At 54.6% G+C, this 129,228-nt stretch overlaps 4 protein-coding genes across 9 annotated transcripts; 2 read left to right on the top strand and 2 right to left on the bottom strand.

Moving 5' to 3' along the window:
- Positions 1 to 23,333: 23,333 nt before the first annotated feature.
- LOC102406110 (GRB2 related adaptor protein) lies at positions 23,334 to 46,247 on the top strand. 2 transcript variants are annotated; one of them, XM_044939159.2, is made up of 5 exons: positions 23,334 to 23,609; positions 29,311 to 29,408; positions 33,927 to 34,049; positions 41,400 to 41,568; positions 45,719 to 46,247. In XM_044939159.2, the coding sequence occupies exons 1-5, from the start codon at positions 23,532 to 23,534 to the stop codon at positions 46,013 to 46,015; spliced, it is 765 nt and encodes a 254-aa protein (XP_044795094.2). In that variant the 5' UTR covers positions 23,334 to 23,531; the 3' UTR covers positions 46,016 to 46,247. The 2 variants fall into 2 exon arrangements, with proteins under 2 accessions (XP_044795094.2, XP_006048909.1); XM_006048847.4 differs by lacking the exon at positions 45,719 to 46,247 and adding an exon at positions 43,342 to 44,479 and having other exon boundaries at positions 23,419 to 23,609.
- Positions 44,484 to 99,587, bottom strand: SLC5A10 (solute carrier family 5 member 10). Its single transcript, XM_006048842.4, has 15 exons — positions 99,408 to 99,587; positions 96,445 to 96,516; positions 96,086 to 96,190; positions 95,725 to 95,784; positions 94,980 to 95,084; positions 90,381 to 90,486; positions 90,051 to 90,131; positions 88,271 to 88,476; positions 82,724 to 82,859; positions 51,286 to 51,393; positions 48,818 to 48,968; positions 45,456 to 45,624; positions 45,124 to 45,339; positions 44,922 to 44,979; positions 44,484 to 44,803 (listed from the first exon to the last, which is right to left on the bottom strand). Exons 1-15 carry the CDS (start codon positions 99,519 to 99,521, stop codon positions 44,697 to 44,699), a joined length of 1,794 nt encoding a protein of 597 aa, XP_006048904.2. The 5' UTR covers positions 99,522 to 99,587; the 3' UTR covers positions 44,484 to 44,696.
- On the top strand, positions 59,475 to 88,718 carry FAM83G (family with sequence similarity 83 member G). Of its 2 annotated transcripts, none has more exons than XM_006048841.3 (6): positions 59,475 to 59,564; positions 60,047 to 60,645; positions 72,904 to 73,071; positions 80,192 to 80,316; positions 80,966 to 82,211; positions 87,726 to 88,718. In XM_006048841.3, the coding sequence occupies exons 2-6, from the start codon at positions 60,139 to 60,141 to the stop codon at positions 88,131 to 88,133; spliced, it is 2,454 nt and encodes an 817-aa protein (XP_006048903.2). In that variant the 5' UTR covers positions 59,475 to 59,564; positions 60,047 to 60,138; the 3' UTR covers positions 88,134 to 88,718. The 2 variants fall into 2 exon arrangements, with proteins under 2 accessions (XP_006048903.2, XP_044795093.1); XM_044939158.2 differs by having other exon boundaries at positions 59,499 to 59,564; positions 60,031 to 60,645.
- Positions 99,588 to 103,220: 3,633 nt separating the features above from the next.
- PRPSAP2 (phosphoribosyl pyrophosphate synthetase associated protein 2) lies at positions 103,221 to 126,469 on the bottom strand. 4 transcript variants are annotated; one of them, XM_044939156.2, is made up of 14 exons: positions 126,317 to 126,467; positions 121,778 to 121,872; positions 121,405 to 121,555; positions 120,489 to 120,541; positions 119,905 to 119,971; positions 117,952 to 118,124; positions 116,143 to 116,258; positions 113,223 to 113,278; positions 111,961 to 112,109; positions 110,856 to 110,926; positions 109,529 to 109,675; positions 106,267 to 106,378; positions 105,453 to 105,533; positions 103,221 to 104,905 (listed from the first exon to the last, which is right to left on the bottom strand). In XM_044939156.2, the coding sequence occupies exons 3-14, from the start codon at positions 121,521 to 121,523 to the stop codon at positions 104,886 to 104,888; spliced, it is 1,164 nt and encodes a 387-aa protein (XP_044795091.1). In that variant the 5' UTR covers positions 121,524 to 121,555; positions 121,778 to 121,872; positions 126,317 to 126,467; the 3' UTR covers positions 103,221 to 104,885. The 4 variants fall into 4 exon arrangements, with proteins under 4 accessions (XP_044795091.1, XP_044795092.1, XP_025136246.1 ...); XM_044939157.2 differs by lacking the exon at positions 121,778 to 121,872 and having other exon boundaries at positions 126,317 to 126,469; XM_025280461.3 differs by lacking the exons at positions 103,221 to 104,905; positions 105,453 to 105,533 and having other exon boundaries at positions 105,638 to 106,378; positions 126,317 to 126,466.
- Between the last annotated feature and the right edge of the window lie 2,759 nt (positions 126,470 to 129,228).

Genomic DNA, 129,228 nt, shown 5'->3' with positions numbered 1-129,228 from the left:
CCCTAAGAAGGTGGGGCACTGGGTTCACCCTCCTCTTGTGAGGGGCTTATAGACCCCCTGGTGCAGGCTTGCCCCTTCACAGGGCCTCGCACTCTCACATAGGAAACACCTCCTCCCTTTGGTTCAACCAGGGCCCACGAGACATCTACTATGTACTAAGAACCATGCTGGAGGAGGGCCGGACCCTGGAGAGGAGCCCAAGCCCACCTTGCTCCAGTCACAGTGGGGTCAACAGAGACCCCTCACAGCAGGGTCTGGGGATGCATCAGGGCTTCCTGGGTTGGCAGAGAGCACCCTCCCACAGCCTGTGATCCAAGGAGGCCCGGGTGACCTCAACAGTATGCCAAGCTTTGGTTTCAGGGGGGCTGTGTCCAGAAGTCCCATTGTGCCCTCACTGGCAAAGGCATGGAAGGCAAACCACCGTCCTTCCCCGAGCCCCATATTCCTTCCGCCTGTGTGAGAGGATATGGGGGATGACAGCCCTCTGTTCTCACTAGCTGGAATCTAGACTACCCTTCTCTGGCCACAAGATAAGAGGGAGAGAAGGAAGGAGAGGGAAGACTGGAAGGAGTGATGAGGGGGAAGGGAGAAGCAGAGAGAGACACTAACACCTCTGCAAAACCATGCAGCCATCATTCTTTTGAAAAGTCCGACAGTGGCAGTCCTAGAGGCCAGAAACCACTTGTCCAACCTGCCTTCAGACTCCACATGCCTTCTCTACCAGAAAGTGAATGAAGCCCTATGTGCCTGCCCCCAGAGGCAGGAACCTGAGCTCCCGATTTTAAACCCGGTCCACCCCCATCCTGGAGCACCCTCCTGGTGAGCCCCGGCTCTCTGCTGGGCCTTCCTGGGCCTGCAGGAGGGCAGCACTCTCGCTGAAATCATGGCCCTCCACCCCCCAAAGAATCTGCAGCTACAGATGAGCTTGTGCCCACACGCAGCAGGTGCCCAGCACAGGCTGGAGTGCTGTCCACAGATTCTACAGACCAATGCTGCCACTAAGACTCCTTGGGAGGATGGACTGCAGTCTAGCTGTCCTGTCCACACGTAAGCGCTTGAAACGTGGCCAGTGCAACCGAGGAGCTGCAGTTTTAAGTCCTTATTTAACTTTAGTTGATGAATTTAAACAACCATGTGCCCCCACCAGGCATGGCGCTGGCCCCAAACCTCACCACGACACCTCAAGGTGAGCCTTCATGTTGTTCGCATTTTACAGGGAAAAAGTGAGGTTTGGAGAGATGCCGGGCTGGATCACCCAGGCCAACATTTGCCTGCAGAACCCAGTCCCTTCTACACCCAGCTTGCAAATCTGCACTGCCACAGAGATTTAGGAAAGAGAGCTGGATGCAGATAAAGAGATGATAAGCCAACCGCATCCCAGGAAGTGAGCTGGAGGGCAATTCAGGGGATCAAGCCAGGCTGCAGAGTAGGGAGGGCCTCCTAAGGCTGGAAGACCATCTCCCCTGTGCAAAGTCAGAGGGGACATTCCTGCGTTCCTCAAACTCACTTCTCTTTCCTCACGCCTTTTGAATCCCAGTGCACTCTGGCACTTCCTCTCTCGGTTCATCCCCATGAGGAGCCCTTGAGGTTAGCAGTGCCATTCCCATTTTAAAAATGAGGAAAGAGAGGCAGCGCACGGCCATGCTGGGATTCAAAGCCAGGTTCTCCTGGGTCCACAGCATGTAAGCTATCTTACAGAGGAAGGTGCAGGATAAGTCAGATACTCTGCCCAAGGCCCAAGCTGACCCAAGGCACAGGCTGGAACAGTCATGCTCATCTGCCTTCCTGGGGCTTCCCTGTGGCTCAGTGATTAAGAACTCACCTGGCAATGCAGGAGACATGGGTTCTATCCCTGGATCAGGAAGATCCCCTGGAAAAGAATGGCTACCCACTCCAGTATTCTTGCCTGCAGAATCTCACGGACAGAGGAGCCATGCGGGCTACAGTTTATGGGGTTGCAAAGAGTCAGACACAACTTACAGTTTGGAGGTGAGTCTCAAATGCCTAAAGAGGCAGAGTGATGGGGGCCAGTCAGGGTGATGAGGGTCAGAAGCAGGAAGAAATGGCTGGACAGATGGGAATGTCTCTGGGGTTAGGGAGGGAGGGCTTCAAGGGGGAGGCACTGCAGGCAGGGAAGAGAGGGCGTGCCTTGAAGATGGCATGCATCTTCTCCTGGTAAGACGCAGGAGGTCTCAGGGAGCTTCATCCAAGGTCTGAACTCCAGATCCAAATCCATTTGTCCAGCAAGCAGAGCCTATGCTGGCCAGCCCTCAGGTTCCCCATCTGTGAAGTGGAGGTAGCAATTCCTCCCACCTTGAGGGATTGCATTTCAATTCAGAATGAGAAAGCAGAGAAGGAAAAGCTTTAGAAATTTAGAAGCCCTAGATGGGCGGTGGTTCTTATTAGGGCACAGAGATAAAGCTACCCTGGTCCCTCCAGGGGCTGGAAGTCTGAAAGGGCAGAGGAGTCCTGAACACAGACAGAAACCAAAACACTGAAATCACAAGAAATCATAAGAGAAAGGGCATGAGGGCTCAGAAGGAAGCTTCCTTCTCATTTTTAGGGAAGGAGCAATATTTGCAGTATTTTCTACATTAATCAATAACCTGGTAATTCAGTAGAGATTTGTATAACACCTTTCTTCCACAGCTCTCATCATGCCTGAGAAACAAGTTTTTATGATCTTCCTCAGATTTCCTCCCTAGGGCATGAAGTGTAACAATAAACAACAGCATCAGCTTAATATATAATTTTCAATCTGTGACCCAACATTTCTAGTCTTTATTGGCCATTATTCCTCAGGTTTTTTCCCCTATAGCGGTGAACATTCCAAACAAGATAGGCTATTTTTATTATTTTTTTAATGTTATTTATTTATGTATTTAGTTTTGGCTGTGCTGGTTCTTTATCGTGGTGCTCAGGCTTCTCACTGAGGTGGCTTCTCTTGTTGGAGAGTAGGGGCTCTAGGGGACGACAGAGGATGAGATGGTTGGATGGCATCACCGACTCGATAGACATGAGTTGCTGATGGACAGGGAAGCCTGGCATGCTGCAGTCCATGGGGTCACATAGAGTCAGACACGACTGAGAGACTGAACTGAGCTGAACTGAGGGCTCTAGGGTGCCTGGGCTCAACAGCTGTGGTGCACGGGCTTAGCTGCACCGTGGCATGTGGGATCGTCCCAGACCAAGGATTAAACCCTTGTCCCCTGCCTTGGCAGGTGGATTCTCAACCACTGGACCACCAGGGAAAGCCTTTATTTTTTCTGGGGGGGGGTAAACATCTTTAACCAGAGAAGGCAATGGCACCCCACTCCAGTACTCTTGCCTGGAATATCCCATGGATGGAGGAGCCTGGTGGGCTGTAGTCCATGGGGTTGCTAGAGTCGGACAGGACTGAGCGACTTCACTTTCACTTTTCACTTTCATGCATTGGAGAAGGGAATGGCAACCCACTCCAGTGTTCTTGCCTGGAGAATCCCAGGGACGGGGGAGCCTGGTGGGCTGCCGTCTATGGGGTCGCACAGAGTGAGACACGACTGAAGTGACTTAGCAGCAGTAGCAGTAGCAAATATCTTTAACAATAATGCTTAAGGGACTTCCCCAGCAGTCCAGTACTTAAGACTCCACACTTCCACTGCATGGGACGTGGTTCCTTCCCTGGTAGGGGAGCTAAGATCCCATATGCTGCACAACTCGGCCAAAATAATAAAAATAACAGTAATCCTTAAAAAAGTGCAGGGGCTGGGGAGGGAGTAGGCAGGAGGGTTCAGGATGGGGAACACATGTATACCTGTGGCGGATTCATTTTGATATTTGGCAAAACTAATACAATTATGTAAAGTTTAAAAATAAAATAAAATTAAAAAAAGAAAAAAAAAAAGTGCAGGGGCTTCCCTGGTGGTCCAGTGGTCAAGAATCCGCCTGCCAATGCAGGGGACACAGGTTCGATCCCTGGTCCGGGAGGTTTCCACACGCCTTGGAACAACTAAGTCCGTGAGCCACAACTACTGAGCCCTTGAGCTTCAGTTACTGAAGCCAGAGCGCCTAAAGCCTGTGCTCTGCAACAAGAGAAGCCACCACAATGAGAAACCCACTTGGCTGCAACTAGAGAAAGCCCGAGTGCAGTAAAAAAGACCCAGCATAGCCGAATAAATAAATAAATCTTTAAAAAAAAAAAAGCATGCACACATTCTGCAAATACCTCACCAGTACTTTTCAAAACTGCCAAGGTCATAAAACACATGAAAGACTAAGCGGACAAGATAGGTCAATAACACCTGCTTCGCGTGGGAGACCGTGGGCAGGAAGCGTGCATTCCAGGGCCACGTGCACAGCGGGCCCTCGCACTCTCAGGATCCAGTGCTGTGGGAAGAAGAGCAAGAAGACTGGCCTTGGCTCTGGAAGAGGCCTCCGACCGGGGCTGCTGGAACAGACAGTCGGGATCTACCAGTCTCTCCGGAGACCTCAGACCTCACCTCCAGACTGGTTCTCCCTCCGCCCTCTCCTCCCACGCACCTGCTCCTTTTCTGAGCCTCTCCTTGTGAAGCAGGTTTGTGCTGTGGCGCCAGGCTGGGGGAGGCTGACCCAGACACAGCAGTTACAAAGCCAAGACACAGAGGTCTCAAGAGAGGGCAGGAGGCCAATGACCTCAAGGGGTGAGACAGTGCAACAGTTTTGGCCATTTAGACCAGAAAAAGGCAAAAAAAAAAAAAAACCCCAATCTTTCTTCTGCTTCTTTCTCTCATTTTTCTCTCCCCTTCTTTCCTCCCTCCCCCTCCTTTTTGTCTCCCTTCCACTTCTTTCTTTAATTTCTTATAAGAAAATACAAGTTGAGGACATAAAGCAAACATTGTTATTAATTTTTGTAACTGTGCTTATCTAAGAGATACTGAGCAGAAAGATGAGAATAAAATTCCATCTTCACCATCTTCATCTGAGTGGCTGGATACAAGCCTCCCACACACCCAGACTGCCAGCCAGCCCGGGTCCTCTCGGGCCTCCCTGCTTCATTCCCGCCAGGTTCCTCTGTTGGCGCCGCTCCCGGATCCTGCCCTGTGCCCCACCTGTTCCCCGGGATCTCCCAGATGGCTTGTATGTGCTTGCCTCTGATCGCCTGCATGTGCTGTTCCCTCTGCCTTGAGCACCTCTCCACCCCGGAGGATCCTTCTAGAAGTCAGCCTGGCCTGAGTGCTCATAGGTTTTTAGGATCCAGTGGGCATCTTGCCCTGGGGGCCTCCGTTGATGCCACGGGCATCCTGGCACCTCCCCCTGGACAGTGATGTGGGTTCTGCCACCCTGTGGTCCTGCAACTCCTTGAGTGGGGCCGGGCCTGGCCTCCCTTACCTGCGTCTCCTTCCCTGCAGGGTTCTCCCAGGGCACAGTGTTTGAATGTGCGTGTTGAGGAACAATAGGGGACAGGCCATCACTGGGGGAAAGCCCTCCCAAAGCCCAGGGACCCCAGCTGTGGTTGGTGGGGGTGCTTGTAGCCACACCTGGCACCCCACACAAAGAGCAAGTTAGGGAGCCCGGTCCGGCTGCTGCTCTGTGCTGGGGACCAGACCACAGGCACACACGGGGACCCTCAGAGCCTCTGCTTCCTCGCTGCACTCGGGGCCTGGCCCCCTCACTGGCAGAATTGCTGGGGAGAACACAGAAGGACATGTCACCCCTCTCAGCCTCTCCAAGGACTTGGCACCACACTTAGAATCATCCACAGCGCCTCCCATGGCCAGAAGACCCTGCCCCTGCCCCTTCCCCCAGTCCCCCCCGACAGCACAACCGCTCACTGTTCAAAGTTCCCTTTGCCAGGAATGCCCCTTGCCACATGTCCGGAGGTCCAGATGCCCCGTGTGGGCTCTCTCCAAAGACAGACAGTGCACCCCTGCCACCACCCGCTTACCCTATGCACCTCCCTGCTTCCTGCAGACTTGAGTTATAGCCACCCTGTCTGACAGGGCTGTCGCCCGGGGTTCCAGTCCTGACCACCCCACCAGCTGCGAGAGTGGGCAACCTCCGAACCCTGTGAAGCGAGGTGTGAAGAACCTGGTGGGGTGAGCGCAAGGTTGGAGCAGGTCCGGAGTCCACCTCCTCAGGGCCAGGCCACCACAAGGTCACAGCCACACAGACCCCACCGTGCAGCCCCTCTCCTGAGCCCTCCCCTATCATCCCACTGGACCTTCACACCAAACTTTCACACCAACAAGAAGGCACTCTCATGATCCCATTTCACCAATGAGGAAACTGAGGCACAGGCAGGTGAAGTGACCCAGCTAGGAGGCGGCAGCCTGGAGCTAGGAGCCCAGTCTGTGCCCTTACCCACTCCCCCATAGTCAGAGACTGTCAAGCCTGTCCCATTTACTCAGCCTGGGCTCAGGCCGGGAGTGCAATCATGACTGAAGGTCCGCATTGAACAAGGATTTCCTGCTTCCCTGCGAGGGAGGGTGGAAAGGAATCCAGTGGAGGGAATAGCAAGTGCAAAGGCTGAAAGTCAAGAGGATGCAGGATGGCTTGGCTGCTGGACAGTGGGCTGGGTCAGGAGGCCACAGAGGCTCAGGGCAGGTAGGTGACCTGCCCAAGGTCACAAGTGCCCACCTTGAACAAAGATTCCAATGGCAGTTGTTGGTTTGGACGTGACTGCAGGAGTCACCTTTAGGAGCGTGGGGAAAGAGAGGGAGCCCAGAGCTGTGGGCACCTGACCCCGCCCTCTGGCTATGTGGTCCCAGACCAGCCACCAGCCCTCTCTGAACCCAAGTTTCCTCTTCTGTAAAGGAAGCCCCACTAAATATCTCCCACTAAATATGTCCCAGGAGATAAAAGACTGGGAGGTGTCCCGGGACTGAGAAGGGTCCTGTCTGGGTTCCCGGCCCTGGTCCAAGCTCCAGGAAGCAGGCGTGCCCCAGTGAGGGCCCTCTGTGGGTGCTGAAGCCACAGGAGGCAGGCAAAGTGCCCGGGCTGTTACCACAGGGGCCCCGAAGAAACCACATCACGGCCACCACAGCCTCCACCGACCCACGGCGACTTCCGCTGCTGCCTCTCTTAGGGCAGCGTCTCCTCCCGGCAGCTAGCTGTCCCTCCACCAATACCTGCCCCGGGGGCTGTGCAGCTGCAGGCCCCTTTCAAAATGCCGCAGAGACTCCTGTGGTTGAGCCCACATCCCTGCCTTCCAGCGCTTGTGACCTCAGGCAGGTCACCTCTCTGCCCTGAGCCTCTGTGGCCTCCTGACCCAGCCCACTGTCCAGCAGCCAAGCCGTCCTGCATCCTCTTGACTTTCAGACTTGGCACTTGCTGTTCCCTCCCTTGGATTCCCTTCCACCCTCCCTTGCTGCCTAAGTAATGGCTGTTTCTGCTTCAGCAGTCAGGCAGTGCCCTCCCAGGGGAGGGAAGCCCTCACTGGCTGCCCCCATCAGACTAGCATGGGGCCCCTTTCACCTGCCCCCGCCTACTCTTCCTCGATAGCTCTGAGCCCAGCTTGTGAGCTGGTGTTTACTCCTCTGATTACCTCACTGCGAAACCCAAGAGGGCACAAACTTATCTTGCCTCCTGCCAGAGCTCAGGGTCTATGGGGGGACTGGCACCAGTAGGTGCTCAATAAATGCTTGTTGAATAAATGAATTCCTGTCTGGAAACACTTGTCCTTGGTCAATTCCTTGGTCTTCTGGACCAGACTTAAATGTTACCTTCTCCAAGCAGTCTTCCCTGATTGCTTCCCTGATTCCTCTTCTAGGTTTTCAGAATTCCCTCAAGCTATTTCACAATCACAGATCACCTTGCCTGGGTCCAGTTACCAGGACCCTAGCCTGCTCCCAATCCCCCTTCTCTAAGTGAAAGCTGGAGGGAGAGACCTTGTAGAAGGCTGGGGGGCTGAAGTCCAGCACTGACCAGGGTGGAGATGTGAGCATGACCTGTGACCGGAAGGAGGTGGGGGAGGGACAGGGAGGGGGAGGGGAGGGCGGTGGCGGCAAAAGGACTGCAGGCAGCTTGCGGTGGGGGGGGTGGGGGGTGGGTCTGGTATTTCCTGAGACCACCCGGAAATGCCTGGGGCGGACCTGGGGCCCTGGGAGGGGACGAGGGGATGGCCCTGGAGGTCCACACCCTCACTCCACACCCGCAGGGCTTAGGTCACTGCAAGCCTTCCTTCCAGTAGCCTCGGGGTGCTGATTGATCAGTCCCTTCAATCAGGAGAAGGAAACAGGCCCAGAGGGCCAGAGAATCGAAATGTCTCCAGGGCCAGACTGTGCCCTCCAGGCATCTCCCCATCAGGGCTGCATCACCCACTAGCCTCCCCATACCACCAGAGGTGAGGGACATGGACATGGAGGTGGAAGGGGAGATGGTCACCAGGCTGACCTCTGCCTTCTGGGTCAGCAGCGCACGTCCCAGCCCCCACCAGGACCCACACCCCTTTTCACATGGAGACCGAGGCCCCAAGAGGGGCAGACAGAGGAGTCAGAGTCCACCCTGGGCTTGACAGCTTCTGCCTGAGCTCAGGTCCTGCTGTCCGGCCTGTAGCTGTAGGGCCTCCAAACAATCTGCTTTGCTTCTCTGACCCCAGTTACCTCTGGATGGTGGGGATAAACCCAGGCCCGGCTCAGAGGACTGTGGTGAGAAGTAAGTTGATCTGGTAAATTGCTGTTGGAGTACACAGCATGTGCACAATAAATGCTGGTTTTATAAAAGAAACACGCTCAGACCTCCCCGACCTCCGAACGGAAAGTCTCTCTCCTGGACCTTTACCCTCCAGGCTCCTGCCCAGCCTCTCCTTTCCCATACCTTCTGAGTTCTATCAAATACACATTTTCTATACAGTTAAGAATATGTTGGGCTACAAAAAAATAGAAAACGGATCAGAGTGGCTCAGGCAAATAGGAGTGCATTTTCCTCCATCCCAGTGAGCTTGGAGATCAGCTATGGTTGGCATTGCTTTACCTACCAGTCCACTGATGTCAGGGTTCATATCTCTGCAATTGCTTGACTTTTCCCTCTTGTTTTCAGTATGGCTGCAAGTGTACCTGGCATTGCACCTGCATTTACATTTAGGACAGGAAGGAAGAGAAATGGTTAAGCTTAGGATGAACTGAAATAATCTGTCTCTTACCATACAGAGAAATAATTTCCCAGAACTTACCCCTACCTCCCACCCCCCAACCCTACAGATTCCTTAGATCTAATTGACCAGAACTGTGTCACATGACTTCTCCTAACTAACTGCAAGGGAGACTAGGAAAGCCAGTCATTTCTCTTTTCCAGCCTCTTAAGTGGAAGGCCACAGGGGAGGGTGGGTTGGTAATGGCAGATAGATAGGTCAGCCAGCTGATGGATCCCCTCCCTCCAGCCTGGCCACCCCCAGGCCGTGGAGCAGGGCCATCCTGTCAGGTGGGACACAGACTGTTTGCCTCAGTCCCCACCACTTCCCTCCTTTTTATAAATTTTAATTTTAATTAATTAGTTTATTTGATTGTGTTGGCTCCTACTTGCGGCATGCAGTGTCTTTCATTGCGGCATGCAGGATCTAGTTCTCTGACCAGGGATCGAACCTGGGCCTCCCACATCAGAAGCACAGAGTCTTAGCTGCAGGACCTCCAGGGAAGTCCCTCCACCACTCCTTAATGTCTCAATGTATTCATATTCCTTTCCTGGTTCTTGTTGGTTCTGGAATTTGCACCCCTGAATTAATGTATTTATTTTCCTCTCCCTGACCTTATTTCAGAGAAATAACACAAAAACACCCTTTTAGGTATTTCATAAGTGTGCAGCAAAAGTCTTCTTTCTACCACAGACCCCAGGCACCCAGTTCCTCTCCTTAGGGGTAAATAATACCTTGTTTGATTTTTTTATGCACATATAGGCAATTCTACCTATATTTTCTATCCTTGGATAGAAAAAGGGATGGACCCTTTTTAGCTCAAATGTGAACATGTACTATACATTGTCCTATACTTGTTTTTTTCCCCCCATTTACAATATCTAACAATATCACTTAGAGTTCACTTCCTGGGACTTCCCTGGTGGCCCAGTGGTTATGACCCCACGCTTCCACTGCAGAGGGGCATGGGTTGGATCTCTGGCTTGGGAAACTGCATGCCATGAGGCCAAAAGTAAAAAAACAAACAGAGGAAGATCACTTCGTACCTGCACACAGACTCCCTCTTCAGTCCTTTTTCTGTCTGACTTGCTCTAGCAAGTCCCTCCCTCCTCCTCTTCTTTGAGCCTCTGTTTTTTCCTTCACAGAGGGGGTCTAATAAGCAATACCAACCCCAGAGGACCACTGGAAGAATTCAGAGGTGTTGGTTTATGATGTCTCTGAGTCTGGGAGACCAGGCTTAGTGCATACCCTGCTGAAGGTAAGGTGAGTTTTCAGAACCAGAAGGGATAGAGGCACGCAAGGGGAGTCCCTGGAAAAACAGCAGTCAAGTGCTTCATGCATATTGTTTTATCTTTCCTCGTGGCTCAGACAGTAAAGAATCTACTTACCAAAGCAGGAGACTCTGGTTCAATCCCTGGGTTGGGAAGATTCCCTGGAGAAGGGAATGGCTTCCCATTCCAGTATTCTTGCCTGGAGAATCCCACGGACAGAGGAGCCTGGTGGGATACAGTCCATGGGGTCGCAAAGAGTCAGACACAACTGAGCCGTGAACACTTTCATACCACTTTCAATCCTCACAGCAATCTTCTAAAGGAGATGCTCTGATCGTCTCTATTCTACAGAAGGGGAGCCAGAGCAGCCAGGTGACTTGGCTGGAGTCACACAGCAGAGAGTGCTCCAGTTAGGGCTTTAGTCCACAGTGGCCCCTCTGGTGCCAGCACCCAGGCAGCTGGGCACCACGTCCAGACACAGGCCGACTGCCCACATCTGCTGAGCAGTCCCCAGGCTGAAGGGGACCCCCTCCCTGGGCCCTCCAGGTCACTCCGCCTGGGAGGAGATGTCTGGAGCCACATTTGTCCCTGTGCTCAGAGCAGGCGAGGCTCAGGGTCTTTCTATCCACAGCGTGGAGCCAGGTCAGTTGAGGAACTTAGGGACCCAGAGGCCCAGGAGCCAGGCTGCTCGTCTGCTCTTTTCCCACAGGTTCAGTCCGGCAGCGCCATCTGGTGGCGACTGTCAGATCGCAGCGCCCTCCGCCCGTCCGGGACGCAGCCCAGCCCCAGGTTCTGGGCGGGGTTTGTGGGGGTGCGGAATCCCGGGACCAGACCATCAAACGAGGTGGGAAGCCTGGAAAGAGCATCAGAGGGGCCTGGGGCCACAGACCTTGCCATGGCCCTGTCCTGCCGCCTATTCTCCATGTAAGCTCGGCCACTGTGGACTAAAGCCCTAACGAGCGCTCTCTGCTGTGTGTCACCTGGCTGCTCTGGCTCCCCTTCTGTAGAATAGAGGCGATCAGAGCACGGAGGCCTTGCCTTCTACAAAACCCACTCACTGCCCCATCTCAGCGTGTGCAGAGATCCCTCCTGGTGCTGCTGCTGAGCTGGGCCCTGGAGTAGGGCAGAGCCCAGGAGGAGCAAAGCTGATGCTTCAGGACACAGACGAGGAGCAAGGACAATCAACTGTGGAAACTCCTTGAGCTGCACGTAGGTATATGCCACTTTCATGGGAATGTTTCCTGAGAGGATAAAATGAATTAAATACAGGACATTAACTAAGTATTGTGAAAGGAAATGCACTACATTTCCTACCAGTGTTTCTTGAAAAAGATGTTTAAATTGACTTTTTAACGGTTTGCCATGAACCACACAGAGTTCCAGGAGAGGCACCTGCATATGAACTTATTGCAAGGCCCCTCCCAGTGCTCTGGACATCTGGGCAGATAAGGGCACTGCAGCTTAAGCCTTGTTAGCTTCTCAGTGAACTTGCTCTTATTGCCCCACTGTCACCTCCTGGCCTCACCCCACCCCTCCCCTAGCTCCCCCCACACTGGCCTTGTCGCTCCTCTACCCCCAGCACACTCTCACCTCAGAACATTTGCATCTGCTGTTCCCTCTCCCCGAAATGCTCTTCCCCCAGGTCTTCCGGTGACTCCCTCACCTCCTTCAGGTTTCTGCTCCTGTCATCTCCTCGGGAAAGCCTCCCTTCACCATTCTACTTAAGGTAATGCTCTTCCTTCCTGACCACCGCTCCACGACACATCTCATCACCTGCCAAGTCCCACATCTGACTCACCATGCTCTGACCCATCTGCCCCATGAGAAGGTAGCCCTGTGGTGCAGGGGGTCTGTCTCCTTCACTGGAACAGCACTGTGCATACAGTAGGTGCCTAATGAATGCCACAGAGCCCGAGGGGCCTGATCAAGCCTGAAATGGGGACAGTGTACTGGGGCCCCAGACTGGGAAGTGGTGATGATGAGGACGGGCGAGGGTGCTCAAGACAGAGGGAAGAGCAGTGGAAAGGTGTGAGGCACTGAGCTTCTCTGAGCCTCTGTTTCCCCATCTGCAACGCCTCAGAGGGGTGCTGGTGAGGAAACGCATCTTAAGCAGGTGCCCAGTAAGGGCTCAATAAATGTCAGTTGTGATGTTCAGGTTGCTTCCCTCTGCTGTGAGAGACTCTGTGAGTGGATAATTATAGCGATTACAACAGTTAACCCCAGTTAAGCTCCACTGTCTCAGTTTGTTGTTGTTCAGTCGCTCAGTCATGTCCGACTCTTTATGACCCCATGGGCTGCGGCACACCAGGCTCCCCTGTCCTTCACCATCTCCCAGAGCTTGCTCAAACTCATGTCCATTGAATAGTCGGTAATGACATCCAACCATCTCATCCTGTCGTCCCCTTCTCCTCCTCGGTTCTTCCAAAGCAGACCTGAGACAAGAATTTATTTGGGGACGACCCTCAGAAGCCCTGGCAGAGGTGAGGGGACAGAAAAAGAGCAAAGGAGTGGGTCCTGCTTCTCAGGGTTACCAGGGCACAGGGGCTGGATAGAGCTCACCCCAGCACTGTACCTCCCATCAAGGGCTAGGAAAGGTGGCCTTTGCCTCATCGGATGATGTTTGCTCTGGTGCCCTTCACCTGGGCTGAGTGTCCTCAGTTGCAGAGAAAGCCCTCAGGTGCTCCAGGTGTAGGATTGCCAACCGCAGCAAATGAGAATACAGACTTCCTACTTACATCTGAACTACAGGCTAACAATGACTGGTTTTTAGCATAAGTATGTCCCATGCAATATTTGAGACAGGCTGAAGAAGGACTTGTTTATCTGAAAATTAGATTTATCTGGTGGCCTGTGTTTTATCTGGCAACCTCTTGAGGTGGGAAGCCAAGCGCTTGTTTGGAAATGCGGGGCTGGCTTGGTGCTGGCAGGGCTGTTACTGGCCACTCAGCACTCCTCGTGTGTCTTCCCACTGCTCTTCCTCATGACCTGGCAGCTCATTTCAAGCACTATGAATCCGAAGTTTCTGTTTCTCTGAGGTCTGAACTCGGAAGTCCCAGAACGTCACTTCTGATGCATTCTCCTAGTCTGGGCCAGCCTGGATTCAAGGGGTGGAGAAATGGGCTTCACCTCTTGTGGGAATGACAGGCGTGTGCAGGGAGGGAGATGTTGCTGGTGGCCATTAAGGGGGTGGTCAACTGCACTGGAAAAGCACTTCCTTCTTTAGGTCTGTTGATTACATCCAGGTTAATCTCTGTTGATCAAGTCCAGCGTAAATTTCTGCACAGCTTAGAGTAATTAAATATTTCCCAGTTATGAGTTATGACCCCTTAATGGGTTATAAAATCCATGTATGGAATCCCAAACTGATGAGTTTTTAAAATTCTTTTTAAATTTTTAAATTAATTAATTGATTACAAAGCATGTGAGATTTTATTTTTCCCACCAAGGATCAAACCCATGCCCCCAACAGTGGAAGCACAGAATCTTAATCACTGGACTGCCGGGCAAGTCCCAAACCAGTGAGCTTTAAAATATTCTTTTAATTTGTAACTTCTGAACATGCACAAAAATAGAAAGTCTGAACCCCCTATACCATCACTCAGCTTCAGTCCCCACCAACATTTTTTTACACATGTGCATCTACCTGCCTTTGAACATTAAAAAAATATATTAAAATGGGGTGGGATAAGCTAGGAATTTGGAATTAAGATATACACACTATTATAAATGCCTGGAAAATCCCATGGATGGAGGAGCCTGGTAGGCTGCAGTCCATGGGGTCGCTAAGAGTCGGGCACGACTGAGCGACTTCACTTTCACTTTTCACTTTCATGCACTGGAGAAGGAAATGGCAACCCACTCCAGTATTCTTGCCTGGAGAATCCCAGGGACGGGGGAGCCTGGTGGGCTGCCGTCTCTGGGGTCGCACAGAGTCGGACACGACTGAGGCGACTTAGCAGCAGCAGCAGCAGCAGCACTATTATAAATAAAATGAAAGTGAAAGTGAGGGCCCTCAGTTGTGCCCGACTCTTTGTGACCCCATGGACTGTATGTAACCCACCAGGCTCCTCCATCCATGGGATTTTCCAGGCAAGAATATTGGAGTGGGTGGCCATTTCCTTCTCCAGGGATTTTCTCAACCCAGGGATTGAACCCAGGTCTCCCTCATTGCAGGCAAACTCTTTATGGCTTGAGTTACCAGGGAATCCCATAAATAAAATAGATACATATGTTTATACAAGGACCTACTGTATAGCACAGGGAGCTATACTCAATATCTTATAATAATTTGTAATGAAAAATAATCTATAAAAGGAATATATATATAATGAATCCGGACTCCCCTAGTGACTCAGTGGAGAAGAATCTGCCAGCCAATGCAGGGGACACTGATTCAGTCTCTGGTCTGTGAAGATTCCACATGCCAGACCATGCTACATATGTGAGACATGTGTAGCGTGTACATGTGTACATGCTAACTCATGCCCCACCACTACTGAGCCTGCGTGGTGGGATGAGTGAAGCCTGAGCCCTCTAGGGCCTGTACTCCACAAGAGAAGTCACTGCAATGAGAAGCCTGTGTACCGGAACACAGAGTAGCCCCTGGTCACCACACCTAGAGAAAGCCTGAGCACAGCAACGTAGACTCAGCACAGCCCCAAATAAAATAAATAAATAAAATTATATTAAAAAAAAATGACTTCATTGTATACCCGAAACTAATACAACATTGTAAATCACCTATACTTCAAGTTTTTTTTTTTTAATGGGAAAAATAAAGTAGATAGAATAAAATAGAATAGAAAATATCAGAAAAATAAGGGTATTATTTTGTGAAATTTTTGTTTCATTTTTATGTATGGTGTAGGTCAAAATGTTAAAATGTGTTTGAAAAAAGCTTTTCTGATACATAATTTCCCTTTGAACTCTTTAAAGAGCACTGGCTTTTATGAGAAACAGTGTCCAACAGCATTTCATAACATTGTCTTGTTTTTACGGTAATTTCCCTGTTACTATGTACAAAGTGACAAAACTTCCACTTAAGAGTAGCGCTATGTTACTGACATTTTAAAAACCGTCCTCAAAAACATTCATCTGTTCATGGAAGTTTTCAGTTCTTGTTAAGCAGTATCGTTCGGGAAGGTGAGAGGCAGGGCTGACGCGAGGGAAAGGCCTCAGCCTGGACCCCCGCCCGGGTGGCTCGGCCCCCGGCAGGACCCGAGGTCCGGACTCCCGACTCGGCTTGAAAGGCGGCCTGTAGTTCCGAGAGATGCCATGAGAGGGCAGACGCGGCCGCCGACCGAGGGGCTGCGGGGTATGCGGCCGAACCCAGAGGCTCTACGGTTCGATCCCGGTTCTCCGTTCCCCAGGCTGCCCCTCCCCCCCTCCCCCAGTAAAACGGATTCCTGGAAAGGTTAAATAATGTGAATATAACATATAGTTTATGAATGCGTTCCCCCCTACAGCTTCATCTCAAATGCAACTGTGGACCTCCCACAAGGGCCGTGGGCCATTTAATGAGCGGGAAGAATCCAAGGAATTTTTATTTAGCTGGTTTGCCTTGGAAAGCGTGGGAGCGGAGGAACTCGGTGATTAAACAATACGGGTTGGGGGGGAGGGGTGGAGGGAGAAAGGGAAAAAAAAAGGAAGAACGTACACCTAATGAAAGCTACCTATAATTCTATTTCTCATCAATAAACATAAGGATATTGGTATACAGTTTGCAGTCTTTTATTTTTTTAACTGCAAACACATACAAACATACATAAATATATGAATATTTTATCCACAAATTCAAGGGCATGAGCAATGTCACATTAGTTCATTAAGAATTTTCCTTTACTTTAAATAATGACTTGTTTTTAGAAAAGTAACACATACTCAACAGAAAGAAATCCAAGCAATTTACTAAAGAAAGTACAGAGACAATAAGCAGTAGAACATCGTCACCAGTGGAGGTGTGTATTTCATGACTATCTCACAGATTTCTCCCTACCCAGCTTCACTCATCTCTATAGGGTGAGTGAATAGACAGACAGATATGATCATGAAGACTGGGATCATGATCCATGGCCTGTGTGTGGTTTTAAATTAAGAGATTTGGGGGGAGGGGCAGTTTTAAGTTTATAGAAAAATTGAACAGAAAGTACAGAGAATTCTCATATATCACCTCACATCTTCCTCACCCAGCCATTTTCCTATTAAAATTCTGCATTGTGATGTGGTTCATTTGTTACAATTGACGAGCCAATATCAATGCATAATTATGAAATAAAGTTCATAGGGTTGCATTAGGGTTCACTTTTTGTGTTGTTCTTTCTGTGGATTTTGACCAGTGTATAATGACATGTGTTCACCATTATGATATCACATGGGCAAAGTTTCACTGCCCTCCCCCAAACCCCATGTTCCATGTATTCATCCTTCCCTCCCTTGAGCCCCTGTCCACCACAGATCTTCTGATTCCTTTCCTGGAATGTTGTATAACTGGAACCTACAATCATCTGGATTTTCTCCTGTGATGTTAGCCTTGTTGTTAGTCACTCAGCTGTGTCCCACTCTTTGTGACCCCATGGGCTGTGACCTGCCAGGCTTCTCTGTCCATGGGATTTCCCAGGCAAGAATACTGGAGTGGGTTGCCATTTCCTTCTCCAATATCAGCCTATGCTTCTCTTAAAATAAACATTAAAAATAATTTTATTGTTATTTAGAATATGAAGAGGAAAAATGAAATTGAGTAAATTCTAAATTTGAGATGCATTTTTTGTAACCATAAGAAATGTGGGTTCAAAATGAAAGTAAAATGAGAAGAAGAAAAGAGGAAGAAGAGGAGGAAGAAGAAGAGGAGGAGGAGGAAGAAGGAGAAAGGAAAGTGAATTCCTTACAAAGAATTCCTGTGGAGTTAAGACAGAGTTTGTGAAAGTCATTAACACATTGGAGTCTTTCTTTTAAACCATACATTTTAAACTTAGATATGAGTGTCTTTCTATAATAAAAGATAAGGTGACCAAAATATTTTTTTACACTGAGCCCTGGCAACTTCTGTTATTTTGACTTTGTTAACATGTATAATACATTTATGTCCTGTTCTGCAGCCTTGAGTCTCCTCATTTTGTTTGAGTTCTGCAAAAGGTAGGGAATCTGCCTGCAGTGTGGGAAACCTGGGTTTGATCCCTGGGTAGGAAAGATCCCCTGGAGAAGGGAATGGCTACCCACTCCATTATTCTTGCAGAGAGAATGCCATAGACAGAGGAGCCTGGCGGGCTACAGTCCATGGGGTCGCAAAGAGAAGGAAACAACTGAACGACAAACACTTTCACTTTCCACTGGAAGACATTTAGTACTTACCCTCAGTCCTTTTTGCATCAATTTTCTATTTCTGAGTTCTTTATATCAATTCCTCATAGACTGACCAGATTTTATTATTGAGTAGTTTGTTGTGTTTTTTTTTAAGAAAGTCCAAATGATGTAATATCTGCTAAGAGTAGCAGAGTCTAGTCAGGAGACCACAGTTTAAACAGAAGTTTGGAGAATGAATTGCTAACTGTGACCAAAGGGTAACTCTAAGGAAAGCCTATGGTTCCTTAGTGCTGAGGGAGGGTACCCCAGAAAGGACAAATTTGGAAGGGGTTCACACCTTCTTGGGGAAAGTGCGTTTTGACCACTGGATAACAGAGGCTCTAATCTAGTCAGGCTGACCTGCTGGACTGACAAGAGGGTGCTCTCTTTAATTTAAAAAAAAATTTTTTTTAAATCTTGTGATGGAGACTTTTAAGGTTTATTCTCTTCAGTTCAGTTCAGTTGCTCAGTCGTGTCTGACTCTTTGCGACCCCATGAATCGCAGCACGCCAGGCCTCCCTGTCCATCACCATCTCCTGGAGTTCACTCAAACTCACGTCTGTCGAGTTGGTGATGCCATCCAGCCATCTCATCCTTTGTTGTCCCCTTCTCCTCCTGCCCCCAATCCCTCCCAGCATCAGAGTCTTTTCCAATGAGTCAACTCTTCGCATGAGGTGGCCAAAGTACTGGAGTTTCAGCTTTAGTATCATTCCTTCCAAAGAATGCCCAGGGCTGATCTCCTTTAGAATGGACTGGTTGGATCTCCTTGCAGTCCAAGGGACTCTCAAGAGTCTTCTCCAACACCACAGTTCAAAAGCATCAATTCTTCAGTACTCAGCTTTCTTCACAGTCCAGTTCTCTTAGCAACTTTCAAATATGCAACACAGTCTTATTAGGTATAGTCACCAGGTTGACAGTACATCCCTATGTCTTATTTTATAGAAGTGAAGAGCTATGGCTTATTTTATAGCTGGAAGTTTGTACCTTCACCCATTTCGTCACCTCCAACCTCCCACCTCTGGCAGCCACCAATCTGTTCTTGGCATCTACTAGCTTGAGGTTTTCGCTGTTGTGGTTTTGTTTGTTTTGTTTTTAATTCCTCTTTTAAGTGAAATCATACCATAAGATATTTGTTTTTCTTTATCTGGCTTATTTTTCTTAGCATGATGCCCTTGAGGCTCATTCAGGTTGTTGAAAATGGCAAGATCTTTTTCTTTTCCATTTATGTGGGATGTCAGGGGACTTGCTAGGGCTCTCTCATTCCTGGACCACATCAGCCGTTAAACTCCACTAAGTTCCTGCTGTTTCTTTGTTGTCTTCCAATCACATCCTGGGTCATTTTCTACCAACAGATCCAGTCAAATTCTGGCTCCTTTGAAGGAATAGTGTGTGATTTCCATAGACAGAGAAGCCTGGTAAGCCACAGTCCATGGGGTCGCAAAGAGTCAGACACAACTGAGCAACTAACACCTGTTTGATTATTTGCTCTGACCCCAGAAGGGCTCCTGCCTGGGTATTGTACTGAAAACTAGTTAGCTTCCAGTCTAGCCTTGGTGTGGACTCTCCCCTCCATATCTCCGTAATCACTACCGTTCTTGACAGAACTTCAGGCTTGAATTTCTTCACTCTGTGTTGTTGCCAATGAGGTCAGTTCCTTTGGGAAGAGAGTAGGAGCTGTCCATTTTATGGCCAGTTTCTATCCCCAGGCAAAACCCAGGGAACAATGGGTACGTTCTCTCTGAGTAACACCCCTGCTTTAGGAGCTGGAGAGGGAGAGGCAGCCTGAGAGCCATGAGCAGCCACCACTTCAGGAGCCAGGGCTGGAGGCCAGGGTGCCAGGAACTCCTGCGTACTGCACTCTACGTGGAGACCCTGTTTCATGGAGGGGCGTCCACCTCTCCACCACACTCAGGCAGTCAGCCTCAGTGACACTGACAGCCTGCTCCTCCCAGGAAAAAAGTCCTAACCGAGAGCTGTGAGGAGGGGCCCCGGGTCCTGGGCACAACTGTCTGGAGGCTCACCAGCTGCGAGGAGGCTGAAGGGAGAGAGTGGTTTTGGTTCAAATACCACAGACTCTCACTTTTCTTATCAAATTGTCATGAATGTTCTTGAACAAACGTTTCTTCATTTCTATTCACCCTTTGGGCCATTTCCAGAAACGTTCAATATTTTTATTTTTACCACTTCTCACCAGTCTCATGGGAGCAAGTCTGCGGTGGAACGCTGAGCTTGCCTTGCAGGGTGCTGACCTCTGAAGGTGGAGGCTCTGTGTCTGTTGTCTCCTTGTCAGCATCTCATCCACAGAGCCTTCCTGGAGCCAGCGCAGGTCGAGGCTCAATGAGGGGCAGAGGAGCACATCTGGTTTTCTGCCACTCTCCTGGTAAACCTGCCCTCCCCGCCCCATAATGAAGCCCAGAGAGGTCGCTTGGGTGTGTCCATCGCTGTCAGATAACAGAAGGCTGCATCCAGCCTCTCTAGAGAATCCAAGGGTCTTGTCCAGTCTCTGAACTACAGAGCTCCAGCTTCACAGATCGTGGTCCCTGGACCCCCAGGCCCAGCTCTGGGCCTGGAATGGGCTGGGGGTGGGGTGGGTGGTGGTCAGTTTCTGCTCGCTGTCCTCATGGCCTGATCTCAAGTTGCCATTTCTGACTCAACGCCGGGACGGCCCCGAGGGAGGCGGTGTGTATTTCCTGTGGCTGCTATGATAAGTCACCACAAGCTCAACATCACAAGATCACTCTCTACTGTTCTGGGGGCCAGAAGCCCCAGCTCAGCCTCGCTGGGCCGAGGAGAATGCGTGGGTGGGGCTGGTTGCTTGTGAAGCCCTGGAGAGAGCCCCTTCCCTGCCCTTTCAGCCTCCAGAGCTGCAATCCTGACAGCCCCCGGCCACTCGTCCTTCCTCCATCCTCAGCCACAGTGATTGCTTAATCTATCGCCTTCCCCCGGGACACTCGAGATCACATCTCAGGCCCACCTGGATAACCCTGGACCACCTCCCCATCTCAAGATCCTCAACTTAATAATGTCTGTGAAGTCCCTTTGTCACCTATGGGAATACTCGCAGGCCCAGGGGTCAGGCCCTGGATGTGTCTGGGTGTTAATCAGCCTGGAACAGGGGGCTGGGGGGCCTAAGGACCAGACAGTCCTAAGTGGCTGGTTCTGCTACAACCAGGCATGGCCAGTGGCCACCAGTGCTTGTTCAGGGGGTGGCTTTTGAGGGGCCTCCCATGGGGACTCAGCTGCAGCCATGATGGGACCATTAATGGTCTCCCAGCTGCCAGCTCTGCGCCCCCTCATTTTAGGCCCCAGCATGCACCCTCAGTGGGGTGCCTGAACCCCCAAGGGGTCCTCCCAGTCAAGTCCCACTCCCAGGGTCCTGCTGGGCCTCTGAGATTTGGGCGCATGTACCCTCCCACCAAGATTTGCTGCTCACCCGTCCACCCCCACCCCCACTTCCTGGCTCTAGACTGAGGCCACATGGCCCAGGGGTTATGGCCCAGGGGTCACAGCTCTGGGCTGGGCTCAGCTCTGCCACTTATCAACCGCAGACCTTGGGAGAGCGACTCACATTTTGGTATATGACTTGGCACAGAATAAGCATTTTGAAAAACAAAATAAACCAGCCCCCCAGCCCCCAGGCCCCAGAGGACACTACTTAGCTTTATAAAGGGAGCCCTCCCAACTCTTGCCTCCAGGCATCTCAGACTTGGGGCTGGGTGGATGACCGCCGCCCACCCCGCCTCCGCTCCCCCTCCCCACCACATTGCTCCATTCTGAGGCTTTGAAACCTCAGCTGAAACGGAGCTGGAGCCGCAAAGAAACACCTGCTAACATCCTGTCCCTGCGCAGGGGCCTGGAGGAAAGGTGAGGAGAGGTCCTGGAGTTGGGCTGGGGTCACTGCCCTCTGCCCTCTGGGGGCTCCAGGGAGGCAACAGCTCTGCCAGAGCCTCTTCTTTTCCCTCAACTGTTGTTTTTTCTTTTTTTTAACTAAACCTTTTATTTTGAGATTACTGTAGAGTCACATCTATCTTACCAACTTTTTACATGGAAAAATTTCAAGCCCTTTGAAAAGGTGTGAGAAAGACATGACACCCACATCCCTCTCACCTGAACTAACCCATTCACATGTGGTTAAGGGCATCGTTTTTAATCTGTTATCCACAGCTTTGTAATTACACATAGAGGTAAATGCAGAAATATGCAGACACTAACTCTGTCTACTAGGAAATACATTTCTAATATATATAATGATTATATATAATATCCATGTTAGTTGCTCAGTTGTGTTCAACTCTGTGAGCCCATGGACTATAGCCCACCAGGCTCTTCTGTCCATGGGATTTCCCAGCTGATAATACCGGAGTGGGTAGCCATTCCCTTCTCCAGAGGACCTTCCCCTCTCAGGGATCAAACCCAGGTCTCCTGCATTGCAGGCAGATTCTTTACTGTCTGAGCTACTAGGGGAGCCCCATATATAATATATATAGTGATTTATTTAAATATATAGGATATATGCGATTTTATTATTTTTTTCCTGTCTCTGTCTGTGGAGAGGCCCTGGGAGCAATGATGCCTCCACGGTAATAAGCACACCCAATACCAGCTCAACCTTGGGTTCTAACATCACTTTCCATTAAAACCATCCTCCCTCTGCCCTTCAGGAAGGGCTGGTTCTGGGTCTGAGGCAGAAGTCCTGGAGGAGCCTGGGATGTATCATCAGAGAAATGGGAGGTGCTCAGAAAATCACGGGGATTTTTAAGGACAAGAGGCATCTGGAAGGGGTCCCACTGATCAAATCTAAGACAATGTAAGCAGTAATGGATCATAATCATAATATCTGAAAGCAAGATGTCACCTTATCAATATAAATAAAGGAATAAAAATTCTTTTTTTTTAAACAAAAAAATAAAACCAAGCTGACTTCACGCTGATTCAGCCAGTCCCTGTCCAACACCCCAGGGCTCTTCCTCTCTCTTTTTGGGACCGTGGTCACGCTCCTTCCCTGCACAGCAAACTCCATCCTCCATCCTTAGTTCTGACGACTTCACTGCATTCAGTGGTTTAGGTTCTTTCCCAAGAGACTCAGCCTCATCCCAGAATTGCCGCACTGATCTCACCACCCACAGCAAACCTAAGCAAAGGTCCACATTTATTTTCAGTCCTTTGTGACCTTAGGCTCACCATTCCACTGAAGGTGCCCAGTGTTTAAACCAGAAGAGGCGCCTTCTGAGCTGGGCACTGATGGATGAATAGGAGTCTCCTGAGAAGAGAAAGGGGAAGAGGGGCCATGCGTGTGGAAAGGCTGGGGGGCGACCTGGGCATGTGAGGTGTCCCCCTGCTGTGGCTGCAGCCCAGGTTTGTTCAGAGCGAAGGAGAGTAACAAAGGATGGGTCTGGAGAGGTGGGGTGGGGAGGAGTAATAGGCAAGGCCCTGGTGGTTGGGCCAGGAGCTTCGGGTCAATAGTGGGTCACAGGGGGCGTCAGAGTTTAGAAACTGTGGCGGAAGGATTGGTAAATGAGTGGGAGTGGCGGCGACCACAAGTTCAGCATCCTTGCTGCTCTGGAGACTCAGTTTTATCATCTGTAAGGTGGGTGCAGGAGGAGGACCCACTCCCAGGGCTGCTGGGGGACGCCCTGGAGTCTGAGAGGGGCCCGTGGCTCACACCCCCTGTCTGGGACATCTCTGCTTCCTGTTTCTCCGTCAGGGGAAGTCTCGGTCTCAGCTTCAAAAGCACAAACACGCTCTCAAAACAAAGGAAGCTGGTCCTCGACTGCAGAGGAAGCAGGAAGCTGCCGGCCCTGCTAGCAGCCCAGCTGCCGGGGCGCGGGGACGGCGGTATGGAGTCTGTGGCCCTGTACAGCTTCCAGGCCACGGAGAGTGACGAGCTGGCCTTCAACAAGGGGGACACACTCAAGGTAGGGTGGCCGGGCCTGGCCGAGCTGTGCCTATGTGATATGGGGGCTGCTTAAAATCAGGGCCCGGATGGCCCTTCTAATAGAGTCTAGTCTCTGGAGGAAGATAGGCCCAGCTTCTCCAGTCATTGGCTACGTGACTCTGGACAAGCCACCTTCTGCCTCAGTTTTCCCATCTGAGAAATGGGGAGTTAGTTAGTGCTCCCTCCTTTAGGAGCCATTCTGAGAATTCAGCGTAGTAAGTGGCAGGGGCTGATTCAACACCCAGTTTCCCACGAAAGAATTTGAAATGAGTTAGAGAGAGAGAGGCACAGAGACTGAGACAGAGAGAGGGTCTTGGGAATTAAGTACACACACTAACCTATCGGGGATAAAACAACTGTGACTAAGGGTCTAGATGGGCCTCCCCACAGGTGAGATGAGCCTCAGTGCTACGCAGCTCCCCTCGTGGAACCTCTGTGAGGAGCACACACCCTCCAGGGCAGAGGGGTTTCCAGCCTCTCTCTCTAGGGAAGTGTCCCTGCTTACATGCCTGCATCTGGAAGCGGAGCTCAGGGCCCTGATTCGGGAGCATCTGGCATGATTTGGGTGCTGGATTAGCCATCAAGTCCCACTCAGGAAGCTCCCTGGGCCCCAGGCTCCACGCCGGCCCAGCGGGCATGAGATCGGCCATCCTTCCAGTCTGAGCTGGGGCCCCGCTCCAGGCCGCCCCAAGCTTCAGGCCTCAGAAGGGACAGCACCTCCCGTGGACTGACCGTGTATGGAGGCAGGTCTGAGCTCGGCGGTGTGCTCCAACGCCCGCTTAATCTGCCACGGCCCCATTTTACAGGTGACTAAGTGAGGCCCCCAGGTACCATGACTTGCTCAGTGTGGGGTCAGGTGTGAACCCCTTAACCTGGGCTGGGGCGAGAGGGTGACAGTTCTAAGAAGAGCCACATCATTTTGAGGAAGTCCCCCCTTATCTGTAATAAATTGGGATGCTGGCCCTGGGCCCCCGGGTGGCCGGCAGGGGGTGGTGACCTGAGGACGTGTGGTTACCCGAGGGTGGGGCAGGCTTGACATCAGGACCAACCAGCCAGTGCAGGAGACTCTGAGATCTAGGACCAGCTCACAGGCCTTGTTAGCCAATCTGAGAGAGTTTGGGTCTCTAGTTCCAGACTCCAGAGCTTGGGAGAAAGTGGAATCATGAGGAATTTGGAATGGGGTGGGCAGTGCTTTTCACCTGAGACGCAGGTGATGGGCAGTGTGGCGGGGATGGATCTGTGGGGTCCCCCAAGGGAATCACCGTGAAAACTATGACACCCCCTTCCCTCCTGGATGCCTGGGCTCACTACCCACCCAGAGACTGGCCGGGTTCCCGCTAACCCTGGCTAGAGCACTGGCATCTTCTGCTGTGTTTGCTTCTAACCCGGGCTCCTGAGGGCAGGGACATAAACCAGTGCTGGCATGGGGCAGGCCCTCAGCAAGACACGGGGTGTCAGCGGAAGGAAGGAGGGATTAAGATGTTAGTCAGGACCCAGGAGGGGACCTCTCAAGGCATGGCAGGCCATGGGAAGGGCTGCCTTTTCCTTCTTTCATACAACAAACCCTCGCTGGCCTGTGGAGCATTGTCCTGAGTGCTGAGGCCACAGGCAGTGGACAAAGCCCAATCCCTGTCCTCCCAAACCTGACATTCCAGAGGGTGAGTCATGCCAGGAGGTGACAGATGGATGGAAGCAATCACCCGGGAAGATGGAATGCAGAGGGTGGGAGGGGCAGGGGGACAGCTTTAGACTGGGGGCGGGGGAGGGCGGGTCTGGGCAGCCTCTCAAAAGAAGTGACACCTCAGCTGAGATCTGAAGGATGAGCGGGACCCAACCATGCAGAGAAGAGGCGGGGGAGGAGAGTGAAGGAGGACATGCATCCAGCGGGGGTGTGAGTGAGTCTGCAGCGTGGACTCAGCCTAGCTCCATGCTCCGTGGTGGCATAAAATATCACAGAGTCCCTAAAAACGCCATCTGGGGAGGGGTCTTTTAACAATGCAAAAATGCTCATGAGGCAACGTGAAGTGGCAAAAAGGCAGAATACAGAGGAATATACACAGAGAGCCAACTCACACGTACTCAGTAGATTTGAGTTTTAGGGATAGGAAACTGACATTCTGCAGGTGAGAAAGGGAAAGCTGAGCCTCTTCTAGGCACCGGATTCGTGCCTAGGAAAAAACACCAGCATGTCCTGAGGAGTTAGTCCTGGGTCCTGGGAGGTAGGCCATCAGCAAGTCCCACTTCCTTGTTCATGCCCCTGCCTTTCCCTGATGGACAGGGATGAGCGAGTGGGCCTTCCAGGCCCAGACCTGGCGACAGGGCCCTTCCTCATGGTGGTGCAGGTGCCAGGTCAAATCCTGCCTTGATTTAAGATTTTGATGGATTTTTTTTTTTGCATTAAATTTTAAACAGTCTAATTTTTAGAACAGTTTGAGGTTTACAGAAAAATCGAGAAGACAGTACAGAGGGAGTCGCATCTGACACCGCACGCCCACTCTCACCCGTGCATACCCTCTCCCGTGGTAACATTTTAGAGTATCAGCCTGGTTCATTTGTTACATTAATAGACTGATATGGATACATTATCATTAACTACTGGCAGCATGAAAATTTTTTGCATTGATTTTGATTTTTTAACATATTCTTTTAAAATACTATTTACATTGATTTGTGACATTCTCGGAGCTCCGTAAATTTTGCGCTCGAAGTGCCTCCCCCACCTTACGTGCCTGGAGTCCAATTTCTGTAACTGCAAAAGTTCGACTGCGACATCGCCCGGCAGCCCTGCTCTCCAACGCCCGTCTGATGACTGAGCACGCAGGGCGTCCATTCGAGCGTGTTTGCAGCGTACCAGCTGTGAGCGCCCAGTGGACACACAGATTCCAGGCCCTGGGAGCTGGCAGGACACTGTTCTTCCAGTCTTGAGCTCTGCTCTTAGATGACCCTCTGGACAAGTAGCCCCAAATGTCACTTCCCTAAAACATAGCCCCCTCCCAGGAGTAGGCTGCTTTGGGTGCACAGTACCCGTCGCTCCTGGCTAGAGGAAAGATGTGGGTGCTGGCTTACCTCTGTCTCTTCATCGACAGCCTGGCCCCCAGAACCCAGACTCAGGGAGCCCATGGCCTCAGCATCTCCACGGGGACGACCGGTGCACCCCAGGTTGGACACAGCCAGCCCTGAGCTCCCCACCTGCCCCCGCAGCTGTTCCATCGCACCCGGCGGCCACACCCGCCCACCAGCACCCAGGCCCAGAACTTGGGGTGGTCTTGGCTGCTTTCTCTGCATCTTGGAGCCAGCCTATCAGCAGTTCCCCCTAAACCATTCCAAATCTGACCACATCTCAGTCACCCCAGTCCAGGGCCCCATCACCGCTCACCTGGGCCCAGCTCCTCACATCCCTCCCTCCAGTCCACAGCCTGGTCTCCACACAACAGCCACAACCCAGAGCCTGACCTTCCCCCAGTGGCCCTCAATGGTTCCTCTTGTTTGTTTTTGTAAATAATTTTCTTTATTTATTGGCTGTGCTGGGTCTTTGTCGCTGCGTGGGCTTTCTCTAGTCGCGGGAACAGAGGCTACTCTCTGGTTGCTGTGCTTGGGCCTCGCATTGCTGCAGCTTCTCTGGTTGCTGAGCACAGGCTGTAGGGCGCGTGGGCTTCTGTGCTTACAGCTCGCAGGCTCTAGAGCACAGGCTCAATAGTTGGGGTGCTCTGTGGCATGTGGGATCTTCCTGGATCAGGGATCGAAACTGAGTCTCCTGCATTGGCAGGTGGATTCTTTACCGCTGAGCCACAGGGGAAGCCTGCTCCTCTTGGTTTTGAAAATAAAAATCTGAATGGCCTCCTCACTCCCACCAGAGTACAATAACGTCCAGCTCTCGCCCTCCTGTGCACCTCACAGTCTGGCCCCCACCTCAGCTGCAGTCACACAGCTTTCCTCTCTGCTCCAAGGACAGCTCGCTCCCACCTCAAGGCCTTTACACTGGCTATTCCTTCAGCCATGGACACTGTTCCCCACATCCTCTCACGTCCAGCCTTTCCTATAATTTGGGCCTCAGCTCACATGTCAGTCACCTCCTCAGAGATGCCTTTCTTGCCCACTCCCCCACCCCTGTGGACAATCCCCTGCCCCAGCCAGGCATCTACATCTTCCTGGTGTATATCTTGCGAGCACTCCCCACTGCATTAAATTATCTTGTTTATTTGTCTGTTTCCTGTTTCTCCCTCTGCCTCTGCCCACTAAAGTGTGACCTCCTGCTCCCTGCTGTGTCATTGGGCTGGACACAGGGCCTGTCCTGCAGGAGGTGCTCAGTGACCACACTGGCCAGGGGGCAGTGGCACAGGACAGCACCCAGGAGAAGGGGCCAAGCTGGGGGCAGGCCAAGGTGGGAGCATCACCAGGGACGGTTGGCAATTCCTGTGTCTCAGAGGGTCTGGGGGCTTTGAACAATGTTGATGGCAAGACCTCAGCTACCGCAACCCATCAGAACATTTCTGAGTCTTTCCCTGGAGTGGAGATGACAGGAAAACAAACAAAGCTGGGATAGACGAGACGTGTTACAGCCTCATGTCCACACAGGACTTTGTAGGTCACAAAACACCACCTCATGCCGTGTAGGCTGTATCTGTTTTACGGTTGCAGAAACCGAGGCCAAGGCTGCAGAGAGAGTTAGAGGCAGGCAGACTGGTCTAGAGCCCCAAGGCTGCCGGGAACCTTCACTGAATCTGTGTCCCATAGGCCCTGATTTTCCCATTAAGCTGGGGTGGGGGGGAATTTGTTTTATGTTGTTTGGTTTTCAGCAAAAGTTTTCCTGAGTCAGCCACCTGCTTCCGGCTGTCCCTGGGGACGCTAGCCTGGCCCAGACAGTGGGGACAGGAAGGAGGGGGCTCGGCAGGCCAGGCGGTCAGACGAGTTGCTGCCCCAGCCCTCACTCCCATGGGGCCTCTGCTTGGGTGGCTCATCTGTGTCTGATTTTTTGTCTCAACCAAGCATCCCCACCGGGTTGGAGCTGATACGTGGACCTGCTCTAGGACAGACAGGGAAGACGGCCCTCGGGCAGGGTCCAGAGACAGAATGAAGGGGGACTGGCGTGAAGAGTGAGGGGGTCCTGCTCACCTCCTCTCTGGGCCTGCGTCCTCCTCTGTGAAATAGCTTTTGATGACAGCAGCCCCGGGGGCCGGGGTGAGAAGGGGTGACCCGTGGCGAGCCTGCCCAGCGACAGGCGAGGGAGCCCAGCGTCCCGCCACCACCCTCAGCAGCTCCCACCCACACTCGGGTTTCAGTTCCCCTCAGGCCACCTGCAGGGCGACGCGGAGCCTGTGACCCGAGCCTTGTCTCAGCCCAAATACCTCCCGTTTGCTCCCCAGGGTCTGAACTCCCCACCAGACCGTCACCCCTGAGTTCAGGCGTGCGGGTTTGTAAATGTGGGTGACCCCAGGTGACCACCACTTGCTGGGGCTCCTCAGACTGCCCCCTCCCCACGTCAGCGGAGGTGTCGAGTACCATGGGCCCCATGCCCAGGGCCACAGCTCAGGGACTGAGGGGCTGTGGGGTCTGCCCTAACCACACAGGGTGCTGGGGGTCTGGGTAGCAGCTCTTGGATGTCCAGCTCCAGCCCCATGTGCCCTTGGCAGGGGAAGCTGACACTCCTGGGTGACCAGGAGCCATGTCTCTCCTGCCCACAGATCCTGAATATGGAGGATGACCAGAATTGGTACAAGGCCGAGCTGCGGGGCGCCGAGGGGTTTGTCCCTAAGAACTACATCCGCGTCAAGCCCCACCCGTGAGTAGCTCCCTCACATCCACAGGGCCCCCTGCCCCGCTGCCAAATGTCCCCTCCCAGCCTGGCCCAGACGGAGTGACCTGCAAGGCCTCACCCCAGCCTCCCTCCATCCGTCTGGAGCCCCCTGTCTGTACCCTGAGCAGAAGTGGGGGACAGAGATGTGATGACTTGTCCCAAGTGGTAGTAGTCCGGGCCAGTCCAGGCCACAACACCGAGGACCTGAGACACCAGAGAGCACCCGGGCCCTGGAGAGGACGGGGCCTGGGCGCTCAGCGCTGGGCCCACCGGCTGCGGCATGGCCTCAGGCAGGCCCTGGCCCTCTCTGTTCTTGTTTCTCTGTCTACAGCACAAGGAGGCCCGAGGTTCCACTCATGGGGGACCCTAGGAGCCTGTGCGGGGGTGGGGGTGAGGGCCCAGGGAGGAGATGGGCAGGAAGGAGGCAGACCTGAGGGCCCTGCCATTGGAGCAGGAGATGGGAGAGCTGGACACCAGCCAAGCAGAGCTGGGACAGGGCAGAGCAGGAGTCAAGTGTGGGGCCCAGGCATCCCCAGGCCTGGGACCTGCTGGCCCAGGGAAGCCTATGGTCAGGCTTTCAACATTGAATGCCCTAGTCTCAGCCCCGTCACAGGCCTAAGTGGCCAAGAATCTATGAAAAACCAAGTGGATATGCGTGGAGTGAAGGCTGAAGTAGCCTTGAGACACAGTCATTCACTAAACACTGGCTATGGCCCCAGGGACCCGGCCCAGGTGATGCTGGAGACACGTGATGAGATGCTCAGGTCAGAGCAGCATGTCCCAGGGAGAGACAGGAGGTAAAGAAAGTATGACAAGAGAAGGCAGTCAGCATCAAGATAACTAACCAGGGAGGCCTTCTCGGAAGAGGTGACAAACTGAGGTTTTGAAGGATGTGTGTAGGAGTTAGCTGCGTAGTCAGAGAAGGGCATTCCGGGGAGAGGGGCAATGAGAACCCCTGGCTGTGGGCCTGGCAGCGGGGCCTCAGATGCTGGGTGGAGGGTGGGAGGAGCCACGGATGGGTTTCAGCGTGGATGGGGGTCCTGCATCTGATGCGGAGGCAGGTGACAGGGCTGGGCAGGCTAGAGGGGGCAGGCTGGGAGCTGCAACATGTGTGTGGTTGTGGGGTGAAAGGAGAGGGAGGTGCACTGCCAGGGTGGGGCCTGGAGGCTGTTTCCTCTTTATCTGTCTTCGAGTTCTTTCCAAAGCTGCCACCACCTCCGGCTTCCTGTGTTGGGCAAGGCCTCTACCCACCTAGGTCCCCTGTCTGGTCTCCAAGCACTCCCACCCCCTGACAGGTCCTGTAGCCTGGGCTCCCGGCCTGCAAGGGCTGTGTGACCTTGACTTCCATAAAGGGAGACAGATGGAGAGAACCTGCCAGGGCCACCAGCCAGGGCCAGGTCAGTGAAAGACACAGTGGAAGTGGGAGCCTCCAGGTGGAGGCTGTGGCCCAGCGAAGGCTGGGAGCCTAGAAGTTTGGAGGCCACTGAGAAACCCAAGTAGAGGCTTTGGTTTACTCAGAAGGAAAGAAAAGCTGATGGATTTCAGGGCCATGCCCTTTGGGGCAATATGGTGGTTGAAGCCAGTCTCCACCAGGGTGGGTAGGAGCCATGGAGGGTTCCGTGTCTGATGGCCCTGGGGTCCCTGGGGCTATCTTTGGCCACTAGTGTCTGGGACAGATCAGGGACCAAGGGCAGATCCCCCACTTGGCTGAGGCCAGGTCCAGGTGTGTTCTGGGCTAACTTCACCCCTGCCCTAGCTCTGAAATAGCAGTGGGGAAAGTCCAGCCAGCAACTGGCTCAGCCTTTGGGACTCCAGTGTGGAACGTGGCAGGGCAGGGGTCTCAGGGGGGCCCTGATCACTGCCACCATGCTGCAGCCCAGGGAGCCCGGGGCAGGTGTGATGCAGGCCATCTACTCCCAGGGCCTCTGGGCATCACAGGCAAGGTCCACCGAGGGTCTGACCCAGTCATGTGGGAGTCTAGGAGTGCACAGTCTGCTGGGCCTGGGAGGTAGAGTAGAAGTTTGCCAGGAGTGTGGGCAGACCAGCTAACAGTGGGGGAGGTGGGGTGTGCATGGCTGAAGGTCGGAGCAGTGGCGGTAAACCCCTGCAGGTGGCGGCGCCCTCGTCCTCCCAATGACCCTGCGAGCTGGGTGCTCTCGTCAGCGTCTTGTGGGCCAGGAGACTGTGGCAGAGACAAGTGGCCTGTCCAGGGTCAGAGACAGAGGGAGGTTTGCTTCAGGTGCTGTGGGCCTGGGCTGTGCCCACCAGGACAGAGTTGGGGAAATTTGCCAGGCAAATATTGGCGGGGGGCCTCTGCCCCTCCTTGGGCCTCAGTTTCCACATCAGTAAAATGGGGGCTAAGTGAGGAGTGAGCTGGGTTCTGGGGGTGTCAGGACGGGGAGGCTGGTTTCTCCCATCCTGTCCTTTGAGCTACCGAGGACCAGGAGGGGGCTGGGCAGCCTCCTCAAGACTGCGGTTATGAAAGCCTTTGAGGGTGACGGCCGCCCACACGCGGATGCCTCCTGTGGGGTTTTGTGGGTTCTTCAGAGACACCGGGCCCGGGAAACGCCCACATGGGGCCCCACTGGACCCCTGCTCCCCCTGCGGCAGCACCTGCACCGGTTCCTGCTGGGGGCTTCCCAGAGGAGCTCCGTTCTGGGCACCCCCGAGCCCCGGGCCCTCTGCGTCCCCGCTCAGCCTCCGGCCTGGAGGTTCCTCCGGGACTCCCAGAGACCCAGGCTGAGCTCTCAGAGGCAGCCTGGAGCCCTACCCTTGGCCGCCACCTCCACCGCCTCCACTCCGGGAAAACCCGCCGTGAGATGGGCCCAGGCCTCCCCATCCCCCAGTATGGGGGCAGTTGTGGGCTAGAAGCTCACTTTTGGGGTATGGGCTCCCAGGAGTGGCGTCTAGAACACAATGTCAGGACCAGGATTTTATTTTGGGGTGGAAGGTGGGGAGGAGCCTTGGAACTGCTCTTTCTGGCTGGAACCAGGGAGCCAACACCATGAGCTGGGCAGGGTGCCTGTCCTACTCCCCTCAGTCACCACCTGAGACATTGGGGGCCCAACCCGCCCACACCCAGGCCGGGCACATCAGTAAAAAGCCCTCGGAGGAGCTACCAGCGCTCACACATGGCAGGCAGGGGAGGGGTAGGTAGGGCTGCGGGCAGGACCCGGTCTGCCTGCACCTGAGCCCCTGTGCTGGGCTTGCAGGGCTCTCTGTCAACATCCTGACATGACAGGAAATTCCTGCCTCGTATCTGCCGGCTGGGCGCTCAGACTCAGGAAGGGGAGAAGGGAAACGGCTCAGGGAAGGGAGGCTTGGCGGCCTCGGGGCGCCAAGGTCTCACGGTGAGATTCCGGCCACACTGGGCTTTGGTTTCCCCATGTAAACATCAAGAGTGGACTAAAACCCTGGGGCTGAGAAGCCAGCTGGAGGTCACCTGGGCCCTCTGAGGGTAGGCGATTCCCAAAGAGCCAGACTCCGCCAGACTGCCTCGTGCATTTACCAGGAGCCTTCTATATACCTGGTTCTGTTTGGTCAGAAGGAAGAAGGACTTGATTGAACCTGTGAGAAAAAGTCCAGGTGGCCTCAGTCTGTGCATCTGTGAAATGGGTACAGGGAGCGACCCTTCCTCATCAGAGCAAAGCTACTATTTCTCTTTGGTGGTGGTTTAGTCGCTAAATTGTGTCTGACTGAAACAAAGACAAAATAAATTGTGTTTGACTGTTCACAATCCCATGGATTGTAGCCCACCAGGCTCTCTCTGTCCATGGAATTCTCCAGGCCAAAAATACTGGCGTGGCTTGCCATTTCCTTCTCCAGAGGATCTTTCCCATTCAGGGATTGAATCTGGGTCCTGTTCATTATAGGCAGATTCTTTACCATCTGAGCCAGGGGAAACCCATTTCTCTTTGGTCATCTTTAAAATATTTTTTCACTTTTAAGAAACTACAATAGGAAATGTAAAAGCCTAGGTGGGGGTGGCTGGGTCAGAATTCACTGAGGTGTGTGTTTGCCTGAGTGTGTGCGCATGTTAAGTCGCTCAGTTGTGTCTGACTCTTTGTGACCCCGTGGACTGTAGCTTGCTAAGCTCTGTCTATGGGATTCTCCAGGCAAGAATACTGGAGTGGGTTGCCATGCCCTCCTCCAGGGGATCTTCCCAACCCAGGGATCAAACCCGAGACTCTTGCATCTCCTGCATTGGCAGGCGGTTTCTTTACTACTAGTGCCACATGAGAAGCCCCGTGTGTTTGCCTGGTGTGGTGGCAAAGGTTTGTGCTCAGGAGGCAGAATGCTGGGACTAGGCACAGCTCCTGTCTGCCACCATGTGTGACCTTGGGTACATGACTTCTGCCTCTCCGGGCCTCAGGTTGATAGTCTGTAAAGTGGGTGCAGTCACACCTCCTGTGTCCAGGACTGCTGGGAGGACCTGGCTGTGATGGGTGCCTGGCACTGGGCAGGGTGGCTGTCCCCCTCGCCCTCACCTTGCCCTCTCTGCAGGTGGTACTCGGGCCGGATCTCCCGGCAGCTGGCGGAAGAGATTCTGATGAAGCGGAACCACCAGGGAGCCTTCCTGATCCGGGAGAGCGAGAGCTCCCCAGGGGAGTTCTCCGTCTCTGTGAAGTGAGTTCTGACCCGAATACGTGGAGGAGGGTGGGCAAGGACGGGCCCTCGGAGCGTGGAGGGAACGACAGACCCCTGGAAGCAGATGACCGTCTGGGGGTCGGGGGTGAGGCGACTGCAGGGCGTGGCCTTGGGCAGTGAGGATTGGAGGCCTACTGGGAGTCCTCCCATGCTGGGCCAAAGGGTCGGCCGTTGTTCCACGAGCAGCAAGTCACCAGGGGAAGCTGATATGACAAGGCTGCAGGGGGAGAGCAGCAAGCCCCCCGGGGTGGGTGTCCAGGATGTGCTCTGGACAGGGTCCCCCTTGTGCTACGCAGTCAAGAGGATGGACCCTGGGGCCAGGGTGCTTAGGTTCACATTCCAGCTTGGCCATTTCCTGTCTGTGTGACTTTGGGCAAGTCACTTAACCTCTCTGTACCTGTTTCCTCACGTGTAAAATGAGTTATTGCGAGGAGCAAATGAGTCATTCTATCGAGAGCCGTTAGAATAGTGGCTGCCACTGAAGCAGGGTGGCAGCCTCTGGGCAGAGTGGAACCAGAAACCAGAAGTCACAATGGGGCAATGAGGAGTCCAGGTGGAAGGAGGGGCAGGAGCCGGGGAGGGGGTCGGGCCCCGCTCATCTCTGTCCTGCCTCTTCTGCACCTGGAACAGGGGGATGTGGGAGCAGCAATTCAAGGACTAGTCGCTGAGTTATGTGCAGTGTGCCGGGCAGCATCAGGGACTCAGGAAACAACAGTGAAAAAACAAAGTTGCTGTCCTTCAGGGTTTGTGTCTTAGTCGGGGAGACAGACCTTGAAACGAACACAGCAGGAGCCAGGTGGCAGGGACGGATGGCCTCAGGTTTGAGCAGAGATCTGCAGCTGCGATGCAGGCTGTCCGGGGCCCCGGGAGTGAGGACTGGGAGGAGAGCTTCCACGAAGAGGGAACAGCAAACGGAAAGCCCCTGGGGTGACTGGGCAAAGCCAGTGTGGGGAGGGGTGTCAAATCCAGAGAAAATGGCCTGACAGGTCCCTAGCAGGAGGTGGGTTCCCCCAGAGCAATAGGCCTCCACGGAGCATCCCCACTAGGGGAAGGAAGTGGATCCCTTGGGCTACTGAGGAGGAGGATGGCTGGGATCGAGGTGGGCCCGGGAAAGAGCCAGGTGGAGTCGCTGGCATTAGCACTGGGATGGGGCTGGAGGGTCAGGGAGGTGGCATGTGCCCGTGAGTTGGGGACCACCAACAATAATACCACCATCAGGGTTGCTGAGGACACTGGGCACGTAGCTGGATGGGATGGGTGGGTGGACGTGGGCAGTGTGGCCTCAGGGTGCTGGATGGCACCAGTCTTCTAGGACTTGGATGTGTCACAGCCAACGGCTGGCTGATTTTCCAATGGATAAACGTACATAGGATGGCTTTGATGGCTTCTGTGGGGGCAAGTCTGATGTGGCACCAGGCTCAGGGGAGGGAAGAGCTCGTGTCTCCCAGCAGGCTGGCCATGAGGCTCCTGTTTGCAGAAATGTGCCCCAAGGGAGGGCTTTCCTGTCTGTTCTGTACAGAGCTTGTGGTGGTGTGCAGTTGGCACACTGGAGCCCTGGCAGGTGGGCTTCTCCTCGTCGGGGTCAGGAGAGCTTCTGGGGATGGTGGTCCCACACCAGGGGTCACAGCCCTCACCCGCCCCTCTCCAAGCTTTGTCACCAGCCTTGGCTTTTCTCACTTCCATTTCCCCAGGGAACAGGCTGAGCTCCTGATCCAAGGCAATGGCTCTCCTCCTCTCTGAGCCTCAGGGGTGGTGAGACACCAGTTCTTGGCCCTGAGCGTCTGGAGCCCCCTGGCTTGCCCCTCCCTCCACAGCCCAGCCCTTGAGGCCAGTGGGTCCCCGAGGAACAGGAAGTGGCAGTTTTCCCTGTGCTGGCTCCCAGGGCCCAGTATCTCCTGGGAAAGGCGCCCGCCAGGCGGGCTGGTCTGGCCTCGCTCCAGGAATCAGCTCCAAGGTCACTGCAAAGCAGGGCACAGGGGGCTTCTTTGGCCACCTCTGCAGCCTGAACTGAGCTCCTACCCACCTCCCCCTCACCTGAGAGTGGATCCCATGGCCTGAACTTCCGCCGTGGGTGCCCTGGCACCCTGCCCTCTCCTGGAGCCTCCCGGGACATGCAGACCTGCCACCCCAGGCACAGGGTCAGGCCAGTCAGCTCAGCCTGTGGGGTGTGTGTGTGTGTAGGACAGGGGAGGAGTCCCTCGGGGAGTGAGGGACTGGGGTCTCCACAATGCCTGATCGAGGGAAGTTCGATGGCAGCAGACACTCCACAGGCTGGAGGAGATGACATCTGAGCTGGGACCTGAGGCATGAGTAGGAGTTTGGTGCACAAAGAGGAGAGGGGATGCCAGGCCCAGGGAACAGCAAGTGTGAAGACCCAGAGGTGGGGCAGAGAAGGTGGGCTTGGAGAGCAGTCTGTCTGTCCGAGCGGGAGGGGGATGAGCAGTTTTAGGGAGCCAGCACCAGTGGTGTCTGGGAAAGGGGCCTGGAGTGTCCCTCAGAGAAATCCCCGCACACACACTGTCCCCCTTGTTCCACCCCAGGCATCCTGCCCAAGCCCTTCCCCCTAGCTCAGAGCCAGAACCCTGGGTGCCCGGATTGTGGTGTGTACACAGCACCACCAGGTGGCGCCCTCCAGCCTCAGTGGCATCTCCCAGGGCCAGGATCCTGGGTCCTGCCCCTACTCTGGCCCATCCTTTGTCAGGGGGCCTTTCAGGGCCCTTGGAGGACCACCAGGCAGACCTCAGAGCAGGAAACAGGGCATCTGTGGCTAGGAGAGGGGCTTTTGAGGAAGAATATCAGCTGTGTAATCCTGGGCAAGGTACGCTGGTCTGCTTCCTCGTCTGTGAGATGAACATCGATGTAAGGGGCTGAGTATGCTGCCAGCACACAGCAAGTTCTCCCCAAATGTTGGCTTCCCCGGTGGCTCAGCAGTAAAGAACCCGCCTGCCAGTGCAGGAGACACAGGCTCGATCACTGGGTGGGGAAGATTCCCTGGAGAAGGAACTGGAGTGGCAACCCGCTTCCCGCCTGGGAAATTCCATCGACAGAAAAGCCTGGTGGGCTACTGTCCATGGGGTCGCAAAGAGTCAGATATGGCTTAGCGACATGAACAACAACAATCCCAAAAGCCAGCTATAGTTGTCATTGCCATGTCAACCCTCCCAGGACCACACAGTGTCTCCTGGCCCCAGCCCCATGGTCCCAGGCTGTTAGAGAAAGGCCAGTGGCCATGTGGGGGTGGGCAGCCCAGCTCTCTTCCTGTGTAACCTCAGCAGATCCAATCCTCCTCGGCTATAAAGTCCTTATATCCAGTGCGGAGACAGTAGCCAGGACGTCGTGAAGTCCAGTGACCTGACAGCTACCCTTCTAGGTGATGACTACGCAGATGCATGTGCAAGAGCGTTTCCGCCTCACTGGCAGGGCTCCCGGGACCTCTGATCCTACACGAGTGGCATCTCCCGCCCGCTCCCGCCAAGCCTCATAAAGCTGTCAGAGGTGGGGTTTACGGGCCTTGCTCTGCCTCCTGGAGTGACAGTGGCCACGGCTGGGTGCCCTTTACGAGTTTACAGAGGGCGGTCACCCCCCACCCCCACCTCCGGGAGCATATCTGAGCTGGCGGCCTGAGGGCCAGGGCAGGGGCGCACGGCCTGGCTGTGTAACTTTTGCCCCCGCTCTGATACAGGCTGCGGTGGGCTCCTTGGTTGGAAGCAGTTTGTTCCCCAGTGAGACTAGGAAGACGCTTGCTTCTTTTCAGGCTCAGGTGCCTGGGGTCCTAACTGTTTGCTCTGCCCCTCTGGTTGCTGAGCCCCTACTGTGCACCAGGCTCCATGCCCAGTTTCAGGGACTCAGCTGCTATCAATTGAACAAAGCTCCCTGTCCTTTTGGCTCAGGCTCCACTGGGGCGACTGATAATTTTATACATGTATGTATGAGGAGATGTGTATGTATAATTTATTACACAATTAGTAAATTATATAAAATCTTGGAAGATGAAAAAGGCTCTTGGAAAATGAAGCAGAAAGAATCAGAAGAAGGCATAGTTTTATGCAGGCAAAGACAGGGAGGAAGTGACCTCAGAAGTCTGGTGTGCAAGTGAAGAAACAAAGGCTCAGAAACGTGCAGTAACTTGCCTGAGGTCACACAGCCAGAAACAGCAGAACTAGTGCCCATTGACACCCCCATGACCTGAAAGACCAGGTCTGCCCTTCCGCTGTCCTTCCCTGAGGCTGAAAACCCGGTGTTGGGGGTTCTCTCTCCACTCCCTTCCCAAGGTCAGTTTGATTCTATCTCACATCTGCTGCAGAACAAGTCATCCACCCCCTCCTTTTTCACAGATGGGAAGACTGAGTCTACACAAGGGCCATGCCTTATCAGAAATCACCCAGTAGACAGTCAGCAACCTGGCCTCCACCAGGCCACCAATCTGGTCTCCAAGCCCTGACTGGGGGGTCCTGGGGATCCTGACACCTTACCCCAGCCTTGTTTATCCACCCTGGGCCACTGTCACCCTGGCTAACGCCGCCACCAGGCCAGAAAAACCTGCTGGGCAGGACCAGCGGCAGCAAGCATCAGGCCTGACTTCATCCTTTAGACTTTTCTGACAGCCCAGGGGCCCGGCCCAGCCCTCACCCCCCTGGGTAGGTGGGCGTGAGGGTCACAAACAGGGATACACACACCCATGGCTGCTCGGAGATGGATGCACATGGCCGGCCTCCCAGAGCAGGGAGAGACACATGCACACATCCAGGTGTGATGGAGAGACACTGGCACACGCAGGCCCAGACATCAGACACATACATCAGGCTTGGTGCCCCCTCCAGCTTGGGAGGGCTCACCCAGCAGGGCCACCCCTCCTAGCTCTGGGGTCACCTGGACTAAGACTCGGGCCTGGGGAGGTAGGAGACAGGCTGGCAGGGAGAGAAAGCCTGCCCAGGTGCTGGGTCCTCATCCCTGTCACATGGAAGAGGGTCGGTCACTCTTCAGGCCAGGGGTTGGCTCAGAGGAGGGTCACACCTGCTCACAGACACAGCAGACCAGCTGCCCCCAGCCGTGGGCGGGCTCCTCTCCCCTCTGGGCCCTGCTATCCCATCTTGAGCCATGCACAGGCTGGGGACTGGACCACGAGAGCTTCCCAGGTTTGAGAATCCGCCAGTTGTCAGGCTGATGAATTTGAGCAAACTCTGGGAGATAGTGGAGGACAGAGGAGCCTGGCACACTGCAGTCCCCAGGGTCACAGAGAGTTGGACTCGACTTAGCAATTGAACAACAATAAGGTTCTAGAACTGCTGGATCCCTTGCCCCCTCTCAGGTCTCGCCCCTTCCCTGGGTATGATCAGGGAAACACTCCATTCTGGGTGACGTCCGGGTGACTGAAGGTAACCTTCAAACACCAGAGTGTTCAGAACTGTGCTCACTTGGAGCTGAGGTCTCCTCAAAATCCCTACACCCTCCTCCGACCCTCACCCGGAGGACAGCTGCTGAATACACCCCCGGCTCCTCCTTGGAGATGGCACTGAATTAGGGACTCTGCCTCCCCAGCACCACGGCCACAGTCCAGGGGCTGGGAGAACCCCAGGCTCTCCAGGACAGGGCATGAGGGAGTCAAGAACCGAGGCTGCAGCAGGCCGGACAGGAGGGAGGTGCCTGCCTGCCTGCCTGCCCTCCTCCCATCCTGGGACATGGACACACATGTCCTACAGCTGACAGCACAGGTGCTTAGTCACCTGGGAACAATGCTTGCTGACGGCACACGAGCGGCTTTGTCTCAGGCCGGGGTGATGGCTCTGCCTGGTCACAGAGCCTCCAGCATTTTCTGGCCTCAGTTCTGCAGGTGGAGCTGGCTGCCCTGAGCGTGGACGTGTGTTAGAGGGGCTGGGACTACAGCTTAGAGCCAGCGGGGGTTGGGGGATGTCAGCGGGGTCTGGGAATGAAACAGCCAGTGAGCACGGATGCCTGGGCTGCCCCACAGTGTCCTTGACCAGATCCTCTCCCAACTGGGCTATGCCTGGGCCGACTCCTGCCTTCCTGCCTTTGGGTATCTGTGAGCAGTGGGTTGCTGGCCGGCTGCACAGGGCTGAGGAAGACAAGGAGTCCCCTGACTCTGGCTGAGGGCATCTGAGGCAGCTCACAGAGCTTGGGCCATGTTACCCAGGCTTTGAAGCATGAATAAGAGTTTGACTGAAGAAGAATTTGGAAGAAATAACGTAGCAGAGGCCTGGAGGCATGCTTGAAAGTGGAGAGAGAAGCTATGGGGTGGTTGGGATCCTTGCCTTGGGCAGGGCGGGAGGATTCCCCCTCCCCCAGGCCCAGAGACACAGAATGGAAGGTATTTACCTGGAACAAATCTCTATCTTAAATCTCACATCTTACCTTTAACAAGGCAGCACGCCAGGCCTGGGGCTGACAGGTGGAGGAAGTGAGCTCAGACAGAGATAGGCAGCTGGGGGATGGACGCCGAGCTCCGGTCCAGGCCCTCGAAGCACTTGGACGGCAGCACTGCAGGAGCTCAGGCTGCCCAGTCACGTGCGGCCCCTCCTGGCGTGGGATAGGCCGAGCACAGGGAGGCACCGGCAGGTCCCTCTGCCCTGTGGCCAGTCTGGGAGAGGCAGGCCATCCCTTCAGTTGGAAGGTGCTGGGCAGAGGGGTGGGATGCGGTGCAGTTGGGATGCAAGGCTGGGTAAAGGGAGGGAGAAGAGAAAGGGGTATGTTGATCGCATCAGAGTGTATTTGAAGAAAATTGAGGCTGGACGGGTCATCAGAGCCAGACCTTGAGATCAAGGTGTTAGGATTTTACCCCGAGGGCCGAGGGCCGTGGAGAGCCATAGAAGGTTCTTAAGGGGGGTGGAGGTGGACAGGAAGCATCCCATAGCCTGAGCCTCTTGCACACTGGCAGGCTTTGGTCTAAGTCAGGATGCTCTTAGGACTCGCCCCTCAAGGGACTGTGAGGGCTGAGAGGGGATGAGGTCGGGGAGGGAAAAGAGAGTTAAGGCTGAGGGGACGTTGGAGAGAGGAGGTGCTGTCTGCTCAGCTCTCTCAGAGGAACCATGCAATATTGCCAACAAATGAGCGTTCACCCAGAAGGGAGGTATTACTATGAGGAAATCGAGGTTCAGAGAAAGTAAGTGATTTGCCTAAGGTCACAGAGCAAGAAAGTGTCCTGATCCAGGGTCCACATCCTTAACTCCACACTCCACGGCCAGGAGATTCCCTGTGCCTTGCACGGAGCCCATTGGGGGGGACTCAGTCCTCACCCGGAGAGGAAAAGGCCAGGTTCCAGGGGGCAGGGGGAGGGCCCATCTGAGCAGCCGTCTGAGATGGCCTCTCCCCCAGCTACGGGGACCAGGTTCAGCACTTCAAGGTGCTACGCGACCCCTCAGGGAAGTACTACCTGTGGGAGGAGAAGTTCAACTCTCTTAACGAGCTGGTCGCCTTCTACCGGACCACCACCATCGCCAAGAAGCGGCAGGTCTTCCTGCAGGACGAGGAGCCCCTGCCCAAGGTGGGTGGGGTTGGGGGGCGGCAGGAGGAGGGTCTAGCACAGCTTCTCCAGTTCTGTCCTGGGGGTTGCCGTGAAGCAAGAGGAGTTGGGGGGCAGGGGGACGCAGGAAGGGTGGGTAGAAACTGCTGGGCAAGCAGAGCCTGGCTTATTCTCAGCCAGAAGCTGTGCGTGGCACACTGTAGGTGCTCAGTAGTTGTGTGTTGAGTGAGTGAAGGTATGCCACCTGCTGAGCCTCCTGGGAGCAGGCACCTCACAGGTAGGAAGCTGAGGCTCAGGGAGCAACGGGACTCGTCCCAGGCCGCCTGCCGGGTGGGGTCAGCACTGGCTTCTGCTTGCCAGCAATGGCCTGGGGTTGGGAGGTGGGGCAGGGGGTGCCCGTGGGCCAGGTCCTGGCCTGGTGGAGGGGGTCTAGCCACCCCTCGTTCTCATAATAACAGCAATTTGCCAGCCGGCTCTTTCATCAAGGGGTCCTGGGACCAGATCTCAGTCTCATTAGGGTGATGAAATCAGCCAGTGGGGTTATTAGACCTGACATACTATTTTCCTTGGGACGGGGTGTCAGCAAGGCCTGGGGCTGGAGGTCGGGACCCTGTACAGCCTAGTGAACTCGGGTTCTGTTGGGGAGGGAGAGGGGGCCACAGGCTGCTGCTCCAGTCCTGCCTGTTCCTAGGCCCCCCAACCCCCGCTCCTAGCCAGGTGTGATCTTAGGGCCAGTTCCCTCCCCTGGGCCTCAGCTTCCCCTGGGGCCAGTAGCATGAGCCCTGGGAACTGATAGGAGAGTAAACAGTGTTTTCAGAGGACCCCCTCCTCCCCCGCCTTATCACCCTCCTCCCATCACCACACTTAGCGCCTGGCCCACTCAGAGCTCAGTCTCAGGGATGGTTCCCCCAGTGGGTCTGCTGCCCAGGCCAGCTCTGCCCTTGGAAAGTGTGAGGGGGCCACGAGGGAGCTGGTGGCTGCCGGAGGGCTCTCCCACAACCACCGCCTGGCTCTGAGGTCACCCACCCTGCGAGGCGACTGCAGAGCAGGCCCGGCCCCTGGAACCCAGGCTGCCTCCTCTGTCCTGGGCAGAGAACTGCTAATTACAGCCTGTCCATGATCCTATCGCCTGCCCAGATGAGATTCTGCAGGCTCGGAGCAGAGTGCCTGGTGGGCAGGCAGGTCCAGGGTGCTGGGTGTGATCATCATGGCGCCAGGCTGACGTGCCCAGCGGGGAGCTCTCATCCAGCAGCCATTCGCAGGGGGCAACCAAGTCCCACAGAGGTCAGGGACTTACCCACGGCCACTGGGGCACAGGTGGGACTAGAGCCCAGCCTGAGAGATGGAAGTGTGCAAAGTGACATCCTTTGCCTCAAAGCCTGGCCAAGGGTAACAGCAGCAGACTGCTCATAGCCACACATCACTTTACAATTTAAAGGCCTGTTCCCATAGGTCTGGGGCCTGGAGTCAAAAGCTCAGGAGAGAGCCCCCAAGACGCACAGTTATCTAACCAAAGTCCCATGCTGAGGCCCAGGACTTGGTCCCTTGATTGCTGGCCATATGGTCCCAGCTGGGCTGCCAGGACAGACCCTGTGGAGATGTAGGGTCTGTGCTGCAGATGTGCAGGGAGCGGGCAGCCGGAGGCCCATGGCGGGGTGGGGTGGGGGGATGGCTGTCATCTGAACCTGGACACAGAGCTGGGTTCAATCCCAACTCTGCCTCTTCTTGGGGCTTCCATGGGGACAGCCCAGCCGGGGGCTCCTGAAAGCCCACTGACCATCTCCTCCCTCGCAGCCGCCCCGGGCCTGCTTCGCCCAGGCCCAGTTTGACTTCTCAGCCCAGGATCCCTCCCAGCTCAGCTTCCGTCGCGGTGACATCATTGAGGTCCTAGAGCGCCTTGACCCCTGCTGGTGGCGGGGCCGGCTCTCCGGGCGGATCGGCTTCTTCCCGCGAAGCTACGTCCAGCCGGTGCACATGTGACCGGAGTGGGCCCAGGGGCTGAGTCAGTGGACCCGCCGTCCACCAGGCACGTGGAGAGAGGACACTGGCGCCCCCAATCCAGGGCTTTGGACGGGAGCATGGGCGTCTTGACTGTCTGGCTGGCCTTTGGTGCTTCATGCTAACTGGGATGGGCCCAGGGCCCTGGAACCACTGCCACGTGCAGCGCCCACTGGTCTGGGGGGCTCCAGGGCCTCCGCTGGCCTCTGACATCACAGGTTGGCCAGCAGGGCCCGTCCACTCCAAACACCAATGCCCCACCCCAGGAGGGCTGAGGACTCGGGCTCCACCCACTGGGGGCTCAAGCCAAGGAACCACAGGCTGGGCCTGCCTGTCTCTCCATTCAAAGCCCCAAGGGCTGGCTACTGGGAAGGGGGCCAGGGCCCTGTATACCAGTGACCCGGATTTCTGGACAGACCCTGGTGGAAAACGACTTCTCAGCTGTCCTTCAAAGACTCTGGGATCCACAGGCCTCCAACACCCGTGTCCACTGCAGACACTTAGTGAGGAGGGCAGGGTAGAGGCGAGGTCCCGAGGAAGGAGGGGAGGGGTGGGAGGAATGGAGGCAGCTGCTCCTTGCCACTGGCCCCATGGGACGGATGCACGCCAAGGGGGTAGCCCTGGACATGGCCCCCTCGAAGACACAGCTGCACCTGCCGTATTTGTTGAGGCCCAGGTTCTGCCCAGACCAGGGCTTCAGGAAGTGGCGGTCACTGCAGACCAGGTGGGGAGCTGAGGCAGGAGCTGGACTTTGAGGTCCAGCAGCATCCAGGATGGGGGCAGCCTTGGTGGGCCTGGCTTAAGGAGAGGCTGGGTGTCTATGGGGATGGCACTGCCATACGACCCGGGACACTCAGAGGCCTGAGCTCTGGTGAATTCGCTGCTCATGACCTGGGCCCGTGAACTCAAAATAAATACAGTAAAAGAAGATAAGGATGTCCGTGAGAAATCTCATTTTCTTTCCAATTACAACTACAATTTTTAAAGTATCAGACATTCTTTTTTTCCCATTTCCTCCCTAATTTTTCAGGGCTCCTACTTGGCTGGCTTGGCCAGTCGCTGGGCACTGGCCTGTCCTGTGGCCCAAGGCGTGCTGCCCTCCTCTGGCCCTTGGTGTTCTTGACGGGGAAAGGGGTACTCTGGGGGCAGCGTCAGGCGAAGTAGGTGTAGAAGAAGATATTGACGCACATGAGGAGGATGGCGTTGACACCGCAGACACGAGCCCAGAAGGCGTGTCTCTGGGATGCTTGGCCATCACCTGGGGGTGGTGGGAGGAACGGGGGGATGAGGGCCACGGGGTCCCACCCAGTGCCCTTGCCTGCCGCCCTGCCATGGGTGACAGCAAGAGGGGGGCCTAGGGTCACACACACACACACCTGTTTTCACTCCCAAGGGCAGGTCCTGAGCCAGAGTCCACCAGGTCAGGCTCTGGATCTAGAGGGAAGGGCAGGGGTGAGCCCAGACAGGGGTCAGTGACAGAAAGAGGGCAGGGACCAGGGTTAGATGGGGTTACAGGTCAAGACCCAGAAGATTCCTGAGTCAGAGATGGTCAGAGGCCAGGGGTGAGGGTGGGCTCACCTGGACGTCCTGGGGGTGTGGTGTCAGCAGGCTCCCAGCGACCACCACAGCCCCGCTGAGCAGGAAGAGGGCCACGGCGAAGTGCAAGTAGTGGACGCCATGGAGGATGGGGGGCCGAGTGTCAGGGTGGCCGCAGGGCGGGGCTGGGTGCAAGAACTCCAGCACCAGCCTCGTGGCACCCACTGCCAGCCCCGCCATCAGGCCCCAGAAGGCTCCCTGGAGGAGAAGGCAGGGCCGCTGGGGCCTCGGGAGGAAGGCCAGGCCTCCCCCACTCAGCATCCAGGCAGCAGGGGAGATGAGCCCTGAAGCCTCCCGCTCTCCCCACATCCCACCTGCTCATTGGCCCGCCGCCAGAAGATGCCCAGGACGAAGACTGCGGTCACCGGTGGGGCCAGGGAGCTGGTCACCGACTGCATGTAGATGAAGAGCTGCCCGCCATTGGAGCCCTGCAGGACGGGGATCCAAGCCACACTCACGCCGACGAGCACCACGATGACCAGCCTGCAGGCAGCGGGAGGCGGGCCGTCCTCAAGACCCCCACCCCTCCCCACCTCCCCTGGGTCACTGAGGCTGGCTCTCCATCTGTCCCCTGCAGCGGAGCTCCAGCCTCCTCCCTGGCCCCTGCTCCTCTCCTCCAAGGACACAGCTGGCCTTGCCCTCTCCAGACTCTTCCATGGCTCCCCGCTGCCTGCAGAAACTGCCCCCGACTCAGCCTGTGTGCTCCTGGTCATCCCTGCCATCTCCCCCTGGTCTCCTGTCCATCTTCAAGGCCCGACTCCACCTCTCTAGGTTTGCCATCTCCCACTCCTGGTGGCAGCAGCCTCATCCTTTAGTTCCCTGCTGCACGCACCTCCCAGCACACAGTAGGTGCTCAATACACACTTGTGAATGACCTGTTGCCCTCACATCCAGGCCAGACTGAGCCCCTGGTGGTTCCTCAAACCCTGGCAGGCCTTTGAAGGAGTCGGGACCTCTGGTGGCACACCCCACCCTCTGCTGTGCGTGGCCTGAAGCCCCTCTCCCTGCCCCCCTGTGTGGACACCTCCTCTCAGCTCCTGCCTGCCTCTGGCTGGTGTGAGCACCCCCCCCCCGACCCCCTCCCCCCCCCCCACCAGCAGGGACGTGTTTCACTCATTCCTCCATGAAGCATTCATGAGGAGCCTGCCCGAGAGAAGGACGGGGTGCTGGGGCTAGGTCTTGGTGACGAGCGGGCCTGGTTTCAATGCTGCCCCTGGAGTGGGGCGTTCTGTCATCGTGTGCTCAGGGCTAGGCCAAGGGAGCCCAGAGGAAGCACCAATCCAGGAGGGCTTGCAGGAAGAGGGGGCCCTGCGGCATTGGGGACAGAACTGGGGCTAGGTGTCCATATGCCCTTCTCTGCTTAAGGGCCCCTTGCCTGTATCCTGGCTCACCTGGATGTCCCTCACCCCCGAGGTGGGTGACAGGTGGGACCCTCCGGGACCCCAGAAAGGACAGCAACAGGCCACGTGTGCAGCTGGGCGGGCCCTCCCCTTCCCGGCCTGAGGGAGAGGGTGGAGGAAGGAGGCGCCCCCTTGATTAGGGCTAATTAACCCTCCGCCTGGCAGGCGGCGGGCGCTGCCCTCTTCAAAGGCACAGGCAGGCTGCACCCCACCCTCCTTGCACAGGCCCTGCATCCAACACCAGACTCAGCATCTCTCACAGGGCTGGGCCTCTGCAGCTGGCCTAAAGTGTGGCCCTGGCCCTCACCAGCCTCTGGGGTTTGCTCTTCTGACTCAGCCCCCACCAGGCTGCCAGAGGGACCCAAAACCCAGAGGCTGTTCCTTCTGCCTGGAATGCCCTAATCAGCTCCTCCCCCAGCAAAGCCTCCTCATCCTCCAAAGCCCAGCTTGAGGCCCTCCTCCTCCAGGAAGTCTTCCTGCCCCCCCCAACCCCATTCTGCTGTCGGGTGGGCAGGCCCCCTCCACTGTCCCTGGGCTGCAGCTGTGGTCACTTTAGGGGAGCCCCACAAGGCCAGGTGTCTCTGAGACCTCTCTGGGTCCCAGGGAGGCCCTGCACTAGTGGACTGAAAAGCAGGGGTGGGTGCAGGGAGGACCAGGGAGTGAGGCTCCGGACGCCGGTCATGAAGTGATCACACTCCAGGGCCTGTGGTGGCTCCTCCAGCCCCCCACCTGAGGCGATGCCAGGCTCCCGGGGGACCCCTGCTGCCCTGCCCTGTTTTCTGTCTCTTCTTGGACTGGGGCTCCAGAGACCCAGAGCCCGCATGGGGGAAACACAGCTTGAGCGGCGCTGTTTTAGGCAGGAAGCAGGCTGGAGGTATTGGGGGTGTGCTGGTGCTTCAAGAGGGCAGATGGTAGGGCTGAGCCCTGGGGCCCAGAGAGGGTGAGCAGCCAGGCCCACATCACACAGCTATGAGCCCACAGGCAGGCTGGCAGGGCCCAGGGTGGGCTTGCCTGAGTGGATGGGTGTGAAGGTGGGCCAAGGGTGCTGTTTGTGGGGTGGGCCGCATGGAGGGGAGACCAGCTCAGGACTTTGGCCAGGAAATAGCAGGCAGGGGCCGTGGAGCCACCAAAGGGGCCCTGAGTCTGCTGTGTCCAGCCACGGGGGCGAGGCAAACCCCTGGGCGGTAGGAGAATGCCCAGTCCCAGCATCCGGGAGGTTGGAGCTGGAGGGGCTCAGGGAGTCACCTGGCTGGGAAAGGTGGCCCAGGTGCCGACCCTGGGAGTAGAGGGAGGGGCTCCCTGCCCTGGAGGAGGCCCAGGCCACGCGGGAGCCCACACCTGCCGGCTGGCGTGTCCCAACACAGGCGGCTGTGCTGCGTCACGGGACAGCTGCCCGGAGCTCAGGGGACCCCACCCTGAGGATGGGTGCCATGTGCTCTTAGCCGGAGGGGGCACTGCTGGGTCAAGCCCAGCACCAGAGAGCAGGGTCCCTGGGGCGGGTGAAGTGGGGGTCGCATGGCTCAGAGGGAGATAGTTGGGGGCGGGACCCCTGAGAGGGCACCAGCTCCCCTTCACCAATCACAGAGTCTCAGCCCGGGAGCTCCTGGGGACTTAGCCAAGCTTGGGGATGGAGGGCCGGGCCAGACACAGCTACACCCACAGGAGGGGTGTCAGAACACTAGTGGGACCTACAAGACCTGCCTGATCTATGGGAGCCACTGGGCTCTAGTTCCTACAGGGGCCTTCCAGGGGAGGGGACTCAGTCCTTGCCCGGGGGTATCAGGTGGGCTGCCAGGAGGAGGGGCACTTGAGCAGATTCTAGAAAGATTAGATGAGTCATAGAGGGATAAGAACGGAACAAGCAGGGCTTAGAGGATGTGGGCAGAAGCTCAGTGGGGCCAGAGGGACAGCTACAGCCTGGGTGTGACCACGCCCAAGTACTGGCTCCCGGCATGTCTGCAGCAACTGGGATACAACAGGGGACTAGGGGCTCAGGCCCAGGGAAGACATCTCTGGGTGTTGGGGAAGGGGGCTTTCCCAGCAGACTCCCTCAGAGGTCCCGACTGGAGTAAGAGAGCTACCCAGGATGGGCATGGCCAGGGGCTGGATATGGAAGGTGGGGGCAAGATGTTCTGGCCTCTCCTCTTCTCTCCTTCCTGGCATCATTCTATCTCTGACCAGCAAACTCTTACTCATCCCTCAGTGCCCACCTCTGGGGGTTCCTCCTGGGCTGAGGGTGTGCTGGGGAAGTTCTCCTCCCCACCCCTCCCCCATACCGTCCCACCAGCAGCAGCTCCCGCTCGCCCGCACGGGGCCGCAGCCGCCTCCAGATGTCCATGGTGAAGAGGGTGCTGCTGCTGTTGAAGATGGAGGTCAGCGAGGACATGAGTGCAGCCATCATCACAGCGACCATCAGCCCCCGCAGACCTGCGGGAGGGGTACAGGCCACTGTGACCTCCCTGGGCTGCTCCTGGGCCCTACTGATGAGGCCCCTCCAAGTGCCCACAGGCAGAGGCCCAGAAGGGTGGGGGTGAGGGTGTTGGAGGTGGTGGGAGGAAGACCCTGACTTGGGAGGCTGGGGCTGACAGTGGGCTCCTACGGCTGCAGGCAACGTGTCTGCTCTCAGCCTCTTTTTTCTACAGAGCTGCCAGTTGACAGAGTGCTTCCACACCCGGACTGCATCTGATGGGTGAGGAGATGGAAGCTCAGAGAGGAGAAGAGAGTTGCCCAGGGAGGCACAGCAGGCCAGAGGCAAAACCCAGGTGTGGTGGGGGAGTGACAAGGGACCCTCAGCCTGGAGCCCATACCCCGGGCAGGGCGCAGGGGCCCAGAGCCTGCGGTTTCTGCTACTTTTTGTGCATGGCTGCCAGGCAGGCTGAGAGGAGATAAGGCTGCCCACCTGGGGGATAAAAGCCCTTGAAAATGAATGAAGGGCCCGCACTGAGGTGGGCAAGGCCCTGCTGTGCAAGGCCTCCTGGGGGTTGTAGGCTCCAAAGGGGCTGAGGGTACAGAGACTCAGTGCTGTATGACTTTAGGTTGGTTGGCTCCCTCTCTGGGCTTTGGCACAAGTCTGTCTCCAAAGTTTCTTGTGCTTTATCTTCAAGTGTGTAAGCACCTCCTCCACCTCTGCAGATTCCCTGTCTGTCCTCCACCCCCACAACACCTATACACCCCTCCTTGACCCCAGGAAATGCCACCTCCTCCGAGGGCTCAGCCTTGTAGATGCCACTGCTTGCCTGGCCCTGGTTCTGTGTCTGACCTGCTGTGTGACTTCCAGGAATCTCATAGCTCTCTCTCTTCACTAGGCTGGCTGAGATGGGGCCCAAAGCAAAGTGAGTTAAATCATGGTTTCCCCCCCAAACATTTCTCCAACCTCCTTCTCCTGCTCAGGGAGGTGGATTACCCTGGGGTTTATTCTCCTCCCATTTCTCAGGTGGGGAGCTCAAGATCTTGGAGCTGGATCTCTAGGGGTTGTGGTGAGCCCCTCAGAAGAGTAGAGGCAGACGACGCCCCAAGGTGCGAGCCCACAGGGCAGTCAACCCCTGTGCCAGTCAGTTTCCCTGTGCTGTGTTTAATCCCACAACCACTTTGAGGGGTGAGTAGGCATCATTATCCCCAATTTGCAAACGAGGACACAAAGCTATGAGCAGGGAAGAGGCTTACCCCAAATATCTCTGCCAGCAAGCATCAGAACCCAGGCCTGGTCTGGGAGGGAGGAAGGGTGAGAGGAGCAGGGTGGAGTCCGAGCTCCCACAGTGGGATGCTGAGAATCAGGAGGTGAAGCCAGCAGAGGACAGCCGTCTCCTCCATTTGCTTCAGTGGGACCACACCCCTCACCGTGATCTGCTTTCACATCCTGTATCACACTGGCCGGGAATGTGGAAATGGCCAAAACACACCCATGTTCTCTGGTCTGCAGGGTCTCAGGGAGGCAGAAGCTGTAGGCTCAAGGCAGGGCTGGGCGCCTCGGGCCCCGGCAGAGTCAACAGTGGACTTGGGGGCCAGAGAGACTGAGCTCTGTGTCTTAGCCACAAGCTACAAGCCTGGGACGAGTCACTTTCCTCTCATCTGTGTCTCAGTTTCCACATCTGTAAACACAGCTAAGAACTCTGCCTCATAACATATAGAAGAGGTCGTTTGTGAGTAGGCCTGACACCCAGCAGGCCTGAAGGATGAGAGCGTGGCAGCCTTTCTGGGGGCAGGGCCAGCACAGGCTAAGAGGATCCCCCAGCCCTGAGTTCAAACTCCAGCTTTGCAGCTCGCTTGTCACCTGACCTTGGCCAGGGCACCTTGAGTCCCAGGTTATGAATCTGTAAAGCTGGGATGATAAGGGACTTCCCTGGCCATCCAGGGCACCTTTGGTCCCAGCTTCCCCATCTGTAAAGCCAGGATGATAAGGAACTTCCCTGGAGTTCTGTGCTTCCACCGCAGGGGGTACAGGTTCTGTCCCTAGTTGGGGAACTAAGATCCCGTGTGCCTTGCAGGGTTACAAAAAATTAAAAAAACAAAGAGGGTATGATGATTAGAGCACCAGGGTTCCTGAGAAGCAGGTGCAGGTCAGTCCTGTGCGACCCCCTGGGCATGGTGCTTGGTGCATGGTGGGCACCCTACGTGCTTTCTGATTCCTTTCCTCTCTTCCCCCAGGAGCAGAACATCCCACCCGGGTGTCACACAGCATCACGCTGGATCCAGAGTGGCCTCCACCACCCCCAGGGCCCCTTGTCAGACCCAGCCAGGGCCTCACCTGTGGGCATCAGCTCCATGACCAGCTTGGGGTAGGCGATGTTGGAGCAGCCGATCTCAGCCCCGCAGGCCCGCAGGCACTCGGCCGGCACCACACAGCCCACATCATCTGCAGGAGAAGGATCCTCAGTGTCCCTGGCCTGCCCACCACCCTGGGGTGGGCAAGGAGCCTGGCTGGACCTGCTCTGTTACCACCTGTCATCAGCTGCTGCTCAGCCCTGAGCCTCAGTTTCCCGGCCAGGGTGACAGACAAGGAGGGGGCCAGTCTTGGAGCACTATTCTGTCCCTAGACACCCTCTCTCCCTGCCTTTCTGTCCATCACCATGAGCCTGTCCATACCCATGACGCTGGCTCCCTGTCCCCACGTGGGGCCGGGGCTCCCCTGCAGGGCTGCCCGCCCAAGCAGTGGTCAGTGGTCAGTCTACCATCTGCTGTCTCCCTCCCCCTACCTCCTGTCCCCAGCCCTTCTCCCCAGAGGAGCAGGTGAAGGCCCTCCCCTCAGACTGTCTCCAGCAGCTTCCAGAGGACTCTTCAAACAAGAATGGAGGCCCCTCCACAAGACTCTCCAGATGCCAGGCTCCTCCAGGCTGGTCTCCTTCTGCACACTCCTCTCATGGTGTCCCAACCTCCCCCAGACCCAACCTCCCTCTCCCAAGCCTTCCCACGGGCTGCTCAAAAGTCATCTCCTCCATCTGGGCCATAAGGATGGAACCCAGGTTTCGCTGCAGACATTCCCCATGGCGGAGACAGGGCCCACTTCATGCCCTCTGAGTGGACGTCCAGGGCCTCGACCCAGATCCGGACTGAATCTGAAGTTTCCGCCTCCCTTCCAGCACCATCGGCCCTGACCCCTGGGTTTTCAGCGGTGGCGGGGGCAGGGAGGGGGGCAGAAGTCAACAGAGAGTGACCTGCGCTCAGGGAGAACAGGGAACGGGCATGCAGCCGCTCGGCACAGGGGTCTGTTTGGGGTCAGAATGTTTCCACGTGTAGCATCGACGTTTCTGTCACCGAGCCCTCCTCATGGACCGAGCGCTCCTGGGTTAAGATCCCTACTTAGATGCCCAACCCACCACGGAGGGCCTCAGGTCTCCTCCCTTGAGCCAGTGGGACTGGAGTAGCATCACTCTGCCCCCACGATCCTCGGCCCGTCTCCAGCCCAGCCTCTCCTGAGCGCCAGGCTCCTAGGACATCTGTACCGACAGCCCCCACTGCCAGTCCACCAGCCCCCAGCCCATGGGGGCTCCTCCCGTCACCTGCCCCCTCCACTGGGCTCCCTCCACCTGCTGCTTTGTCTTCTCACTGGCCCTCTTCCACCCTCTGCAGCCTCATCCTTTCAAAGTCACGGCTTTGCTCTTGTCACTTCCTTGTCAGGAGCTCCCTCCCCAACTCTGGAGCCCATGGTTTCCTGGAAAAAAAATTCCTTTCCACAACATTCAGACAGTCAACATTCGAGGCCCTGGACAGCTGGGCCCAGGTCCTGTCCTCCCAGCACCCGTGCCGGCCACCCTGACCTGCTTGTATTTTCTCACACACACCCAGCACCCGACGCCTTTGTGCCTGGGCAGACGCGGCTGGGCTGCCTCCTCCCACTGCTCCTGCTCCGTCCCTACCCTTGTTTGCCTCCCGCTTCACGCCTGTTGCAAAGGACTAGCTCTCAGAGGCTTTCCGTAACTGTCCCCCAACCCCTCCCAGGCAGAGCAGCTTCCTCCCAAGGCCTCCTAAAGCCCAGGGTTGAATCACAATTATTTGTTTGCATATTTCACCTCCTCCACCAGACTGGGAGCTCCCCAAGGGCGGACACTGGCTTTGAATCACCTCCGCTCCCAGGTATCACCCAGTCCAGGGCTGGGTCCAGAGAAGATAGTCTGTGAACATCTGTGAATGAATGAGTGAGTAAATAAGTGAATGGTTGGAGGAAGGGGAAAGGCACAGAAGGCCAGAAGGAAAGGGAGAAAGGAGCCCATGAAGCCCTAGGGGGGAGTTCAGGCACTGTTTGATCCAGCTGCCTTGGCCACCACTGTGCAGATGTGAGAACTCAGGACCAGAAAGGGCATAACTTGCCTAGGACACATAGTCAGACCCCGGATACAGCCCGGGGTCCCCTGGAGGGACTCTGGGTCCAGGTGAGGGCAGGTGACTGGCCCCTCCCAACAGGTTCTGGGCTTGGCCTGGCCGGCTCTGGCACCTGGAGGACTCAGCCCTCCCGGAGGGACGGATGAAGAGTCACAGCTACATAATGGCTTGAAAAGCCCGAGTCAGGAGATTCTGCCCAGGTTTATTCAGCCTGTCGCAGCCCACTGCAGGCTCCCGGGATGGGGCCCTGCCTCTGGGCACCTCAGGGTTTGTGCTGAGCATCAGGAAAGAACAGCCTCTCTTTTGTGACAGCAGCAGAGGTGTCGTCGCCAGCCAAACACCGGCCCCCGTTTGTGCCGACTCAGGACTCAGCAGCCCCGGGCCGAAGGCAGGGCCAGGGGCCTGGCTGAGAGGCTTTGGCCTTGTCTGGTGCTGGACTCTGCAGGCCTGCGGGGGTGTCCCCACTGGCTCCACCTTGACATCAGCACCCCCACCCAGCGGGGGCCACGCTGGAGGCCTGAGGGCTGCCTCCCTCTCTGCCTTCCATGTTCTCCCTCCCTTCAGCCAGTGCCAAGTCCAGTCACTAGGCTTGGGGACTGGGGGGCTGTACCACCTAGCCCCTGTAACCCACACCCTGTGGGAACTTCTAAGTCCATCAGTCTGGCCACACTCCTTCCTACTCACAGCCTCCTGTGGCCCCCATCACCCGCAGGAACGACCATGGGGCTCTAGTTGGGCACTACAGCCTCTTGCTCACGTGACCACCCTAACTACCACCAAAATCTCACCCACAACTCCAGGCCTCTGTGTCTGCTGTTCCCTCTCCCTGGAACACCCTTCTGAAACCCAGGGAGCTCCTCCTGACTGCTCTCGACTCTAAGGCATCACTCTCCAAGGGCGCCTTTCTGCCTCTCCAGAGACGCTACCACAGGAGCCCCTTGGGGAGCCTGGGCCCCAGGCGTGCACAGCATAAGCCCACGCGTGGCAGGGTGTGGCTGTGTTTGTTGACTGACTGAATGACTCTCTTCTAAGCTGGTCACTTGACACACCACCCCAGGGAGTAAACAGGGTGCTCCCCACTCCCAGGCCAGCCTGGCTCATCCCTGGGAGCCAGTCTAGACGCTGATGTTGCAGGAGGAAGCGGGAGAAAAGAAAAGCACACAGACCTGCATTTGGGTCCAGTTCTCCCAAACCCATACTGTGCGCATGCTCAGCCAACTCAGTTGTGTCCAGCTGTTTGTGGCCCCATGGACTGTGGGTCACCAGACTTTTCTCTCCATGCGATTATCTAGGTAAGAATACTGAAGTGGGTTGCCATGCCCTCCTCCAGGGAATCTTCCCGACCCAGGGATCAAACCCGTATCTCTTACATCTCTTGCATTGGCAGGCAAGTTCCTTACCACTGAACCACCTGGGAAGCCTCCCATACTGTGTGGTCCTGTGAAATTGGTCTCGGGCTCTTTGCTCCTTGGTAAAGCCCTTCTGGGGACATCCACAGCCAATGACTCAATCTAAACTTCACACCTCACCCAAATATTAACTCAAAATACACCAAAGATTTAAGTGTAAACTATCAAACTTCAAGGAAAAAAAATAGGAGAATATCATCAGAATGTAGGGCAAAATGAAGAGTTTTTAGACTTAACATCAAAAACATAATCCATAAAATGAAAAATTGACAAAATAGAGTTCATCAAATCTAAAGCTCTGGGGATTTCCCTGGAGGTCCAATGATTAAGACTCTGAGCCCTCACTGCTGAGGGCCTGGGTTCAATCCCTGGTGGGGGAACTAAATTCCACAAACTGCACAGTGTGACCAAAAAAACCCCAAACAAACAAACAAAACCAAAAAGAAGAAAAACAAACAAACAAACAAAACTAAAGCTTTTGCTTTGTGTAAAACATCATCAGTGAAAAGGATGAAAAGAAAAGCTGCAGAAACAAATTCAATAAAGTCACAGGAAACTAGATCCATACTCAGAATCAGTTGTTTCTGTATGCTAAGAGTGAACTGTCAAAAAGAGAAATTCAGAAAACAATCTTATTCTTTTTTTAATGCTATTTACAACATATAAAAAAGTGCTATTCATTTATGTATTGTAAATATGCTGTTTACAATACATAAAAAATTTACAATAGCATAAAAAATACGATACCTAGGAATAAATTTAACCAAGGAGATGGAAGATCTGTACACTGAAAACTATAAGACACTGAAAGAAACTGAAGAAGACACACCAAAAAATGAAAAGATAGTCCATGCTCACAGATGAGAAGAATTAATAGTGTTAAACTGTCCATACTACCTACAGTGATCCATAGATTCAATTCAATCCCTATCAAAATTCCAATGATACTTTTCACAGAGATATTAAAAACCATCCTAAAATATCTGGATGGAACCAATAAAAGGTCCTGAGTAGCCAATGGAATTTTTAAGAAAGAAAAACAAAGCTGGAGGCATCACAGGCCCTGATTTCAAACCAAATCATAAAGCTGTAGTAATCAAAACAGTGAGGTACTGGCGCCAAACAGGCACATAGCTCCATGGAACAGAGTAGAGAGCCCAGAAGCAAAGCGAAAGTGAAGCTGTTAGCCGCTCAGTCATGTCCAACTCTGTGACCCCATGGCCTGCAGCCCACCAGGCTCCTCTGTCCATGGAATCCTCTAAGCAAGAATACTGGAGTGGGTAGTCATTCCCTTCTCCAGGGAATTTTCTTGACTCGGGGATCGAACCCAGGTCTCCAGACTTGCAGGCAGATCTTCTCACATACATGGTCAATTGATTTATGACAAAGGAGTCAAGGATATACAATGGGGAAAGGATAGTTTTTGCAATAAATAGTGTTGGGAAAACTGGACAGTGACATGCAAAAGAATGAAACTGGACTCCTGTCTCACACCACATGCAGAAATCAATTTAAAGGGGCTTAAAGATTTGAATGAAGACCAGGTACCATAAAACTCCTAGAAGAAAAAATAGGTGGTAGCTCCTTGACATCAGTCTGGGCCATGACTTTTTGGATTTGACACTAAAAGCAAAGGAAAAAAAAATGAAAAGCAAAAACAAACAAATAAAACAACTGGGACTACATCAAACTGAAAAACTTTTGCACATCAAAGGACACGATCAACAAAATGAAAAGGTATCTTGAAGAATGGGAGAAAATGTCTGCAAACTGTATATTTGATAAGGGGCTAATATCCAAAATACATAAAGAATCCATGCAACTCAGATTCTAAGACTAAAACCCACAAACAAACCCCCAAAATCTGCTTTAAAGATGGGCAGAGGAACTAAACAGACATTTTCCCAAAGGAAACAAATAGCCAACAGGTATGTGTAAAGTACCTGTACAACATCACTAATCATCAGGGGAATGCAAATCAAAACCACAATAAGCTATCACTTCACACCTGCAAGAAGGGCTATCATAAAAACACGAGAGATAACAAGAGCTGGCCAGGATGTGAAGAAAAGGAAACATTTGTACACTGTTGGTGGGAATGTAAATTGGTGCAGCCACTATGGAAAAAGCATGCAGGTTCCTTAAAAAATTATAAACAGAACTACCATATGATTCAGCAGTCCCACAACTAGGTACATATTTTAAGGAAATGAAATCACCTCCTTGAAGAGACATTTGCACTCCTGCTCATTGTAGCATTGATCACAATAGCCAAGATACGTGAGAGTTGGACTATAAAGAAAGCTGAGCGCCGAAGAATTGATGCTTTTGAACTGTGATGTTGGAGAAGACTCTTGAGAGTCCCTTGGACTGCAAGGAGATCCAACCAGTCCAGCCTAAAGGAGATCAGTTCTGAGTGTTCATTGGAAGGACTGATGTTGAAGTTGAAACTCCAATACTTTGGCCACCTGATGTGAAGAGCTGACTCACTGGAAAAGACCCTGATGCTGGGAAAGATTGAGGGCAGGAGGACAAGGGGACCACAGAGGATAAGATGGTTGGATGGCATCACTGACTCAATGGAAATGGGTTTGGGTGGACTCCGGGAGTTGGTGATGGACAGGGAGGCCTGGTGTGCTGCGGTTCATGGGGTTGCAAAGAGTTGGACACGACCGAGCGACTGAACTAAACAATACTTTTGATGAATGGATAAAGAAGATGTGACGCTCATATAGATATATATGAAAATATTCAGTGACTTCCCTGGTGGTCCAGTGGCTAAGACCACATTTCCAATGCAGGGGGTGTGGGTTCCATCCCTGATCAGGGAACTAGATCCCACGTGCTGCAGCCAAGGCCCAGTGCAATCAAATAAATAAAATAAATATTGGAAAAGAAAATATTATTCAGTCATGAGAAGGAAAGACATCCTGCCATTTGCAACAATGTGGATGGATCTCAAGGGTTATATGCTGAGTGAAATAAGCCAAAGAAAGATAAATACCATATGATATCCCTTATATGTGGAGGCTAAGAATGCCAAACCCATAGAAATAAAGGCTAGAATGCCATGGAGTATCAGTCAGCAATAGAAAGGAATGAGCTACCGATATACGTTGACCCGAACGAATCACCAGAGAATGGATCAGTGGTGGCCAGAGTTAGGGTGGAGATATTTGACTGCAGGGGGACAGTTCTCCACCTAGATTGTGACGGTTGTTACACAAACCTACGCGTGTGATGAGGGTGTACACACATGCACATAAACAAGCACACGTAAGCTGCTGAAATCTGAACCAGCTTTCTGGCTGTGGTTATCGCACTGTGGTTATACAAGATGGCACCACTGGGGAAGACTGGGTGAAGAGTGCCTGCAAGCTCTCTGTTGGCTTTTCAACAGCTTCCTGTGATTCTAAAATTATGGGCAGGTAACTGCAGGGCTGGAGGCCCTTCAGCCCTGAGCGCCAGGACTCAATGAGCCCAGGGCCTCCGACCAGGGGAAGAACAAAAGGAGATGCCAAGGCCCAGAGACAGTCTTGAATGGGTCCCCAGCTGCAGAGGCCATTAGCCAGGCTTCAGGGCTCCCAGTGCTGTGCTCACCCCAGGGGCCACCTCCCTCTCACATCTGACTGTGTGGGGTGGGGGTGGGGAGGCAGGTGTGTGTGCACCTACCTGGGAGGTGCTGGGGGCACCTGAAGGGGCACCGTGTTCAGACACAATGTGAAGCCCCTGGGCCAGGGCAGAGGGCAGGACCCAGTGATGGGACCATAGAGACACTGGGTCGGGAGGCAGCACCACCGCTGAGGGCAGTAGACCCAGGGGAGATGGCCTGACAGGCAGACCGGGGGGTGGAGAGGGTCCTGAGGTAGGTTTTCTAGGGCCCAGGCCTAGAGATGTCAACAGCCGACCCTCTGCAGCACAGAGCAGTGTCCTCAGAGCCCCAAGCAGCCCGTGCATGGCTGGGAGGGGGTGGGAAGGCTGGGCCAGATGCCTGGCTGACTGGCTGTGGCACGCGACGGGGTGAGGGCTGTGGTTGGTGAGGTTTAATGGGCTTTGCTGTCCCCACCCTGGCAGCCTGCTTTCAGATGTGGTCCCCACACACCCCCGTCACCGGGGTCCCAAGCCCCAGGGACGCAGGGCAGAGAGCTGGGCCTGACCCCAGCCTACTGCTGCCCTCTCGGGCCCTCCTCGCCCCAGGGCCTGCGTGCGGCTCATCATGCAGGACCAGTCCTGGGGGGTGGGGGGTGGGGGGTGGGGTGTTGTTCTCAGCAGGAAGCCGGGGCTGGGACCTAGAACTGGGTGCCTGCCCTGTCTACACCAGGCTCTGGGAGGGCCCCTGAGGCTGGGTCAGAGCGGCCCCGCCCCTGCTTCAGAGCCTCCCACCCCAGCACCCCAACTCTACTTCCACAACGGGTGAGCATCTGTGCATGCTTTCTGTCCCACCTGGGAAACTGGACACGGTTAGGTTGGACCAGGATTACCAGCAGTGTGAGGGAGGGGCGTGTCAAGGCTATCACCTTGCTGTGTGTCCTCAGGAGAACACTGTCCCTCTCTGGGCTGCAATGGCCCAAAAGCGCTTGGATTTTGGTCCCTGAGCGGTTCAGAATTCGGCCACCTCAGGCTGGTGGCGGCGGAGAAGACGCGCTCACACCCGCCAGACGTCGGTCCGTCGGGGGTGGGGTGAATGTGAATGTTTCCGGCTCCGCCCCCGGCCGCACGTGACCGCAGGTGGCGGCAGCGGGGTGGGCGGGGCCGCACTTAGTCACTGCCGCCAGCGCCCACGCAGCCCGCGCGCCCGGTAAGCGAACCCTGGCCCGCGCCCTCGACCCCCGACCCTCGGCCCCCGGGAGACCCGCCTGCTCACTTGCCGCCCCGAACCTCCTCCGCGCAGACCCCTAGGGTTGCCGATCTCGGCGCTGGGAGCTTTGGGGGCCCCTTCCCACCCCGGAAGCCCTAGGGATGCGGGGCGCCGCCGAGCAGGTCCAGAGGTCGTCGGAGAGCAGACTCCGAACCCTCCTTCTTGGGAACTTCTGGGGAGTCCCCTGCCGACCCTAGTTCCCCCCAGAAGTAGCCAGGACCTGTGGCAGCTCCAAAACTCCCCCGGGAGGCGGGCCCCCGCCCCCGCCCCCGCCCCCGCCCCCGCCCCCGCCCCCCGCAGGTACCGGCACCCGGGCGGGAGGCGTGCGCCCCCGCCCCCCGCCGGCCCCTCCTCCGCGCGGCCGCCCCTCCCCGGCCCCGCCTGCACTCTGACCCGACCCTGCCAGCCCGCCCCTCCCGTAGGTCCCGGGGCAGAGGAGCGGCGGCGGCTGGAGGCCCCAGAGCGCTCAGCGCCCAGCCGGAGACGGCCCGGAGCTGCGGAGCGTGCGGCCGCCATGGCCTTCTCGCAGGTGCAGTGCCTGGACGACAGCCACGTCAACTGGCGCTCCAGCGAAGCCAAGCCGGAGTTCTTCTACAGCGAGGAGCAGCGGCTGGCGCTGGAGGCGCTGGCGGCCAACGGCCGAGACGCCTTCTACGAGGTGCTGAAGCGCGAGAACATCCGCGACTTCCTCTCGGAGCTGGAGCTGCGGCGCATCCTGGAGACCATCGAGGTCTACGACCCCGGCTCCGAGGACCCCCGCGCTGGCACGCAGCCCCACGGGCCGGAGGATGGTGATGCGGCCAGCGCGGCCGGGGGTACCCCCACCGAGGCCGAACCGCTTCCCTCGCTGGAGTACTGGCCCCAGAAGTCGGACCGCTCCATCCCACAGCTGGACCTGGGCTGGCCCGACACCATCGCCTACCGCGGCGTGACCCGGGCCAGCGTCTACATGCAGCCCCCCATCGACGGGCAGGCCCACATCAAGGAGGTGGTGCGCAAGATGATCAGTCAGGCCCAGAAGGTGAGTCGGCCGGCCGGAGTCCCCAAGAGACGCAGCCGGGCAGGCCTGACCTGTCCCGGTGTCTCAGGCGCCCACATGCGCGCACTAAGCCCAGCCCGGGCTTTCTGCTGCCCGTTGGGCTGCCTCCCTCCTGCCTTCGCCGGGATCCTCGGTTTCTCTGCAGAGCGATAGGGCACCTGGATCCCCTGGCCGCTGACAGCAGGCTGCTCCTGCTAAAGGATCTTTGTGCATCGTTGGGGGGTGTTTCTGACTTCCTCAGACTTGGCGAGCAGGTTCCCCAAAAGAAGGTGCTTGGACGGGGTGGGGCAGGAAGAATCACAGGGCTTTCCCTCACTGTCCCCGGGGATGGCTCTGAGAAGCAGGAGGTTCCTGCGCACACGTACTCCCGAGTGCTCTGGTGTTGCTTTTGTGGATGGTGGAGACAGTCTGGGGCTTGGGGTAGGCATGGAGACTGAGAAGTAGCCTGAGTCTTGCCGAAGCTGGCCTGGAGATCCAAGTTCAACTGTGCCTTTTTCCTTGCTGTGCTGGGTGACTGAGAGCAAGTAGCTCTCCCTCTCTGAGCCTCTTCATGAGCTTTGCAGTGGCAGAACCTTCCCCGAGTGGGAGCTGGGGACTGGCGATGGTGTGTTCCTGGGGGTGGAAGCAGAGCAGGTCCCAGTGAGGGTTGTCAACCTGGATCGAAGGGACCTCAGGCACTGTCTGGACCTCCCGCGGAGCGACCCCTGCCGAGCTGTGCCTTGTCCCGCCTGGATATCCATGCAGCTGACACACTGGCATACCTTCTGAGAAGGGGTCTCTCCACTGGCAGCCAGCCAGGCCCTTGCTGGATAGCCATGACCATAAGCGGGGCCTTCTCTTGCTTCCATGGTTTCAAGGCACATTCTGAGATGACTGACAAAGCCTGCCTTGCGAGCCGTGTTGAGGATTCATAAGCCAGCTCTGGACTCAGTAGAGAGGAGTGAGTGGTCAGCAGTGTCTGTTCTGGCCTTGGCCCGGCAGGGCAAGGTATTTCTAGCTGAATCTAACCCCTTCACTATTCTGGGCCCGCTCAAAACCCAGACAGTGGCCTTGGGGATCATCCTGGCTGACAGGGCCCAGGGGAGCTCTTGGGCAAAGAGACCAGAAGTGGGTCAGGCACTGACAAGATGGCCATGGCTTAAGTTTCTGGAAAGGTGGAGTCCCTGTTTCCTGAGGAGGCTGGCGGGGTCGGATAGCCTGTGTTGGGGAGCCTGGCTCTCGGCCTGATCCCCGGCAGCTTTGGGGCTTTGGGTTTCTGCTCTGTGAAACGGAGGTGGTGGGGATGAAAGCCGTAAGGATGGAGTCGGGTATCGGAGTGAGGAAGAGGTGGGGTGGAGGGACCATCACAGTTTTCAGACTGAATAACCTGCTGTGGCGGAGGGGGGTGCTGCTGGCGTGGGTGCCAGGCTTGAGGTTGTGAAACCCAGTCCCCTAGGAGTGCCTGTTGGATCCCATTACCCAGCCTCCACCCCCTTTTTAAAAATGGAGAAATTGAGACCCTGGTAGAGGGGGCTTGACCTGCCGTGCTGGGGTGCCTCTCCTCCCCACCAGAAGTGGGAAAGAGGTGGATCCCAGATCCCAGACTGCTCGGGAACAGCTGGAAAGTCTTATCACCCCAAAATGGAAAGACAGATCCAGGTCTGTCTCCCCAGGTCCAGACAGGGGAGCCTGGGGCCAGGCTGAGCACCAGGGCCTCCTCCCTCCTCTCTCGTCTCTGTGTCCAGGGCTGAGACCCAGCCATCTCATGCAGCCCCATGCCCCCTGTAACTTCGTCTGCTCCCCACAAAGCCCTCCAAGCTTATCAGCATCACCTGTGTAAAGGGACAGAGCCAGGAGACAGTCCCGCCCAGGCCTGCACCCTGGTCTGTGTGGTCCCCGTCGGTGCTGACCTGCAGCCCCCAACAGGTGGGCGTCGGCCCTGCTTTCATCCCTCCCAGGGTGGGGGCCCACTGACCATGCTCCTGCGGCGTGGCAGTGAGCCCTGGGCTCAACAGGAGGGGCCTCAGAGGCCAAGTGCCTCCCCTTTTGGCCAGGGACACCGAGACATAGAGGACGGGGGATTTGTTCACACCTGATGGGGAGCCTTGCTCCTGCTTTCCAGCCCATGTCTTCCCTGCCATGTCCACCCCAGGACCCACGGACAACATAGTGTGTGGAGGGTGGAGGGGGCGGCCCTGATAATCAGAGCTGCTGTTTACTGGGTATCAGGCACTTTATAGTCTCGTGTAGTGTTATCTGCTCCATTTTCCAGATGTAGCCACTGAGGCCCAGTAGGTTAGTCCCTGCCAAGGTCACCTGGCTAGCTCTTGGGTGGAGAGGTAGGGAAGGGACCAGACTGGTGTTGTCTTCAGACTCTAGACAGGTTCCCTGCCTGTCCTGCCCTGGCCTTGAAAGGACCCAGTGAGGGGCAGAGCCAGGGAGGGGCCGCTCATCCAAGCTGCCTGGGACCCTCCCGTTTCCCTGCTCTGCCGCCTCCTGGCTCGCAGGGCGGGGCCGTGACGCCGGCGGGTGCTGACGGGTGCTGACAGGGCGCTTTGCCCGGGCTGCCCGCCTGGCCGCCAGGAGCCTGACCCGCCTTCTCTCTCCCCATGAATCACCTCTCTTTCCCTCACCCCCGAATCCTCCTCTTGCCCCCAGCACCAGTGCAGGGAGAACACCCTCTCTCCCCATCTGGGATGGAGACCCTGCGGTCCAGCTGCCTGGCCAAAACGCTGGCCCCCTGCCCACCTGGGCCCCTGGGCTGGGGCTGGTGGCGCTGAGTCAGGACAGCCCAGCCCACCACCTCCTCAGCCCAGACTGTCGTCAGCACAGCGGGCCGACCCTGGGGCAGGGAAGTGACACAGCACACACTCAGCCCGTCTCACCGGGAGTGGCCGTGTTCCCATCAGAGCCAACGCTGAGTTCTCTCCTTTTCTCAGGAGATGAGTGTGGAACTAATGGGCCACAGCACAGGAGCCACAAGTACTTGGTCAGGTCCCGGCTCTTCCTCCACCACCTGTGACCCGGCACAAGCCCCGGTCAAGCCATCTGTGAAACGGGCAAGGCACTGGGGCCTTTTAAGGATCTCTCACTCTGACCCTCCTCTGGTAAAAAGACTAGTGGGTCCAGGGTCTGACTCCACTGGCAGGTGGTCCTGAGAAGGCCCCAGAGATAGAGGGTCATCTGCCTGCCCTTCTCCCAGCCCCTGGGAGCCAGGGATTTATCTGGGGAAAAAACCTGCCATGGGGTTCTAACTGCATACCAGAGGCCAGGCCTGTAGCATCACGCCTGGGCGGCTGCAGCCTCTGCAAAAGGGGTGAGGCCGGGCTGGGTCAGGCTGGGGCTGTGGAGGGCCCGCCTTGGCCAGCAAAAGGGGAGATGCTCTAGCAGGTTGTTCGTTCAGGGATGCCCCCCCACGGGACTTCTTCATCAGGGCCCCCGAGGGCAGGGCTGGATCATGTGTGGGTGAGGAATCGGTGGGGTGGGCACAAAGGAGAGTAAGGGGTAAAGCCTAGACCTGAAATCAGATCTCATGCCCGCCAGGCTGGGGCCAGACCCAGAGATGTTACGTTTCTTGCTTGGGGCCACACAGCAAGAAGGGACTGGAACCAGGTTCCATGGTGCCCGAGTGACCCCACGTCTTTTCTGTCTGGCCCCTGCCTTCCCACGCTGCCATCCTAGCTCACAGCTTGGCTCCAGGAGAATAAAAGAGCTTAATGAGGCATTTATTAAATGCCAGCTGTACCCCAGGTGCTGAGTGGGCACTTTGCCTGCCTGGATCCTCCCGGCTCCACAGCATAGGTGTGGTCCCGTCTGTGCAGACGAGGGGCTCGCAGAGAGCAAATGACCTGTCACCCAGCCAACACTGGAGGAGCCTTCCTAGGACCTAGCTCTGGGGGCTCTAATTCCCCTTTCCCTGGAGGAGTAGTGTCTCGGCTGTTCTTTCTGAGCCCTGCCCCTCGTGAGAGCCGTGGAGCCTCACTGTGGGCCCTCAGCTTGAATCAGGGCAGTAAAAGTATTTTCACGAGGCTCCTAGACTCTGGGTTCCCGCAGGAGCAGAAGTCTGACTGCCCCAAGGCCTGGCGAGTACAAAGTGACAGGGAGCCAAGGCCCCTGAGGACCAGGAAGGGACTCTCACTGTCCCCAAACAAGGTGGTACCCTCACAGCCCTGACACCGTGAGAGGCCTTGGGGTGGCCCAGTTGGCTGCTTCCAGGGGCAGCACCAGCCAGCCTCATGCAGTGGGTCTGGGGAGCACTTTCCAGCCCAGAGCCCCAGGTGGGGAACCATCTGATAATATAGTCCCAGGTGCTGGCTCCTGTCTTTTCCAAAGGTTCTTACCCAGCAGCATTTGTGTCTTAATTGAGGTTGAGGAGAGTGAGGAGCAACTCTGCCAAGAAGGAGGGCTGGCACCTCTGGGCTGGGTGCACGCCAGGCTCCAGAGTGCCCGGGCAGGTTGCCCCACACCAGCCGACCCTGCCCTCCCTCCACGACCCTGGGAGCCAGGGCCTGTCATCACTCCCAGGTCACAGGTGATGAGCTGAGGTTCAGAGGGGCCAGGGCCTGCTGACGCTCCACCAGGGTCTTTGTTTTTTCTAGTTGTGGCATGTGAACTCTTAGTTGGGGCATGTGGCATGGGGATCCAGTTCCCTGACCAGGGATTGAGCCCAGGCACTCTGCACTGGGAAGGCCAAATCTTGGCCACTGAACCACCAGGGAAGTCCAACACACCAGGGCTTTGAGTGGCAGGCTTGCACTGAGCTTCTGGTCTTGGGGGTCCAGCAGGCTCGCCCTGCAGCCAAGGGTCCTTCCCCTGGGCCCTCAGAGGTGGGCTGGGCCAGGCCTCTCAGAGGCCCCCTTGCTGAATGACCTTGGGCCTTAGGTTCTTTGTTTGTAAGATGGGGATTGGGCACTGGTCTTAAGGCAGTCACATACATGAGAATGCTCAGTGCGGGGGCTGGACTGCCCCCTACTGGGGCCACACCTCCTTCATCCTGGCAGGCCCTGGCTGGTGGGCTGCACCAGCCTCCTTTGTGAAGTCCGAGTGATCCCCCAGATTAAACGCCACGTGGGGCGGTGGGAAGACAGTCTTCGGTATTGGGGGACCCGTGCTTGAGCCCAGCTCTGCTGCCAGGCCATGCTGCCCGAGGTAACCACTCCACCTCTCTGATCCTCCGTCCCTTCCTGCTCAGCACCATCTGATGCCAGCACCTGCCCCAAAGGGGCTGTGAGATTTGCATGGGAAAAGCATGGTGTCTGGCACAGATTCAGTAAATGCCAGGTCTCTTCCCTCAGCCCTGTCATCCTGATGGCCTCTCCCTGAGGGTGGTCTGGCTTGAGAAGTGGTGAGCCCCCCAGCCCCCATCCTGGAGGAGTTCAAGCAGGGGTTGATGGAACACAGCAGAGAGGACATGGGCCTCCAGTGGCTCGGGAGCCTTGCCCTGCGGGGCTGGCTCTGTGACCCCAGGCAAGTCCTTTCCAGGCCCCCTAAGCTGGGGGGTTAGGACGCTCCATGACCCCACCGTGTCTGTTGCTCGTAGATCCTGGAGAAGCTGAGCTCTTAAATGTTTCAGATTGATGAACTTGAGATTTTCCAGTTTGAAAACTCTTGGCTTGTGCGGGCCTGGGTCTGGATCCTGCACCTGGAAGCTGGAGGCCCCTGGGGGCGGCAGGACGAGGGAGGGGCTTGTCCTCTTGTCTCGTCCACTGGGCACAGCCCTGGTCACCTGACCCCACGCTCTGCAGCCTCTGGTCTCTGCAGCATTCCTGAGCTGTGGCCGATGTCTATCAGACTCGGGGCAGGGCCCACGCCACTGGGCTGGGTGGGACCTGCATGTGCTTCCTGACCCTGGCTCATTGCAGCCATTTGGCGCTTGGGTGGCCTGAATCTCCTTTAATTGGCCTTAATGAGGCTTCTGTCTTAATGGTGCAGAAGGAAGGTGCCAGAGCTGATGACTGTCAGAGGGGAGGGACCGCAGGTCTTCCAGTCCACTCCCCCATGACTGAGGAGGGAAGCGCTGTGCCATAGCCTCCCCTCCCCAACCCCCCAGCCCCCCAACACACTGTAATGTGTAGCAGAGCTGGGCGGCCCAGGCAGTGACTCTCTGGGCAGTGCTGATTGCCAGAGCTTTGTTCTAGGACCCAGGGTGGACTCTGGGAGGCGGCGGGTGGAGTCACAGCTAGAATGGACGCAGGATCCCTTCTGGGAGAGGAGCCAGGAGCAGGAGGCTTCTGTCACCAGCCAGCTGTGTAACCCTGAGATGGTGACAGCACCCCCCCCACCACGCCCCCCACCAGGAAGAGACAGCGGTGCAAGCGACAGCAAGCTAGCCCTGGCTTGAGCTGCATTGTGGCCCTGTATACAGACTTCCTCCCCATTTGCCTGGGAGGCTGGGGCTCCCAGGAGGCCTCCTCCCCAGGCCTTGCAGGTCCTTTCAGCATCAGGGTGGGGAGGGGAGAGGCACCATGTCGCATCGTGGGACATGATGGGTGGGAAACTGAGGCACAGCGGCCGGGGTCTGCCCAGCCCTGCTGGTGGGGGTGGGGCTGGGGGCATGTGTTTCACACCCCAGTGAGCGAGGGCAGCCTCAGCTTCCCCCGCCAGGCCTCAGCCCCTCCACCCGTGTAGGGCTGGTGACAGCCACAGTGCAGGTTGACCAGAGTAAATTCAGCCCTTGTTTCCCTGAAAAAGTCCTTATTTCATCTTTGGTTTGAGAGCCGTTTTCACTGGGTAGGGAATTCCAGATTAATGGTTTCTCCATTCAGTTGCTCCCATGTCCTCTGGTTTGCATTGATTCTGAGACGTCTGCTTTGTTCCTCACTGGCTGATGGTCTTCTCCCTTCTGGCTGCTTTTAAGGTTTTCTCTTTGTCACTGATTTTAAGTGATGTGATTATGATGTGTCGTGGTGTGTTTTCTTCATGTGTCCTCTGCTTGGAATTCATCAAACTTCCTGGACTTGGGGATAAATGAAAAGTCTAGTGGAAGTGTTAGTTGATCAGTGGTGTCTGACTCTTTTCGACCCCATGGACTGTAGCCCACCAGGCTCCTCTGTCCATGGAATTCTCCAGGCAAGAATAGCTAGAGTAGGTAGCCATTCCTTTCTCTGGGGGATCTTCCTGACCCAGGGATCGAACCCAGGTCCCTACATTGCAGGTAGATTCTTTACTGTCTGAGCCACCAGGGAAGCCCAGTGGTTTCCATCAAATGTGGAGATGTTATGGCCTTTTATTTCAAATGTTTTTCTATCCTCCCTCCCCCATCGTGTGCCTCAGCACCTGCTGAAACTCCAGTTACACGTACTCTAGACCTTTGGAGTTGATCCAAGTTCACTGACACTCTGGCCTTGGTTATTCTGTCTTGCTTTTTTTTTTTTCTTTTCTTTTCTGTGTGTGTCATTTTGGATAATTTCTACTGATAGGTGTTCAGGCTCACTAATCTTTTCTTCTATAGTATCTAATCTTCTATTAGTCCCATCCACTGTATTTTTCATCTTAAATGCTGAAACTCTCCTCTTGTGTTTCAATTTGGTATTTGTTTAAAAAAATCTTCTATGTCTCTAAGTAACTTTTTGAGCATATAGGATGAAGTTATAACTGTTCACACTTCTTTGTCTGCCATTTGTATTTGTTCTGGCTTCACTTTGATCCATTTTTTTTTTCCTCTTGAGGCTCATTGTTTTCCTGTTTCTTTGAATGCCTGGTAATTTTTGATTGGATACTAGACTTGAAAATTTTATGTTGTGGGAGTTGTTTTGTATTTTTTTTCTCCTTTAAACATTTTGGAGCTTTGTTTTGGGATACCGTTCTTGGAAACAATGTAACACTTTGAGGCTTGCTGTTAAGCTTTTCTAGGTAGGACCAACGCAGATTTAGTCTACTATAGAAGCTGGCTAACAATGGACCAAATCTGGCCTACAGCCTGATTTTGTAAATAATGGAATGGAGATGTATACATTTGTTTATGAGTTGTCTGTGTCTATTTCTGGAATTGAAGGGGGTGTCAGAGACACATGGCTTGCAAAGCCTGAGACATTTGCTACCTGGCCTTTATAGAAAAACCTCATGGCCTTGGGTCCAGGGCGTGTTTGCCCATCACGTAGGTGGTATCCTCCTGGGGACCCTCTTGCAGGTCCTTAGAGCCTGCACTTTGTTGGGGGAACGTAAATGACTCCTGGTCCTGTATGATTACCAGCCATTGTTCCAGCCGCTTCTTTCCAGCAGTTCTGTTCCAGTCTTGGTGGTTTCCTCCACCACTGAGAGAGTGCATCTCAGCCTCCAGTTGAATCCTCAAGAGGCAACTCTGTGGCATTTGCTCTGTGCAGCCCTCTCCTCTCCTCTGTCCTGAAAATCCTGGTTTCCAGGCTCTGAGCAAACTTCATCTCCTCAACTCCGGGAGCCCCCTGGACTCTGCTGTGACCTGGAGGTGGCTGGGGCAGTCCCGCAGCTGACTGCCTCATTTGTCTCCCTTCTGCGCAGGGTCCCTGCACTTACTGTGCTGCCTGTTGGCCACGGCTTCACAGATTTTTCTGCCTGGTGTTTATTGCTAAGGCAGGTGGGTAAGTGCAGGCTCTGATATTCCCTTGTGGCTGGAAGTGGAATCCCAGGTCTTGAAGGCACTGTGCCCACTCTTAGGACAGTCTGCAGCAAGCCCCAGGTGTTCCTATGGGTTGCCCTCCGGTTGGCAGAAAAGGAAGCAGAAATGGTGGGCAGTGATCTCCAGCCTGTCCACCTGAGGGTGCTGTGGGTCCAGAGGGCTGGGGTTGGTTCCGTCTGCTGAGCACAGCTTCTGGACCCTGAGTGGCACTGTGCCTACAATTGTTCACTTCATCTGCCAATAGCCATGCAGGTGGGTGCTGCCATCACCCCACAAGGAAACTAAGGCCTTTCCTGAGGTCACACAGCTTTCTGGGAGGACAGTCTAGAGCCCACGCTGCTACTGTCCTGTGTCCACCTGAGCCTTAGTGACAGATCCAGAGATCCAGACCCACCTCTTGCTTTTCCAGGTGGTGAAAGTGCCCAGTGAATGCTGGGGACTTGCCTGCCGTGCATCGTGTCTCTGGTGACCTCTGGGCTCCAGGGCAGGTGGGTGTGACTGTCTCCCCTTCCTCTGGGGAGCACTTTGAGGGGAGAGACCCCTGCTGGCCCCTTAAGCTTCTGCAGGCATCTCCGTGGTCTTGGAGTGGGGGCAGGCAGGACCAGTGCAGAGGGAAACTGTCCATGCAGTCCTGGGTCTCAGGGTCAGGCCTTGGAGAGACGGCATGCCACTCAGTGGGTTGCTGTGGCTTCTCCAGAAACAGACGTGGAGCCTGCTCACGGCAGCCTTTGAGTCAGGGTTTGAAGGACGGGAAGATGTTACCAGCGTTGAGGAGGAGGGGAAGGTGCCTGGTCAGGAGGACGGTGGGCTCAGCTGAGGCGAAGTCTGGGGTGTGAAGGGAAGGGTTGGTGGAGTCAGAGCCCCTGTGGCTTCTGGGCCTCTGGGGAGAGATGCTCAGAGGCTGGGCCATGATCTTCCAGTGGCATGGAGACCCCGGGTCGCCTCACCACTGCCCCTTCTCCCCCGCCCTCCCCTGCCCACAGTGCACCTCTGCCCCAAGAGGGGTTCTGTGGTCACGGGGGTGGGGTCTCATGAGCAGCGGCGGGGGTGTCAGAAGCCTCAGGCTGAGAGTCAGCCCGCGAGATAGGAGCCCCGAGCTGGTGGCGCAGAGGGAGGTGGGGCAGCGGTGGTCAGAGCTGCCTCTCAGAACCCGTGGACACAGCAAGAGGCTGCGGCCTGCCTGGATGGGCTGTGTGGGGCACCCAGACCGGGCATAGGAACTTGGGGTTGCTCAGCAGGCACAGCCTTGGGCATCATCATCCCCATTTCACAGATGAGGAAACTGAGACCCAGAGAGGCTGCAGCTCACCCATCCTGGATGGCAGGCTGGAGTCCAGAGCTCCATCTCTCTTCCTGCCAGGCCACCTGAGCAGGTTGTTAGGCAAGTGAATGAGTGGCTCTGTACCTCAGTGTCCTCGTCTGTAGAATGGGGGCAATGATCCGCACCTCACAGCATGTCTGAGGACTGTACGAGGTAGCGATTGTCAGGCAGAAGTTGCTTTGGGCGGGGCACAGGGCCCTGGGTTCTCATCTGGAGTCTCTGACCCTAGAGATGAGCATTCAGGTCTCCAGGCCTCTGAGAAAGGTGGTGGCCCCCATGGACAAGCCTCAGACCCCATCCTCCCGAGCACCAAGACCCCTCTCCAGCTCCGCTGGCACCTATACAAGCCCTCCTTTGACCCCTGGCACTGAGCCCAATGCCTGGGACCCCATGGGGCTCCACTGGGGAGAGAGGGGCAGGCCCCAGCAGACCCAGCCCAAAAGCAGGCGACCTAGACCGGGTACCCTCCTGCCTGGGTGTCACGGAGAAGGCGCATGTGGGGTGGGTCCTGCTGGGCCATGTCCCCCAGCCCGGGCCCAGGGCATGTCCCCTTCTGGCATGGTTGGCGGAGCCTGGACCTAGGCCTGCTCCAGGAGCAGTGTGTTAGCGGAGCCCTCCCCAGGCTGGCACGTGAGGCCATGCCTGCAGAAGGGCTGGAGTCACCATGGGGCGGGGGGTGGGGGGGATGTCCAGGTGAGAGGGTCCCTGCTGCCACCCCTACCCCACCCTGTGTCCCTGGGTTCCTGGTGGAGCCCAAGGGTGTGCTGAGCCCACCAGCTCTGATGCCGCATCCCATCTGTCCTCTCGTCCACCCCCTCAAGCAGTCTCGGCCTTTGCACACATCCAGGGATGGGGCGCTCACTTCTTCTCAAGACCCCAGCCTATTTGGGGTCAGAGATCATGTCCCTCAGCTGGTGCTGCCACTGCCCCGCGGCCCCCCAGCCCTGCACAGACTATTTCTGCTCCCCGGGCTTGTCTGAAACACCCCTGAGGGACTCAGACAGTGAGTTGTGGTTCCCCAGGAGCCCTGGCTGGGGCCATGTGAGGAGGCTGCGTGTCTGTTCAGAGAGGGCAGGGCAGGGAGGGGCCCCCAGCAGTACTGGCTCTGGTACAGACGTGTGACCAGCGTCAGCAGGGGCCCGGGGCCCAGGAGGAGCCCTGCTGGGCCTGCAGGGGCCGCGTGAGCTCACAGGAGTGTGCGGGCACGTCTCCAGCAGGCCCTGGGCCTCCTCCTGGCAGGGGTGGGGGAACTCTGGCTCCCCTGGGCCTGGTTGCTTTGAGCCTGTCTGTGCCCAGCTCACTGTGCGGCCCAGTGCACAACCCTGCCCGCCTTTCGATGGAAGACTCTTCCAGGGGGCTCTCAGACCCAGGATGGAGCCATGGCACTGGCCTTAGTGAGTGGGAAGGCTCAGCAGCACTGGACCCTGGTCTGCTGTGTTCCTCTTGCTGCCCAGTGGGGCAGGGAGGGCAAAGGAGAGAGACTGAGCACCAGAGCCTGCTGACCACTGAGCCCTGCCAGGCCTGGCACCTGCTGACCACCCCACTCCCTGGCCCTGCACTGCCAGGGCCCCTGCACACCAGGCCTGGGCGTGTCTCAGCTGGACTGGGCTGGGCGCACTCTGACCTCTCGGTTCCACCCAGAGCCAGTCCCGAGGCTGAGGTCTGCTGCTGTGGCACAGATGTGGTCAGAGGACAGGAAGAGCACATGCACTCTGGACTCTGTCCAAACCAGACTGGAGAGGTGGCGGCGAGGGAGCCTGTCCAGGGACCGATGACCGGTGGGCGGCCGCAGCCCCCGCCTTCCTCCCTGGTGCTGACACGTCTGGCTCATCTCAGCTTCCTGAGGTGGCGGGTGGAAGGCGTGGCGTGGCCTGCCCGCCTTGGGAAAGCAGCCCAGGAGGGGAAACAGGACCGAGCTCTGAGCCCCGGGAGCAGGGAGGGCCACCCAGTTTTGTGGGGGCAGCCAGGGCTTGAACCCCAGAACTTGCCCCCTTCCCACTGCGGGGCCTTGAGTCAGCTCCTCTGGGCTCCTCAGCACCTTCCCCTTCCCTCCACATTCCTCACCTCCCAGTCACTGGGCTTGGTTTTCTGCGGTCTTGTGTTCTGGAAAAGGCAGGCCTGTGGACTGGGCCTGCCCCCATCCCCTGCTGTCCAGAGAGTCCAGCCTGTGCCACCCATTGGGCATCTTGCAACCTGAGTGTCGGTCCTATGCCTACAGCCTCAGGGCCAGGATAGCCAAGGCCTCAGGGAGCAGAGCCAGAGTGGGCAGGTGTGGGAGAGGGTGGTGGGCATGGAGGCACCTGTCCTCCTGGCTGCGTGGCCTGACGGTCTCCCTTCCTGTTCGCAGGTGATTGCTGTGGTCATGGACATGTTCACCGACGTGGACATCTTCAAGGACCTGTTGGACGCTGGCTTCAAAAGAAAGGTGGCCGTGTACATCATTGTGGACGAGAGCAATGTCAAGTACTTCCTGCACATGTGTGAGCGGGCCCGCATGCACCTGGGACACCTAAAGGTGAGCTGGCCAGTCTTTCAGTTCATTGACAAATTCTTGGAGCACCTGCCATGTGGGTTGGAGCCGAGCATGTAGAGTTCTGTGTCTAGGGCTGCCCACCAAGTGGTCACGTGGCCTCTGCTTCAGTGCCCTGGGGACAGGACACTACCTGCCACCAGGTGTCAAAGCCCACGTGAGGTGCTCCTTCACCAGTGTCTCAAAGCAGCCCATGCCGCAGTGGTTGTCTGTCTCTGCTTGCTCCCCTCCAGTGACAGGGTGCTCACCCCTTGGCTCTGGCAGCTCACACGCCAGCTGGAGAACTTCAACTCAGGAAGTCCTAAGCCCGAGTCTGTCTCCACATCACATCCATCCATAGTCTTTAGGACCCAACAGAGGAAGCTTCCTTGGGTTGAGGTCAGGGAGGGCTCCCTTGGAGGCTGCAGAGTTGAAACAGACTTGAGGAGCCAGTGGAATAGAAAGGGCCTTCCAGGGAGTGACACCGGAGATGGAGACGGAATTCTCAGGTTGGGCCTGGGTTCCCAGCACTGCTTTGCTGTGTGTGGCCTGGAGCACGTGACCTCCCCTCTCTGGGCTCAGTGGTCCAGTGCAGCGGTCGATGGCCCGTGTGGCCGGGCTCTTCTGCTCAGACACCCTGGCATCTGGTGCCTTACTTGAGGCCTTCCTGGCGATTCAGACGGTAAAGAATTTGCCTGCAATGTGGGACACCCAGGTTCAATCCCTGGGTCAGGAAGATCCCCTGGAGAAGGGAATGGCAACCCACTCCAGTATTTTTCCCTGGAGAATCTCATGGACAGAGGAGCCTGGCAGATTATATTCCATGGGGTCACAAGAGTCAGACATCACTTAGCGATGAACACTTTGGGGGTGGAGGGAGCCATTGCTTGGCACCTGTGTGCAGCTCACTCCCCAGGGTATAGACCAATGACAGCGGATCCTGTCACAGCCCTTGTCCTGGGCCCTTGATATGGTTACTAGGCCCCCCTCTTGGCAGCCGGCAGGAGGGGTGGCCATTCCACGTTACCAACTGGGGATGTGGGCACTGCCAGGTGTCACCCCTGCCAGTGAGCAAGGCATAGGCACAGGGCCAGCATGAGCCCTCTGGCTGAGCATAGCTTCCGATGGGTCAGAATGCCTTGGGCAATGCCAGCCGGCTTAACAAGGGGCTGGGCTCCAGCGCCCATAATTAGTCGGCTTTGTCCAGTGACCCCCGTCCCAGCTGAGTCCTTTCAAGTGGGTGTGAGCTCTCTGGGCAGTGCGAGTCTCTGGCTGTTGGGACATTTTTATGTGGTCTCGCTGGTGGGCTGGCCGGCTGTGGTGCCTGCCGTGTAATTAGTACTGAGTGCCAATTCCTGGGGCAGACAGCTCAGGCTGGGAGGTCCAGAGTGTGGAGGAGGTGGCTTCTGAAAGGTGACCGCAGGGGCCTTGTCCTGTGGGCAGGAGATCACAGAGCCTCAGGGCTCTCATCCAGCCCACTCCTGTGCTGAGAGGCCAACCGGCCCCCTCCTGCTGCACCCCTGCCCCGTGCCTGGCAGGAACCCTGAATACATCACAGCTGTCTACCCTCTGAGTCCCCCACTCCACATACAGATGAAGAAACAGGGAGGAGGCTAGTCTGTGCAGAGGCTCCAGTGCCCCTGCTCTTTCAGCAGGGAAACCCTGATGCAGGTTCCTGGAAGTGTCCGGAGCTCCCAGAAGTGGGCAAGTGGGGCAGGCCATCCAGACCAGGCTTCCCAGGATGCTTAGGGAAACTGAGGCCAGAGGGAGCCTGTGACTTGCCCAGAGGCGTTCTACCAAGTTGGAGCTGAACTTAAAAGCCAGTGATGGGAGGTCGGCGCAGACAGGGCCATACACCCTTGGTGCCCAGTGTCCTGGACTGAGGCTGCACCTGGCAGGGGGTCACCCTGGTATTGGCCATGCGGCTGCCCCCCTTCTGGTGCGAGGCCCACCTTCCTGAGCCTCCAGGGCTCCGTGGCCACCAGGATGCCTCGTTGGGTGGTTTGAGGGTGAAAGCAGATGAATGATGGCTCTGAAGGTGCTCTGAGTGACGGGTAAGCACATGGCTGCGGCAGCAACAGCAGTTACAAACCCCGGGCCCTGGGCCGAGGGCAGGAGGCTGGGAACGAGGCTCCAGCCCAGAGCATGGCCCAGCCTGCCCCGCTCACCCTTCCCTGCTCTGCAGAAGGTGGCGGGTCCATAGGATGACACACTCTGGAGCTAGACGCTGTGGGTCGACCAGGTATTTTCACTGGAAGGAACGTGTGACCCTGGCCTCCTCGTTCTTGCCTCTGAGTCCACCCCCTCCCAGCCCGGGCAGGTAGCCAGAGGCTCCTGTGGGCCCAGCCCCGGCCAAGTGTCACCTTGTCGAGAGCCTGCCTCCCTGCCCGCAGGCTGGCTGGGCCCAGACCTGTCCCAGGAGCACTTCCTTTGCCGGTAATCCCGGGGCCCGCCCTTGGGCCCGCCGCTCCTGCCCAGCTCTGCAGTGACCTGCCCTCAGGTCATGGGACCCAGGGTGCAGGTTGTCCCTGCTAGGGTCATACTCACGACCATGGCGGTGCTGGGCGCCAGTCTGAGGGCAATGCCAGGGGCCAGGCCTGGGCCACAGCTCTGCCCTCTAGCACAGTAACCTTGGGCAGAGACACTGAGGTCTCTGGTCTCAGCCTTTTTGCCTGAAAATTGGGAATATTGTCACTTATTTGGCAGGGCTTCCATGAAGAGTTAGGTAGGCCTGTGAGGGCAGGGCACTGGGTCCTGAACTCCCTTCCTTCCCGTCTGCAGTTGGGGCAGCCGTGGCCCCAGCTCTGGTGTGAGTGCCACGGTGCTCCCCGCGCCCCTCTGAGCTGTGGTCTGGCTGGTGACCCCTCATGTCTAGCTCTCAGGGCAGCCCCCTAGCCAAACCCCTGAGCTGACACAACACCGTCTGAAAACAGCTGCAGTATTGCTTGGGCTCAGCCCACTCCTGGGAGGTGGGAGGGTTGGCGCCAGCCCCTCCCCTGCCTGAGGCTCCCACATGTCCCCAGACCCCCGCCCGCCTGCTCAGCTGGGCCCTGACTCCCCCAGGCCCAGGGGATGTGGGCACAAGTGCCCACACTACACATGGGAACAGGCCTCGAGAAGACGACCCCAGCCTCTGACCCCATGCCCAGGGCTGGGCACATCTGGGGTGACTCTTGGTGCTGAGGGGTGCCCAGGCCAGGGAGCCAGGCCTCGAGGTCACCACTTAGGATGGCACCAGAGCTGTGAGATGCCTGGCTGCTTGGACAAGCTAGCTGGCTTTGTGCAGCTGAACTGGAAAAACCAGCAGCCGCCCAGGCGAAGGCTAGACCCATTTCTGAGGAACAAAAGAACCCCACGCAGGGTGGCCATGGGAAAGTGCCAGCTGAGGATGTACGGATTCCAGCTCCTCCTGGACAGGCTGGTCCCCACCCCCTTCTGGTACTTGGGCCTCCCCTTCTCCTGACCTGCTTTCTCGGACCCTGGCCTGGCTCTGCAGGGGACTCAGGGCACTTTTTGCTGGCCGTGACCCGGAGGGCACTGCGGTACCTGCATCTTGCAGGTGGCGGCCAAGGATGCTGTTCAGTGATCGCAGGACAGCCCCCAACAGAGAACCGCCTGGCCCAGAATGTCACGAAGCCAATCGGCTTGGCCCCAGGGAGGAGCCAGGAGTGCCCCACCCCTGCTCTGTCCCCTGCCCCCAAGGGTGCATCCCATCCCAGCTTCACTATTCCTGGGGGACGCCAGGGGGAGTATTGGTTCCCCCTGCCCCATAAAACAGACCCTTTAGAAGAAGTCACCCGGGACACAGCTGTCTGTCCCCAACCTGGCCTGAACTTGCTGTCACCCATCAGCCCTGCTCAGCGTGGTCTCTGGACCTCCCCATGCCTCCTCCAACCCAGAAGGTGCCAGCAGGGCCTAGAGGGTGAAAGAGCCGCCAGGGTGCAGGTGCGGGCTGTCGTCAGCCCCTGGGGGCTGGACCCTGTCCACTGGGAGGCCTTGGGCAAATCAGTCTGCTCCCTGAGCCACCTGACCATTGTGTATGGCCAAGCATACCTGCCTCCCTGGGCCCGAGTCCACACTGTTCCAGATGTTTTCCACTCCTCTGTGTCCCTCCCGCTCCTTCTCTCTGAGTAGAAGGGAGAGAGAAGGGAGATGCCACTCCCATCGTGTTGCATGACACAGCCCCCCTTGTCCCCTTCAGTTTCGGGAGCAACCGCTGAGCACCTAGCCGCCCCCCTGATGCACTCAATCTTCACAGCAGCCCTGAAGCAGGGGGTGGACAGGGCCATTTCACAGCTGAGAACACTGAGGCAGGGGGAGGCCAGCTTGCATCCCTTTACACCAGGACTGGGGCTGTTTGACCAGAGCTCAAGAGTGACCCACTTGCTCAGGGAAGGGGGGTCTGGGCTGGTCCCCCCACCTTCCACCAGCCCCATGTGTACACAGGAGACTCCGTGGAGCCCTCATGCCCAGCACACCCTGCCCCGTCCATCCACCCTTGGGGCGGTGGCACCCTGGGAGTGGATGAAGCTCTGCCCAGCCATCTTCCTCTTCTGGCCCATCACTGCCCCAACACGTATCAGGAAACAGGCTCCCAAGGATCCGGGGATCACCCAGGGCCAGGGCAACCCATTTGTGTCCTCTACCTGCTGTGTGCTCTGCTGGGGGCTTCCCAGGCTCAGAGACAATGCGGCTTTGTGGATCTTCCACTTCTGCTTGCCCAAGCTCTGGCTCCTGAGACGTTACCTCATCTGGGTCCAGCCCCACGGGGTGGGACCGGACCCACCCCCACCCAGGACCAAACAGCCAGGTGCTGCCATGGCGGGGAGCCACCACAAGCCCCTGCCTGCTGCTGGGCCCCAGGGCTGGACAGGCCTGGAGTGGTAGGCCAGGCCCCCATCACGCAGTCAGGGAAACTAAGGCCCAGAGAGGGTCAGAGAGTCACTTAGAGTCATACAAAGCATCGGGCGAAGCTGAGGCCTGCCTCCCCCACAGATTGAGACACTCTGAGCTGTAGGTGGTGACCTTCTGAGCCCTTCATGGGACAAACTTTGGGGAGGGTGGGGGCAGACACTGGTGGGAAGGGAGTCCTGGCTGGGAGGGGAGTCCTTCAAGTCCTCAGTCCTTGAAGGCCAAGGAGAAGCTGCGGCCTGAGTGTGCCAAGCTCTGGGCCAGGAACCCACAGAAGCTGTGGAGCAGGGCTGCGGTCAGGCACAGGTGACAGGGGAAGGCCTCACACCGCCTCCAGGAGCTTTGTTCAGACTTCTGGTCCCTGAGCCTGTTTCGTGTTTGGTACAAAGTCACGGGCACTAATTGTCCTGGGCCGCGGCCAGCTTCCTGCTGAGCTGGTTGTATGCAGACAGGCAGTGGGAGAAGCCAGCCTGGGAGCAGAGGTTTATCTGCCGTCTGGGCTGGGCCACACGGCCAGGTGGGCATCCCTGGAACCTGCCCCTCAACCCCTGCGGGTCCTACCCTGGGGCTCCCCAGGTGAGGGGTCTGCGACCCGTCACAAAAGGGACAGAATGGAGTACCCAGGGCTGAGGGCCAGAGTGGAGACAGCCTCCGGGTCTTTCGTCCAGCCGGACTCAGGCCCCCGTCCTTCAGGCACAGAACCCTGCCCTCCACTGTCAGCCTTTGCGCCCTGTGAATGCATGCATTCTTTCTGGATGGACCCCCCCCCCAACATTGTTCCCTACTCTCATTCCTCCGTGGCTCCCTACTGCCCCATAGGGTCTTTCATCAGCACCTGGCTGGCCCCACTCTGTAGGTTCCATAGCCCAACCTTCTCTCCCAAAGTCCTCCCGGTTCTCGGTCAGGCCTTTGTCGTCCTGAGTCTGAGGTGCCGCACCCTCTGCCCACCCTGACCAGCTCTTCCTCATCTGTCACACGTCAGCCTGGACACCAGCCTTCCCGGGAGGCTGCCCACAGCTGGGGTCATTACATATCTGCTCCCCTCTCTCCAGTGCGGGCTTGTTGTCACGGTCACCCCTTTGTGGGCTGGGGACCTCGGCAGGGATCAGTGAACGACTTAGTAAGCTGTCACTGGGTGAGGGTGACAGATGGGGGTGTCGCAGAAGGTGTGACAGACCAGCACCCCCGGTGTGAACAGGGCCCCCCGGGAGGGAGTAAGAACCCTGTCACCTGGGCATGTAATGGATTTCAGGCTCAGAGTCCCTGGGGCTTGTGTTAGAATTGGAGTTCCTGAGCTCAGTCCTCCAGAGTGGGAGCTGGGGCAGTCACAAGCTGGGCGATGCTTGACCCCCCTGAGCCCGTCTGCCTCTTGCCCTGAGGTTTCATGTCAGGGTGCCCTCAGTTGTCCTCTCAACCCCTGGGTCTCAGCCAGGCCTGCCCTGCCCACCCCGGGGTCCCCCTACCACTGGGCTTTCATGCCTGCCCCTCCCTCCAAACAGGAAGCTCTCCTGATGGGAGGGGAGCCCGTCCCCGGATCCCAGCACATCCACAGACTTGCAGAGAGGGAGGGCTCTGACGCCCAGAGAAAGGCAGGAGGAATCTAGCCTTGACAGGGGGCTGGGCTGGACCAGGTCTGCCTCTGACGCCTGGGAGACCGTCTACTCCCTCTGGATCTTGGCTCCCCTTCCGTGGTCTCTTGGGACCTCTCTGGCCGGCTCCTGAGCTGATTGTGCCGGCCCAGCAAGGGGGGATATGGCCAGGCAGGGGGTTGGCTCTGCGGGAGGAGGGGGAGGTTGCCAGGATCCCTGCCTGCAGGGCTCAGGGAACAGGGACACCATGGTGACGGGGAGACGGGGGTGGGGTGAGGGGGTGGGCACGGCGGTCACCCATGCTGGGAAGGCCACAGATCTGCCTGAGTGCAGGACCCAGGTCTCTCAGGGCAGCCCCATACCCCACTACACAGCCCCCAGCCATCCGCTGGACCTTCCTGAAACGTGTCCACCTCCCCCTCCTGCTGGAGACCTGCAGTAGCATTCCCCAGGCTGGACCCATCTCCCCTACCCACCTTGGCCAGGACCCACGCATACACTACTGCTTTCTCTAGGCCCTTCCTCTGTCTTATCCTTCCTGTCCACGCTCGCCTGGATCCCTCCCCAGGCCCAGGTAGGGTGCTCAGTGCTGGGTTGTGTAATTCCGTCTCCTGTCTCCAACCCAGAATCTCAGGGTGCGGAGCAGCGGAGGAACCGAGTTCTTCACGCGGTCGGCCACCAAGTTCAAGGGCGCCCTGGCCCAGAAGTTCATGTTCGTGGATGGCGACCGGGCCATCTGTGGCTCTTACAGGTGACTGGCATTCCGGGGGCTGGGGGAGAGGCGGCTTCAGTTCCCAGCTGGTTTCTGCCCTTAAGCCTACCTATGACACCCTGGTTATTCTGGTTCACTGGTCCCCAAACTGCTGAGGTGTGAGTGGCACTGGGCCCGCCCGCACACCACCCGCCCGTCTCAGAAGCAGGCAGAATGACACTTTCCTCCGCCAGACTGTTGTTCCAGCCTCGAGGTGTCAGCAGCCCGGAGGTGGAGTGTGGGCCGGGCTCACAGGGCGGTCACTCTAAGAGCTGCTTAAGGGTGGGGGCAGGATGAGGCTGGCGGGGCCCAGATCTACTGGGTCCATCAAGCAGGGACAGGGAGCTGGGAGGTGCCCACAGCCACACAGGGTGGGCGAGCAGATACTGATGGCGGCACAAGTCACTGCTGGACGACACACCCTGTCCAGGCTGCACCTCCAGGAGGGGCTTGGTGCATGCGGCTGCCTGAGGTCCCACACCAGGCCTGACCCTGGGGCTCCGGCCCCCTCCTCTGCCTCTGCTCCCTTCTCCTGAAACCCATCTGTGGCTGCAGTCTGACGGACACTGGCCTCTGGGTGCACTGGGGCGGGGGAGGACTCCCTCATCCGGGGCCCAGACCCACACCTGACCAGGTCCCTGTGTTGCAGCTTCACGTGGTCAGCCGCCAGGACGGATCGGAACGTGATCTCCGTGCTGTCGGGCCAGGTGGTAGAGATGTTTGACCGGCAGTTCCAGGAGCTGTACCTCATGTCGCATAGCGTCTGCCTCAAGGACATCCCCATGGAGAAGGAACCTGAGCCCGAGCCCATTGTCCTGCCCCCCTCGGTCCCGCTGGTGCCCTCGGGCACTGTGGCCAAGAAGCTCGTCAACCCCAAGTACGCGTTGGTCAAGGCCAAGAGCGCTGACGAGATTGCCAAGTCATCGTCTGAGAAGCAGGACCCTGCAAAGCCTGAGGGTGTGCGGGGCACAGCCCTCGCTGAGCGCCCAGGAGACCTCCCTGAGCCTCCCCTGCCCGTGCACCCAGGGCTGCTCAACCTGGAGCGGGCCAACATGTTCGACTACCTGCCCACGTGGGTGGAGCCCGACCCCGAGCCTGGCAGCGACATCCTGGGATACATCAACATCATCGACCCCAACATTTGGAACCCCCAGCCCAGTCAGATGAACCGTATCAAGATCCGAGACACGTCCCAGGCAGGGACTCAGCTGTGGAGGCAGAGCCAGGACCCCAGCCCCGCCCTCCAGTCCAGCGCCCCGCCGGACGGCGTCCCTGCCGAGAACAGCCTCCCCCAGGGGGACGCCCAGCCACGGCCGCCTGTGCCTAAGCCCCGGACGGTCCCAGTGGCAGACCTGCTCGCCCAGGAGGGCGGTGGTGCTGGCTGGGCCCTGGAGACTCCAGAAGAGGAATCACCCCACAATGGGATGGACCACGGGCTGTCCAGGACGGCAGGCCCAGGCCACGCCGCGCTTCAGCGGCAACTACCTATGACCCCGGATGACCCCGACGGCGGGGGGCAGGTGGTCCCCAACGGGCTGGACGGGGAGGAGGAGGAAGACGACGATGACTACGTGACCCTGAGTGACCAGGACAGCCTCTCGGGCAGCTCTGACCATGGCCCTGGCCCCCGGCGGGCCTCACTGGCCTCCTCCTCCGTGTCAGACGAGTATTTTGAGGTGACGGATCGCTCGGCCTGTCTCCGGAGGCGCCACTCGGAGCAGGTGGCCAACGGGCCCGCCCAGCCCCCCCGCCGACAGCTGAGCGCCCCCCATATGACCCGTGGGACCTTTGGCGGAGCCCTGGGTGACTCCTCATGGGCCCAGGGTCAGGAGAGAGAAGAGGCAGGCACCCAGAGGAGAATGCAGGCCACACGCCCTGTGGACCAGGAGGCACAGGTGGGTCGGGGTCCTGGGAGCCCCAGCCCCAGGACTGAGCACCCACAGGTGCCACCTGCTGGGCATCCGCTGTGCTGATGGCTTTCTGTGTTATGGGGAAATCTTACGGTGGGGCGTGGTAGCAACCAGGCAGGGCTCACATGCGGCAGGTCACTACCCAGCATTCCACAGAGGCAGCCTGAGCCAGGGACCAGGAGCCAGAAGAAGACACGTGTAGCATGCCCAGAAGTGACAAGTGTGCAAGGTCACATGGGTGGTCTGCTCCCAAGTTTGTGATGAGGGGATGGCGGTGCACAGAGGTGTTCCTTCACACCCCGAGGTCACAGAGCAGTAGGTGGTCTTTGCCCAGACCTCATATCCAGCTACCTCATATCCGTGTGGATCCCTTTGACTGTGGCCCAGGAACCACGCCCCTCCCCGCTCCCCTAGGCCGGGAAACAGCTTGCCCGTCCTTGGCCTCTCCTCCTGGCGCCCTCCGCATCCTGCAGCCCCGCCCCCGGAGCGTGTCGTACCTGGGAACAGCACGCGGCTGATCATGCCCGGCATGACCATCAGGCCCATGGGCAGCATCTTGAGATAGCTGGCCAGGATGGAGCCCCCCTTGGCGTGGTTCAGGTCCCGGGCGGACAGTGACCGCTGCACGATGACCTGGGGGCAGGGGAGGGGGTGAGTCCCAGCTGCCCCGGATTCCGCCTCCGTGGGGCTCAGGGAGCGCGTGAGGTGGAAGCTGACCAGTCAGCCCTGGATGCGCCCTCCCTGACCCCTGACAGCACCCCTGCTGGCTGGCTGAGCATCTGGGGCCCAGGTTCTCTCCAGGACTCAGTCTTCCCATCTGTCGAGCAGAGGTGTTGGTCCTGCCCGGCCTGTCACTCCGGCAGCTGTCAGGGCTGGAGAAGACCATGGAACAGTGTCAGGGACCACCCCCCCACACCCTCCCGCCACCTCCTGCGCTGTCACGAGAGGCCGGCAGGCTCATGCACATGTCAGGAGTAGACACTGGTTCCAGCTGTGTTTTGTGTCCCAGGCAGAGGTCTGGAGCTTTAGGACCTGGGTTTGGGGAAGCTTGTGTGTCAGTTGTGGAAGGAGCTAGAAGCTGCAACATGAGGGCAACTTCTCATGCAGCCGCAGGCGACGCCTGTCTGGGCCTCAATTTCCAGATCTGCAGAATGGGAGGGGGTAGTCGGAACTGATAGCATCTGAGATCCTCCCAGTTCTGACACCACGAATCTACTTGTTAAGAACATGGGACTTTAAACAGCGTTACTGAGATATGATTCACACACAGTTCAGCCACGTAAAGCATATGACTCCATGGTTTTTAGTATGTTCCCAGTTGTGCAGTCTGTAACTTTTAAATGCAAGTATTTTTCGGTTGCTATTCTGCAGTTTAAATAACTTCCTGCAGTTCAGAAGTAGAAATTCTTCGTGATTTTCACTTATTTTCCAAACACACGAGTTTGACAAGTGGCTCCTAGCAGTTGCCTCTGACATGGCTGTTGGTGAAGCAATTAATTACAGGGTCCCAGTCAGGGTGAGCTCTAAAATAGATGTTTTCCTGCTAAATCAGGCGGGGACAGAGCAATTTACAAAGCTCTAAGGGTGCAGCCAATGGAATCCACTAGAACATTCCTTGGGTTCACTTGGCGGCTCCACCCTCCCTGGCTCATCCTCCAGCACCTTTTCATCAACTGAAGAAAATTACCTACGTTTATATCAAAACAAAGGGGCGGGAAGGACACAGGTGGGAAATAGAGGCTTGCAGACTTTTTTTTTTATCTTTGGCTGTGCTGGGTCTTCATTGCTATGCTTGGGTTTTCTCTGGTTGCAGCAAGACGGGGGCTACTCCTGTTGCGGAGCACAGGCTCTAGGCTCATGGGCCTTAGGCACAGGCTTAGTTGCTCCACAGCATGTGGGATCTTCCTGGACCAGGGATTGAACCTGTGTCTCCTGCATTGGCAGGTGGATTCCTAACCACTGGCCAGCAGGGAAGCCCCTATAGCCTGTTCTTCACCAAGGACCTCAGGTGCTTCCTCAATGCGATCTTTCTCCATCTTTTCCCGGGTTCTTGCTTGTGTGAAGGTATTAAGCACCTAGCAGTTAGGTGCCTACTGGTCCACACTTGAACTAATGTCTGCTGCTTGGGGACAGTTACCATCCTGGGAAGCAAGTGCAGAATCACAGGGTTGTGCATAGGCATGGACACAGCCTTTGTTTTAGGGTAAACCTTTGCTTTGACGAAAGTGGATTTTCTAAAGGCTAGAAATTGCAAATGTCCATCCTGGAGGCCTCTAGGTGCCGCACATTTGGGTTTGGCGCCCTTAAGAGAAACTGTCATGAGCTTCTTCAGAGGTCCCTCTAAACATCTCAGAAAATGCCCTGAAGATTGTAAACTTGCTCGATAAAGGAGCTCTGGATCAGAGATGGTGATCTCTGAAAATTTAGGCTTCGGTGCAATTTTCTTGTTATAGTCACCTCAAGATCCAAAAGCGAAAGTGTGTCCTTGGAGGCATACTCGCACATACTAACTGTAGAAGCCCATCCCGTACAGACTGAACAGCGCGTGGACGGTGGCTGAGCTGCATACCGAAATAGAACTTTGGGACTTCCCTGGTGGTCCAGTGGTTAGCACTGGGTTCAGGCCCTGGCTGAGGAACTAAGATCCCACAAACCTTGTGGCTCGACCAATAGAAAAAAAATATAGTACTCTGATCCACGACCTGCGGCAACCTGCCTGGGAAACCACTGCCCTGATGTCTCTCAGAGCCAGGCAGGAAGGCAGATGGCTGTTTCCAGCACCCGCCCAGGAAGCTGCACGGTGACTTTGTAACGATCAGTCCCAAGTGACCAGGACCTAATTAATAACTGGCAGCTTCTCTAACTGTTGTTTCCAACTCGTCCTCCAACCCTGATCGTTCTCACAGGTGCCCCGTTTCAGTCCCTGCCTCCTGCGTCCCCAGGCTGGTGGCCTCCCGTCGGCCCCCCCAGCCTCCCCTCTGTGCCTCTGCAGAGGTTCCCCCTCCTCTGCTTGCCTTTGAGTTTCTGCCAAACGTGAGGTATGGGAGCCGCCTCCCCTGCTGCAGTTCAGAATAAACTGCCTTTGCTTTTCTTCAAACATGGCCAGTGCCAGGCTGGCAGCACGGGGGCTGCAGGGCAGGCTGGTTCCACCTCCTCTCTACCAGCTCTGACTTGGGACAGTCCATTCCTCACTTTGGGCCTCAGTTTCCCTGTCTGCAGTGGGGGTGAGCTGTGGTTCTCTGTAGACCCTCCGCTTGATGTCCTGTAATTACGAGAGCTGGGGCTGCACTCCTCACAGGAGTGTTTCCCTGAATCCCTGCCATCTTCTGTGATTTCACTCCATACTCTCTCGGTGGCTAGGCCCGGGACGGGGGAGGGACAGTTATGGTTGCCCCACTCCGCAGCTGGAGAAGTGATGCCCCTGCAGGCCAGGCCAGGACCACCGCCCCGTCCCCAGCATCAGCACCGCTGCCACAGAGGCCCCGCCTGAGGCCGCTCCCTCTCCCTGCTCAGCCACGGGACTGCCCCGAAGTGCTGTGTCCTCGCCTGCAAGGTGGGATGTGACCCCCGACCCTCAGGGTTGCTGCACATCCTGGATGAGGCCGCGTGTGGCCAGCCAAGCCCAGTTCTGGCTGACTGGTGGCGAGTCATGGAGGGCGGGCGTCTGTCAGGGTCACCACAGGGTCACCCAGGGCCCTGTGCTGGCCCAGGAGCATTTAGATGCTCGGCTGTGAGATGGAGACGAGAGAGGAGCTCATGGGAACGAGGGTGACAGGGGCTGTGCACTCAACATGGCGCCTGGTCCGCAGCAGATCCTGGAGGTGGTGGCCTCTGCAGACAGACCCAGCTGCTGCCCAAGAGGGACGGTCCATCTGAAACTACAGCCACGACAGGGGACCAAGTGCGCTCCAGCACCGCTGGAGTGGGCAGGCCCAGGGCCCTTCCTGTCTGTGCGCCTCCCCGCTGTGCAGACGAGCAGCTGCAGTGGGAGGGTACGGCAGCCCCCAGAGAGGAGCCCAGTGCCTGGCCAGGCCCCTCCTCCTGTTTCATTGGTTTTGTTGGGTTCTGAGCGTCACCTACACGCTGTGGCCGAGCTGGGAGACACTGAAATGTCTGAAGAAGGTGAAAAGCATTCATGGCCCCAGCACACACAGCTGCTACGTGGTGCTGACCACACCGTGGGGCTGCCTGGATCAGGGGCTGAGTAGGACCCAGTGGATGGGTACCTGCGTGGTTGGGGATCTGGTCTGAGGCCCAGCGGTTCCCTAGGTAAACCCAGCCTGAGCAGGAGGGGGACAGGGAGGTCGGGCTGAGGCCAGGCATGGCCCCAAGCTCTTGGCACTCGGGACCCCCATGGGGTCAGCAGTGCCTCTGCCTCCCCGTGTGACCTTCTTATCCAGGAAGGAGGCCGATCCAGCCCTGACCTCCAGGCCAGCCTGTGTGCTGACTCACTCGGCCTTCATGGGAGAATCTCCTGAGTGCTGGCCCGTCCCTGGACGCAGGGCCATGCCAGGCCCATGCTAAGCGGGGAGGGAATGAGAGGTGCCTGGTGAGGAAGGGGCTGCGACTGGTCCACAGGGCTGCCAGGCACCCCCTGCCCACCCTCCACTGCTGGCCTTTCATCCAGACCCTCACTCACCTGGGCTGGGCCTCAGTCCTCCCAGGTGCTGGGCAGACGCCTGCAGTGGGTACAGCCTACAGGGACTTGTGGGCATGTGACCATGTCACATGTCACCATGTCACTTATCACAGGTGGGGAAACTGAGGCCCAGGATCCTTCCCACCTGGATTGTGTCCCACAGTCACAACCCAGACAGGGTCTCCTGGCGAGCACATGGAACACCTGCACTTGGGAGATGCAGAGTGCCCCTCACCAGCTGGCACCCACCCTGGCCTCAGTGTCCTGTCCTGTGGATGGGACTGCTGGGCCCGCCTCCCGGGAAGTCTGTCCCCGTTCACTCCACCGTGACTGGCTGGGTCGACTCCCAGCCAGGTGGCCTCACTCCCAGGGTGGGGTCCTCGGGCCGTGGTCCAGAATCAAGGACAGTGGTCAGGCCAGTGCCCCTGAGGGTCCCTCCCACCTGAGTGCTGCCTGAAGGTACCCACAGCCCTCAGGCAGGCAGGACATCATCTGCTTCTGCCCAGGGAGGGAGCATGGCCCCCTGAGGCCACCTGGTGCCAGCTTGGGAGGGGGACCCCGCCCCCAGGCACCAGGCCCAGGTGGAGGCCCATCTGACCCCTTACAGATGGGGGAGGCCGGCAGGGGCTTGGGGAGGAGCAGGCACTGGCCTTGATGTGACCACAAGGGCAGGATCACTCCCGTAGTACCTGTGGGGAAACAGGCACAGAGGAGGGAAGGAAACGTGTCCAGGAGCCCCAGCTGTTGGGGGCAGGGCCAGGGAGCAAAACCAGGCATGCTCACTGCAGGCCAGAGCCCTCCCAAAGGGACGGAGCTGGCTCCAGCCCCCGGGTCTCACCTGTCCACTCTCTCTCCACCAGGGCCAGCGGTTTCACCACTACGGAGCCCCTGCCTCAGGCACCAGGGAGAAAGACGGCTTCCCACGGCCACTGAGGACCCTGGGACCCCCGCAGTTCCGCCCCACGGCCGACGGCGCCCAGAGCTCCAGCAGGAAAGCAGGCCCGGCTGTGGCAAGCCCCCAGCACTGGCAGGCCAAGAGCAGCCCAGGGCCCCGCATGTTGCCGGGTCCTGGGAGCCCAAGGCCGGCCCGAAATGCCAGTGCCCTGGCCAACAGCAGGGCCACCGAGGAACACCCCAGCCCCTTTGGAATCCCGTACTCCAAACTGTCCCAGTCAAAGCACCTGAAGGCCAGGACGGGTGGCAGCCAGTGGGCCCCATCTGACTCTAAACGGCGGGCCCATGCCCCCCGGGACCGCAAGGACCCCTAGCACCCCGTGCCCGGGCCCACACCGTCCATGGCCTCTGCCCAGCCTGGGCTCACCGTGCAGGGGTTCCTGGGCCACCCGCACCTCCACAGGCACCCTGGAAGGCAGGAATGGGGGCGGGCGGCGACAAGGACCCTCACCTGGTCAGTGCACCAGTACCAGGCAGCCATGATGGTCAGGCCGAAGGTCATCCCCGTCCACGGGAGGTCCGCGGTGTAGGGGTCTCGGAACATATGCATGGCGTCTGCCCGGGGCATGTGGCACGTGGTATTGGAGACGGTCCTGGATGGGACGGCCCGGGCGTAGGCCTCTGCCAGCTGCTCGTACCCGCCAATCTGCTCGAAAGCTGCAGGAGTGGGTGGGATGGTGATGGTCAGCAGCCAGTGGCCGTGACTCCCGGCCCCACTGCCCTCGTCTCACAAGTAACTCAGGAGTCTCACAAATACAGGAGACTCAACTTTTTCCCATTACCTTTCCCAATGTCTGGAAAGGTGTGGAGATAGAGGGTTTTTAAAAAAAGTGAATTCAAAAGACTATTTTATTTGTATTTAAAGTAATAATATTAAAGGAACATTTTGCACGTGGGCACCCCATGTCCTGCAGCCTCTGGATGCCCATCGGCCAGGAGGGGGCCCCCCCACCAGGCTCACTGTCGGCTCGAGGGCGCAGACGCGTCTTTTCCTCGGCACTCGAGGACTTTCCCCAGTAGTTGGAAGGGCTAATGTCCTGACCCAGGGGCTTCCGAAGGATGAGACTTTGGTGGAGCTGAGAGTGGCTGGGGGGCAAGGGGGTGTGACTCTGAGATGGGAAACGGTCCCAAGAGGGCAGGGGAGCCACCAAGGCCACACTGCCAGCCAGCTGGCCGGAACCAAGATCACGTTCACCACTCACTGTTCTTTGTCTGCCCTGGGGTCTGGGCCAAAAGTGAGAGTCCCTCAATTGTGCCCAACTCTTTGTGACCCCATGGACTATACAGTCCATGGAATTCTCCAGGCCAGAATACTGGAGTGGGTAGCCTTTCCCTTTTCCAGGGGAATCTTCCCAACCCAGGCATTGAACCCAGGTCTCCCGCATTGCAAGAGGATTCTTCACCAGCTGAGGCACCAGGGAAGCCTGTGGCTTTTGCTTTGTCTGTGGTCACTGCCCCACCACCCCTAACCAGATTGCACCTGGCTGCCCAGGTGCTTTCCTGCGGTGGGCTCCAGGGACACAGGCCCCTGGTCTGTGAGGAGGCAGGTACACAAAGCCCAGGCAGCCCCAGGCCCCGCTCCCCACCCCCTCCCCACAGCCCCCAGCATCATTCCCACCCGGAGCCCAGGCCAGGCCGAGGTGAGCGCTCAGAGCAAAGGTACAGACCACTAAACAAGGGTCCTAGAGTCTGAGTCTGAAAGAGACTGTAAAGGCCTCTGTTTGCCCTCTATGGGCTCCTCCTGGCTCTGCTTGCATGCTTCCCAGGTTGGGGAGCTCACTACCCCCGGGACAGCCCCCAAGCTTACCTCTCCCTGTTCCCAGACCAGGAGATGCTGGTCTGAATCCCTTTTTCCCACCCTGCCTTTGTCCTGCCTGCCACAGCACTTCTTGGGGTCTTGTACAAGGTTTCAAACAGTGGGGACAGATGTCCAGGCAAGTACGTGGTCTCCCAGTGGTGTGGGGGCACACCACCCACAGCCCCACCTCCCATAACTGAGCCAGGGTGGATATGGATGGCCCTGCTTCCTGCGTCAGCTCTGCAGCCAAACACCAGCCGGCTTGAGCTGGTGACAGAAGTGCCACAGGGCAGCTGGGGCGAGAGGGGAATAGGCTTCTGCCACTCAGGGGAGGCTGGCAGGGGGCTGAGGGCCCCACAGCCTGGCCTCGGGGGGACACCCACCCCCAGTGCCGACATGGGGGGCCCCCTATGGATAGGCCCACGGCCCTCACCTTTGATCGTCAGGATCACGGCCCCCGCCACCATGACGAGCGTCTGCAGGGCGTCTGTGTAGATGACAGCAGTCAGGCCCCCTGCAAGTGGAGACAACAGAGCTGGAGGCGCCTGGCCGGAATGGGGAGGCAACCGAGCTCTGGGAGGGACAGCTGTCCCACACCCGTGCCCCTCGTCCTGGCATAGGTGGACACAGCAACCAGGCCAGCTGAGCAGCTGCAGAGGCCCATGTGCCTGGCTCAAACCAGCCAGGTCCCAGGCTACAGGAGGAGGTGCCCGAACCCCCACGGGCTAGCCTCCAGTTTCCCGTGTGTCCCCGGGCGCTGCACCTGCGATGGTGTAAAGGGCCGTGATGGCGAGCATGATGACCGTTGACAGGTAGAAGTTCCAGCCCAGGCAGATGTGCACAAACAGGGCCCCCGCATACAGGTCGATCTGGGGACGGGAAAGAAGCATGTGTAGAGGCCCAAGGCAACCCCAGGACCCAGGGCACCACGCGCCTGCCCAGTGGCCTTGGAAGGGGAGACCACCTCACCCACCAGGGGCTGTCCTGAGCAGGGGTGGGCATCCTGGCTGTAGACAATGGTGGGCAGGGGACATTGCTGATGTTAATAAAGTCCTTAAGTGCCCCCTACCCGCCCCCTGGTAGCAGCTTGTTGTTCATTTTGGCTCCTGCCTGGGGATGGAGGAGAGTCCTGGAGGGCTTCCTTGGGGAGGAGTGGGTCTCAGAGCACAGGACCCTGTGTCTCAGTCTCCAGACCCACGTCTTTCTGTGTAAAATGGGTCCCTGTGCTCTGTTCCTTGTTAGGCAGGGCCCCCGAGAAGAGACCAGACTTACGCTGGCCAGGCTGGGGGAACAGAGGGGCGCTCTTGCTTATTGAACCCTCCCCATGGGGTTGAAACTGAAACCAGGACCACGTCTCAGGCTGGAGCTTGTTCCCAGGAGCTGAATTGGACTCAGTCCTGCCGTCCCAGACTCTGGGGAGTACAGGACAGTCAGGGCTCTGGGGTGAGCCTGAGAATATCAGTGCTGGAACAGGCCTTACAGACCACACACACACCCCTTCACTGTGCAGTGGGTGCCCGGAGAAGGAGGGAGGACCTGGTTCTGCAGGACCCAGGGCTAGACCAGGGGCCCCACCCCCCAAGTGTCCAAACCCGCTTCATGTCAGGAAGATACTCCAAAACACAGCCTGTGGGGCCAAGAGGCTCCTGAGAAGGCTGGGCAAGGCCACGGGTCAGCTGCCACATGGGGGACAGTCTGCGTGAGGCCAGAGCACCGGCCCAGCTAGGGGTCCAGCAGCCCTCCTGAAGTCAGGTTCTCAGACCCCTGCTTCCCCAGCCTCCTCCCCTCCTCTCTCCTGGAGCAGAGACCAGCCAGTCTGGGGACGCTGACAAACTGCTCTGAGAACAGTGGCCCCTCACTCTGCCCCCACCCCTGGCAGCGAGCCAGTGCCACCCAAGCTGAGGAGCCCAGAGCTGTTGAATATCAGAGCAGGAAGGTCTCTCCAAGCCCCACCCCTCTCACCCCGCTCCATCAGACCAGGAACAGGGAGGTGAAGGGACCTCCCCATGGTCAGGCCCTGGCAAGTATCAGAGATGGGAGTGGCCAGGCAATGGGAGGAGGGGGCAGGTTCTAGAAAGTAGAGGAAACATAGGTTCTTTCCCTGGTCTGGGAAGATCCCACAGGCCTCAGGGCAACTAAGCTCATGCACCACAACTACTGAGCCTGTGCTCTAGAGCCCGTGAACTGCAGCTACTGAAGCCCGCGTGCCTAGAGCCTGTGCTCCACAACGAGAGAAGCCACTGCAGTGAGAAGCCCCTGTCCTGCAACTAGAGAAAATCTGCACAGCAACCAAGATCCAGAACAGCCGAAAAAAAAAAGAAAAAAAGACCCCTCCCCAGACCCTAGTCACCGCGGAAGGGAGCCCTGGTCTGTGTGCCCAGCCTTCAGGCTCTGCCTTTAAGCCCAAGTGACTCTGGTCACGCCAGACTGGCTGCTGTTTCATGCCCAGCACTTTGCTGCCTCCAGGCCTCAGCTCACCCAGGTCCCTCCGTCCAGGAACGTTCCCATATCTGCATCATTCAGGACTCAGCTTGCCCCCAACGCCCTTCTTCCCAAACTGCTCTGCAGCCCAGGGACTTCCTTTCGAGAGTAATGGTTGGGCGGTGGGGACAGCAAGGGCATGGGTGTGGAGGTGGGACTCGGGGACCCTGCGCGGCCTCTGTAAAGGCTCCTGGTGCTGCTGGAGGCCAGGTAAGTGTGCAGCCAGCTGCAGGCTTCAGGTTTTCCCCCAGCCCCATTGGACCCCTCCTTCTGCTGAACTCTGTCCTGGGGGCCCAGGCGAGCTGCAGCTGGGTAGGAGCTAAGAGCCCTGGGTCTGTGAACCTGGTGAGCAGGTCACCTTACCTCCTGAGCCCCAGGGACCCTGTCTGTAAAGTGGGGGGTGCGTGTGGAGCACCACCGGCACAGTGCTCAGCCCCTACCAGCCCCCTGGCCTCTGCAGACCTAGAGCAGGGGAAGCTGGGGTGAGGCAGGTGGGAGCCCTGAGAGAGCTGCTCCACTCCACAGAGGGGCACACAGGTGCAGAGGTTTGAAGCAACTGGCATCGAGCCCCTGAATGACCCAGGGTGTCAGACCGAGTTTCTCTATTGTCCAGAGGTTAAGTGACCGGCCTGGAGCACACAGTGATGGAGCTCGGCTACCCTCCAGCCTTTAGGCCCCCTGGGGTCATCTGGCGGTTCTCTCTGCAGACTAGTGTCCCTGCCTGGGGCTGGCAGCAGGCGGGCCCTATGGTCTCTGAGCAGGCTGGAACTGGGGTGAGTCCTGGGCATGTGGACACATGGGGCATTCCAGGGGCTCTGCCCAGTGAGGTCAGGGCCTCAGGGCCCAGCTGGGCTCCAGAGCTGCAAACAGCTTCAGCCCAAAGCCTTGGTCAGGGGAGCCCAGTCCCTCCAAGGCCTGGCCTGGCAATCAGCATTCCCCCTGCTTTCCTCCCACTTCATCCATGCAGCCCCAGCCTTGACATCAGTGGGTTCCCTCCCATTTTATAGGTGGGTAAACTGAGTCACCTGGGGCTTCCCCAGTGGCGCTAGTGGTAAAGAATCCACCAGCCAATGCAGGACATGAGGAGTTGATCCCTGGGTCTGGAAGATCCCTTGGAGAAAGCAATGGCAACCCACTCCAGTATTCTTGCCTGGAGAATCCCATGGACAGAGGAGCCTGGTGAGCTACAGTCCATGGAGTCACAGAGAGTCGGACACGACTGAGCGACTGAATGATGACAACTGAGTCACCTCATCACAAAGTGGGACAGTGATCAGCCCTCTGGGCTCTAACCGTGGTCTCTGCCCGATTCACCCTGATCACTCCCTAGGTCTCCATCGTCTTGTCTGTAAACAGGGCTGTGCACGGTGTCCTCTAAGGACTCTCCCCACTTACTCCCCCACCGTTCTGGACACCCTGTCCAGGCTCTGAGTGTGGGATGTGAACTCTGCCTCAGAGCCACCAACAGGACAAACGGGCTGGGGGGCCCCTTACGCCCAGAGGTTGGCCTTGGCAGACCCTGCCCCTCGCCTCTTGCCCCTGTCTGCTCAAGGGCATCTTCCGGTGGGGAAGGGTGGCGGCACTAACACAAGCCTGACGTGTCACCCCTGCTCAAAGCCCCTGGGCCCCTTGGACACTCAGATCCCTTACTCACCTCTTACCAGCCCTCTGGCCTGGGGTGGGAGTGGCCCCCGAGAGCAACATGCAGCCTCAGTCTGGCTGTGTGACCGCTGGTCAGTCCCAGGCCTGCTGCTCCCTAACCCCCCCACCGGCTCCTCCTCTGGTCCTGAAATGTCTGACCCCTGGGGTCTGAGCCCCCTGCCATGACCACCGTCAAAGCATCCCACACCACCCCCGCCTCCTTGGCGTTTGCCCTCCCCATCAGCATCCCTTCCTCCACTAGATCCCGGCTCTGTGCCATCCAGCAGGAACGCCGCCTTCTCTTCTGAGGTCCACCCCCTGTGCTATATCTGCACCCCCCACTGTGCTGAGTCCCTGCTTCCAGAGGGGCTGGGGGGCTCAGGAGGGGCAGGAGAGGGAGGAGGAAGCACATGGGAGCTGTCCTGGAGGGCAGCAGCGCCCCCTCTAAGAGAAACCCCTGGGGGAGACCCTCTTAGAAGAAAAGGCGGGGCCGGCTTACTAACCAACCCCCCTCCGGAAACCCACACCCACCCAGCAGGGGCCTGGCAGCCCAGGTGGAGGCCTGGCCGAGGCTCCTGGGGGTCCCGGGGTCGGGGTCCTGGAGGAGGAAGCCCTGGACACCCCTGCAGAAGCTGCCATGCAGGAGGGAGGAACCAGGCTTGGTCTGTGCAGGGACCACTGTCCACCTCTGAGCCTTGCCAGAGCTGGAGCGGCTGGATGGCCTCTGGGGACAGGCTGGTGATGGGGACTCAGGAGAGAGAACACAGGCCTGGAGTGGCCATGGAGGCCCCATGGGCTTGAGACCAGCTCCCCCCATCCTGGCTTCAGTCTCCCTCCCTGTGAGACCCAGGATGTGGACAGGATGTGCCCAGGCCAGGTCCCCCAGGGAAAGGGGAGTCAGCCTGGCACGAGCTGACAGCCACTTGCCACCTTGGGCCAGAGACAGAAGGCTCTGGGCGCCCCCTAGTGGGCACTCCTGGCTGGCCAGAACCGGGACCCAGAGCCCAGACAAGAACCCAGGGGCAAAGCAGGAGTCACAGGGCTCCATTCTGCCCCCTCCCAGGGCCCTGGTGCAGCTGTGTGATCCTGGGCAAGTCAGTGTGCCTTTCTGGGCCTTGGTCTCCCCAGCTGTCAGACATGGCAGGGGCTGATCAGGGGCTGTCAGGTCACTTTGAGGGCCCCAGAGCAGGGATTTTACGGCTAAGCTGGCCAGAAGCTGGTGGGGGAAGGGATGGCTCACCGAAATCTTGGTGAAGACGGACAGCAGCAGCGACAGGACAGACAGGTACATGCGAATCCGCTGGCCCCCGTAGCGCTTCTGCATGTATTCAGGCATGGTGACGATCTAGGGGCATAGGCCAGCGGGCTAAGCTCACTGCTGCAAGGCCACAGCTAGCAATTGGGCCCGGAGCATCTCACAGCCCCAGCACCAGGCCTAGAATTCCAGGCTTACACTTCTGATCACATGGTGAGGGGCTTAGGCTGGGCTGTAGCAGGCTGAGACAGGAGGGATGCATGGGGGGCTGTGGCTGGGGGCAGGGGACAAGTTGGAAGGCTGTTATAACAAATCCAGATGAGCTCTGGCTAGATGGGGAAGTACAAGACTGAGACATCCAGGAAATGTGAACCACCGGACTTAGTGATGCCCGGCTGGGACCAAAGAAGCCGCATAATTGAGGATGTGACTTGCAGCCCAGGTGTGCAGCCTGTGTGCTCAGGTAGATGGAGCATCCTCCTCCAGATGCAACATGCAGGTACAGTGGAGACCAACAGACAAGGCCCCTGGGCTGAGGGCCCAGGGGACCTGACTCCATGGCTCAATAGGAACGTTAAGCTGGACTAGAAACAAACCCAGAGCTGAGAGTTGTGGTTTCACTTACCAACTCATGTGTGAAGCCAGGGGTCCTGCCCATCACCACCACCCACTCCACCCCAGGCCTGGCTATCCCGAGGCCCCCAGCTGGGCTGTCCCTGGGCAGACTCACCTCTGAGGAGAGGTAGATGGGCACAAACACCCATGCCAGGGCCAGCAGCACATAGGTAGCCTGTGGGGGACAGAGGCAGGTAAGGATAGGGCATATAGGGTCAAGAACTGTCCCCGCCTCCTCTCTGCAGCCCTGAACACTAAGGATGATGGCTGAGGCTCAGGGCTCCCTGCCTGCAGCATTCTGTAGACCTGACTTCCCCATCAACCCTGCCTGCCTGGATCTTGGCCTTCTGGGTTGCTGGGTACTGCCTCTGGCCATGGAGGGGTGGGCTCTGATGAGCACCATCCAGCACCTATCAAGGTTGCTGCCCACCCCACCCCACTCCCGCCCACAGCGGACACCCGCCTCTGGAGCTCACATTCCACTCGAAGCCAGCCACCGCCAAGCCTCCAGCCGCTCCCGAGCCTGCCAGTCCAATGAAGAGGCCCGAACCCTCACTGCTGGCAAAAAGGGAGGCTCCGATCTGGAGGAGAGAGAGGGGAGGAGCTAGCATCAGCCCTGCCCTCTCCATGCCTTCTACCACCTGCCTCCCCCAACAGCCACTCAGGGACCCCTGCTGGCCTAGGCCCCATCTCTGCCTCCTTGGCCCGGCCTGGGGGTGATTCTGGGTGTGAGGAGGACACAGAAAGTGACGGCAGGGATGCAGATGCAGGCTGACCTAGGGGTCAGATGTGGCCCCAGTGCAAGAAGGGGTGGGAGGGGTTGGGGGGCACTCACCGGCCACCACGTCATGTCCCGGCCGGCCAGGAAGTAGCCGCTCACTGTGTTCCTGCTGGCCCGGCAGGAGGACTGCAAAGACAGGGGCAGGAACTGGAGCCTTCGCTGGGCCAGAGGCAGGGAACAATGTGCCGCTACCGTGGGAAATAGTGCACTGGCTGCCCAGAGAGTGGGACACGCAGGTGACCCCGAGACCCAGCAGTTCTGCTCCCGGCTACATCCGGGACAGCTGAGAGCAGGTGCTCGAATGACCCCCTCACGTGGCTGCTCACAGCTGTGTAACTCACCGCAGCCCGAGGGTGGAAGCAACCTGAAGGCTCATCAGCTAATGGATGGATGGACGGATGAACAAACATGCATCCACACCACAGACCATCGCCCAGCCCCCAAAAGGAAGAGGCACCACTACTTGCTGAAACACGAGTCCATCAACATGCAGGCCTGGTTCTTCCAGACTCCAACTGTCTGCTCTCTGCTGCCCAGATGGTCAGGACGACTAAGCTGGTTTGTTTGGGCCCACCACTCGAAGCTTCTGATATGACTGCTGGCTGCCTGTCCCACTACAGCCCCCTGACCTCTGCTTTCTCTCTGTACTTATGATCCAGCCACACTGAACACAGTACAGTTTGAGGACTCTCACCATCTTGCCAGGATGGCCATGTCCAGCTGTGTAGGTGGTGCACTGCACAACCTCCAGAGCCGCCCTGGTCTTAGCCCCTGCTTTTCTCTATCGTGTTCTCTTATCCTCAAGGATGTAGTGGATGTTGCCAAAGGCTTTCTCACAGCATTTTCCCTTCCTACAAGGGCCTCATCTTTCCCAGCGGTTGACTGAGTGGTCCTGACTCACTCCAGCTCCAGGGGTCCCAAGTCACCTAAGTCACAGAGCCTGTCCCATTCCTCATGTACTGTGCATGTACTCAGATGTACTCTGCATGGAGGTTAAATAAACAGGGTGACAATATACAGCCTTGATGCACTCCTTTCCCAATTTTAAACTAGTCCATTGTTCCATGTCCAGTCCTAACTGTTGTTTCTTGACCTGCATACAGGTTTCTCAGGAGGCAGGTAAGGTGGTCTGATATTCCCATCTCTTTAAGAATTTTCCACAGTTTGTTGTGATTCACACAGTCAAAGGCTTTTGTATAGCCAATGAAGCAGAAATAGATGTTTTTCTGGAATTCTCTTGGTTTCTCTATGATCCAACAGATGTTGGCAATTTGATCTCTGGTTCCTCTGCCTTTTCTGAATCCAGCTTGTACATCTTGAATTTCTTGGTTCATGTAATGTTGAAGCCTAACTTGAAGGATTTTCAGCATGACCTTGCCAGCATGTGAAATGAGCACAATTGTGTGGTAGTTTGAACATTCTTTGGCATTGCCCTTCTTTGGGATTGAAAACACCCTTTCCAGTCCTGTGGCCACTGCTGAGTTTTCCAAATTTGCTGGCATATTGAGTGTACCACTTTAACAGCATCACTTTTAGGATGTGAAATAGCTCAGCTGGCATTCCATCACCTCCACTAGCTTTGTTCATAGCAGTGCTTCCTAAGGCCCACTTGACTTCACACTCCAGGATGTCTGGCTCTAGGTGAGTGACCACACTGTTGTGGTTATCTGGGTCATTAAGACCAGGAAATAAATTAATAAATAGTAATGATAATATTTTTTAAAAAAGAAAGCCTCCACCGCAGGGGCCCCTCCTCTGACCCCCAGCACGGTGCCCCCAAGAACACAGCACACTTGGTTGGAACGGATTTTCACATCCACTGGGCTCTTGTGCTCCTTGGAACAGCTGTGAGAGGCAACTGTACAGATCTATGAGGTGTGTTTGAGGAAAGAGGAGGTTAAGTAACTGTTCTCAGAACACACAGACCCAACTTTCCCAACACTCAGCACTGGGCTGCCTGAGAGTTACTATTTAATCACAGGAGAATGAATTCCAGTCACTGTGGCTGTTACTTCCACCAGCCCCTCCCCCGCCTCCACCATCATCTCCACTGCCCCCCGCCCCCCACCATCTCCACCTCTACCTCCACCACTCGCACTTTCTACTACAGGATCGACAGCAGCAGCAGGGTCCCTTACGTGTGGTCACCTCAGGTAGAAGACCTCTCCCATTTGGGAACTTGGGACCTAGGACCAGGCGGTAATACATGTCTTACAAATAAATACCCTGAAGGTCAAAAAGCTGAGCAACTTCCAAGGATCCTAGCACTAGAGCCATGGCCAGAGAAGATAAGAGGGGCTCCTCATTCTCCACCAGGAGAGGAAGACCAATGCCAGTCAGGGCTCAGGGGTGCCAGCCTGGGGAGCTCTGGAGACAAGACTGGCTGGCTTGTGTCCACCTCCCACTCAGGATTAGGAGTAGATGGAGGAGGCGCTCCCCTCTGGGCAGGGCGTGCAAATGGGGCTGGGGGGGTCAATGCACACAGCACCTGCATAGCAGTGGCCCCACTGCTGCTGGAGCCTGTGGTAGCCTAAAGCCCTTCTCTCTTCTCAAAGGCCGAAGAAACTGGCTTATGAACTAGGCAAGGCTGGCGGACATGGCGTTGTTAAAACAGAGACCCCAGGCCCTGCATGCCACTGCCCCACCCTGGATTTGGCTCAGCCGGTGTGGGCGCAGCCAAGAACCCCTGTGATTCTGTGAGCCCATCTGACATCGGAGGGGAGGCCAGAAGACTGCACGCTGTGCCAAGCGCCCAGCTTATCAGCCGCACAGAAGCCCCCAGCGTCCTGCTCGACCTGCCCTTAGAAACACTTCCTGTTCCTCACTTTAGAGATTTGAGAATCTGTCGCCAAAGAGAGAAAGGGGCTGGGTCAAGGTCTCCGGCAAATCTCCCCGGGGCTGGGAGGAAGGCCCAAGGGCATCGGGCCTCCAGAGAGAGGATGCCATGCCCAGGGACATCCCGGACGGTTCCCACGCCCCAGCGCCCGCCCCAGCCTGTGCCACCACTGTCCTCTCACCCATATGCCCACGGCCACGTTCAGGGCAAAATACACGGCGATGATGGCAATGTCCACCACGGTCAGCTGCCGCCCGGGGGTATGGGCGTCACTGGTGGAGTTGTCCACAGCCATCCTCAGCAGAGCCGGCTCTGAGTGAGTGGGACTGAGGGCTGGACCAGAGCAGAGGGCTTCCTGGCAAGCAGGATTTATGATTAAACCAGCACGACGGTGACATTCCAGCCCACGGTGCACGCTTCAAAGTGCAGCTGGGTCTTCTCCACCCTACCCCCTCCCCTGCCCCCGTGGGGACCGCTGGGGGATGGGCACCTCTTTACACACAAAGGAGACTTGGGAAATGTAAAGGGGTCTAGTGGACCCAGAGGAACCAGAATTGTCCCAGAAAGAAAAGGCTTGTTACCAAATGCATGCAATTCAGGTAAGGAGCAGGAGGGACGGGGGCAAATGCCCCTCCTCTGGGGATACTGCTGTGACAGCAGCCATGTCCTTCTACAGCCCTCGGGCCTCAAGTGGACCGCGAGGCCCTTGGCAGTGATTTGCATCTCTTGGGTCACTTCCAGCCACAGCAGTCCTGGTCCTAGAACGTGCTCTGTTGGACACTAGAGGCTTGTCACCACATTTCCTGTCCTCTTTTCTAGACCAGGCTCAAGAGCCCCTTCCTGATCATCCCCTTGGGGCCCCTGGTCTCCCAGCACCACGGATACTGGGCCCCACATTGAGCAAGCATCTGCCAGGGCCTGGGCCACGTTTAACCTTTCTGCTCACTGACCCGTTCTGGGCTCAGAGTAAGTGCTGTGGGTCACAGTCAGGGAAGGAGGCGGGAGGGTAGCCACCTGCCCCCATCCAGCCACTTGAGGGCCAGAGCTGGGCTTCGGCCCTGTATCAACCCCAGATGCTCCCCAGTGGTGGCAGTGATGGCTTGGGTCCACTATGTCCCTCCTGCTCAGGTGCTTGCTCACTGATTAAATCAGAGTGTGCAGCTGGGCAGCTCTCGGTGACACAGCCCATGGCTTCACAGAGCACTTGGAGTTTACCCTGACATGCAGCCCTTCCAGAAGTGTTAATGAGTGAGTGGCTGGCACTGGGAACACCGGCTTGCAAAGCCAACCGTGACTGTTACTTGGTAACCGAGGCGGAGGGTTTAAAGATTAATCCCCCTCACATGCAGGACTTGACCGGGAAGAAGAAGTAAGTCGCTGCTTATGGTAAACTCAGGCAGGCCCAGACCGTCCTCCCCAGCCACCCTCACCTTCAGCCAACTAGGCTCTCAGATGTCTTACTCATTGTTGGAAATGCATCGTGACTCAAAAGGTCACTTCGTACTGCAGAGGGACCCAACTGGGTAATGTCCAAATTTATTAAACTGGTCTCCTAAAGAGGAAGTAGCTGAAAGAACAGTCTTTGGCCCCCTCTCCATAGCCTGGGTCTCAGAAGGAAATATACCACTTAGACAGAGTCCTCCACCCCCTCCACTGTCTGATCAAATGGCCTGGGGAGAGACGGCCGACATGAGCTGATGGATGGGGTCAGGGGGAGGGTGGCAGGGGAGGGAATGGAGAAGAAATTCCACACGGCAGTCCAATCACAGTCTACACTCTCCTCCAGCCTCCCCTGACCACACTCGCAGATCCAACTCCTCTGGGCCAGCTCACCCAGGACAGGAAGACAAACAGCTGTCCAGCCAAAGAGTCACAACTGGTGACTGCACATGGACACACCATCACCATCCAGAGTCCAGAGTTTACATTAGGGCTGATTCTTGCTGTCGTGTGTTGCATGGGTTTAGATGTATGTATGATGACACACATCCATCATTAGAGGATCGCAGAGCATCTTCGCAGCCCTAAAAATCTAGGCTCTATGTATTCCTCTCTCCATTCCCCCACCAACACTTGATCTCTTAGTGTCCACAGTTTTGCCTCCTCCAGACCATCATATAGTTGGAATTACATAGTATGTAGCTTTTTTAGATTGTCTTTCACTTATTAAGATTCATTTTAGTTTCCTCCACATTGTTTCATGGATTGATAATTCACTTCCTTTTGCTTGAATAATATTCCATTGTCTGAAGGCACCACAGTTTATCCATTTACCTGCTGAAGGACATTTTGATGGATTCCAAGTTTTGGCAATTATGAATGAAACTGCTATAAAACTCCACGTGCAGGTTTTTATGTGGACATAAGTCTTTTACTCCTTTCAGGAGATACCAAGGGGCATGACTGCCGGATCACATGGTTAAGTGTGTTTAGTTTTGTAGGACACTGCCAAACCATCTTCCCAAGTGGTCATTTCTGTATCCCCACCAGTGATGAATGAGCTCCTGTTGTTCCATCTTATCAGCATTTGATGCTCTCAGTGTTCCAGATGTTGGTCTAAGAAGTGTGCAGTGTTTCTCGTTGTTTTAACTTGTAGTTTCCTGATGGCATACGATTGAAGGCATCTCTTCATATGCTTCTTTACCATCTGTATACTTTCTTTAGTGAGGTGTCTGTAAGGTCTTTGGCCCCTTTTTTTTCAGTATAAATTCAAAAGGTTTCCTGTCCCAAATGCCACAGAAAAATGGATCAAAATATGTGAACAAGTTTTAAGAAGAAAGAATTCTATATGTTGACATTGATGTCTATTTAACTGATCAAAAACAAAGTCCTGTTACTTTGTCTTAGTGGAATTTCAATAATAACAAATCAATCCCGGAATTTTCTCCTTTCTAAAAATCACTTGAATCTAATCATATTGTAATCTCACTTCCAAGTTTTATGGTTCATTTTTAATCAGGTTTTTATTTTCTAATGGAGATTTAATTGTTCTCTTTACTAGTCCTTTATCAGATGATTGTTTTCCAAAGACTTGTCTTAGTCTATGACAGGTCTTTTACTCTTGAGTATCACAGAGCAGAAGTTTTTAATTTTAGTGAATTCCAATTTATCAATTATTTCTTTCATGGATCATCCTTTGGTGTCATATCTGAAAAAAACCATTGCCATAACCAAGGTCATCCAGATTTTCTTCTAGGAGTTTGTTTTGACTTTTACATTTAAGTCTGGATTCCTTTTTTTTTTTTCTTTCTGCATGTGAATATCCAGTTATTGGTGGCTCAGACGGTAGAAAATCTGTCTGCAATGCCAGAGACCCAGGTTTGATTCCTGGGTTGGGAAGATCCCCTGGAGAAGGGAATGGCTACCCACTCCAGTATTCTTGCCTACAGAATTCCATGGACAGAGGAGCCTGGGGGGCTACAGTCCATGGGATTGCAAAAAGCTGGACATGACTGAGTGACTAACACTTTCACACTGTCATCCAGTTATTTAAGCCCCGTTTGTTGAAAAGAATATTTTTGGTCCACTGTGTTGCCTTTGCTCCTTTGTAAAGATTGGTTAACTATATTTATGTGGGTCTATTTATGTGGGTCTGTTTATGAGCATTCTCTATTCTATTCAACTGATCTGTCTTTTCTTTCAACAATATTTTGTTGTTGTTTTTGGCTTTGCCATAGGGCATGTGGGATCTTAGTTCCCTGACCAAGGGTCAAAACCACACCCCCTGAAGTGCACATGCAGAGTCTTAAACCACTGGCCCACCCATGAAGTCCCACCACACTCCTGATTATGGCAACTTTACAGCTGGCTTGAAGAGAGGTAGTGTGAATATGTTCTTTTCCTTCAATTATTGCCTTGGCTGTTCTGAGTCTTCTCTCTCTCCATGTAAACTTTAGAATCAGTTTGACAAAATCCACGAAATAATCTGGTGGAATCTTTACTGAAATTTCATTGAATCTTTAAACCCAATTGGAAAGCACTGACATGTTGACAAGTCTTCCTATCCATGAACATAGGCTATTTCTCCATTTAGTTTTTAAAAATTTCTTTCATCTGTTTTGTAGTTTCCCTTACATAGATTTTATGCCTATTTTGTTAGATTTATACTTAATATGTCATTTTTGTGGTGCTAGTGTATATGGTTTTGTATTTTTATTTTCAAATTCCACTTGTTCTTTGCTGGTATACAGGAAAGCAATTGACTTTTATCCTACAATCTTGCTATAATCACTTATTAGTAATGAGTTGGGAGAGTTGTTCTTGATTCATATTTTCTACATAGGTGATCATATCATCTGAGAACAGAGCAGTTTTAATTCTTCCTTCCCCATTTGTGTACCTTTTAAATCCTTCTTGCCTTATTGCATTAGCATGGATTTCCAGTACGATAGTGAAAGCAAGTGATGAGAGGGGACATTCTTGCCCTATTGCAAAGCTTCTAGCTTCTCACCACGAAGTATGGCATTCATGTAGGCTGTCAGTAGATATTCTTTAACAAGATCAAGTTCCCTCTCTATTCCTAGTTCACTCAGCTTTTGTCATGAATGGATGTTGAATTTTTTCAGGTGCTTTTTCTGCATTGACTGATATAATTGTTGTTTTTCTTTAGTCTGTTGGTATGATCGATTATATGAAGTGATTTTCAACTGCTGAGAAGTCTTGCATATCTGGGATAAATCCACTAGGTTGTGCATAATTTTTTTTATACATTGTTGGAATGAATTTGCTAATATTTTGTTGAGGATTTTTGCACCTGTGTTCGTGAGATCTTGGACTTTGGTTTACTTTTCTTGTAATATCTTTGTCTGGTTTTTGTCCTAGGGTAATGCTGGCCTCATAGAGTGAGTTAGGAACCACCCCTTTTTCAGCGGAACAGCCTGGAGCTTGCAACAATGGTGGGGATGGGGTGGGGTGGGGTGAAGTAACAATTGTTACCAGCCTCTTTGTACCTCTGTAGCAAGAAGTAGCTACTTGTTATCAGAGCACGGATCTCTGCTGTCTGGAGGGGACTTCTTGCCTACCCTGGCTCCCAGGAAACTCTGGAGATCGCTCCAGGAATGTGTGCAGAGCTGCCTGCCACAGGGTTGGGAGTGTGGGTCAGGTATCGGCAACTTTACTAAGAGCTGGATTTTACAAAAGTTAGCTACATTTACTGTCTAACACTTTCCCTGGAAGTTGCAAACCTTCAAGACTCCAGAGTTCCAAAATCATTAAATGGATTTGCCACTGTTTAGACGGAGACAGATTCCTGGTGCTTCCTATTCCACCATCTTCCACAAATCCTCCCCATTTGATTCATTTTTATTATTCCTCTTTATTGATAGCCTCCATTCGGTGACATATAATTCCTATACTTTCCTTTAGTTTTTTGAGCATGTTTAAAATAAATTATTTAAAGTCTTTGTCTAGTACGTTTAAAGTCTGAGCTTCCTCAAGGAAGACCCTGTACACGGGTGCAATCTTGTTTCTTTAGATGCCTCAGAACTTTTTGTTGTTGAAAACTGCTATTTCTAATATTATAATGTGATGGAAATCAGGGTCTTCTCCATCCACAGGGTCTGTCTGCTTTTCTCAACTGATTCTGTAAAGTCTGCATTCTTCATTGTTTGTGGCAACTGAAATCTCTGGACAGTCAGCTTAGTGGTCAGCTAGTGAGTCATCACATACTTCCATAAAACTCTGAAACCAAAAAAGAAGAGAGAGAACAGCATTCCCAATCTACAGGCGGGCTGTGAGTCCTGGGCATGCCATCAACACTCAGCCAGGAAATCTACAACCCCACTGGGGCCCTCACTTCTTGCTTGCACAGAAACCCAAGGTCAGACAGAGGTGCAAGTTTATGGCTTTCTCAGGCCTTTCTGAGCACATGCTCAGAAAGCAAAGGTTTAAGGTTTTTTAGAAGAAACAAAAGCAATTTTTCTCTTTGTAAGAAAGTCTTCTTTTTGTGTGTGCATGAGCTGGAGGGGACTGTGGTTAGATGACCCCAGTATCTCACAGCCTGATAAACTCTAAGGCAGAGTATTGGGCTCTGAACTCTGATAGACAGTATGAGATGCTCGACACTGACCAGGGTCACAGCGCTTGCCCTCTGGAACCCCCTCCCTCCACACCTCATCACCCAGAGCATGCAGCGGTGCGTTTTGTTTCGAGTATGACTGTGCTATCAGACAAGGAGCAGAACAAAGCTACGCCAAGATGCAGACGGCAGCTCATGCCGACTCCTGACCTGACCCCAGTGGCTCATGCTGATGTCCCAACTCCTCTCCTGGCGCAGTCAAGTGACTATGCGTCATGAACGTGCAGGGCCCTGGACAAACAGAACAGGGAACATTACATCCCAAAGACACAACTACACCACGCCAAGCTGCAGAAATCCCCACAAGCTGACCAACACTTCAACATCCACACGTGGATATTCAGCTTCCACTTTATTTTAGTTATAAAACAATTGCCAAAACACAAAATTTAAAAAAACACACACAAACACAGTATGTTTTTATTCCTTCTTTTGTTGCAGAAAATAAATAACCGTCACATATTCCATATGCTTTCTATTAAAAGCGTTTCTAAAAATGTAATTTACTGGATTTAACAGCATAATCTTTTTGGCTTTTCAACTGCAGTATCATACAGCAGATCATTTTATTTTACTAACTTTTTAAAAGCACTTGGGCTGCAGCAACTTTTGATAAAGGCCGTTTGTGAGCTTAAAAATCTTTTTCCAAGTTATTTTTTAAATGGTTAAACTGAATACAACCAGGTCTTAATTTATTCTATTTAAGAGAATATAGTTTTTCTTTTATAAAAATTGCCCCTCAAACTCACAAACACCCAAATGGACATAAAAAGTGGGTCTGTCTTCATAGAAATTAACAAAAGGAAGGAACAAGACACAGCCGGCCCCCATGAAATGCATCCAGCCAGGCATGCGCCTCAGAGTACAGATGCTCACGACTCCAGTGTGGCCCTTAGGACTTATTAAGAGGACAGTGTTCAGTCATCTAAACCTATGTTTCTGAAAAGGTAGGACATGGACTCCCCATTGTGAATCCGACGGATGGCTTCTGAGAGGGTCATGCTGATATCCACAGTTTTGATTTTGGGGCACTGGAGCTTCTGGATTTCATGTGGAATTGTATTGGTAACCACCACCTGCCAATCAAGAGGAAGAAAGGAGAGGTCGTAACACCAAGTAGCCTCCTGGATGGGTCTGAACACGTGACACATTCTCACCCTTCTGAGTCCTACTTCCAGGACTGGGGTTACTCTGCCTTCAGCATGAGTTCAGTCAGTGTGAACACAACCTGCATCTGAGGTTAAGGTTTGCACCCACTGTGACAGCTAGAGACAGATGACAGCAAGTGTGGGCAAGGACGTGGAGAAACTGGAAGGCTCACTCACTGCTGGTGGGAATGCAAACTGGTTCAGCTGTGTCGGAAAACAGCCTGGAGGTTCCTCAAACGGTTAAACATAGAGTTACCGTGTGACCCAGCAATTCTTCTCCTAGGTAGACACCCAAGAGAAATGAAAACATCTCCACCTGAAAACCTGTACATAAAAGTTCATAATAGTGTTATTTATAATAGTCAAAAAGAGGAAACAACCCAAATTATGAATAGAAAGCAAAATGTGCTACATCCAGGCAATGAAACACCACTAGGTAAAAACAGCAGGTACTGACACCTGCTGTAACATGGGTGAACTTTCAAAACATTATGCTGGTGAAAGGAGCCAGACACCCAAGGCCATGTATTATACGATTCCATTTACATGAGAAGGCCGGGTTAGGTAGACCCGTTACAGAGACAGATAGCAGATCAGTGGCCACCTAAAGACGAGTGGGTTGAGAAGAAATGCAGGCAGACAACGGGTAAGGAGTTCCACTGGCAGCCTGAAAATGTTCTAAAAGTGAGGGTGGTCATGGTTGCACAATTCTGTGAAAATACTGAAGATTATTATATATTTAATTTTTTTTCATGATTTTGTATTGGAGTATAGGTGGCTTATGATGTGCTAGTTTCTGCTGTACAGCATAGTGAATCAATTATACATATGCATACATCCACTCCTCTTCAGCTTCTTTTCCATACACGGCATTACAGAGTATTGATGGGCAGAGTACCCTGTGCTACACAGCAGGTCCTTGTTGATCATCTATTTTATACATCATAGTGTGTATATGTCAATCCAAATCTCCCAATTTATCCCTCTCCCTCTTTCCCCCTTGGTGACCACAAGTTTGTTTTCTACATCTGTGACTATTTCTGTTTTGTAAATAGGCTCATTTGTACCATTTTTTAAAGACTCCACTTATAAGCAATATATGACATTTGTCTTTCTCGTATACTTTAAATGGGTCAGTCATAAGGCATGTGAATTACAGACCTTCCTCCCACCCACCATCCAAGCTTTCACTTTACATGGTTTCAGCTACCCCCCGTCAACCTCGGTCTGAAAACATTACATGGAAGGTTCCAGAAATAAATAACCCATACATCTTAAATCATGCAGCGAGCCGAGCAGTGTGAGAAAACCTCACACTGTGGTGCCCCATCAGGGAGGGGACTCATTCCTCTGTCTGGCAGACCCCACCCCAGCAGTGACTCACAGTGCCTGTGACCAGCAGACCCTTATCTGGCTTAATAATGGCCCCAGAGCACAAGAGCAGTGATACTGGCAATTCAGATACACCAAAGAGAAGCTGCTAAGTGTTTTCTTTAAGCAAAAAGGCAAAAGTTCTCAAGGAAAGAAAAAAATTTTGTGCGCTGAGATTGTGAAGATCCATGGTAAGAATGAATCGTCCATTTGTGAAATTGTGTAGAAGGAAACAAATTCATGCTGGTTTTGCTGTTGCACCTCAAACCACAAAAGTTATGGCTACAGTGTGTGGTAAGTGCTTAGTTAAGATGAAAAAGGCATTAAATTTGCACAATAAGGTATGTTGCTATAATAGTTATATTTTATCATTAGTTGTTAATCTCCTACTGTGCCTAACTAATAAACATTATCACAGACTACACACAGGGTTCAGTACTATCCTGCACAGTTTTGGACATCCCCTGGCAGGCCGTGGAACCCATCCCCTGTGGATAAGTGGGGACTTTGGACTTCCCTGGTGGCTCAGCTGGTAAAGAATCCGCCTGCAATGTGGGAGACCTGGGTTCAGTCCCTGGGTTGGGAAGATTCCCTGGAGAAGGGAAACGCTACCCACTCCAGTACTCTTGCCTGGAGAATTCCATGTTCTGTATAGTCCATGGGGTAACATAGAGTTGGACACGACTGAGCGACTTTCACTTTCTGGTATATCTCAATAAAGCTGCTATTTTAAAAAGCTAAGATTTGATAAAACATCTAAAAAAGGAGAAACAAACATTTTTCAAAAACTATAAAAAAAAACTCAGCCTTCTTTAAAAAAAAAAGAGGATGGAAATACTTCTCAAGTTATTACTAATAATACATATTTCCTACTTCCAAAATAAGCCTCAAGACAGTTCATAAGAAGAAAGTCCACACACGAGACTTGAATGGGACAGTCAGGGATCATGCCAAACCAGCACCAAGAATGCAATCACCTGGCCACCGTGAGGACCTCAGACTGGCTCTCTGCCTGATCTTCCAGGAATGTACAGGAAACAGCACTTTTATTTCTTAAAAGATAATAAACATGTGATTCACACAATCGCTCTCCAGACAGCCAGGCCCTAGGCCGAGGTGGACAGAGCAGGGCAGGGATGCCTGCTTGGCTCACTTCACCAGCCAGGCACTAGGCCAAGGCAGACACAGCAGGGCAGGGATGCCTGCTCGGTTCACTTCACCAGCCAGGCGCTGGGCCAAGGTGGACAGAGCAGGGTAGGGACGCCTGCCCGGCTCACTTCAGCTGGGCACCACAGGCATGTAGGAAGATGGCCAGCATGCCCTCCTCTCTGTCATGTCATGGGCATCTGTCCAGGGGGAGTTGGGCCTCAGCATCAGGCAAATAGGGTCTGAACCCACGTGCGCCTCGTGGCTGCCCAACCTGAGGTCCCTGCATGTCTCTCACTCTCCCCACAGGGGTGTGTCAGAGCACAGGGTGGGTGTGTGCCTGACCCTGGGCAGTACTTGCAGGGACCGTGTACTCCATCGATAGAAGCTACTAAAACTACCACCCACTGCCACTGTCAGGAGCAGAGGCTACAGCCAGTGACCAACAAAACAGAACTCATGCCAGGAATCCACTCTTAACTCTCCACCTGCTCTCGTAACCTCAGGTCAGGGGCCCACGTGCACCAGCAGCTGTGTCCACACGTGGCCCGGCTCTGTTACCTCATCGATGGCAGACTCCTCGATCAGCCGGGGGGCGTCGGAGGACAGCAGGCCGTGGGTCGCCATCACGAAGATCTTATATGCACCCCTCTCCTTTAGGGTCTCTGCGGCGGCCAGGAAGGTGTCTACATCGTCGATGATGTCATCCTGGCATTACAGACGCAGCAAAAGACATGAGCACTTGTGCAAAGGTGAGTCTAGACCATGGGGAGAGAGGAGGGACTAAAGACATGTGCAAAGGTGAGTCTAGACCCTGAGGAGAGGGAAGGGGCTAATTCTACTGTGACATGCTCACTGTCCACGGTGACCTGTCCAGAGAGCAAGGCCACTGGCTTCCGTGTTCCCTCTGGGCCTCCCAGCTGGACAGTCATGACAGCTGTCACTTCATGGCCCCTGGGCCCTTGTCTCTCTGTCCCTACTGTCCAGAGCAACGCGCCACCAGGCAGGGGCTCCAGGAACACGCACCCCTACGTTCATGCCCAGTATGACACCTGTTAGGAGATGCTTTGACTCCACCAGGTTCTTTCCCCTTTGGTGCTACTTTTCCTTATTTTCCAAATTTTCTCCACTGGGTGGATGGGAAATGGGGTCTTATATATTATTTTTATAATGGGAAGACAATAATTACTATCAACAAAATACACAGTCTAGTGGTTTCTAATCTCACAGACTCCCAGTACGAGGTAATAGAAAATACATATGGTGGTTTCTGTCCCTGGATCCTGACAGCAGGCTTCTAAAGCGCTTGTAGATGCCTCAGTAATGAGAGCACAACAACAGTCTCTTGTCTTTACTCAGTGACTCTGGAGGGCTCCTGGGCGGGGGCTGGTCCCAGAAAGACCAGGCCATGATGAGAAGCTTGGCATTTTCGGCCCCCTCAACTCCTCCAGAGAGGGGAGGGGGCTGGAAATGGGGTTAATGACCCCCTCACAGGGTTCAGGGAGCTTCCGGGTGGTGCACCCCAACTCCATGGGGACCCTCCAGCCCTCGCCCTGAGCATCTCTCCCTTCCTCTGGCTGCTCATCTGAGTCCTTTGTCACATCCTTTAATGAACTGGTGAACGTTAAGTTAGTGTCTGCCTGGGTTCTGAGAGCTGTTCTAGGACATGTCCGAGTCCAAGGAGGGTCCTGGGAGTCATGTCAGACAGAAGTTGGAGTTCACCTAACAACTCCCAGTTTTTGGACCAAAGCAAACGTTTAGCCTAAGACACCCACCCACTTGAGACTTACCTGGCCATAGCACGATCCCCAGCATGATTAACAAGGTGAGCTGACAAGCTAACGAGGGTAAATACGACAACCAGTAACGACAGAAGAGGTGCACGTACCACAATGATGGCGATCCTGCCTCCCACGTCACCAACAACTGTAATCGGGGGCTTTTCTTTAGGAATCAGCACTGGTCAGAAGAGAAGACACACACAAGTTTCTGCATCTGATTTCCTGACATCCCTTTATCTGCCTAAAAGCAGAGCCCCCCAAAGAGTTTAGTTGTCATAAATCCTGGTCCAGGAGCAACACAGAAGCCTGGCTCTTATCACCCGGACCAGAGGTCAGTGCCACTCCTACATGGACATTGCCCTGGAGACAGACACACGGTCCTGTCTCCCCACACCCTTCCTAAAAGAGCCATTCGTCTTCCCCTCAGTGCCCCTGCCCTACTCCCCTTCCCCTAAGCCCCAAGTTCCAACCTCCTCCTAAAATCTGTCTTCTCTCTTGCTAATCTGTCTGTTGACAGTTTTATTTCACTGCAGCCTCCTGAGCAGTGAACCTAAAGAGGCTGGAGGAAAAGCTTTTTCTCCCTAACAGACTCAAACAAAAGCAGTATTTTTTTTCCATTGAAAAGGCGTTATTAAAGCTTGAAAGAAGTTTCTTAAAGACAAAAACAAACTTATGCACAACTCCAACAGCCAGTCACAACCACATTCCTCATGTTCCCTCCTGGCCCAGGCAAAAGACAGTGAATAAGACACTCTGCCTTATTCACACACATTCCTCAGGTTTTCTCTTGTTTCCAGTCAATTCTTTCAGTGGGCTGCATAATGAGTTGTGCTGATGAGACATTCTTCACCAAGGCCTCCCCTCTGAACTATTTACTTGTCTAGTATTTTACACCAGAAATAACAGGACCATGGATAACTTGTGCACCTAGAGCTTTCTGCCCGTGTTAACCTCTGCTCTAGCACACATTACTGTGTGGACGAATGGGATCCCTGTTGGGCCACAAGTGAGTCTAAACTGGGCATGTTCATGGGTCTTGCTGGGATCAGACAGACCACTGCTAAGGGGCCATCAGAGATGCACTTGTCACAGCCAGAAAAAGGTACCAGTTTTTGCCAACTTAAGAAACAGACAAGAAGTACTTCACATTCAATAAAGAAATTAAGTCAGCCTTAAAGGCAAAGAGGAAGTGACTCGGGGCTCCGTGCTTACTGGGGATCTCCAGGCTGGGGTGGATGGCAGCCGCGCTCCTGACCATGGGTGGGGAGTGCCGCCCGTCCACCAGGTCGGACTCGGCGTCCTGTGCTTCTCCGTGAATCACTGCGATGCCCAGCCGCAGGCGCTCGGCAAAAGACTGGGCCCTAGGGAGAGCAGGAGATGGGTCACAGCCACGCGAAGTGGTTTCCACTCATGTCTACGGAGAAGTATCACAGGAACTCAGAAAATGAAGTTTCCTAAAGGATTAGTGAAAAAGGAGACTGAAACCACCTCAGCTTCTGGGAATCCAGGGCAGAGTGTGGAGAACCCACCTGACACACGTCCCCCTGCGGGGCCTGTGGGCACGCAGCCAGCGAGTGAGCCTGTGCTATAGGCTAGTTCACCTCCCTGAAGCCTCTGCTTCCTCGCTTGGAGCTATGCACTCTCCCTGCTCACCTGGTTAACAGTGAGAACCAACACGTGAGGCAGAGCGCGCTAACGACTCGGCAGAGTAGGAAGGCTCAGATGACGGGGGGCATTTTTTAGCAATAAAGTATTTTTAGATGAAGGGATGTACAATGTTTGTAGTACATAACACTACTGCACACTGAATAGACTGTGGTGTAGTATAAACATAACTTTATATGCACTGGGAGACCAAACGTCCATTGACTCACTTTACTGCAACACTGTGTTCTGGAACCCACACCACCCCCAGGGCGTGTCTGTGTCTGACATCCTTTCAGTCAAACACAACTGCAGGTTCTGAACCCCCGTCTCATCAGTCACTCCAGTTACATGGACCTTTCAGCACTGCCCCATTTGCACACCTGTAGTGTCTGAAAGTTTTGTAAAATGTCACTTTTTAACACATACCAATCAGTGGCTTCTTGGCTGGATAGAATTATCTGTTAATAAATTACTGAGTTCTCTGAATAAAAGGCAGTAAACAACCTCAAAATATATTTGCTGGTATTTTAAATTGCAGATGTGAAGATGAACCAGCAGCAGCTACCCAAGCGCAGGGCTGGGACTCTACAGTCCTGGACAGTTCCTGTAGGAGATGTGACTGGCGGTCACAGACGGGGACTGGGACAAGGGAAGACGATGAGCCATCACCTAATAAATGGGATCGGCACACAGGCTGTGCACTATCGGTCCCCAGGTCAAAAAGCAAGGGCCAGAGTGGGAGCTGCTGCAATGGGACCCAGAACATGGGGATTCAGTGGGCTGGACTCAGGCGTGGTTTCGCACAGCAGCTGTGAGCACCCACCTACCTCTTGGCTGAGGCCGGAGACTTGGCCACGATGACCGCGTTCCTGTAGTCTGGGATCTGAGAAGAGGAGGGGCTGGGTGACTGCCATGTCTCCAAAGGCTGCTCACACCAGCTCCACAGTCAATAAAAAGCAACACCCCAACACACTCAGAAATGTCAGCTGGTCACTTGAACGTTTTCCAAAAAGAGAGAAAACTCAAAGTAAATTTCTTCTTTGGAAAATGAAGAAATGCCTACCTAAGGAAAAAAAATTATCATCAAGACATGAATCTCATAGACTTATTCTAAGAAAAAAGTAGAGTTAATCAGTAATAAGCTCATATCTAAGTGGCAGCAAAGACATTTTTATAAAATCAACAGGAACTCCTCTCATGGACCCCTGTTACATGTAATTTCACAGCCCAAGGATGATATTCACTGGACCTGAATCAAAGGCATTTATCAACTTCTAACCAAGTGACTACTTAATGTAACTGTCACAGCCGATGAAGAAAGAAACCAGCCTGCTAATGGAATCAGCCCAGCACTCTTTACAAAGATACTAAGAGCCCTTAAGAAAATAAGCAAATGTCGGTCTACTCTGAAGCCCTTCACTCTGAGCGTCTGAGTGACCTGGATGAGGATGATGACAACTGAAGAGACACCCGGTACCAGCACCTCAGCGCTCACAGGACAGGACTAGCATGCTTTTCAGCTGAGCAGCAGTTGGCTGTTTCTGATTTCATCTGGGCAATATTTTCAAACCATGTGCTTAAAATCTAATCACTTCATTAAATTATGTTATTCCATTCTGATATATCCCCATTGATTTCTCACAATTATGCTAGCTTGGTGAATTGGAACATAAGCACTCACCACCATCTAGCACATTGCACAGTGCCTAGCATGTGGAAAAAACTAAATAACCAATACTTAGTAAACAAACAAAACCCTGATGAATTTGAAGAAGGTTCTATTATAGATATACCTAATTGGATAAGATGTCTCTCCATCTGGTCCATCTACACACATAAATAGCACAAAATATTTTCATTTTTGCATGTTGCTCATCTTTCCTGGGAGTCTTTATGAACTGTTTTATGTACTTCCATGCCTCATTGAACATCATCAAATAGCACCAAACCCAACCAAGAGGAGAAATAACTAATGAAGGAACAGTTACTAAAGCAAAGAAAAGGAATTTAAAAGAAAGGACTTTTTAATAAAAACAGGTCTACTTCCTCCTCGGGACTCAAAACAGGAAATCATATGCATAAAGAAAGAACAAGTTGTTATGAAGGTGAAGGTTATTATGTTAAAAGCAAGAAGGTCAGCAGCTGGCTGGTTCAGAGGCAGGATGGACGCGGCTGCAAGAAAATGTCGGTGAGAGCAAGGCGTGGAATTTTCCCACCAATTCAGTACAGGAGAAAGCAAAACTTGAACAAAAAACAGTTAAATAATATATAGACTAGATACAAGGTTTTCAACATCTAATAGCTCCTGAAGAAAGAAATGAAAAATCCAAATTACAGAAAACAAAATTCGTAGGGAACGGAAAGGCCCAACTGAGCATCCAGTGAGATGGATGAAGACGGTTCATCTCACTGGATGCTGGTTCATGGGTCATAGATGTCCACAGACATGCCATGCGGAGATTTCAAAACCACAGCAAAAGGATAAAGCACTATCTCACACAGGTAAATCTGTCCAAGTGCAGATTAATACAGCCCTTCAGACAATCTTAATTTTTGCAGTACCTAGTAAAATATTTGGAGCAGGCAATGGCACCCCACTCCAGTACTCTTGCCTGGAAAATCCCATGGACGGAGGAGCCTGGTGGGCTGCAGTCCATGGGGTCGCTAGGAGTCGGACACGACTGAGCGACTTCACTTTCACTTTTCACTTTCATGCATTGGAGAAGGAAATGGCAACCCACTCCAGTGTTCTTGCCTGGAGAATCCCAGGGACGGGGGAGCCTGGTGGGCTGCCGTCTATGGGGTCGCACAGAGTCGGACACGATTGAAGCGACTTAGCAGCAGCAGCAGTAAAGTATTAAAAATGTAGATACTTTTCAATCATGATTCCACTTCCTAGTATATTTCAGAAGAGCACTTAAGTACTGAGAAAAGCAGGTACTGCTTTTAGTACTTGAAGTACTGAAAAAAGAATTTTCAGTGCAACATTACTTTAAAATTTTTTGAAAATAAAATATTTCACTTAAAAGAATGAAAAATTAAACCATCTAATATCCAGCCAAGAGGGAAATGGATGAAAAACCTGTGGCTCATTTAAACTTGTGCTTTAACACCTAAACAGGCAGCTATTTTCACATTAACTAAACTCAAATGAAATCAAAGATTCCATTCTCCAGTCACACTGGGCACTTCAGCTGCCATTCTGAAGGCAGAGTGAACATTTTCACTGGCATAGAAAGTTCTATCCATTATAGTTGGTCTGAACTTTGGAATACTGTGTAGCAATCATAAAGAAAGAGGTAATCCTATATATTTGAACATGGAAAGACCAAGAGACACCAGTTGGGGAAAGGAAAGAAAGTTACAGAACAGGAAAGGAAAGAAAGTTTCAGAACAACACAAATAATATATCAACTCATTCCCCCCACCCCATCCCCCGCCCCCCCTCCAAATCGATATCTGCAACTATGTGTATATTGCAGAGGGAGAGAAGGTAAACTCAGAAGGCACTAAGAGGATTCGGGATTCAGGACACACCCCAGGCTAGTGATTCTAGGTACCTGAGGTCCAAGAGAAAAAAGAGCAACTTCAGAGCTCCGCAGATGAAGAGTTTCAAGTACACCAGTTACATTCACAAAGTCAACTTTAAGCAGAACACGTCAATGTTAATTCTTCGTTGAGCCCAAGGAGATGGGAGATGCATTTTTCAGCCTTAAATAGAAAGTTGAGAAGTCTGAGCTAACTCACCTCCTCTTGAATGTACTGTAAGAGGAAGGGAGATGCTCTCAAGTTGTCAACAGGTATATTGAAGAAGCCCTGGATTTCCTTCTGGTGTAAATCCATAGTAATGAGATGAGTCAGACCTTTGAAAACAAAGCAGACACACACACACAGATTGTTTCATGACCCGTTGCACTGTATGAATAAGAGCTACATAAAACAAGATACCATATGGAATAAATTACTACCTAAAATTACTCTCTCATCAAAAACTCACCATCTTTATTCCTCAGATTCTTAGTACAATGAGATGATGAGATAGTAGAAAATATATCTATTATCCTGGTCTCTGCCCCCAGAACAAACCTCCTAACCCCTTGTCACTCTCTCAGTGCTAAGAGCACCGGGAGCCTCTCTTGTTGTCACATCTGGTCTGTGACCCCGTCTCTGACACAGAGCACCTGAAAGCTCTGGGGATGGGCTCCTGGACGTGGCTGGTCACCTTGACAGGAAGCTTGGCATTATCAGGCTTCCCACCCCTACGGTCCAGAGAGGGGGAGGGACTGGACATGGAGCTGATGAATGACCACGCCTCCCTGAAGCCCCAAGAGCAAGGGCTCTGGGGAGTATCTGGGTGGTGAACACAGGGACGCCCCCTCTCCTAAGCAGGTGGGGACCTGGGCTTTCCCTCCTCAGAAGGGAAAGACTGGTGATTCTTCTTACAGAGAGATGCACAGTTTTCACACCAGTTTAAAATAGCCAAAATTACAGCAATGGAGAAACGCCTCTGATAATTCTATGAGGGAGATTCCCTCTCCCTGAAGTTGTGTCAGTAGGCATGATAAAGCCAGATTAAGATATAATGTCTTCAGATATTAAGGTAAACCTCACATGCCTATAACTGGAAAAAATGAAGAATCTTCATCCCACTGGCTCCTTGAAGGATATTTGAAATTGAAATACATACACACACACACACACACACACACATATACACACACATACATATAATTCAATTGGAAAAAATTTAAAAAGCAAAATTTGCCCAAAAGAGCAAGAAAGCCTGGTGGCCCATCATGAGCAAGACTAGGTAGGAGGGCAGGGGACCTTCTCGGGAGCTCGGTGGCCCATCTGCTCCCTTCAGCAAAGTTCTCAACAGGGTGTGTCTGGAGGTCACTGGGTTCAGGTCTGGTCATTTTCTGTTTTGGTTTTGCCTTCTTTGAAATGCTACAGGAGAAATTTATTCTGCAGTAAGTGTGTTAAAAGGTAGTATACGGGGACTTTTTACTCTTTTCTCTCTGTGCAAACTCTGTGATGTGTGCCTTCTATAGTCACACACACAAGTACACTTGTGTGCATGTGCACACACACACACAAAGCAACAACTCTGAAATTATTGAGAAACAAGGGAGACAGGATGTTACTGAAAAATGCACAATACAAAATAACACATAGGATTTGCAAAATATGCCAAGCTGTTGTGGGAAAGAGAAGAGGTGAAAATAAAGAGAGTTGCTGTGTTAGAGTAGCTGATTCCAATGCCTTTTCTACTTTAAAAACAGCCTCAATAGGACTGCCACCTGCCATTCCAACTTTTTAATCTTTTAAACAAAGAATTTAGGAAAAAATAAGTTGTCCTCACGAGCTTTGTGTTCAGAAAGTTTGGACCAGGAGCAAACTGTCAGCATGGGCGTCTGTTACAGATTCACCACCTGGAAGCGACGTCACTCTGGGCGCTCTGTCCAACACTCTGAGTCAGTGAAGACGAGCTTTACGATTCCTCAGGTAAAAATGCAACTCCCAGACCCCCATCAACCATCAATGCCCACCCCTCACCGGCTTTGCACATCATGGAGGCCAGCAGCTTGGAAACGATGGAGCCCCTCTTCCTCATCTTGCACTGCTTGCTGTAGGGGAAGTAGGGGACCACGCCGATGATGCTCTTGGCGCAGGAGGTCTTACAGGCATACACCATGATCAGGAGCTCCATGATGGTGGTATTCACATCCCTGCAACCCAAGGGCAAAGACCAGCAGGGAGGGTATCAGACTTGCCACGACTTCTCTCAGTCCCAGCTAAGCATTAGCAAGATGCCACGCCTGCCTCGGCCAAGACAGGCTCCAGACACACAAAAGAGACAAACACCACTCTTCTTGGGCCTCCATCAGTAGCCCCCACGCCACCTCTCAGCCAATGACTCTACTTCCTTTCCCAATAAGAACAGCACTGTTCACTCCAGTTCATTCAGGACACAGCCCTAGAGGCATCCTTAGCTGCCCTCCTGTCCAGACACTGGCAGCATCTCACACTCCACTGCTGCCCGGGCTGAGGCCCACCTCCCCAAGGGATGGCAACAGCTGCACCCACACCTTCCCTGCCCCTTCCCCCTGTCCCTGGCAGTCTGCAGCCACTCTCTGAATAGTACCTGGCTGATCTTAGAGTCACGGTCAGATCACAGACTCTCTGCCCAGGACCCAGGGGTGGTTTCCCACTTGGCCCGTGGTAGATGCCCAAGGCCCCACAGGGCTCCTGAGGCTCCTTCTGGATCTGCCCCACTCCCTCTCTGCACCCTACTCCTCCTCCATGCCAGTCCTCACGGCCACCTGAGGGCCCTCCGTCTAGGGCCCCCCATTCCTACCTGGAATGACCTCCTTGGCAGCTGGCACCAGCTTCCAGTGTTTGTCAGAGGTCACCCACCGATCAACCCTCACTCCAGCCTCCTGCCACCATCACGCCAGCTTCCTTGCACACTGTGCTGGTTTTCCCCAGAGCCCTCATCACCTCCTGACAAACTGGATAATCTACTTGTTCATTATGTCACTTGCATGTCACAGAACACAGGTTCCATGAAGATCAGGATCTGTGATCTATTCTAATCTTTTATGCCTCTTGCACACCTGTAACAATGGCTGACACATGGCAGACACCTGACACATGTTTGTGAATAAGTGAGTACGTGAAAGAGCAATGGGAAGCCTGGAGCTTTCGGGTGAGCAGGTTCTCTGGATTACAGAAAACTTAAGTCAATGGACATAATTTTCTTCACTTAAAATTTTTCTTATACTTTTAGTAAAAAGAGGCACTTATTTTACATATAAATGCACATTTAGCATGCAGCAGTTTTTGGAATCTCTAGGCTAAAAACTGATGTACTATACAAACTCATTTCTAGACATTATTAAAAACTGCTGAGTTAAAATTTTCATCTAAGAGGCCTTCAGGGACATGTGTAGACAGAGTGGCGTTTGATCAAGGAGTGGCACAGACACCTCACTGCACTGAATCTTCTACCCCAGAGCACACGCCTGTGACTCGACAATTTCTAGAACACACGGCTCCCAGACGTCACGGCAGACAGAGACACACCTGCCTTCACTATCGTCTCTCATCTCCTATAACTTATGATGCGGCAGGACAGCACACAGTGACCACATTTAAATTATCTGCAAGAAAAGCTTTAAGAACCCAACTAAGTGAACACCTCTCCTGCTGCTTGTTCTCTTTGGGAACTAGAAGAGCTTCCCTCTAAGCTCTGTGAGACTCTGGCTCCTGACACCGCACGCCACAGGTGCTCACCGTCCCATGCCTCTCCCCCAGCGCGCGGCTATTCCCACACCGAAAGGACACAGGAAAGTCAGCAGCTATGTCAGAAAGATCAGCTGAGTAAGATTGGGCTAGTTTTAAAACAATCTTAGTCCTTCTTGTCTGGGTAACTCTTATTATACTAGACATTCAAGCCCAAACAGAGACCCAGAAAGCAAAAACATTTCTGGTGGATAAGCTACTCACTTTGAAACAGTCTGAATGATGAAAACATCTTTTCCCCTCACAGATTCTTGAATTTGTACTCTTGTTTCTGGAAGGAAAAGGGGAAACGAGACGGGTGAACAAGGCACATCATTTTAAAAAAACACATAAGAAAATCTGCACCATTCCCCAAGGTTATAAACTATGGAAACTGGAACTGTTACAAACTCATTACAAGGCTTTAGATTCCATGGAGGATAACAAACACACTGTGATTAACACACTTTGAAAATGCCACCTGACACCAGGGCCACGCCAGACACATGCACTCTGCCTCAGGGGACAGATTCAACCCAGGCCAAGCTCACGCTTCCGTCAGCTGACAGCAACTGCCTTTGGGTGAGGTCTGAGGACGAGCCTCTAAGTCCCCAGCTGTGACCTGCCCCAGATTCTCTATGGAGCTGGTATTAGTCGGGGTGAGAATACCATGATGGCCCACCCCTGTCTGCCTTCCTGCAGACAGAACTCACTGGACACTGAGCTGACTGCTCAGTTATGGAGGGTGAGGGCCGGGCCGGAATGGCAGGTACCACAAAAAGCCATCACAAGTGCACAGGATCACTCACCTCGGTCAGGCTCCTGATAAACCTGCACTTTGCCCATCTCCACCCCCAGCCGCCTAGAGAAGAGAAAGAGGGAAAAAGTGGAAACAGTAATAAAACAGATACAACATCTTTACTATTAAGGTGGTTTAGAAATTGATGAAAATAAAACAAATTTAAAAAATAGAGATATTGCTATTATAACATTTAAAGTGGGTCTCAAACTGTTTGGTCACCTAGCCCGTCACACCTCCACCCCACACCTATCCTGTCCTGGGGCTCCCTGCGCTCCGCGGCCACATTCCTGCCTTCTCCTTTCTGCCTGGAGGACTCTGCCCCAACCCCCACTTGCTGCCATTTCCTGTTTCTCAATTCACATTCCACCCACAGGTTTACAGGCACCTGAGCACCTGAGCTAAGGCGGCACAACCTGCCCCATCGCTCTGATTTTCCTGCGCAGATCACTACCTGAAGTCATCTTGTTTGTCTGTTTGTTGACTTCCTCCTTGTCTGGCGCCTCCACTAAAGAAGGAAGGATTCTGACCGGCTTGTTCACTCTTATACCCCAGTATCTAGATCAAAGTATAGTACACAGCAGGGGTTCAGTATTTATTTAACAAGTTACTAAAATTATACTGAACTGTAACCTGTGAACTACCTTCATATAGCATAGACCCTTCATTGTTCTCTGTACTCAAATAGCCCTATACAAATGTAGCACCTCACACAATTGCTGGCACTCAGGAGTCCCCGGTAAATGTCTCCTGAATCCAAGTGTAGGAGTGATGACAGTTTACAAAAGGTGAACCTTTGGTGCACAGATGACATGCAGATTCACTGTAAAATAGCTGCTGTCAAAGTTAACACCAGCGCCAATATGCATATCAAACGTAAACCACCACTGGACAAGCACAGACTTTAACAGCGTGATTACACTCACTCAGCGATCTTCTTTGAAAGCTCCATACACGATGAATTCGAATTTGCTGAAAACAACACCAGACCCCCTTTGGTTATGTTCATCTTAGCTTCTGATTCAGGTGGCGCCACACAAAACATCAAAACCTTCTTGGTTTTCCAATTCTCAGCGCCTAGAAAGATACCAAATATGTTAAAAACGGTCACATGAGATGAAATACACCTGAATATTTTTGAACAGCAAATGAGCTGAAGGAAATTAGTTTTTACCATAATGGAGTCTTTCACATTGAATGTGTATATGGACAAGTAGGGAGTCTATTTGAATTTATGGAAAGATGTCATCACATGACTCAATTATTTTCATGACTACTGGGAATAAATGATAAACTTACAAGAAAGGTGGAGCTGAAGAGCTCAGTGTTTTACTGTTTGCTGCTTAAAGTCAATTACGACAACCTCCTTTTAGTTTCTGACAACAAAATTCCTCCTGGATTAACACACAGAAAAATGGCAGAGCCATTAGCAAGGACAAGAACTGACTGATCCTTAAACAATGAATAAATAACCCATCCACACCCAGCTTTCCCTGTAATACCTGTTTACCCCAAACCACCCATCCTCATCCCGCCCCTGGCCTTGCAACTGTCCTGGGTCCTGTCTAAGCCTGACCTGGTCATCTGCACTTTCCTCAACTGGAACACAAGGTTGAGCAGATTACAATAATCTTGAAGGAAAGTGACTCAGCCACATAACTGACCAGCAGCAGGGCACACAGAAAGACCCTGGCCTAGAGGCCTTCAGAGTCATCCACATGTTCCTCCTCCTTCCACTCTGGGGCAAGTGTCCTGATGGAGAAAGGCAGGCAGAGGACTGGGTGCAGGATCAGCAGCCCAGGAGGCCTGGGGGGATGGAGGAGTCTTCCGAGCAAGCCCGCTGCGTTAACGCAGCTGTTATGTTTATGCGGCTGGCTCTTGGAAGGCTGGTGGAGGGAGGAAAAGCCTGGAGCCCATATCTTATTTGTTATTTTTAAATTTTAATTACACAAGTACCTTCTCCTTGTGAAAAACTGAAACATGAGAGTTTAGACTCAGGTCACCAGCTCTGATCGGATCCCAGGCTCCTCCCACCCACCTCCCAGGAAGAGACAGTTCTTATTACTGGTTTGATACAGATACCATTGGGCTGTTTACACATTCACACATGTGATCTCCTTTTAAAAAAAATGTATAAAAATTCATTTGTAACATAAAAAGGGATCATCATACAAATCTATCTCTAATCTGCTTTATTTTTAAACAATATGTTTGAGAACCCAAGGAGAAAGCATAGACCCATCCTGTACTTTTTAACTGTTGCCAGTGCTCCCTGGTGCAGCCAGGCTGCACTTGCAGGTCACCAATCCAAACAGGCCTCCCTGTGCGTGCGTCTCCCTCTGCAGTAACTGCCAGGGGGGGCCAAGGGGGCACAGGTGGGTGACTCATGGTCCCACAAGCAGGCTAGGAGAAAACACTTCCTCTTCAGAGGCCTTCCACAATAGGAAACATGGGCCACCCCACTGGACTTGGCCTATTAATTACAAACAGAAACATATGAACAACTGGCCAAAGCCCTAAGGAGACCAAGAAGGACCACTGGTGTGTATAGTGGAAAGCGGCTTTGGAGCAGGGATGAGCAAGGTACATGCAGGCCAAAACAGGTTATTTCTGTAAATAAAACTATACTGGAACACAGCCATGCTCACTGTTTACAAACTGTCCGTGGATGCAATGGTAGAGTTAGGTGTGGGCTGCAAAACCTAAAATATTACCTGGCCCCCTACAGAAAATACATGCCGACCCAGCTTTATAGCATAGTGTTGGGCAGGGGGGCTGGTGCAAATGAAAGAAAGAATACTATTTAACCCCCAACACTCAGAATTGAAGGAGATCCTGGTTGTCTTCTAACACCACCTCTCAACCCCTCTATGGCTGTGTTTAGGAACAGAGGTCTGGAAAAGGAAATCACAACAAAAATAAAACTTATCCTCCTGTAGTTATGAACACAGGCTTTAGAGTCAATCCAGGTTTGCATCTTAGCTCCTATTTGCCCTCAACTTACTGCAAGATCTCGCATAAATTAACCTCTCTCACCCTCATCCATGCCACTGTGAATACTGACCTTACAGGGTCACTGTAAGATGAGCTCCTGTACAGCACTTAACACACTGCCCCACATACAGGATACCCTTGGTAAATCGAAGCTACGAGGAGTCAGCTTGTAACATGTTCACTATCTACTGAACAAGCACGTAATATGCATGGGGATGGCAACCTTTTTACATCCCCCAGTCTTCAAATAAGAAGCTTCTTAAAGGAAAACGGTGTTCTTGAGTGGACATGTAATACTGAGAATCACAGTGTCTGAGGGGCAGGAAGAGTCCTCAGAAGTAACTCAGTCCATCTCTAGGATTCCTACCAATAAGCCACTCCAGACATCTGAATAGCCCGGACCCAATGCTCACACCCTGAGGGATGTCCCAGCCATTCCAATCCTTCCTCAGAATACACAATGATTGCTTTCCTGGCAGCTGCCACCTCTGGGCCTTCTCCTTTCCTTGAAGATTTATGGGAAACCTCAAATTCCTTCTCCCCTCGGCAGTCCTCAGCCTATCTCAAGATGGCACTCTTGGCCTGGGCCTGGCATTACTGATCATGGTTTAAGTCCTTTATCACTGACCATGCTCTCTAGGGTTCCAGTCCAGGCAGCAGGTTTCAATAGTGGAAACCTAAGACCCCAACATGCCACAGGCAGGGAAATTGTTTGGGAACAGGTTATCAATACAGCCATGTTCTCCGACTGTCCATCTCAAGAGCTTGTCAAACAACAGAACTAGCTGCTAGTTTCAGTTCTCCTTTTCCTATTGTAAATTCAAATCGTGTCCTTTACCAAGCGTCAGGAAGAGTTTTAAAGAGAATCCTCAGAAGCAAGATAATCACCGGGATGGAGGGGCAGAAAGTTCATTAGCACAAGGCTTTAGTGTGAACAGAGTGTAAAGACAACATTCCCATTTCTCCCCCCATAAACTTCAGTTGCCCTTACATTTATTTATCCTAAATTAACTCTGGAATGTGTGAGAATTATATATAACACATGAAAACACACCCTTTCCACAGAATCTCAGCACCTCACACAAAGTGGGTCGTACTTCTCTTTGAATGAGACAGGGCAATCTGCTAAGTCTCATGAACCAAACCTCACTGAAAGACCACTTGCTCTGTAAGTGCTAGCAGTCATCATAAAAAAAACTCATCCACACCTCAGATGAGAAAGGCTGGCATCAAGGTGTGTAAACACCCTCCATCGGAAATTCACACTCCACTGCGGCTGGAGTCGCAGTGTCAATACCCAATTTGTCTCCCTAGTTACCAGCTATGCGTTCTTGGCTTTCCCCTCTGGACAAGAGATAGAAGCCTGCTAAAAACAGCTTCCCCAGCAAATTTAAGGCTCAGGACAACAGAGACTTTTTCCACTATGCTTTTCTCTGCTGTGTACCCAGGGCCTAGAACAGCACCTGGCAGATGGAGAGGCTTAGTACACGTCTGCAGATAACACATATTGGTGGAATAAAGCCTGACCTCATTGAGCTGCACTGATTAACACACAGAGTTGAAAGTTGTTTGCAAGCTCAAAGGCAACATAAAGAATTATTATTTTTATTCTGATGTTCTTCACATTTTGGGGATGTGAATTCTAAGAGAATTAGAAGGGCAAAGCCTATATGTAATTAAGTCCCCATGCCTCTGGGATCCCAGGCACTCAGCTGTCTCTCCATCAGAATGTTTTCTTTCAGCTAAATACCATTTTCTGAGTGCTCTGAATTCTTATGACAACTCAATAAAGCAGGTATTACACTACAAGTCGACCCCTTTCAGACACAGTGCTTGGGGGCAGGGTGAGGCTTGGAGATGAAGATACTTCCTCCAGGTGGCCCTCCTGGAAGCAGAGGACACCAGGTCAGCTTCAGCTTGTCTCCCAAAACCAAGGAGGGTGACCTAACACCCCGTATTACAGGGGGGAAGGACCTGACAAACACCAGGTTAAAAAAACGCCTGTAGTGAAGTCGCCTTGTTTCGAGAACAATTTATATCACGTGCCAAAGAAAGAACACATGACTCGGTATTTCCCCTTTGGAGAATTTATTGTAGGGAAAGAAGGAAAAAGCTCAATGATGGCCACTGCATGCTTTTTCTAGGAGAACGACCCGTGAACATATGGAAAAGTTACATAATGGGGGTAATTAAACTCTGAATATACATTCAATAGAATAAAAAACGGTATATATCCGAGACTGTGTGAAAGTGCTTATGTTAAGCGGGTACAGAGCCGAGATGCATCTCCTCCAAGCTGAACTGGGTGATAAGGGCAATGGACCAAGTCCGGACAGGAATAGGGAGAAGACGGGCAGGACTTTGTGGGGTTCAATAATGTGGGCGAATCACTTACACTTGTGTACTGAACATCTTCACACATGAGAAAACACACTTTCTCACTCCAAATCTCCATCCCGAATTTCTTACTCCTTGCAAAAGCTACACACCCAAACCGCGTCAGTGTCAACAAAAGGGGGGAAAATCCGCACCATCACTGTGCAGTCGCGGTGGGGAGCGGGGGACCCTGAACAGCAGAAGCCTGCCTCGCAGCCACATCCCGGCCGCGGAAGAAAGCATCTTTCCGGGCGACAGAGGCCGGCCCGGCACTGCGCTTCCGCCCACGGCCGCAGGTTCCGGACCAGCGGCACCGGCCTCGCGCCAGGCCCGCGGACCCCGACAGACCGGACCGCGCTGAGGGCGGCACGCGGCCAGCCCCCGCCGAGCCCCCCGCCCCTGCACCTGAGACCCACAGGCCCGGCCCGCCGGCCGCGCCACCACCGTCGCCGGCTCCCGCCCGCCTACCTGGCCCCGACCCCAGCCCCGGCCCCGCCGCAGCTTCCGCTGCCGAAGGAGGAGAGCGCCGGTCCCCAGGCGGCCTGTCCAGGAGCAAAATGGCGACTCGGAGGGCGAGAACAGCGTCCGAGGCGACAGCGAGGCCTGGGGGCGGGGCCACGTGGGCGGGGCCTCAGGAGAGACCCCCCCCCCCTCTGCGGGGGCGGGACCCACCGAGGGGAGGGGCGGGGTCTTTGAGTCCAGTAGGAAGGTGCTAGGCCGGACGAGGGGCGGGGCAAGGTCGTGAGAGGGGCGGGGCCGACTGGAGGGGTGGGGTCGGATCAGGCGAGGGGCGGGGCAGGGCCTCCAGTACTAGAGACTCAAGATCATCACCGACACGTGAAAGCCAGTGCGGACTCGCTGTTTGGAATTACAAATGTCTGGGTTCAAGTCTTTACTGGCCTGTAACCTTCACTGCAGATGGTGACTGCAGCCATGAAATTAAAAGACGCTTACTCCTTGGAAGGAAAGTTATGACCAACCTAGATAGCATATTCAAAAGCAGAGACATTACTTTGCCAACAAAGGTCCGTCTAGTCAAGGCTATGGTTTTTCCTGTGGTCACGTATGGATGTGAGAGTTGGACCGTAAAGAAAGCTGAGCGCTGAAGAACTGATGCTTTGGAACTGTGGTGTTGGAGAAGACTCTTGAGAGTCCCTTGGACTGCAAGGAGATCCAACCAGTCCATTCTGAAGATCAGCCCTGGGATTTCTTTGGAAGGAATGATGCTGAAGCTGAAACTCCAGTACTTTGGCCACCTCATACAAAGAGTTGACTCATTGGAAAAGACTCTGATGCTGGGAGGAATTGGGGGCAGGAGGAGAAGGGGACGGCAGAGGATGAGATGGCTGGATGGCATCACTGACTCGATGGATGTGAGTCTGAGTGAACTCCGGGAGTTGGTGATGGACAGGGAGGCCTGGCGTGCTGCGATTCATGGGGTCGCAAAGAGTCAGACACGACTGAGCAACTGAACTGAACTGAACTCTTGCCTGGAAAATCCCATGGGCGGAGGAGCCTGGGAGGCTGCAGTCCATGGGGTCATGAAGAGTCGGATACGACTGAGCGACTTCACTTTCACTTTTTACTTTCATGCATGGAGAAGGAAATGGCAACCCACTCCAGTATTCTTGCCTGGAGAATCCCAGGGACGGGGGAGCCTGTTGGGCTGCTGTCTATGGGGTCGCACAGAGTCGGACACGACTGAAGTGACTTAGCAGGAGCAGCAGCAGCAGCAGCAGCAACCTTGGGCAAACTCACTTTACATCTCTGTGCCTCAGTTTCCACAGCTGAAAAGTGGAGATGATAGTAGTACCCATCTTAAGATTGTTGGGAGGAGTAAGTAAAATAACACCTACTGAGTTTCCAGCACAGTTCTTGGCGTATAATAAACCCTCTATTGTGGTTAATTACAGTTATTTGCTTTGTTGTCCTTTCTTCTTTTATCATAAAGTAAGTGATGCTTGCCTGAGTTCCTTATAATTTGAGTGTTTTATATATGTATAAAACATAATAATTGCAAACACATATGGAGTGTGTCAGGTGAAGTGCTTACCACATATTAAACACTGTAACTTATTTAACCCTCAGAGAAGTATGAAATGATCTTATTATCTTCATTTTAATAGTTGTGGGAACTGAAACACTGACATTAAACAAATTGCCTAATGACAAGGGCTTCAGCCGTAAAGAATCCTCCTGCAATGCAGGAGAAACAGGTTCGATCCCTGGGTCTGGAAGGTCCCCTGGTGAAGGAAATGGCTACCCACGCCTGTATTCTTGCCTGGGAAATCCCATGGACAGTGGAGCCTAGTGGGCTACATGGATTCTCAAAAGAAGGACACAACTGAGCGACTAAACAACAAAATAACAAACAACCTGAACAAGAACTTCAATCCAGGTGCCTGGCAGCACGGTCTGCATTAAGTCATGCCCTATACCATGCCCCAGCTCCAGTTCTGCTTTGACTTTTTAACTAGAGTGAGGCTTGAAATCGCTCACGAGAGGCAGCACAGCCAGCTAAAAGCAGCCAGTCTTCACAGTCCAACCTCCTAATTTACAGTGTGGAATACAAGCATCTCTATTTACGAACTATAAACTATAAAATGCTTTCTGATATGGAGTCATTTCCTTTGCCTGACAGCTTTACAGGGTCTTACCTCTGTGAAGAGGCCAGTGAGCCCACAGACAGATTCGCGTACAAAACTGAATCCCCTTCTAGGGTGCTTTGGGTTCACCCACTGCTTCTGCACTGACCCAATCCTGATGCATCTCACCTCCTGGTTTGGGTCTGCATTGGCTCCACCCAGCATTCCACGGTCCAAGTGACTGGATCTGACCAATCAGGGCCTCTCAGCTCGATGATTCTCTCCAAGGGCAGAGCTCTGAGCCAATCAGTTCAGTTCAGTTCAGTTCAGTGGCTCAGTTGTGTCCGACTCTTTGCGACCCCATGGACTGCGGCACACTAGGCTTCACTATCCATCACCAACTCCTGGAGTCTGCTCAAACTCTTGTCTGTGGAGTTGGTGATGCCATCCAACCACCTCATCCTCTGTTATCCCCTTCTCCTCCTGCCTTCAATCTTTCCCAGCATCAGGGTCTTTTCAAATGAGTCAGTTCTTGGCATCAGGTGGCCAAGGGATTGGAATTTCAGCTTCAGCATCAGTCCTTCCAATGAATATTCAGGACTGATTTCCTTTAGGTTGGACTGGTTGGATCTCCTTGCAGTCCAAGGGACTCTCAAGAGTCTTCTCCAACACCACAGTTCAAAAGCATCAATTCTTCAGCACTCAGCTTTCTTTATAGTCCAACTCTCACATCCATACATGACTACTGGAAAAACCATAGCTTTGACTAGATGGACCTTTGTTGGCAAAGTAATG

Source organism: Bubalus bubalis, chromosome 3, assembly GCF_019923935.1.
Source record: "Bubalus bubalis isolate 160015118507 breed Murrah chromosome 3, NDDB_SH_1, whole genome shotgun sequence".
Classification (NCBI taxonomy): Eukaryota; Metazoa; Chordata; class Mammalia; order Artiodactyla; family Bovidae; genus Bubalus; species Bubalus bubalis.
The sequence above is the reverse complement of the archived record's forward strand: the minus strand, read 5'-3'. Positions and strand labels throughout refer to the sequence as shown.

What these genes read in the sequence shown, in the direction of transcription:
- PRPSAP2 (XM_044939157.2), bottom strand. Translation starts at nt 121,523, where the DNA reads ATGTTTTGTGTGGCGCCACCTGAATCAGAAGCTAAGATGAACATAACC. An exon ending in CCCCAGCCTGGAGATCCCCA is followed by an intron (nt 110,927 to 111,960) that starts GTAAGCACGGAG and finishes TCTTCTGACCAG; the next exon opens with TGCTGATTCCTAAAGAAAAG. An exon ending in AGGAGTCTGCCATCGATGAG is followed by an intron (nt 106,379 to 109,528) that starts GTAACAGAGCCG and finishes CTTGATTGGCAG; the next exon opens with GTGGTGGTTACCAATACAAT.
- SLC5A10 (XM_006048842.4), bottom strand. Translation starts at nt 99,521, where the DNA reads ATGGCTGTGGACAACTCCACCAGTGACGCCCATACCCCCGGGCGGCAG. An exon ending in GGCCCTTTACACCATCGCAG is followed by an intron (nt 90,132 to 90,380) that starts GTGCAGCGCCCG and finishes CTCCACTTGCAG; the next exon opens with GGGGCCTGACTGCTGTCATC. An exon ending in CAGCCGCGTGCTGTTCCCAG is followed by an intron (nt 51,394 to 82,723) that starts GTACGACACGCT and finishes CTTCTCCTGCAG; the next exon opens with ATGATGTGGGCTGTGTGGTG.
- LOC102406110 (XM_044939159.2), top strand. Translation starts at nt 23,532, where the DNA reads ATGGAGTCTGTGGCCCTGTACAGCTTCCAGGCCACGGAGAGTGACGAG. An exon ending in ACAAGGGGGACACACTCAAG is followed by an intron (nt 23,610 to 29,310) that starts GTAGGGTGGCCG and finishes TCCTGCCCACAG; the next exon opens with ATCCTGAATATGGAGGATGA. An exon ending in ACGAGGAGCCCCTGCCCAAG is followed by an intron (nt 41,569 to 45,718) that starts GTGGGTGGGGTT and finishes TGTCCCCTGCAG; the next exon opens with CGGAGCTCCAGCCTCCTCCC.
- FAM83G (XM_006048841.3), top strand. Translation starts at nt 60,139, where the DNA reads ATGGCCTTCTCGCAGGTGCAGTGCCTGGACGACAGCCACGTCAACTGG. An exon ending in TGATCAGTCAGGCCCAGAAG is followed by an intron (nt 60,646 to 72,903) that starts GTGAGTCGGCCG and finishes TCCTGTTCGCAG; the next exon opens with GTGATTGCTGTGGTCATGGA. An exon ending in TGCACCTGGGACACCTAAAG is followed by an intron (nt 73,072 to 80,191) that starts GTGAGCTGGCCA and finishes TCTCCAACCCAG; the next exon opens with AATCTCAGGGTGCGGAGCAG.